Source organism: Chaetodon trifascialis, chromosome 16 (genome assembly GCF_039877785.1).
Source record: "Chaetodon trifascialis isolate fChaTrf1 chromosome 16, fChaTrf1.hap1, whole genome shotgun sequence".
Taxonomy (NCBI): domain Eukaryota; kingdom Metazoa; phylum Chordata; class Actinopteri; order Chaetodontiformes; family Chaetodontidae; genus Chaetodon; species Chaetodon trifascialis.
Window position 1 is genome coordinate 10103961 of NC_092071.1, and position 141588 is coordinate 10245548.

At 42.6% G+C, this 141588-nt stretch overlaps 11 protein-coding genes across 16 annotated transcripts in view; 8 read left to right on the forward strand and 3 right to left on the reverse strand.

The window, feature by feature from the left end:
• Positions 1-30884: 30884 nt before the first annotated feature.
• LOC139345015 (clathrin interactor 1-like) lies at positions 30885-44094 on the forward strand. Its single transcript, XM_070983462.1, has 12 exons — positions 30885-31082; positions 35901-36005; positions 36221-36317; positions 36824-36932; positions 37137-37310; positions 38480-38648; positions 39084-39300; positions 39395-39476; positions 39587-39664; positions 40097-40413; positions 40649-40832; positions 41472-44094. Exons 1-12 carry the CDS (start codon positions 31042-31044, stop codon positions 41876-41878), a joined length of 1980 nt encoding a protein of 659 aa, XP_070839563.1. The 5' UTR covers positions 30885-31041; the 3' UTR covers positions 41879-44094.
• Positions 44095-44700: 606 nt separating this feature from the next.
• Positions 44701-46729, forward strand: LOC139345006 (sex-determining region Y protein-like). The gene is made up of 4 exons (XM_070983454.1): positions 44701-45061; positions 45666-45905; positions 46008-46240; positions 46472-46729. The coding sequence occupies exons 1-4, from the start codon at positions 44701-44703 to the stop codon at positions 46727-46729; spliced, it is 1092 nt and encodes a 363-aa protein (XP_070839555.1).
• Positions 46730-47669: 940 nt separating this feature from the next.
• Positions 47670-60404, forward strand: tcerg1b (transcription elongation regulator 1b (CA150)). Of its 3 annotated transcripts, none has more exons than XM_070982900.1 (21): positions 47670-47744; positions 48802-49045; positions 49830-49982; positions 50473-50755; positions 50856-51098; positions 52311-52370; positions 53424-53621; positions 53939-54045; positions 54319-54407; positions 54524-54684; positions 54925-55006; positions 55172-55307; positions 55527-55616; positions 55739-55857; positions 55998-56148; positions 56360-56524; positions 57552-57734; positions 58007-58186; positions 58312-58395; positions 58986-59086; positions 59512-60404. In XM_070982900.1, the coding sequence occupies exons 1-21, from the start codon at positions 47698-47700 to the stop codon at positions 59711-59713; spliced, it is 3078 nt and encodes a 1025-aa protein (XP_070839001.1). In that variant the 5' UTR covers positions 47670-47697; the 3' UTR covers positions 59714-60404. The 3 variants fall into 3 exon arrangements, 2 of the variants coding, with proteins under 2 accessions (XP_070839001.1, XP_070839002.1); XR_011603173.1 differs by lacking the exon at positions 59512-60404 and adding an exon at positions 58529-58613 and having other exon boundaries at positions 47681-47744; XM_070982901.1 differs by lacking the exon at positions 52311-52370 and having other exon boundaries at positions 47676-47744.
• A 327-nt stretch (positions 60405-60731) lies between these two features.
• LOC139345200 (prenylcysteine oxidase-like) lies at positions 60732-68264 on the forward strand. The gene is made up of 7 exons (XM_070983747.1): positions 60732-61091; positions 61603-61809; positions 62478-62652; positions 63975-64186; positions 64546-64686; positions 65270-65681; positions 66426-68264. Exons 1-7 carry the CDS (start codon positions 60983-60985, stop codon positions 66673-66675), a joined length of 1506 nt encoding a protein of 501 aa, XP_070839848.1. The 5' UTR covers positions 60732-60982; the 3' UTR covers positions 66676-68264.
• Positions 68265-73172: 4908 nt separating this feature from the next.
• crebrf (creb3 regulatory factor) lies at positions 73173-94589 on the forward strand. 2 transcript variants are annotated; one of them, XM_070982361.1, is made up of 10 exons: positions 73173-73296; positions 82366-82608; positions 84020-84145; positions 86627-86802; positions 88340-89517; positions 89694-89891; positions 90880-91069; positions 91304-91377; positions 91573-91692; positions 92259-94589. In XM_070982361.1, exons 2-10 carry the CDS (start codon positions 82600-82602, stop codon positions 92375-92377), a joined length of 2190 nt encoding a protein of 729 aa, XP_070838462.1. In that variant the 5' UTR covers positions 73173-73296; positions 82366-82599; the 3' UTR covers positions 92378-94589. The 2 variants fall into 2 exon arrangements, with proteins under 2 accessions (XP_070838462.1, XP_070838463.1); XM_070982362.1 differs by lacking the exon at positions 73173-73296 and having other exon boundaries at positions 82593-82657.
• Positions 94590-103748: 9159 nt separating this feature from the next.
• bnip1b (BCL2 interacting protein 1b) lies at positions 103749-107151 on the forward strand. Of its 2 annotated transcripts, XM_070982949.1 has the most exons (6): positions 103749-103840; positions 104735-104827; positions 104918-105009; positions 105247-105354; positions 105435-105553; positions 105655-107151. In XM_070982949.1, the coding sequence occupies exons 1-6, from the start codon at positions 103757-103759 to the stop codon at positions 105849-105851; spliced, it is 693 nt and encodes a 230-aa protein (XP_070839050.1). In that variant the 5' UTR covers positions 103749-103756; the 3' UTR covers positions 105852-107151. The 2 variants fall into 2 exon arrangements, with proteins under 2 accessions (XP_070839050.1, XP_070839049.1); XM_070982948.1 differs by having other exon boundaries at positions 103753-103840; positions 104735-105009; positions 105655-107083.
• A 489-nt stretch (positions 107152-107640) lies between these two features.
• Positions 107641-118285, reverse strand: LOC139345008 (uncharacterized). Its single transcript, XM_070983455.1, has 7 exons — positions 117969-118285; positions 117616-117740; positions 117108-117318; positions 112579-112657; positions 110542-110684; positions 108152-108363; positions 107641-107956 (listed from the first exon to the last, which is right to left on the reverse strand). Exons 1-7 carry the CDS (start codon positions 118116-118118, stop codon positions 107641-107643), a joined length of 1236 nt encoding a protein of 411 aa, XP_070839556.1. The 5' UTR covers positions 118119-118285.
• Positions 118286-118394: 109 nt separating this feature from the next.
• Positions 118395-123165, forward strand: htatsf1 (HIV-1 Tat specific factor 1). Its single transcript, XM_070982894.1, has 10 exons — positions 118395-118606; positions 119213-119377; positions 119734-119968; positions 120225-120272; positions 120395-120549; positions 120971-121134; positions 121314-121410; positions 121514-121603; positions 121710-121847; positions 122511-123165. Exons 2-10 carry the CDS (start codon positions 119213-119215, stop codon positions 122766-122768), a joined length of 1350 nt encoding a protein of 449 aa, XP_070838995.1. The 5' UTR covers positions 118395-118606; the 3' UTR covers positions 122769-123165.
• Positions 123166-125692: 2527 nt separating this feature from the next.
• LOC139344888 (pinopsin-like) lies at positions 125693-128423 on the forward strand. The gene is made up of 5 exons (XM_070983313.1): positions 125693-126035; positions 126537-126705; positions 126789-126960; positions 127050-127283; positions 127964-128423. The coding sequence occupies exons 1-5, from the start codon at positions 125693-125695 to the stop codon at positions 128150-128152; spliced, it is 1107 nt and encodes a 368-aa protein (XP_070839414.1). The 3' UTR covers positions 128153-128423.
• Positions 128424-128562: 139 nt separating this feature from the next.
• On the reverse strand, positions 128563-138694 carry LOC139344889 (protein-tyrosine sulfotransferase 1-like). Of its 2 annotated transcripts, XM_070983314.1 has the most exons (6): positions 138462-138694; positions 134563-135286; positions 133416-133574; positions 132980-133233; positions 130266-130467; positions 128563-129205 (listed from the first exon to the last, which is right to left on the reverse strand). In XM_070983314.1, exons 2-6 carry the CDS (start codon positions 134968-134970, stop codon positions 129170-129172), a joined length of 1059 nt encoding a protein of 352 aa, XP_070839415.1. In that variant the 5' UTR covers positions 134971-135286; positions 138462-138694; the 3' UTR covers positions 128563-129169. The 2 variants fall into 2 exon arrangements, with proteins under 2 accessions (XP_070839415.1, XP_070839416.1); XM_070983315.1 differs by lacking the exon at positions 138462-138694 and having other exon boundaries at positions 134563-136393.
• A 2387-nt stretch (positions 138695-141081) lies between these two features.
• Positions 141082-141588, reverse strand: part of crcp (calcitonin gene-related peptide-receptor component protein) — a 3638-nt gene continuing 3131 nt past the window's right edge. The window contains exon 6 of the mRNA XM_070983065.1: positions 141082-141588. This exon is cut by the window's right edge and continues 256 nt beyond it. The gene's annotated coding sequence lies outside the window, so the exon portion shown is untranslated.

Consider the following 141588-nt stretch of genomic DNA (forward strand, 5'->3'; position numbering starts at 1 on the left):
ATTGTCTGTTTTAATTTGAGTCTTATTTAACGAGTCGAGAATCAAACGTCGGATAAGGGGGTGGGCGGGGGGGGGAGAGGCGTCGCGCAGAGACGACAAAAGACGCTGAGAGGGAGAGAAGAAGAAGAAAACGACAGAGAGACATCAGACTCCATCAGTCTGAAAATAGAGCAGTTTTTTGTTTCATCCGACAGGGAGAGGTGTCGATAATTAGGCTCTGTCAGGTAGAGTGGGGAGTGTGTGTTCCTATGCGTGCGTGCGTGCGTGCGTGTGTGTGTGTGTGTGTGTGTAGTCTTCCTGACAGTATGTGCTGAGAGCACTGTAAATGCATGGGTAATGGTTGTCAGTGTGTGACAGCTATAAATGGCCCTTTAGTTCTCTTCTCAGCACTACATTGACACACACACCTTCTCTCTCTCACACACACACACACACATACACACACACATACACACTCACACACACGTGTTAGAGCAAAGGATCTTCATTTTCATGTTCATCGACTTAATTATCATCAGCATCAACACACAGCAGCCTCTCCACTCGAGGGAGTAAAAGTGAGGCTGCTGGAGGTTCCCATGCAGCGTGTTAACATCAGGTACCTGTGAATAAAGAAGATGGCACAAACCCATTTGTCGGGCAAATTATTGTAAATGATTATTTATTGTTCCTTACAGAGAGTTTTATTTGAGAGAGGTGCTTTAATTTGAAAAACAGTGACAGGATAAGAATTACTGAACAGTGCAGTTCAGAGTTATAATACATGTTTTGAGGAATGAGGACGATTTATATACAAGGATGACGTATGACTTTTATAATACTGCCACTTCATATGCTGGGCACAATATGTTGCTCGACACTGGTCAACTTTAAAAGGGATGGTTAAGAAGCAGAATGACGGGCAGGAGTCCGTGCAGAAAAGGTGGTGTTTATTGAAAAATACTTATGATACTTCAACACATTTTGTGCAAAAACATCTGAGTGGAAATGGCAGAAATTTAGAAAAAAAGAACATTTTTATCGTTGCCTGAGGGGGAAAAGTTGTCATACCCAGAAAGAGAGTGCTAAAAACACCACGTAAATTATGTATGTATGTATGTATGTATGTATATAAAATGTACAGTATATAAAAAATGGAGATAAATTGAATAGATTTTGGCTGAGAAGGCGCAATGAAACGCTATGATGTGTCAGAATAATTGGTGCTCTATCAGTTATGTAATCTTGTCACGCCATTGAATTCAAGTGTAGGTGAGAGAAACATGATGAGTCATGTTTCATGTGAGCAAAACTTCAGAAATTTGCTTAAAACTTGCAGGGTCATGAAAATATAACTGATCTGTAGTTCATCTGCAGAATCTCTAATGATTTTTAGAGGCAGTTCATTCGCTACTGTCCGGTGACAAAAAAAACCATCCTAGAAAAAGGTTGAATGTGTTGCTGTGGAAAAAAACATTCTTGGCCACTTAAATAGGCTTCTAAACAACGTATCACTCTGTGCCTGTGCTGCTCACACACCCTCAGAGAGGTCACAGTTCAGACAGCCGGATAACGACATTACAACTAATGGACTCTCATCTGTTTATTCATCAATGTTTCCTCTCTCTTTTTCTCTGTGTGAGCAAGTGCAGTGTGTGTGTGTGTGTGTGTGTGTGTGTGTGTGTGTGTGTGTGTGTGTGTGTGTGTGAGGGCACGGGCAGAGAAGACCGTTTTCAGCGGTTTCACGTTGCATCTCGGGGGACGCTGTGGTGACTATACCCACAGTGCTTTGCTGCACAGGCAGGTCTGTGTGGGAGTGAGCTGGTAGTTTTATTATATTACTGTCAAGCACAGAGACCCACTGTGGCACAGCATCGGGATGCACGCTAATCCACCAACAACTAGATGTGTGTAGAGTGTATGAGTGCGTGCATACTGTACCGTGCATACCTGCATGTGTGAGTTTCTTCCACTTATATTTCTCTTCTAAATCTTTAAAAGGCTCTGATTTTTTTTCCTTTCACTGTTTTTGGTAAGGCTTTTTCCAACAATCTCCGCATGCTTCTGTAGCTAATGCTACATAAAAAAAGAAGGGGAGTGTGCGTGTGTGTGTGTGTGTGTGTGTGCGTGTGTGTGTGTGTGTGTGTGTGTGTGTGTGTGTGTGTGTTGTAACTATGTGTTGCATGTTGTTGGCATATGTCTGCTTCTGATGTCTAAATCATCAACAGGCCACAGGTGCCATCTGACACCCGCTGATGACAGCAGAAGGAGCTCATGGGAACTGCCGTGCAGATAGAGGAGCCTGGACAGACTGCTCCGACAGCTGGCCAATCATCTCCGCTAAAAACCTTTCCGCTGATGACATCACCAGACCTCAACTGTTGAGCTGCCCTGTGGACGACTGCGGGAAAGTTTCTGACTTTCCCCACAACGATGCGATGAAGTGACTCTTTAAGTCTGAATTTCAAGATTTGAGAAATGGAAAAATGCTGAGAAATGCATGTTGAGTCGTGCATTTAGCGGCCTAACGAACAGTTTCCAACTATCACTGAACTGCGCGCCGGTGTGTGTGGAAAGAAACCGGGTAAACAAACGTGCTGGAGGCTGCCGTGTTTCTCCCCGGATTGTTCCGAGCTGGACCTCTGGAGCACAAAGAGGTTGTGATTCCGATGAACCAGCTGGGAATTTCCAGCTTCTGACATGTGTGACATCACTGAGCCCAATAATATCCAAGGCAGGAAACAAGGCTGCCTGGCAACCGAAGGAGTTCCAACATCATTTATTCCCTTTTGGGAGGACAAGTAAAATGTGTTGATGGCGTTTCTTAACATCTCCAAGCGCCTTTTTTTACGCCTTGATTACACCTGAAACTATGTAATGGTGTAGTTTAGTAATAGTTCCCAACCTTTTTGGCTTGTGAGCAGTTTAATTTATTAACTGTTAGAGGTCAGAAGAGGTGTAATTGTCAACTAATTCACAAGAAAAAATAAAAATAGAGGAAAGTGTTTAAAAATCATCTAACATCACACATCATCATGACCTCTTGTGGGGTCCCTGGCCCCAAGGTTGGGAACTAGTGGTGTAGTATAAAAATCATGTATTAAATAAAGAAATCGTGGACATTTAAACCAAAAAACTGTTGTAAAATATTACAACATTATTTTTGTGTATGTGTAACATGTTACAATACAGTCATCTCAGAACATGGAACAACAACAAAACTCAAGAGATTATTATAGCTAAATTTAACTAAATATAAACGTGTCTAAGTGCATTGTTACATATAGAGGTTTATTTTGGTATATTGGGGGTAAGCATTTCAACTAGCCTAGCGTTCATCGATTTCTTTAGTCTTCTTTTCTTTTATTCTTATTTCATTTTATTCATAGTTTCATTTTATTTATTCATTTGCTGATAATTTAAAGTTGCGAAAACCAAGAAAGAAATATAAAGCAAAATACAAAATCTAGTACCGAGCTTTTTGAGGCTGTTGTCATCATCCTCACTTGGGCCCTAAATGAAAATTACTTCTTCGCCCTGTGGGAGGGGCATGTTTCCCAAGGCGACAATTAGCTGCTCAGAGAGGCAGGTGAGCGGTCATGTGATAGCATGTTGACAAGTTGTCTAATGCTGTTCAGCCTGTCAGGCACGCAGGAAACTGACCTTAATGGTTTCACCTCATTGGTCCACCATTTTTACAAGTAGCTGTTCCTAATCTTTTTTTTCCAGCTGCTGGTGATGCTGTGTCAGTTGACAGAAACACAGTCTAAGTTTACTTAAACAGCTCCCAGGCACAGAACGCTATGTCTGTCTTATGGACTGACATTTATTACAAGCCCACTCCTCAGCCACAAATAGCCGCGCTGCTGTTTGGAGCTGGAATAGTTAGCTTTTCTCCATAGTGCGAGCAGTCGTTCGGAGTGTTACTAATGTGAAATGACAGGTAAACTTGTGAGTCTCACTCCCATACCAGCGCCCACTGCTGAGACTCTGTGTGAGTGTGAGTGTGTCCGTGTGTGTGTTTGTGGCGCTGTGGGGGAGCAGCCAGCAGTCTGTCCAGGCAGTAATCGGGTCGTAAACTCCATCAGGTTCTGTTTTCTCTGGAAGACGTTGGAGGGACGAAGGGGAAGCAGGAAGGTGGGCGAGAAGGGAAGGAGGCAGTAAAACTCTGGTTAGCTCTGTCAGCTCTCCTTCAATCAACAGTGAGACGGAGGGGGACAGAGCAAAGCCAGAGGAATGAGGAGGACCGTAAGCATGCAGCGAAAAAGAGGGGGGATGTCAAACAGGTTGGCAGAGAGCGCGGGAGCAGCAGGACAAAAAAAAAGGCTTCTTTGGGGTTTAAAAGTATTTGTAAAAATGTTTTATAGAATGTTACAGCCGTCTGTGGTGGCAGATGGTTTGAGTTTGACACATGTGTCAATAAATAAAAATTATTAGAGTGAGTGCGGTGGGGGGGCTTCTGTCCACCAGTCCCAGCCCTGCATAATCTCAGTCATCACTTGTCTCCAGTTTGTCAGTAGCAGCAGACACATGTGGTGCATGCAAACACACACACACACACATACACACACACACACACACACACACACACACACACAGTCTGCAGACTGCAGAGGTCATCTTCGGGGGGGGGGTTGGAGGGAAAGAGGGGGCTGATGATAGGTCAAGGCTGTGTGTGTGTGTGTGTGTGTGTGTGATGACGATGATGATGATATACAGGTTATGTGGTGGTCACAGCAACTGTTGTGATGAAAACATCAAATTTGAGTGAGAGAGACACTGGACACACACACACACACACGCGCACACACACACACACACACACACACACACACACACACCAGCACACACACACACCAGCACACACAACAGATAACATACACCTGGCCTAATACACAGTAAGTCTGTTCTTCCGCTATCAGAGACATTCTCCAGCTGTTTTTCTTGTTCTTTCTTTCTTTGTGTGTGCGTGCGTGTGTGTGTGTGTGTGTGTGTGTGTGTGTGTGTGTGTGTGTGTGTGTGTGTGTGTGTGTGTGTCTGCATGCGTCCTTGTTGGAGGACTAATTGTAACAGGACGCCATAATGAAGCTTTTCAGAGCTTCCTGTTGTGACTCTGTGCTCCTGTCGGGGTTCAAACACTTGACTCCCACACAGGAACCCAAACAACAGAACAGTTCATGGTCACAACAGTGTTTCAGCTCATATCAATAACACATCAGTCTGAGACGAAATTGCTATAGCCCGGTGTGATTACTACTGCGAGTACACGAAGCCATGTAGGACCTTCTTCATAGAACACAGTTATCGGCCTGTGACAGTAGGAAAAGGTGTCAATAATGAAATTAATGATGGCTGAATTTCACAAGGCTGCTTCAGTTTCAGGGTCCAACAAAATCATCATGCTGCTGCAGCACGGCACCCAGCACTTCATAATGTTTCCCATCCATTCTCCATTTTTAGGCTAAAATAGAGAAAAAAAATGTCAAATTTCAAAGTACATGGTCTTAAAATAGATGTTGGCACAGCCTTCCAGTATTCTCAGTCTCATTTGTAATAATTGCTGCGCATTAGTTTCTGCAAATGAGTCAATCACTTATTGCCTCCACCATGGACGTTACATTGCTGTCATCAGGTCAGTTGCATCTCAAAAAACATTTTTCCACAAAATCCAATGAACTTACATTACACACATTTAGCCAAGGAGCAACTGCTTCGAGGTTGCTGACTCCAAGTTAAAATGTTGCCGGTTGCAGTTGGAAGAGACGCATTAAAATAAAAATGCTGCATGTATTTGGGCTCCAGAAAGATCCGTCTCAGCCCTCAGTGCACCGACAGAGCAGCTTTAAACTCCCTGTTTTCACTCGGGAGAGAAAATGCAGACTTTGAGAAGATGATTAGATAATGAATGTGCTTTTGTGAGTGGTGGGGAGGGATGGTTTTGCAAATCTGAGCTGTCTGTTGGCATCTGGTAAAAGAAATTTATCCTCAAAGATTTAATCACTGATTATCGGAGGCGATTATAAACACTCACAAATGTTGACATTTCAGCTCTCATATCAAACAGCGCGTGAGTCAGTCTTTGTCAGAGGCGAGTGAAAGGCAATTAAGCTTTTAACAAAATCAATTTTCGCATCTCCAGTGTCCCCTCCCACCATCCTCCCCCGTATAGCATGCACAAATAAATGTACACGCACGCACACACTCGCGAGCTCTCCCAGTCAACGTTTGAAGCCGTAAAGATTGCCAGGATGTATTTTTGCTTGAAAGCCCATGGGCCTCATTTCTCATATGAAAGAACTGAGAGGTGCTTTCACGTGTTAAACAAGGTGTGAGTGCTTGTGTGTCTCAGGGATTTATACAGGCTGAGCATCAACAGTTCAAAAAAGAAATAAAAGCCTATACAGTATGGTATAGGGGTGCAGAGCAGAGGAGGAATGTATCTTTTACATAATGGCGAAGAAAAAGATGCAGGTGCCAGGGGAGAATATATGAAACACTACAGCATGAGAGCTAACTGTATCTAATGTTAACAAAAAACAATGTCTTTGTCCACAATGGAAAAAATGTATCCTTTAACTTTATTGTGTCATCCTTGATATTTTCAATATGAATTTGTCGCAGTGCATGACCTGCTATGTATATTTTTGACACAATAAATCAAATAAAAAAAACTCCCCGCATGTACAAATTGAATGTTCGTGCATGATTGAGGCATCAATTCACAGAAATAGTCGAGCCAAGAGTTTACTGGAGGAACTGGTCTCCCTCACGGCCAATTATTTACAGACACAAGCCCCCTACACGCACAGTTTTGTACTTCTGCCAAAATATAGAAAAAATGGTGGAAAAAAGAAACAAATATATGTAAGAATATATGAGTGACTTTGAAAATAATTATTTAGAAGTTGCTTAACCAGACATTTTTTAAAAAAGCTTTTAAATCCACCTGCATTTTTTCATATAGTTTTTTCAGAGCTGGTGTCTCGGTGAACGCAACAGTAGCCAAATGAAACATGAAGCGCGGTACGTTTTTCAATCATAGTTTCCATCAAAAAGAAAACAAACTGTTACTGACTGAAAACATCCGCTTACTCTGCGTGACTTTGGCACGAAGCTCAACATAAAAGTTACTCAGCAGCATGAAGGATTGTGCAGCTAATTAGGCTTCCAGTGGAAAACGTTAAGGTCCAAGTCAATACGGGCCTGCACTGGTTACACATGAAAAGGCACATGAAATACACACATGGGGAGACTCGCAAATGCCAGATTGATTAGACCATTCAGCTGCAATCAGACCTGACATCTAAACTCTTCATGAGTGCGTCAGTCCACAGGAATGATGGTATAAGTCTAATATCACACGTATAAGCCCTGCATGCTGTAGTAATTTACAGTGTTGTGTTAACCTCAGCTAAACTAACTACGACACAATCAAACAGAGCTGCCACCCATGAGTCAGGTGTACTGTAATCATGGCAAGTGTGTGTTTGTGTGTGTGTGCGTGCGTGCCTCAACATGTGTCACAGCGCCCTGCCTGTCTGTGTTTGTGCGCTGCTCTAATTGAGCAGCAGTTGTCTGTAAAGGCTGTGATATTTATCAGGGCGGAGAGGTCAGGTGTGATAACGATCTGGGTTGCCAGGTTTGGTCTCGGGATCACAGGACGTGGTCCTACCTCGAGGGCCTCCCCTGCACTTATTATGAAGCCTGTAATGAGTGACAATCACCACTTAATGGAGCAACGGAGGCAGAGCTCTGTTTTCCGCTTCATTCCCACAGTACTGAAGCTCTATTATTTATTATCGTTCAGGTCTGAGAGCATTTCCGTGTATTTATTAAGTGGTATTACTGTAAGCAGCAGAAGAGGTTTGAGTTACTTTTGGGGTTCAAGTCTACCTTTGAAACTGGAATTATGAAAGCGTGATCAGTGGATATGCTCTGTTGACCGATAGCAAACTGTCGTAGCACTGCTTTGTTGCGGCACCCACTTTAATTTAAAGTATAAGCTTCTTTTGAATAAACTGTGTGACTTTATTGTCTCCTTAGAAAACAAGCTAAGAGGCTGCTAACTGACAATACTCTGACTTCTGCACGCTGCCTGTGGCTCTCAGCCCATTTGTTCCTACGTTCATTTTTTAAACTGTAATCTCCTAAAGCATGTGTGCACTTTAATTTGTAGAAAACATTGCTGAAACAGGAGTGCATTGAGTATTTGTTGAAGATCTATGCATTTAATCAGTATTTATAGCAGCGGGGTGGCGTAGAATGGCGATGAAGAAGCATGTCATGTAAACACTGTGGCTCACTGATGTGTTCTTCGTAGCTTTTGGACAGCTCTGTGGCACATAACCATAAGATATATCAGGCTGTGGCAACACAGGCAGTAATAGTTATTAGGATCAGTTCATTGTTGGACTTTTCATGGGGTTGACAATAAAAAGAAATGTCCCTTTTAAATCTCTACACTGCTGTTCAAAGCTGAAAACACCAAATTCACAGAGTTCATGAACAATATCAATAAAGGACAGTTACAGAAGATTCAGGGTCTGACTCGGGCTGACCATAAAACGCTTTCTTTATTCCTGCTTCGCTGCAGATGATAAAACAAACTGGACTGTCTTAATCTTTTGACCTTTTTTCTTCCAGTACACTGCTGAGTGCAAGCATGCCACAGACACACAGAGGCTTAAACACAGTGGTCTAATGGTTTCCATAAAGCATTCATCAGTCTGTGGCCTGGAGGGAATGATTGGTAAGTCATACTGTTGAACTTGGAGAGCGGCTTGGGCCAAAGACCTGGTCCTGGGCAAAGCTTAGGGGCAGCTGCAGCCGCTCATTTGTGGCCACCCAGTGCAAGCCTGTGCCTGTGTGTGTGTGTGTGTGTGTGTGTGTGTGTGTGTGTGTGTGTGTGTGTGTGTGTGTGTGTGTGTGTGTGTGTGTGTGTGTGTGTGTGTGTGTGTGTGTGTGTGTGTGTGTGTGTGTGATACTGAGTGAGAGGGCAGGACAGCTGCAGAGGTCTATTCATAGTGTACATAGACTGATGTCTCTTTCCTGCTCTGAAAACCCACCATCCCTCCATCATTCTGACTCATTTCTGTCAGTTTTACCATCATCATTCTTTTTCTTCAGCAACAATCCCGTCATCTGGAGGGAGGACGTAACACATCTGAGAGGAGAGGAGAGGAGAGGAGAGGAGACTATCAGTGTGATTATTTTGTGAACAATAGAATTTTGTTTCCCACATTAAAGCTGGATGAGATACACACAGATGGACAGATAAATTTGGTTTGACAATTCTGACAGGTGCACCTCAATCCTGCCGCTCCACCACCCAATGACGGCTGCACTAAGAGGTCACCATCACAAGATAGCAGCGCTCGTGTCCTGGATTTTGCCTTCGTTTTTGTAAAATTGGAGGACGTGGAGACGCGTTGTTCATCTTTATATACAGTCTATGGCAAGAGCGGCGTCACTGATGGTGATGCTGAAAAGCTTCGCAGAACTGAACTCTGAACTGAGTTGAACGACAAATCTCTTTGGGTTTGTTACTACAGGTGACCCCTTTCACATTACACATATTTATTTGCCCCACTGTTAACATAAAAATATTGATTAGTGCATATTTAAAGCCATTCATTCTGTTCCACTGCAATTTATTACATCAGTTAAAACTTTGTAACAAATGTAGCTTTTTATTACAGTTTGCTTGGAATCATTCAGCTGGACAACAGAACTTTGTAAAACACAGTGTGATCATATCCGATACAACTCAAATGAAGAGCCATACGCAGTTATATAGAATTATAGACCAGCCATCATGTTTTAACCTTTAATGGCTATTTGGATTAAAACATGAAATATATATGGATGCCAAAAAAAAGAGACTCTCACCAGCCACGGTCCTGACACCCCACCAAACATGGGAAAGTACTACTCCCCCCATCCTTCGTCCCATGCTGCATTTTGATGGCCCTCGAGGGAAATTTGCCCTTGAATACTGACAAGGGAGCGGCTTCTCTGCACCGTATCCCACCATTAGCTATGATATTGCAAAACTGGGCCCACGGCCATTGTGCCAGTTACAGCTAGTTGCATCAGGAGTCTGTTCTCTAAACACACAACATGTAATTAAGTGATGGGTAAGTATTTATAGATGCACAATCCTGTCCCTCTGTGCTATCTATCTATCTATCTATCTATCTATCTATCTATCTATCTATCTATCTATCTATCTATCTATCTATCTATCTATCTATCTATTGGAGAAGTGCGCACACACACCTGCCACTCTTGCTCATCTTCTCCCCACACCCTCTTTCCGCCCTCCCTGTGGTCTATAGGTCCACAAGTGCTAACACACTCATTAGCCCCGAGACACATTCACTCACAAAAAAACACACACAAATACACACGCACACACACATGCATACAAACAAGCCACAACTTGCCCAGCAGATACACATTTAACCATGATGCCTCAGGGGACAGCCAGAAGGTAGCCTGAGGGTGGAAAACAGAGAGAGAAAGAGATGGAGGGAAGAAAGAAAAGTGCAAACATCTAAGGTCACAGTCCTCCTGGTGCAGCTCGCTTCCCTCTTTGATTGAAATTGATTTAAGTTTTGTAACGGCAATGATTAGTGTTAAAGATAATACTCCTCACTCTGCGGATGCGTGCATGTTTTTGCACCAGCTCATGCATACCAATTATCTTGGCTTCATAACTCCGACAGACATCGTCTTGTTCGTGGAAGCCACATTCTTCCATATTTGGGCATCGTTCCCATTTCCTGTCATGAATATGTATGCGAGTGGATGGAATCTGCCACAAGCGGACCACAGAGAGCTCCTGACGCACACACACCTGAATGCCACAGAGTGTTAAGAGATGTATATCAACACTCTTGTGTAGCTGAACAAACAGAAAATATGGGGAGTTAACCACCAATAAATGAACTCACCCTGCCTCTTGTAGATCCTCCGTCTAAACGCTCCGGGCTAACACTTTAGCATTAAAAACTGCATGTTGAGTGACAGCAGGTGAGCTACCCAAACTGTGGTTTATATTCACAAAGGTGACATAGTTTTACTTTTGGTGAAGTACATCACTTTAAGTGGAAGCAAGGAAAGTATATGGTGGATCAAAACAGTGCAATATCTTTATATCTGTGTAACTTAACAAGATACTCAAAGTTGCTACACCGAGCTTCATGGGCATATTATTTGGCATCTAGTGTTTACCTTAAAAGCTACTACAGTTATCATTTTATCCTTGTTGAAATCATTTTAGTGTTGGCATGTAACACTGGCTGTAATTGATCTGCCAGAGGCATCAAGCCATCCCACAAGAACCTGAGACTTTGGTCAGCAGGAAGCAGGAAAATCTTATAAGTACAGGTTTCACATCTGCTAACAAATCTGTTTTCTCCCTTTATTCTCAGCCATTAGTCCTTTGAGTCACATAATTTTGACTCAAGTCTACCTTGAGAAACATTTTAACTGACTTAAAGTGTGTTCACACTGAATGCAAGGCAAATTTTAGAAGTGTCAATGCTAAGTCAATGCAAAAGCAAGCAAATTCGCTGCGAGCGGCGACAACTGAGTCAAAGATGTGTTTGCATGAGTTTCATACAAAAAAATTTTCACTTATTCTGAGACTTTATGACTCCAGTTTGCGAGCATTCGGAGATGAGAGGCGAGGGGTCTGGAGGAAAACAACAGAAAGAAGTGGAGTTCCTGGTAAGTCTTGAGATCAGTCAGTCTGAGCTGTCACACATACTCAGGTCAGATTCACTTTGCATTCAGTATGAACGCTTTTTAAAACTTAATTTGATGCAGAAAGAGACACTTGTCCGGCCGAGACATGACCCGGATTTTGATAACTTGAGAAAGTTTCTAACCTAATTGCTTTATGTAGCTCGACAGCAATAACGCTTTAATCCTATAAAAAAACGCATATTCTGTTCTCTACATTTAAGCTATTCTGTCATTTGAGACCATTTGCTCTCACTGAGCTCAGTTTTCTTCCTTTGACTGGAGGCTGCAGAGCTTGCGCGGCAGGTCTACGTGAAACAGGCGAATTCAGGAGACATGCAGAGCGAGAAAAAGTTGGAAACACCTCTGACATGTTAACACACTCGAGGGTGCAGTGAGTAACCACAGTTTTCTGTATCCACAGTGATTAGTGCCACAGCAACTTCCTCACTTCACCTCAGCACAGCCTCGCACGGCCAGAAGCGCGTACACACATACACACACACATACTGTACAAACATACAGAGAAAACCTCTGTTTAAATAACATGCATGTTACACACACACACGCCTTCACTCTGCTGTGCCGCTGCACTGTACTGTGTGACAGTGATGTGGAGCATCATTACAGAGAGACAAAGCAAACTATTTTTGTTCTGCAGAAACAAAACAGGATTCAACACTTTGTAGCATTCTGTTCGGAGACAAAGTATAAACAAGCAGTATAATTATGGGCTCGATTTGAGACAAACAACCAGCGTCTGTGTGTTTGCGTGCATCTGTGTGTGCGCGCCAACATGTTCTCTATCAGGGATGAGATGATAGGAAAAGGATGAAAGATACTCTGTCTTACTTGGCAGATGACAAATAAATGACACGCACATTGACACACACATGCACTCATATATACACATGTGGAAACCCCCCCCCATAGACACACACACATGCATGCAAGCACGCACAAACGCACACTCCAAACAAATTTGTTTGAAAAGTGACAGAAGTCTCGTACTGTCATTACACATCTCACAGCTGTCATTTTAGTGTTTCTCATCAGTACATCACACAGACAAAAATGTGCACGCACACATACACACATACACACACACACACACACACACACACACACACACACACACACAGCTACCATACCAAGCTGACAAATGCACAAAATCATTTTAACACAAACAGCGCGAATGCACAGGCAGGGAGTTACAAAAACCTCTTGTGTTTCTACAAAACAAACTGCCTTTTTAGTTCTGATGAAGCTCCAACAGCAGGCACTAATGAATACAAACACAGATACGACGGATACAAGGATTTATGTTCATATGGGGTAATATTAGCATCAAAAACTGTCAGCTGTATTTTCTCAAGGGAGAGAGACACCACTAGAATTAATATGATGGGTTTAAGCATAAATATCATATAGCATCCAACACCGATATGTCAGGAGAGTTTACCTCCACAAAAGAATGTTTTTCAGAACTAAATACACAAACATCTCAGGACTAATTAGTGCTCCAACTGATTTTTGACTGTATCAACACATGTCATATATTCACTTGAATTATAGTCTTATGTCACTGGTGAGATCACAGTAAATTTACGCAAACATTTATTTTTATGGATTAATCACAGCATTTATTGTCTTCAGTCGATCACAGCAATACAAACAAAGATGATTATCTTTTAATGAAAACCATCGCAAACTCAGAGAAGTGCATGTTACTCCAGAACTGGCTCAGAACTGTGATTTTAAGATTTATTTTACAGTTTGTGACCTCTGAGTTGCAACACAAGAAAGCCAGTGTTTCCACCGCAATGGAAAAACACTGAATCATAATTAAGATTGATCCTTTGTTGGCTCAATTTTCCCCTTGTTATACTGAGGTAATTGTGCCATTTCTTGATACATAAGGAAGCAGAAAGAAAAAAAAGGGTGAGAAGGGGAGTTAGGAGCTCCGCTCGAGTGTCTGATAACAAGCCCGCTGCTCCTTCTCTTCCCTCACTTTTGCACCAATTGCAAACCACAGGGTTGGGTTTTTCAACATGATAAAAAAGATGAAAAACAGGCAAGATTGAGAGCAGTGTCATTCTTTTACTCTCTGAACGTGTCTTTGAATTGTATCGTTTCTACGTATATTTCCAAAGTACCCCCAGTCTTTATTTAGATTTTCTGCAGATGTAAAGATCCCCTTAAGCTCTACACACAAGTCCTATTCTGTCCTATTTTATTGTATTTAAAATACTGACTGTACATTATTTTAAGAGAGTATTTTGTAAGCTGAAGGGTGTGATGGACAGAACCATACTGCCCCCTGTTGTGTCAGACACATCATGGCACCATGGCATCATGGCATGGAGGAATTATTTCAACCAGGTGAGATTTATTCAATATGACAAGACATACTGTGCATGATTTTTACCTCTGGGAGATCTGCAGAGGTATTCACATCCTTTACTGAAGTAAAAGTACCAAATACTCCATTACAAGTAAACATCCAACACTCAATCCCACTGAAGTAAAAGCACAGATACGCTATCAGTAAACTGTGCTTGTTCTGTAGAGAAAAGGCCCCTGCGACTGATAGATTACATATGATAATATCAGGTTTCTGAAGTGATACAAAAGCAGCATTTTACTGTTGTAACTTTAACAGCTTTACACAGTTAGCTAGTTTAGTTCACTGGTTTCCAAGCTTGGGGTCAGGGCCTCTCCTAAGGGTCACAAGATGAATCTGAGGGGTCATGACAGGATTGATTGAGAACTACAGAAGAGAAACAAAGGTCTGCTCCGCAACTTTCTGTTCTTTTTTTTTTTAACTTTTCTCTAGTCTTTACTTTTTTGTGAAATGCTTAATTTTACCTCTGTGTGCTTTGGTTGTTTAAGTTAAACTACTTGAGAGTTTTACACTTTTTGGTGGAACTGCTAGCGTACGCTGCCTTTTTTTGTAGGGGTTCACCGATCAAAAATGTTAGACGTTTTGCGATTTATTTATTTATTTATTTATTTATTTATTTATTTATTTTTATAAGTATAATACATATTTTTAAATGTAAAACACTAATCTGAAAAATAACTAGCAACAGCTGTCGAAAAAGTATAATATTTCCCTTCTGAATTGTTGTTGTGTACCAATTTAAAGACAAAAAATGGAAATACTCAAGTGCTTTAGTAATTTTAAGGCACTTATACTGAAGTACAGTATTTGATTGAATGCAGTTACCACTACTGGAGACCTGCATAACTGGTGTCTTATCACTGACATGCAAATGCAGCTTTTGTGTGTACTTTCACTGGTGTGTGGCGCTTTGATTTAAGAGCTACTCTTCCACTTCTAAAAGCAGGCTTGCACTGTACGACCTCACATTTTCAAGTCTGTCTTTCTCTCTTTTATCCAAACTTGGCCAGCTAACTTCCTCCTGGAGCAGAATATAGAGAGATTCACAGAGAGAGGGAGAGATGGATGTATGCATAGAGAAGATGGAGACAAAGTATAGATGAAAAATAGCAATCTGTGACGGATGAGCGACAAAAACAGACACAAATAAAAAGATTGATGGCCGGCTGCAAGAAATATAGAGGCTAGAGGGAGGTAGATGGGTAAGAAGAGTTGAAGCTGGCAGCCAAAGTGAGTGAGAGGTTGAAAGAGGAGATGAAAAAGTAGAGGAAAGGTTCATCTCTCTCCCCCTCTTCCTCTCAATCCCTTTCTCTCCGTCTCTCTCTCTTGGCCAGTAGACAACTCAGTAGGAGTCAGACTACCATCTGTTTATTGGAGAGGAGTGAACAGCCCTCCACCTACTTCTTCTCCTCCTTGCTTTCCTCCTTATCTCCCTGCATTTCTCCTCCTCTGCCTCCTCCTCCTCGTGAAACTCTTCCTCTCCATTCTGACAGCATGTGAGAGAAAGAAAACCAGACAGAGCCAATTGACAGACAGGATACTAATACGCTAATATGCTAATCCTGCTTTGCACTTCTACGCTATGTGTGCTGCTTGAAAGTGTATGTGTGCGTGCATGCGTGTGTGTGTGCGTGTGTGTGTGTGTGTGTGTGTGTGTGTGTGTGTGTGTGTGTGTGTGTGTGTGTGTGTGTGTGTGTGTGTGTGTGTGTGTGTGGCAAGGCCTAGCCCCTGGGTAATAAAACAATACAAAGAGAGCTTTAGGCCCGCTGAGCCTGCAACAGCACTTGAATACCAAATCAGCCAGCAGAGATCACTGGGGGAAAGGTGTAGTGTGTGTGTGCGTGTGTGTGTGTGTGTGTGCGTGTGTGTAGTGAGACAGATAGCAGAAAGCGGCCTTGTTTTTCCAGTGGTGTCCGTTGTTCGGTAACTCCTGCTTCTAAAAGTAGGAGAGCAACTTCGTAACAGCTCCGGGCACAGATGGATGAATTTCTAAAAAAGAGAGGAAGATTGATGATGGGGGTGCATGAAAAGCAAACAAGAACAGGCATTTATAAAAAGATATGGAGTATAGAGCGCCAAAGAAAGGATTGTACAGTTAAAATGCTATTTCTACCAGTTTCACTTCTCTGTTGGTCAACACGCACGCGCTCGTGCACGTTCGTGTATATACACACCCATCGCTTTTTTCTCTCTCTATCTCACCCTTGTCTGTCAGCCAGCCCTTGCCTTAATGGACCATACACACAATTACTACTGATTAATCTACCACTTAACATTTTGACCCCACTCAGGCAATACACACACATGCACACACACATTCACACCACTTAACATTCTGGCCTTGCCTTGGTATCATTGGCTTCTCAGGTGCCCAGCATGCTGCTGCGACACTCCAGGGCAGCCCCGCTGAGACCACTGCTGTCTGAAGAGGAGAGTCAGAGTGTGTGTGAGTGAGAGAGAGAGAGAGAGATAGAGAGAGAGAGAGTATTACTCAGAATGTGGGGACTCACCATCCTTATGGGGACAAAACAAAAGTCCCATCATTACATTTTAAGGTGATGTTTTGGGCTGTAATGTTCCCAATAGTACTGGAAAACAACTCTGTGTGTGTGTGTGTGTGTGTGTGTGTGTGTGTGTGTGTGTGTGTGTGTGTGTGTGTGTGTGTGTGTGTGTGTGTGTGTGTGAGATGCAAGCATGCCACCGCCATGCTACCATCCAGTTCATGTCCTCAGGGAGCCTCGACACTTCAGGGATGGCACTACAGTGGGTCAGCATCACAGCCCAGAGGGGCCCAGAGGGATGGATAGAGGCGGGGGGGGGGCCCCTATCATCATCAAGTGGCCCAATGGGAGGATGGGCTGGAATATGGAAAGTTGGATACATGATTGAGAGTGTGATGAAGAAGGGGTGGATGAAAAGCTGTCACAGTATCTCTGTATCAAAGGCTAACTTGAGCTGCGGTCAAACACACCTCTTTGTATATTTGCAACAGCATCATATTTCATGTGTAAGGGGATAAAGAATCTGAGGAAACCAGAGAAACTCAGACAAACAGAACCGCTACTAGTAACTCTGAAGTGCCATTTCAGTGACTTTACACTACAATTATTATCATATTTGTAGTATTCAGACCTGTAGATTTCCAAACATTTTTGAATCAGATTTATAGGATCAGCCAGAGAAATGGGTTGAGAGAGTCAAGTTGCAGGCCGGACAGCTGAACAATGAGCTGAAACTCGCTATAAGGCTCCATAAAGCCGAGAGGAGCAGCAGATTCATCTGATAATCCTCTGCAGGCTCATCACTTTTCAAACTGTCACACTGTTTTCACATTTTCATTTGATACTTTGATATTATGTCAATATCAAGTCATCACCAGTTCTCACTTCAACATCGCAGGGATGTAATGTACATTTACAGACAGACAAATCAGACATTCGTACATATGTAACAACAGCACCACACTACTGCTTCTGGACTGTTACAGTGAAGGCAGCAGCTGGTCATCACAACACTCAAACAGACTTTTGTTAAGTTTTTTTGACAGCTACCTGCACAGTCTACTAACCAAGACCTGAGCTGTGCTTTATTTCACCACAAACCAGCTCAGTTTAAAACCTTTCTGTAGCACGCAAACTGCTCACTTTAGTATGGTAAGAGCGTAGAAGTGAGCTGAGAACAAAGAGATAAAAGGACCTCAAGGAACTAAGGGAGTTAAATGATACAAAGGGAGAGAACAAGAGAAAAAAGAAAGACACGGTATACAGATAAAAGGTTTGAATGTGGCATATAGGTAGCAGTGAGGGAGTAACAGATCAAGGTGTCCAAGGACCACAAGGGAAAGGCAAGGCTGGTGTGACAGTGAAGGATGGAGGGAGGGTGTGAGTCAAAAATACAGATCAGAGGAGAGAGATAGAGATGGGTATTAATTATATTCAGGGCACTGATGTGAACACACCACGGGCCTGATGTTCTCATGATGGAAACATGAACACGCTCATCACACAAACCCAAGAGGGTTACCTGATGCGACAGAACCGAGATCGTGTGGCTGTTCAGAAGTTTGTGTTTTTACTAAGTTGAGCGGGTTTTACATTGAATGTGTCAAAGTTCACAGAAGTTGAGGAAACTCTTGTGTTTATGTTGTGTTCACATGATTCTCAAGTTAACCTACAAAAACATCATTCTCATCATTATTTTCTATACATTTTGAGATATTTTACATGCTGTAAGCAAAAGTAGCAATATTGTAATGTACAAATACTATATCACAGTAGTATTTCCAAAATTTATTTAAGAAAAAGTGCAAAAATATTAGCAACAAAATAGTAAAAATACTCAATGTGTGTATGTGTCATATATAAACTACTGACACTTACTTGTGGAGCTAATTTGATCTACTTTATATACTGTTGAGTAGTTTATTCCATAATAATACACCATATTTTTTAGCTGAATATGTGTAAAAGCTTGATCTGCAAAGTAACTGGTAGCTATAGCTATCAAATAAATGCAGTGGAGTAAAATAGATTCCACCACTACAGTCTAGGTTTTCCAAGTGATTCTGTGCTTTACAGCAACATTTGCTCAGAAAATCAATATATTATATTCAATATATTATATTTAATATATTTACAGCTGGGGGGCTGCACAGTGGTGCAAGTAGGTAGTGTGCGTGCCTCACAGCAAGAAGGTCGCCGGTTCGATTCCCGGGTCGGGCCCTTCTGTGTGAAGCTTGCATGTTCTTCCCGTGCATGCATAGGCTCTCTCCGGGTACTCCGGCTTCCTCCCACAGACCAAAAACATGCTCATTAGGCTGATTGGTAACTCTCTCCTCCCTCCCTCTCCTGGCTGTGTCAGCAGCAGCAGATTGGTAACTCACCCCTAGGTGTGAGTGTGAGTATGAATGGTTGTGTGTATGTGCCCTGCGATCGGCTGGCGACCGGTCCAGGGTGTACCCCGCATTTCGCCCAATGACAGCCGAGATAGGCTCCGGCCCCCCGCGACCCCGAAAGGGATAAGCGGCATAGAAAATGGATGGATGGATGGATATTTACAGCTGGGGCCTTTCTGTGTGAAGCTTGCACGTTCCTCCCGTGCATGCGTGGGTTCTCTCCGGGTACCCCGGCTTCCCTCCACAGACCAAAAACATGCTCATTAGGTTAATTGGTGACTCTAAATTGTCCTTAGGTGTGAGTGTGAGCATGAATGGTTGTATGTCTGTATATGTTGCCCTGCGATCGGCTGGCGACCAGCTCAGGGTGTACCCCGCATTTCGCCCAATGACAGCTGGGATAGGCTCCAGGCCCCTCGCAACCCCGAAAGGGATAGGCGGGTATAGACAATGGATGGATGGATGGATGGATGGATGGATGGATGGATGGATGGATGGCTGGATTGATATTTACAGCTGTCAGAGGTTTTCTGATTTTTATATATATATATATATATATTCATTGTTGACCATGTTATATACAAAATTCAAAACCAGACATAATAATTTTCATGATCATGAAGTCATTTCAACTGGGCATCTGAATTTCAAATAAATATAAAAGGGGAAAAAAACATATCTACCCATGCAACTGCAACTAAAAGATAGCCACAGCAGAGGCAGCAACTTATTATAATGCAGCCCTGTCTCCCAGAAATCATGTTTATATGCCACTAATTTGGAAGAGCATAAACAATATGTACTAAGCATGGTGCCGCCCAGTTTGTTTTCAGTGAGTACACTGAAGAAACATTTTTAATGAACATCTCTAGCCAGTCACATATATTTTCGAAATGTTCACTGACAATGTGTTTAATTTGCTTTCATACAATATCCACTCAGTGAATAAAGCCTGATTAGACTTCTTTTATGATTATGTTGAGGCACTCACTACGCTCGGTCGAGGTCAAAGAAGACTTTTCATAAAGTCAAAAGTTGTGTTTGCTTATGTTAACATTTAACTGAAATCACAAACCTGACAGCTGCACACAAATAAATGAGCAGCACAGAAATCAGGTAACATAATGCTGGAAGTGATTACATTTCACTGCAAAATGCTAAATGTCATATATCAGCATAAACATGTCCAGTATGTTGCATCTGCAGTGAAAATAATAGTTAAGCTTACTTACACAAATGCATGCAGATAAAAAACGGAGGTTGAATAAACCTCATGCAGTGAACAGAGCTGATGAGTTTCAGTGTTTTATAAGTGACGCATGTTGGAAATTGTGTGAGTGTGTGTGTATCTGCCTGCAGTCCACTAATGAGATATTGACTCCATTGTGACTGTGTTACATTGTTTATCCCGCTTATTTATTTATGAGCATTTGATGTGTGGGTTCAGCTGAATTCCTGCAAACACACACACACACACACACACACACACACACACACACACACACACACACACACACACACACACTGAATGAGCCAGGCAGAGAGACAGAGAGATCAATATACAACATTGACTCAGAATTGTCTTTAATGTTATTTTCATTTGGAAAACACAAATCTGCTGTTTATTTCCTTTTCCACAGCCCTCATTCTCTTATGATTGATACCTCTCGGTGCAGCTGTCTTACCCACACGCCCAATCCAAACACACACACACACACACACACACACACACACCCATCACACCCCACCCAGCCCTCTCTTTTCTCTCTCTCCTGGCTGTGTCAGCAGCAGCACCAGCAGTACTTGGGTCTTTGTGTCTCCTTCATATCATCTTGTTAAAAATTAAAGTGATTCTACTTCCCTCCATCTTTCTCCCTCTCTCTCTAATGCTAATCTGTTCCCTGTTGGACCAGTATGCAGATGAGACGCAAATACAGCGGAGCCTGATGAATAGTGATGAGGCTATCACACACACTCGCACAGATACACACACACCTGAGCAGCCTTGGAATGCCCTGTGGTTTACCTGTCTGTCTGTCAATCAAAGCAGTGACCGAGTGAAGGAAGGTTTGTGTGTCCATGTGTGTGTGTGTGTGTGTGTGTGTGTGTGTCCATAAAATCACTCCTCAAACTGTGAAATTGAACTTAGATTTGATCCACAAAGTCTTTTCTTATATAATTTTATTAGAACAAGCGATGTCTAATAGTGTGCTTCATTTACAGATGAGCAAGTGATGTTAGTATTGTTTCATCCCTGTCTGAAACCAAAAAATGTAGGTCTGAATATCTCCATTTTCCTTTAAATGGCTCTCCACGTGGTACCTGTGCTGCAGATAAGATACAGTTATACTTTGTTTGGCTGTAGCAGTGCGTTTTACAGACATTTGACAAAACAGACATCCAGACCACTGAAATCTTGCATGACTTCAATGTTAATGAGAGCGCAAACATACAAACTAGATGTTTAAATATGTTTATTAGTCAGTTTATTTGAACATCTGTTAACCATGAAGCCCACTAATGTGTTTTCCCTCCAAACATCGCTTCTCTCTCTGACTATCTTTAACTGGGGAGGAGGGGGATTCCCCTTTCTCCCACTGGTAGATGTATGGTTTCCTGCATGAGTGACCCAGGCTTGAATCTAGTCTATTACATACACAGGCAGACAGGAAGCAGAAGTAAGAGCAACCTAGAATCCAGGGCCAACATCCGCCAGAATTGAATCCACGTTGTGGCATTTAATATTCTGTGAAATAATAACATTTTTTCATTAGCGCATATGAATGCATGATGTGTGTGTGATGTGAACTGGTGCTGACCTCACACAGGATGACAGCAAACTAAACATAAACATTAAAGATGTATGCAATGAGAGCCAGAAAGGAGTTGGTGACAATAGTAAGGACATAGTGAGTAAGCGTCTGTGCTCTGGGATGCCAGCTGCAGTCAGATGCTGGGAATAAATCTGCCGGTGGCCGAAAAGTCACACATATGCAAAGTGCAACAAGTGTGGGAGCGTGTAGAAAAAGATGCACAGAGAGATCACGCGAAAACAGAGCAAAGTTGAACAGCCTGTTGAAACACTTGAAAACAAATATTTATCAATAGTCCCAACAAGAGGGAGACCTACTACTCCCACTGTAACATCAAGTCTTAATTCAAACAAGAATCCAGAGTCAACAGCCGCCCTGAGGCTGTGTTCAGACTGACTTGAGCCCTGTGTGGAACAAGATGCTCTCATTCATTTGAATGGAGCCAGTCTCTCACTTCAGCGGGGGTGCCAATGCAGGGGGCTCCAGCAAAAAAAACCAAAAAAAAAAACAGTGTCATCCAGCAAAGAAGTTGAACCAGGCCACACATCATCATCTAGCAACGCACCGTGTTGGCTAATAAATGCAAGAACATGAACGGCACATTTCTACTTCTGACCTCAAGCTTGTCGTGACAAAAGATAAAATATTTGCCACCCTGATGATTTCGCACAGTTATACAATCCAGTCTGTGAGGATTACAAACCACTGTGCAGGGTTTGGCATCTTTAAATCCATCAATCTGTTTCTTCTACTGGCCTTCCTGGATCATATTTCATTGTCTAACTGGTACCAATGGTACCAAGTTCAGGGGGTCATAAAAGTTATTGTAATTCATCCTTGAAGGGAGCATGAATGTGATGTTTCACTAAAAATACAAAAATGTCGACCTCATAGTGACACTGAAGGCAAGGCGGGATCAGAGGATCTTCACAGTCATTCAGGATTTATCGTCTGGGAACCATAAATGTCTGCACAACATTTTGTGCCAATCCATCTGACAGATGCTGAGATGATTAACAAGATAAGTAATAATAGAAGATAAATAAAATCTTTAACCTGCTGGAAGCACTGGAGGAAAAGTCATTTGCATCACAAAAGTGATTAGAATTGATCCTCTGGGCATCATGAATGTCTGTACAATGATAAATCTTCTGACAGTTGCTGACATATTTCAGTCTGGACGAAGCAGTGGCCTGACCAACTAACGCTGCACCATTAGCATGGCTGAAAAAGGATTGCCTATGATAATACTTAAGGACATGCTTCAGTTCACTGGTGTTCTGGACTTCTTTGGGTAGCACGGTGGCACAAGTGGTAACACTGTCGCCTCACAGCTAGAAGGTCCCCCGGTTCGAATCCCGCTGTGGGAGCTGGTGGCGTGTCCTCCACCATGCCTTCAGTGCCTGCTGCTCGAGGAAAAAGGGGCCTTTCTGTGTGGAGTTTGCATGTTCTCCCCGTGTTCACCCGGGGTATCCTCCGCAATAACCCCCACTAAAAACATGCAAGAAGATCACCACCTGACTGATGGTGACGGAGAAGTCCCCGGGCGCGGGCGTCAGCGTTGCCTGGCAGCTGGCAGCCCACCGCTCCTGGTCTGCCGCGGAGGATCGACAGATCGAGGATGGATCAAATGCGGAAAAAACTAATTTCACGGAAAGCATGGCATGTAGTGCAACTAACAACTAACACCTGTGTGATGTGATTAATAAAGTACGCTTCTTCTTCTTCTTCTGCTTTTGACCCCCCAAAATAAGTAACTTTTTGGAGTAGAATTTACTTTTCTCCTATCCTGAAATCAAGTCACAGCCTCTCAGGTTCAACTTGCAGCCCCTTGTTTAGTCCCCCAGGTTGGGAGCCGCTGCTTTAATTTGCACATTACCCTTTAAAATGTAAAAGTATTCACTTCTTTTTTGTAAACTGTTGTATAAGATTGTGGCTTTTATGTGACCTCTGTATGCAGTGATAAGACTCAGCTTCACTGTCAGACCACAGCTCTTCCCCAGCCCCCCATGGAGCGTCTAACATTGTCACTTGTCACGGTGCATCCTGCCACCTAGTTCTGTTGACTATTACTGCATTCATCTATTGCCTCCTCTGAATATAATAGCAAACTGCTGCTGCTAATCACAAGCACACATATGAATACGCACAAACAGCTGCAGAGTACGCTGTTTCCTGTATACCGCTCTCAGTGTGTCCGCATTAATCTTCCATCTGCACAGGCATTTCCTGTCTGACCTTAGAATCAGGCCCTCACCCACCACCACCATCACTTCACACACATACATCCTTTCCCCATTTTCCCACATACTCAAGTACAACACATCCTTTTTGCACAACATTCACACATACATTCACAGCCACTATCCACACACACACAACACCCTCATATGTTCACTTATAGCACTGACAAGTGTCCAAATTAAAGCGCCACTTGGCAAAAACAATCACCAGTGGAAGATAAAATGCATAAATGCCTCAAACCTGTAATTAGCAGTTATGAAAAACTAAACTCCCATGAGGTGAAATCATGGTATTGTTTTCATGACTAGAAGCTAAAATACAGCACAAACTGCTACTTTACGAGCACCCAGTTAGTCAAATCTGCCACTTTCGCACCAGGGAGTCGTGATGTCATCAATCAGTAACCCAGCGCTCGAACGGCGGCCAGCCTTTCCCCAAACCAGCCACATGTGGTTTTATTCAGCAGGAAAGTTATAGCTGAAAAGGTTAGGTCACAGATAGTTTACAATAATATTATTCATGTAAAGGAAAGTGGAAACGATCCCTGTATGTGACTTCACTCTATTTACACAAGCATGCCCTGAATACATTGATATCGCCAGCCAGTAAAACACACCACGTACACACACACACAGAACACAGTACACATTAATTGCATGAACTGGATTTCATAAGGTGATGGAAAGGAACCAAGCCAAAGTCCGACAATTAGCAAAGATTTAAAATAACAACTGAGGGCCTGAGGCGTAGTGTTAAAGCAGAGGAGACATAATGAGAGTCAGAGTTATGATTCCAACTCACAGGAGAAACAGAGACACTGTTGTAGTGTTCAAATATCCAATGCCAAAAGGTTACAGCTCTTGGATTGGCCCTCGGGCTGTATTTAATACTGACTTGATGAGGAAAATATTAATTAAAATACAGCTCATTAAATTTGTGTAGTAGGCATTTTGTAAATTAATGCTGTTCGTCGAGTTTTAAGACCAGTGGTGGAGAGACGGATGGACCCGGAGGAAAACTCTAAACTGTTTTCGCTTTACAAAACTGTTTTGTCCAAGTCAAAGTGGGTATGTGTGCAGATTATGTGACTTGTATTAATGACACTGTGGGGACATAAATCTCTTCACACAGTCACATTATGGGGAATCACCTCCTATTTGGGGCCAAAAAGCTGGTCCCCTCAAGGTAAAGCATTAAACTGTGGGGTTAAGATTTGGGGTTTTGGTTGAGGTTGTGTCTTCAGGAGATTAATGGGATGTCATGTCCTCCTAAGTGACAGAAACAAGTCGTACAGTCATGGTTTCCGTGTAAAAAGAGGACACATCGTCAGACCCACAGGATACAGCACCACACGTCCCCCGGGAGAGCACAGAACATAGCAAAGGAGAGAGAGAGATGTGGTCGTGACTCCGAACAACATTCACATGGCTGTTGCCTTGGCTGGAATAAATGGCTGAAGCCGTGCACAGAAAAATTCCAGGATTTGCTCTTTTTTACCTTTGTCTGCCTTCTTAATTATGTGGGATCGTTTGCATTCCTCACCATTAAAGGTATCTTGGCCAGGTTTGCATACATCTTTGGCTTGTGCACTTCCAGTGAATTCCAAGCAGCTGCAGAAACGGCTGCAGAAAATATTAGTTTGATCAATGCAAGCCATCACTGAAATGTGTTTCCAGCCACCTGGTTTAATGCAGTTGTTGTTATTATTGATTTTATTCAATATGCACGCAAAAATGTTTTCACACTTCGATAACAAATCACTTCCTAACAAGCCAACAAGTCAACTTAGATAACCATGATATGCATGTTTGGTGTTTGCAGCTTGTTTCTGCTGCTCCCAAGTTGTCTAAAATGAGAGGGTTCAGTGGCTGCTTGACTTTAAGGATAATAATGTGCTACCTGGGCATATGTAGAAGCTGGGATGTATGCTGTTTCAGCCATTCAAAGTAAAACCTTCAGCCAATGTGCCATCAAGCTTGGTAGCCATGTATATAACTGCAACACAGTTACCAGAATGAATGTTGTTGGTTTTAGATGTTGAAGCTTTACATTTCTTTACCAAAGATATATTGAAAATTCCCTTTTCTTTACGTTTCTCACACAGTGATTAAGGTGTGGATAGACTGAGGTACAAAAAACACTTCAGAAATGATGTTTTTTGAAAATATCCCAACCTTTCATTAAAAATACTTAAACACTTTATATACTTAAAAATACTGCTCTACCAGAATGAGGAAGACCAAAACCAGAATGATGGTGCCTTATTGAAGGCTGGGGGAGTCTGTTCCCTCATCTGTATATCCGTTCAAAATTCAAAACAACCTCCTGATTGCAGACTTACTGCTGTCATCATTACACTGCTGCTGGCCCAGTCCAGCTGGTCAAACTTTGTTTTAAACATGCGAAACAATGTCTTTTTCACTAACCCACACACCAATATAAACACACCCATTTCCATAAAAGATCAACCTTATGTCATTTTCCCAGTAGACTGGAGCATCTGCAGCAAATCAGCCTCGCTTTTCCTTCACCTCCCTCTTCCCTCTCTCTGTCTCCCACTCACTTGCTTCCACCCTCTTCCTCTACTTTTCCCTCCTTGCATTTTTCTGTTATTAGGAACAAGTGTAACTGGCCAAAATCTTTTTGTTTGCTGTCATGCACAGGTGCTTGTCTTCAGTCTGTCCCATCTCATCAGTCACACTGCTGCCCCAAGACTCCAGAAGGAAAGGAAAATAGAAAAAATGATTGCTAAATGCCTTTCCCATGCTCTTTTAAGAGCTTAACTCTTTCAATTGCATCATAAGATGGCATTACTGAGATCCATGTCACCAACTGTGTTTGGTTGTGTGTTTTCCTCAGTTTTCAAAAGCATGTCTGTCTTGTGTGTCCTTGAGACATGATGCCAGCTACACAGGTGTTAATTTACTTTCTCTGTGTTCTATTAAATAGTTAATTGAATCTGGTGATTAAAAACAGATGCTTTCGGGTCTGTCGCACAAGATCAGTAAAAGTGTTATTTATGTGGGTGTGTGGGAAATGAGAGGGAGAGAGATACAGAGATTTTGATTGGTCAGCGGTAGTGTTTGCTTGTGATTATTCGATCTCAGAACCACCAGTTGTACTCAGTTCATGACTTCTTGGGCACCCCACTGTTCATGTTCCTAGTTCACACACTGGAAGTCCCCCCCCTTATGCATGCTGTTAATGGACCGGACCTGTCTACGCAGCGTGGCGGACACATCTACTCACTGGAATTTCCCATGGCCGATCGTCATCTACGGTCACGGACGCCTTCCACCCCCGCCACCTCGCCCACTCCCCATCCCAACGCAACAAAGAGGGAAAACAAATCAAACAATTCACAGTTTCCCATTATTCTCTCTGTCTGTCAGCATATGGTTCCAATCAGCAGTGTGTGTGTGTGTGTGTGTGTGTGTGTGTGTGTGTGTGTGTGTGTGTGTGTGTGTGTGTGTGTGTGTCACACACCATGTGAATGTTTTTATTTTCCATACATTTTCTTCTCAGATACAAAGCTCTTTGTCTACAGTCTTTCTACATCTTTTTGGCTCCTCCTTCCTCTCACGCCCTCTCCATCTTCCATCTCTCTCTCTCTTTCTCTCTCTCTCTCTTTCTCTTTCTCTCTCTCTCTCTCTCTCTCTCTCTGTTCTACTATTTTCGTCTTGCTTTTCTTGGCTGTAAGTCAGACCTCAGGCAGACCTAGAGGTCTTTTTCCCAAGCGATCTCCAGGGTGGACTCCAGGGAACAGAGCTCTCTCTCTCTCTCACACACACACACACACACACACACACACACACACACACACACACACACACAGTAAGACCCTGCCTTCACATGCTCTGTCCATATCCTCCTCTATCTCTGCCCCTGTCCCATGTCTTTCTGCCTGCACCTCCTTGTTGACTCATACAATACTGTTGCATTACTTTTAAACTGTGTTGCAGTCATAGTTTATTGGAAAACAGAGAACATTGTGTTCAAATACAAGCATCATGCTCTTGGCCTGGCTGAACTCTCTGTACCACGTACACCCATTTGTACTTTACATGCTTTGTGGGTGTTTTAAGGCTTTGTTTATCCAGGTCAGTCCCACTGAGATTAGGGATCTCATTTACAAGGGAGACCTGGTCAAGACTGCAACAGCTCATTTAGTCATAGACAGAACAACTGCAAATACAAATGCACCCACAAGGTTGATAAGATTGAATAAGACTGAAGGATATTATTGATTAATAACAAGATCCGTTCTGTATCCTTCACTCCACCCTGCAGAAAAGGTATTTCCAAAGATATTACATCAGTTATCATTTATTGTCAAAACTCAATCTTCATTTGAAATGGAAATACTCTACAAGCAGTGATGGAAGAAGTGCTCAAATATTTTAATTAAGTATTTTTTTAAAGTTTAAAGAAAAAGTAGCAATACCACTATGCAGGAATACTATTGTAAGATAAAGTCCTGCATTCAAATTTTTACTTAATTAAAGTACATAAGAATTAGCATTAAAATATACTGCAAGTATGCAAAAAGTACCTATCATACAGAATTACCAATTCTGAATAGTAGATATATAGATAGATATAGATTGTGTAACGGGATTATAAGTATCTATCACTTAGGTGTTACATCTTTATATACTGCCAGGTAGCTTCATGTATGATGAAACATAATAGTTTCTTTATTCATATTTTGCACTAATAATCTGAATCTGCAAAGTAACTAGTGACTTCAAGTTATCAAATGAATATAATGTAGTCAAACGTGCAATATTTGCCCCAATACACAGTGGAGAAGAAGTAGAAAGTAGCATGAAATGGAAAGTAGAACTATCTTAAAATTGTACTTAAGTACAGTGAATGGTAGTATTGTCTGCAAGCCATATTTATTGAGTATGCTTCAACCTTTGACCATCCATGTGGAATATTGAAGCTACAGTTCTGACTGCATGATGGCAGCAGTCAGGAAAACAGCACATTTTTCGGGCAGGTTTGAAATTATTTTCCATTTTTCAAGGCTTGAAAACTTTAAACAATCCTGCTGTGACCCTGTGACCCACCTATGATAACTAATGCACATGAGAACAAGTTTCACCAACCAACAGCAGGATTACAGTGCTATCTAGTGGCGATGCAGGGTAGACTCTACCAGCAAAACATTAAGTTCTGTGACTTAGTCTTTGGAGGAGAGAAGAAGGAGGGAGAGGAGGGATGGATGGATGATGGGAGGAAGGGGGTGAAGCATAAGGGGTGAGGCAAGAGGGTAGAGGGAGAGGAAGGATTCTACGGGGGAAATCTGGGTGGGAGGATGGAGGTAAGGATATTGGAAGGTGAATAGTAGCAGGGGGAGGGGAGGTAAGAGTGAGAGGATGTGGGGGAATTGCGATGCAGTGTTGGCTGCCCTAAATGCTTGAAAATGAGTTGACATCTAAATGTTTAGTTACTCGTTCCCTGTGTGTTCTTAGTATAGAGATGTTGTACTTATAGTTTAAATCTGAGTCACAAAATGCAATCATTTAAATTTTAACCAGGTTTTGGAACTATTTTACTATAAATGCATCATGACCCATTGTGGCTGGTGCCCTTATCGTTTTTTGTTTTTGTTTTTGTTTTTTGTTTTTTTTCTTTCTTTGTTGTTGTTGTTGTTGTTGTTGTTGTTGTTGTTGTTGTTGTTGTTGTTGTTGTTTTTGCCCCCCTGCCAAAACAAACATTCACAAAAAATAGTTTCCATTTGTTAGCTGCTTAAAACAAAGCAAACAAATGGAGAACAAAACAGACAGACCCATTATGGCCCTATGTGACATTACTATTTGAACAATATGAGAGCAAGTTTCACCAACCAACAGCAGGATTGCAGTGCTATCTAGTGGTGATGCAGGGTAGACTCTACCTGCAAAACATGGAGTTTCAGTGTCCTTAGCAAGGAGTGACCAGTGGTTTCTGATGTGCAGGTAACAAAATGATGTCAAAAGAAATATATACGTATAAGTAAAAAGAAATATAAGTGTACTGTCTGCCATGCACACTTTTACTGTGAGGTTAATGTTTGGCCTGTCTACTTTAATGAGAAACTTTCAGTGAGAAGTATTCTGATCATTTCTATCTGTCAGCCATCCACAGTGATTCAGCTGGGTAACACAATGAAAACCAGAAAAAAAAAAAAAACAGTGCACAAACAATTGCAACCAAATAGTTAACATTAGGTACGTATACTTATGGCAGTAGGATTTTTTAATGGTCACAACTCAGTGGTTTATTGAGTCTGACTGACTTGAAATGTAAATATTTTCAGTACTTTTTGTAGATGCAGTAAAAAAAAAAATCTGTCTTTTTGTTGTTGTTGTTGTTGTTGTTTTGAGAGAACAACAACATGGTGGATGTGTGGCTCCCTGAGTGGTTGGAGACAGTGTAGTAACTCCTACCATTGAGGGGAAAGTAGTTTACAATTTTTAATTTAAATGTTATACATAGTGTTTTTAAAGGGGAGGTAACAATGTCTTTAGACACGGTGTCATGAAATTTGACTATTTTTAGGCCGGAGGAGAAAGATGGGTGAAAATTAGTATTAGAAATCAACAGAAATTTAAAATCAAAAACAAAACAAAAAAACATTCAGTAACATCGTCTTCGCTGCCACATTGTCCCTGCATCATTTTGATCTGCCCACTAACATTCATTAGTTATATAGATATAGTAGATATATAGATATATAATTCAGTCCGCGAGCGAGGGCACATCTTGACGTTTCAGTGACGTCGCCAGAGGACGACGTTTCCGTAGCAACTGGGGCCGGTCCGTTCACCGCAGCGGCCGCTGTAGTAACGGAGCTCATCGAGGAGTACGGGGGATTGTCGTCTGTAACCGGATACCACCTCTGTCTTTTGGGGCGCAGAGACACGGGGCGACGCAGTATCGAGGCGGCGAGCCCGCAGTTCCGTGTGGAGATGCTGAATATGTGGAAAGTCAGAGAGCTGGTGGACAAAGCGTGAGTACCGAGGCGCAGGTGGAGCTGCTGTTTGCACTAGCTTCACTGTTAAGTGCCTTCCGAGCTAACCGGCTAGCTAGGCGGCTTTAGCCGGGCAGCATCAGCAGCTTTTATCGCTGACAGAGGAGAGGATACGGGCCGTGACGTCACGGCGATAGCCCCTCAGCTGGTAGCTCCGACTAGCTGGCTAGCTGCCAATCTTCAACCTTGTGGCATAAATAGAGATGTGTGTTTTACAGTGGGGTCTCCCATGGAATAATTTCCACCCTAGATCACAGATGCCGGGGAAATACAAGATTATAAGATGAAAATGAATTTGTTTCCGATCCAGAACGAAAGCTATCCAGTTAGCTAATTCCGCTAGCATTGCTAAGTCCAGGTCGGCTCTTGTACTGTTTCTGTTAATGCTGCTGCAAAATCACGCCCTGTCCCACCCTGGTGATGCCCGCTAACATTGCCCTTACTGTGCATTTACTTAACATTATAGCCCACCAAGGAATCTAAGTATTAATGATAGTAAGCCAAGTTACTAGGTAATTGTATGTGGACAGTAAATTTCCAGCTAGTATTTAGCTATCGACCATGCCTCAGTGTTACACAGTGCTGCACGGGTCTAACGAGGCCCAAGCCCCCATGGTCCCGGACAGGAGGACAACAAAGCTTGTTAGCCAAACAGATCATACAGGAGTAGCTAATGCTGGTGTCGCAACCTACTACATCGTGTTGTGTCTGAACACTAGACAACGCATGCCTCTTGGCGATGTCTGTCATTGTGATAGCCATTGTTGCAAGAATAATGTGCATTACAATGCATATAATCATGTTACTATAATCCAGGAGGACAGAGAACAACAGTTTCTTGTCCTGTTTGTTCCAAGAGGCAGACTGAATAATTTGAATAACTTAGCTGAGTAAAACCCAAACCCACAACAATCTGGAGGATGTGCTTATGCAAAAAGACTAATTCCTTGTTAGCAGAGTTAGTTGAGATAACTACATAAACATGTGTCTTGGAACAGGCCCTTTTATTTGATAACCAAGTAAACAACCTTTGTTGTCACTATCCAGAGGGCTAGGTTTGTGGTAGCTAAAACAAAATCAGTTTCACGTAGCAAAATAAAGGAAACTTTTATCATGTTCCATAAAGCAACAACAACACAATTACATTAAAAGCACAAGAGAAGTGAAAAACAGATATTATCACAGTAGGTTTAGTTCAGTGTTTCTCAATTCCGGTCCACAGGCCCCACTGCCCTGCATGTTTATCGGCTCGTCATGAAACTCTGCAGTGGCCTGATAACGCGCCACTCATTTGAATCAGGTGTGTTGAGCAGGAAACATCTAAAACATGCAGGCAGTGGGGCCCGAGGACCAGAACTGGGAAACACTGGTTTAGTTCAAACTAGCCTCAAGCGGACCACAAGCCTCGTCTAAAGCTGAGGAGCATGCAGTATGTGTATATGAACTTACTGGACACATTAGAGTCATTGTTTTGGCTGGTATCAAGTGACAATCTTTTTTCCTAAAAATAGTGCCCTGAGAATCAGACTGCTCTTCTACATCAACTTTATAGATGCTCCCCTTAAACACTGACCGTAATCGCTCACAGTTTCTTGTGGGAATAGCTTGATACCTCATTTTCATTTCCAGGACCTACACCACAGCCTTGAAACTGGGGACCCATTATAAATCGGAATCTTTTTTTCTGTGTCAGATAACACCTGAGCTGTTAAAAATTAGTTTGTGTTTTATTTTATTTTTTTCTGTTACATGATCCAGAGCTTTTGTCAGTATTGGACTGATATTGAGTCTAGCACTACAGATTAGTGCATCCCCTTTTGTCTAGTTACCATCCTCATACCGGGGAAAAGTGTGTTTAGTTTAATAGCACACAAATTACAATCTCCAAAGTGTCTTTGACTGGAGAAGACTCTATTTTTGTTGTGGTTGTTTCTGTTTTTTAGTTTAGTTGCTACAGTTTTCAGTTAATTGTCACTTGCTTAACACATAGGTTTTTACTTCTACAGTATAAGTCATTTCATTTTTTTTTGTTTGTAGAGTTTGTATGTCTTATTTTAGATTAATTTCAGTCGAGTATTAAGAATGCAATTTGTGCATACAGTAGTGATAGTCATCCAAATTTAGTCTTTTTATTGGTCATTTGATTCGGTTCTCCTGTAAAATCGAATGCAATCCAGCACAACTGAGCCATAAATTCCACCTTTACAAAGAAAATATTGTTCAGTTTTAATTGACACTGTCAGAGAGGTATTAGTTTAAGTAGATGTTTATTATTGAGATTGTGGTTTGTAGAGGCGTTAAACTGGACTACATTACATTGGGAGTTGTTTCTCATTTTTTGCTCACCCTATTTCCAAATATGAGGAGGGTATTTAAAAGTAGGAGGTTTCAGCAGGTTGTTAATGTGCACTTGCATTTTGATAGTAATCGTGTAAACAAGGTTAATTGCAGGCTACTGTTAGATACATACTGTGTGGATGCTGTATTGTACTGACTGTGTCCACACAACACTAAAATCTTAAATGTAAAAAAATGTCATGTTATAGAAAAACACAATTCACAGTGACAAGCAGGGTAAAGTCTGGTATGCTTTTGCCATACTAAAAGAATCTTTGTTTTTAAGGAGATTTATGAACTCGTACATTAAGTTTGTCCAGCATACCTTTTCAATATAAATCACGGTGCTGATGGTGATGATGATATACACTGGTATGACCAACAAGGCTCCCAAGAGGAAGCAGTTCACAATTACATGTTCAATCGGGCTGCAACTAACAATCATTTTCATTATCGATTTATCATTTAGTCTAGAAAATGTCAAAAAAAATTGTGAAAAATGCTCATCACAGTTTCCTTGAGCCCAAAGTGATGTCTTCAACTTGCTTCTTTTGTCCAATAGTTCAAAACTCAAAGACTCTTCATTTACTCTCATAAATTACATCAAAAAGAAGCCAAACTTTACATTGAAGAAGCATGGACCAGCAAATGTTTGACGTTTTTGCTTGAAAAATGACTGAAACGATTAATGGATTATCAAAATAGTTGGCAATTCTTTTTTTTTTTTTGATCAACTAATCGATTGATCGACTACTCGTTGCAGCTCTAATTTTCAATCCTATAAACGAATGCATTGTGCGAACAAAAGTCACAGTAAGAATGCTAACATCAAAAAGTCGTATTTCACTTTGACTGTCTGCTTACAGTTTGAGATGGTGTGCGCTCCTGTTGGCTCTGCCTTTTAAAGGATCAATTGTGTCATCGATGTGATAAGGAAAAAAGAGGAAGCAGATAGAAGAAAGTTGCATAAAGGAGAGATGAGTGAAGAGACTGAAGAAAGGAGACAGGGAATATATCAAAGTAGCACAGACGGAGAGCTCAACAGAGCTTTAGATGGAGTAACAGACACCAGCTCCCATCAGCTGTTGGTTCTGCCTGACTGGGCATGATGAATACACTCTATTATTGATCTACCTCAACAGAGCTGGCAGCGGTGGCCTTGCTTTTCCTGCAGATTAAGAGTCACGCTACTATGGAGCGCTTGCTGTCTGTACTTCTTTTATCTGCTGACGATAACACAGTCAAAGGCAGCCGTGAAATGTACAGATGTCTCTTACTTTCCTTGAGTTGGGAGGGTGGCAGAGCTCAGAGGAGAAAGAGACAGAGAGGAAAGACAGGGAAAGTGAGCTGGGGAATAAATGAGTGATGATGGGGTTGATAATTGGGCAAAATGATGAGCAGGAGATAAAACTGTATAGAGAATGAAGTGAAGGAGATTGAAATTTGGAAAAAAAAAAAATCCAGACAGGATGAAGGAGCAGTAGAGAAAGGAGAGTCATGGTGGAGAAGAGAGGTAGAGGTGTGTTTCAAGCTGCAGTGCTTTGGCTGTATTTTCTTTTTTTTTTGGCCAGGGGTCTGTAGAGCCGTGCCCATCAAATGACACAACACACACACACACACACACACACACACACACACACACACACACACACACACACACACACACGCACACACACACACACACGCACAGAAAAACAAACACAGCAGCAGGTGAGCCCACAAAAACAAAGAGGGCAGGAAGCAGACATTACTCATGGGGAGGTTTGGCTGTGTTTACCTCACTGTTTAACACACAGACACACACACACGCACACACAGATGGATATACACACCTTGCTCACCTCACCATGCTTGCGTGTGCATGTGTGCACACATGCATGTCTGTTCTCTAAATTTCAGTGGTCACAGCGCAGGCTTTTAGAAAGGTGTCATTCATTATTCAGTTAGCTGAGATTGTCCTTATCTGACTCAGTTTCATCGTGTGATGTGTGTATGACACGCAAATATGGCTATCCTGTTTTTCAGTTATTCTCAGTTTGAATGTGTGGTGTGCATGTGTGTGCTAATGAGTGTGTAGCAGTAGGTAGCCATCTGTGATGGATCAAGAGCATGTGTGTAGAATTTAGATATGATAATGACACTCTGCTAGCCTGAGAGATTGTCATTTCATAGTTGCCCTTGTGTTCTGCTGTGTAAATATGTGAATTTGTGCATTTTTTGTTGTCTGTATTTCGGTCTGCCTGACCTCTGGAAATGTGACAATTGGAGTGTGAAGAGAATCGGCACAGAACAGTTGCTGATTTTAAAATTTGCAGCAACGCTTACTTAAGCGCCGTGTTCATAATAAGTGAACAGAAAGACAAGAAACGAAAGCCAACTGAACTTGTATGAAATGTTGATGATAAAACAAATATTTAAAGGGTGCAATTTCTGAAGAAAAATCTACATTTGTGTCAACAGCACCAATGTGGTGATGAACTACTCAGAGATCGAGTCCAAGGTGAGAGAGGCCACCAATGACGACCCCTGGGGACCCTCTGGACAGCTAATGGGAGAAATAGCCAAGTATGCATAACACACACATACACACTTTTACTGTATGTGCAAGTAAATGCATGCATGTTATCACTAAGGCAGCAGATAAACTCTTGTGTCATTACACACACATTGACTGATAGTCCACAGGCTTTGTTCACTACACCTAATTCTGCTTTGGTTTACCTACATGGGTTTAACTAGCACTACAGTATTTTTGATTGTGTGTATGTCTGTGTGTGTAGATCTACCTTTATGTACGAGCAGTTTCCAGAGGTGATGAACATGCTGTGGACCAGGATGCTGAAAGACAACAAGAAGAACTGGAGACGAGTCTACAAGGTGTGGTTATACTCTAGTTGGCAGGTTGCCCTTGTTGTATCTGATTGTGTTGCACAGCTCAGTTTTGTATTTTATTGTTCTGTATTGTTTCTAAAGCTGAGTCACCGTGTTTCTTTGTGCTTGAGTGATTGAACATGTGAGCTGCATTGATTTTAGAAGGAGCAGTGTATCATTTTGACTCTACTGTATTGAGACATTTTCTTGACTCCTTCCTTAATCCCCCCCCCAAATCCCACATAGTGCAAAGTTGCTGATAAGCAAAGATTATAAATAACACAAGGACCATGTAAGAATGAATTTGGATTTTTTTCAGCTGCATTTAAGAGAGCAGACATGACTCAAGGCAAGGAAACCATCTGGAATAAAAATAGATTTTACTTGTACTTTTTAGGAAAGATTTTTTCTTATTGAGCAATTCTAACTACATCCCCCCATAGTTACCTCTCGAATCCTGTCTCTCACTCCATCTCTTGCTATCTCGCTTTTTCTCGATCTCCGTCCGTCAGGCTTTACTGCTGCTGGCCTATCTGATCAGGAATGGGTCTGAGAGAGTCGTCACCAGTGCCCGAGAACACATCTACGACCTGAGATCTCTAGAAAACTACCACTTCATTGGTGAGTCTCTCAATGAAAATGACCTATCTCTTTATTGGTTAAACTTTTTCCTCTTCACTTTTCTGATAATTGAGATATCTTGCCTGTATGTTAGACGCTGTGCCAACACCTACAACAAACACATGTCATAGCAGTCTATTCAGTAGTTCTCCTGTTATAGTTTTCTGTCTTTGTGTGTGTGTTTGTGTACTTGTGTCTGTCCAGATGAGAATGGAAAGGATCAGGGCATCAATGTGCGTCAGAAGGTGAAGGAGATGGTGGAATTCGTCCAGGACGATGACAGACTGAGAGAGGAGAGGAAGAAAGCCAAGAAGAACAAAGATAAATACATTGGAGTTTCCTCTGACAGCATGGGAGGAGGAGGAAGCGTGAAGAACTGTGAGTAGTTCACTGCATCTCCTTTGGCAGCTCAGTCTGTCAGATGTGGATTAAAATGATAATTATTGATGATAAATGTTGGAGTAAAGCTCCTATTAATCCAGTAAAGTGAAATTTCTGGCTACTTTGCAGATGCTCCTTGTCCCACTACTTATCATCTTCTCAGGAGCAGTCTGATAAATTGATTCGTAGATATACCAATAGATTAGATAGACCACACGTTTAATCAAGCAAATGTTGAAAGTAGTGCTGTCAGGCGATTAAAAAAATTAATCTAATTAATTCCAGGATTTGTAATTAATTAATCTAATTAATCGCATTTTAATCTCATATCTGCTAAAAGTCCCCAAATAAAGAATTTGAATTCTAGGACATTACAATTCACTGACATTCACATTACAGCTGGTGAATTCTTTTCATCACTGTAGTTCTCGACGGTAGCTGGAAATTAGAGTCAGATGACGCTATCTGAAACGCCTCTTTTAGGCCCTCGTCTTCCACGATTGAAATCGGTCTGCAATCAGCAGCAACCCACTTTGCGATTGAGTTTGTCAGTTTTTCTGTCGTGGCTCTGCTCATTCGTTTTCCTAACTCAGCAAGTGTGGGTTGGCGGAGTGAGCTCACGGTAGCACTAGCGGCACTAGCAGCAACTACATGTTTAGCGTTTAAATGATAATTCAGGCTGGAGCTGCTACGGTGATAGGAAAATTCTTTTTTACACAAGGTACAAATCACTGCGTTCTTGTTAATAGTCCCGTCTTTGTTCTTTTTATAAATAAACTTGCCGTTCAAAGGTCCAAGTAGACTTGCCTCGCTCTCCGGTGTCGCATCCATGTCTGTTGTCACCCTGCTTTTGACTAGTGGCGCAGGTAATATGCGACCTGCCACCGCAGCCTACGGGTCACTCAAAGGGCCAAATTTAAAATGCTTGCGCATTGACTTGCCACTCATGATTAATTGCGTTAATTTTTATAGCACGTTAATTTGCAGCGTAATTAATTAATCTAATTAACGCGTTAAACTGACAGCCCTAGTTGAAAGAATAATTTGCAGCAGCTCTAAACTTATTGTTGCTTTTAGTGTCTTGTGTTTATCATAAGCAGTCAGTTGTTACAAAGTTTCTCTCTGTCTCTCTCTCTCTCTGTCCTTTTCTGTCTTTATCTTTCCAGCCAATGAGTTGGATCGGAGTAAGTGGGATGAGGACTGGGATAAGAGCAGAGGAGCTTTCCCCTTTAGTGAGAAGCTCGGAGAGATCAGTGACAAGATAGGCAGCACCATCGACGACACGCTCAATAAGTTCAGAAAGAAGGAACGAGACGACTCACCCGACAGAATCAGGTGAACATTGTCCGCATACACGTTTAAACATGTTTATATAGTGTCTTAGTTAATGCTTGTTTTGAAATGGTCCGAGGATATAGAGTTAAGTTACTGGGTGCTTTTTTGGTGTGCTTGGTGGTGTTATAATAACTAATTGGCTTCTTTTTAATAGCTGCCTTTTTAAAATCAGAATCAGTGGACCGTTCTCTCAATTTAGGGTGAAACTAAACGATATGTTGAAGCTAGTTAGTTTGATCCTAAAGCTGCTTCATCCTGTGGTTGCACCGCAGACACGTTATGCTCTTCTTAACTACTGTTATTATGATTACTCCTACATTATCCATTCCGTAATCAATCACACACAGATGTGCAAGAATTTTTAAGTAGCATAACAGTCAATAGCAAAATCTCCTGAGTGCTGCTCCTCACACATCCTTTGTCTGGTTGCCATAGTGACAACGAGGAGGACCGAGCATCCAGAAACGGTAGGCAGGAAACCCTTGAGTTCAAAGATGAGGAAGAAACTGTCACAACAAAGAGCATCCAGATCACACAAGCAACGGAAACCACAACCACCACCACACGGAAACGCAGCGGAGCAGCAAGCAGCAAAACTCTGGACCTCGGTGCTGCAGCTCACTACACTGGAGACAAGAGCCCAGAGGAGAAGGTGCTCACGCAAATACTCACACCTTTCCAACAGTGAGATACATTTTCATTAGGAAATATTTAACCACCTTATCTTTCCCTACCCCTGTCTGTAGTCATCAGTGAGGCAGTCTACCAGTAGCGGTCTAGCTGACCTGCTCGTGATCGACCCTTCATCCAATCAGGGCACTACAACAGGTAACCACAAACCTTTATCTTTACACAAAGATATGTCACATTTTGTCGGACAAGAGAGTTTTTGGTTCTTTGCTTTTTGGGTGACTACATGTTTGTGTCCGTCCATCCAGGTGGAAGTTCAGACCTCATTGGTGGCTTTGCTGACTTCTCCTCTCCTGCAGCCTCTGCCAGCCTCCCAACCTCCACCGGTAAACTTGTTCTTAGCTCTCTCAGCTCCTCTTCTAGTGGTCATAGGGTACTTTCACACCTGTAGGTCACTTCAAACAAATCCAGTGGTTGGTTGGTCAGATTTCACACCATAAAAAACCATAGAGTCCACTTAGAAACAGATCTTGGATCAGGCAGTCTTGGTCCGCACCAGGGTTCAGTTGACTGTACTAACTGGGCAAACCCTCCAGCGTTCTTTTTAAGTGAACCAAACAGGTTATGTGTGATATCTAATCTCTTAGATCAAGTTCAGGCGAGGTCCACTGCAACAAAAAAGCTGTTTTGTACGTACTGTTTTATGTAGGGAATTTAAATTTAGGACACAGTGACGTGCAGTGGGACAGTTCCTGTCAAAATCCAAGCTGAGTATTACAATCATAACTAAAAACATGTCAATGCTCTTTTGTGGCCAGCTGCTGCATCATCCAATGGAAATGGGGAATTTGGAGACTGGAATGCCTTCTCAGCCAATCCGCCAGCTTCGTCAAGTTCTGGCCCCTCCCAGCCCGTCGCGGACCTGTTTGGCAGCGTGCAGTCACCCACAACGTCTACTTCCGCCCCCGTCCCACCTTCTGCCGAGCTCTTTGACCTGATGGGCGGAGTTAACCATCAACTATCCAATCCACATACAACACTGAGTGCCTCTCAGAGCATGACCTTCTCTCTGGGAGGGGCGATGCCAGGAGCATCTGTTGCTATGCCCACCATGCCCCTGTCTCGCTCTCAGCAGGTAGGTACACATCATAGGAAAGTCTGCTTAGTCTTTAGTTGCTGTTAATAATGAATTCCACTGAAAGAATGTGTATTATGAAGTTAAACTGATGCCATGGTTGTTGTTTTCTTTATGTCAGAAATTGTTCTTGATTGCTCTTAGTGTTCAAGTTCAGTGAACTTTAGAAACTTTACATCATAAGTATATTCTTAGTGTATTTATCAAAATGTAACATGTCTTTAATTCTTTTCAGAGCTTGGGAGGAATTACACCCCAGCAGGCCATCGGACAACAGCAGAAGGTTGGTGTTGGAGGTCAAGGATCGTTAGGGTCAACCTGGTCTGACCCCTCTGTCAACATCAGCCTGGACTTCCTATCAGCAGGCCTCAACCCAACTAAGACACCTCCCACACTCAACAATATCATCCAGCAACAAGGTATCATGTTCCATTCAGTGATTTTGTTTTCTCTGGGCATGTTACACTGCAAGTGGATGTGAAAAAAGAAAAAGAAACGTAAGAGAGAAAGACGGATTCCTAATTAAGCAGAGTATCTGCAGGGCTTGATACATCTGAAAAAGCATGGATTTCACATTCCTCAAAAAAAAGGCATTAAAAAGGTCAGAGGTGTTGAATTTCATTTACAAGGTAGCTATTCTTTCTGGCCTGCTGTAAGCAGTGCCATTATTTGCAAAATGAGTTTAGTAAGAACTAACTGGAAAATCCCCAGAACCATCGCTCCAGACCTCTGACTTTGTAAAATTCATTTAACTCATGTTAATTCGTTTTTTAATTGGTTAACCCATCCATCATTTTCTGCTGTTTATCCAGGTTTAGGGGTTTTCATTGATAACTTTCATGCTTTGGCTGTTATGACCATGAAACAAGTATAAAACTGCATTTGTATGTTTTGTATGTGGTTTTTAAAAAAGTCTTGAATTTAACTTGCTGAACCCTGCAGAATTAATAAAGTTGGTCTGACAAAAAAGACCAACCTGTTACACATTATGAAGATTTATAACCCAAGTGGTAAAACACTGTAGATCAACTCCTCCCTGCCCATATGTGTCTGTGCAGGAGTGCCTCCCGTCAACCTGTTGGCCCAGAACTTCGGAGGATTGAACCTCAGCTCCCCGCCGCCCGTAACACCCATTAGACCACCAGCTAATCCCATGGTGACAGGCAATGCCATGACGATGGGCATGCCTGCATCGATGGCAACTGGCATGCCTGCATCACTGGCAGCGAGTATGCCCCCTTCAATGACCACGGGTACCATGGGGATGGGAGGAATTCCTGTAAACCAAGGCATGATGGGAATGAACATGAGCATGAATATGGGCATGGCCACTCCGATGATGATGGGTGGTATGGCTGGCATGGGAGTGCCTGGAGTTGGGATGGGCCTAACACATTCAATCACCCCAGCCGTGGTTCCACCCAAACAAGATGCCTTTGCTAACTTCGGCAGTTTTGGGAAATGAAGGAGTACAAATACGTGTGTGTGTGTGTGTGTGTGTGTGTGTGTGTGTGTGTGTGTGTGTGTGTGTGTGTGTGTGTACGTGAGTGAGTGAGTGAGTGAGTGAGAGTGTGGGTAAGCATGTCTGACATGATGCGAGTTTAAAACACTGAAGGACTGCTGTACTTGAAGACAACTGCATGTTTCTCTTTCTGCTTTTGTTCCTGTTGGTGAACAGCCATCGTTCACCATGATCTTGGCGGTAGAGGGGAACACCCACTGGTCCCCTTCACCCAGGGGACTCCTGAAAAACTTGGTATTTCACCCAGATGGGCATGGTTTTGTATGACATAGCTGTTCGGCAAGCTCTGAAACTGTCTCAGCCCATGCTCTGAGCGCACATTCATGAATCAGTTGCTCTTAGTTTTATTGTAGGCTACATTGTAAGATAACCTGTGTGCACCTCTGTAAGAATGTGCAACAAAAATCCTTATCAACAATCATTCCTCACTTATTTAGGCAGACTAAACTGAATAATACACACATACAATATGAGATCAGTTTATTTCATGCATGTCAAGTATGAAGGTATACAGAAAAGGGTTTAAGGCAAAGATTATGGTGATACATGACGTTTTAGGTTACGATTTGCTAACTTATCCAAAAAGTGATGAGACAACCAAATGCAAGCTGACGAGAATGTGCACGAGTGCACACAAGACTGTGTAAGGCAGGATGTAAGGCTCCAGCCCTGGGTGAAATACCAAGTGTGTGAGGAGTCCCAATCAAATGATGTCACACAGAGGACACCCCAAGAGGAGGGCACGTGTCAGCCCACAGCCTCTGGTCACTACTTTCCTGTGGGGAAAGGATCCTCATCTTAACCTGTTTATATGTATTAACTACAGTATATTCCCCGTTCATTACAAAAAATGACTGCAAAAACTGTTTCTCTGTGACTGCAAATGAAATGGCATTGCTTCCTTAATTCTGCATTGTAACCTGAGATATGTTTTATATAATTTCAAACAAATTTAATTTATACAATTGCATTATTGCCAGGGAGTGACTGTAGTACTTTCACTTACTAACAGTATAACAGTGACAATATGTGGAGCGTACTGAATCCATGCTGTAGTCCACCAGCAGAGGGCAGGATGGGTGTCTGCATTTAGTGCTGTATGGTCATACTTATTCTTGAGCCATATTGTGGTGGATGAAGCCTTGAACTGCTCAGAACAAAGGGTCCCTAAAACACTGCTGGGCTCTTTGTAGTTCAATAATTAGTTACCGTTAAAAGAGATACATGCACAGTGTCCACTATTTTCCATTTTTCCATTCTTTCAGATCAATGCCAGATGAAACGGTCAGTCAGTATTTTATTCAAAGTTCTATTCAATGATATTTTCTTTGTTTCTGGCCCACATAAGATCTAATCTGTCTGTTCTACTTTTGCATACATACACTGTTTATGGAAAGAGGTACATTTTTTAAGAGTATTTTCCAACCGGCACTGGGGAAAGAGGGAAAGGACAGTCACAATCTTCAAGATTGAACATCACAATCCTCTCAATTTCTTTCTTGTTTGAGGCAGTGGAACACCACCGAACTTTTGGGACAAACCCAGCAATGTACCTTTAATTACAAAGTATTTTTGCCAGCATTTTTCACCCTGCAGCTCACTTGGCAGTCTCTTGGTGCAAGTGTTGCACATCTGCAGCCTACAAATCGTGAACTAGAAAATAACCACCTTTCCGTTTGACATGGATTAGATAAATTGGAGGATTTCTTTCATTAGCTGAGTTTTAATGAATGATTCCTGTGGTTAGCCGAGACCAATCATAAGGGTTTTGGGGGTCTCGAGTGAAGTGTATGTTTGAGGAGAAAAGTGAATGAGTGTGTAAGTGTGTGTGACTTTGTGTATGGATATAGTTTTCTCTGTTTGATGTGCAAACACAGCTAAGCAGAGCCTCTTGTCATTTTCTGAGGTACTGAACTCCAAATGACCAAATCTTTATTTTGTTACTCTCAGAAGGATAATTCCATAGCTATTAGTTTAATATTTTATTAGTTTACTTGGAAGCTTTTGTTCATATGGGAGAGCTACTAATAACATAATTTAGTTGACGGGAATCATGTTTTTGTTTTGTTTTGTTTTTTTCAGTACAGCTTGTTTCATTTGATTGTACTCTATATTTTCTGTACTTCATTCAACATTAAATTATAACATTAAATATTCAATTTACTCTTTTTTTTTCTAAGTGTAGACCCGTCTGTCTGAATGATCTTACTGATAGTTGCATTACATTTGAGCTACCATTGAGGACACTATGTCCTCTGTATTTTTACCACAGGTGAGGTTACGATCTGTAATTGAAAAAAAACTGGTGGGTCATTTATAGGTTGAATTGTGCGTTTTTGTACTTGATAAAATGTAATTTTTACAATTTTTATTGTCATATTACCTTACCACTAGTTTAAAACAAATTAAATAACAACGTTTTTGCTGCCTGATAAACATTATGATGGAGAAGGGACTTGATCGCAGCATTGCTCTAATCCTGAATCCTTCCCTGGCCCCTCAATCTGCGTATTTGCAGTGTTATTCAGTCAGTCAGCAGCAACAAAAGTCATGTAAATGTCATTTTCTGCCATAAAGGCAAATGTTCAAAAGCTAAATGGCTAACAGCTAACAGAGTTCTCCGTTGCCTTGGCAACCAACGCTTTTTAATCCATCATAGTTTAGATGCAAAAACTGAAAAGCAGACCAAACCCAAAGTTACAGCGAAGGTTGGAATAATGGACAGGCTCCCGAAAAGAAGACGACGAGAACTGAGTGTGTCGACCATGGGCCAGGCGCCGCTGACCGGCGCCGGAAACGGATCCAGGACTTGGGAAAGGTGCGTCGCCTCCGTTGGAGCAAGTTATCAGTTTGAGGATGGGACGCTACCAAACACAATGGCCGTCTTAAAACACAAACTACCACTTCATGGCAGTGTGTCAGCGGAGGACGGCGGTGCTGATGGCGGGGTCAAGCCAGAGACGGTTAGTCAATCTGGTGATCAGGTCACCGACTGGCGGGATACGCCACAGACCACTGCAGCCGGAGAAGCCCTGAGCCCAGACCCAGTCCCCCTCAGACCAGCCACACCCCAACTAGGTGTTGATAATCCAGTCATCAGTTTGACCATCCAGCCAACGGAGAAAGGTGCGATTCTCTGTGTGTAACAGTTAGTCTATGGAAGCAGAGAAATAAGAAAATATATATGAAACGCTATCAATAACAAAGATACAAACTGCCATTTTTTGGTTTCTGAGATTGTCTAATTGCACAGACAAAGTCAAAATTCAGCCAAGTCAAACTTTTTCTTTCTGGGTCAAAATTATGAGATATTTCTAATAATTTCGATGTAGCAAATCGAAATAAAAAGACATTAATTCAGAATAAGGACTTCTTTGACTTAGTATCACATAAACTTGACATTATCTCTAAATTTGTCACCACTGATGTTTAATCTGTTTTTCTTCTTTTCCTGATGGATATCAAATTCCTTGAGTCTGTGATGTGAGGGCAATCAGCATTTGTTTTGTGAGCTTCAATTCACACTGAACAACAAAATAGACAAATCAGCTGTGCTCTGAAATGCATTTAGTAAGGAAAGGGAAAATAATGAAATCATGTTTTCATGAGATGTTTTGTCTGTAAACATGTCTTACAGATTTCTAATGGAATCTTGACCTGATGTTTATTCGCATTGTTATTTTTTCTACAACAGCAAGTGAAATAACCAGTCCCCGAATGTCTCCATCAGATCTGAAGCAGATGCTTCCAGGCCGAGACAAGAACGGACAGATTAAGCGGCCAATGAACGCCTTTATGGTGTGGTCTCACATCCACCAACGTGCCCTGCGCGCAGCCTTCCCCGGAGCCAGAATCACAGACATCAGCGTCCTGCTGGGCTGTGAGTGGTCCAAACTCAGTGAGGAGCAGAAGAGGCCCTACAATGAAGTGGCTCACAAACTGAAATACATGCACGAGCAGCAATTCCCTGGTATGAACGATTACAGTAGGATACATTTTCTGTTTAGATATGTTTTGGTATGGATGATGAACCCCTGGTTTTCACTTTCTCTGTCTTGCTTTGTCATGGCAGATTATGAGTTTCATCCTCGTAGGAAGAAAAGCAGAGAGTGTTTGTTCTCAGGGCAGGACCAAGGTATTTCCTCCTTCATGTCACAGGCCATCCCTCCAGCTCAGTCCAAACCCAGAATATATGCACATCCCTTCACGACGCCCTACACAGTGGGCTGCTCTCTCTTCCCATGTTCTTGCCAGTGTCATCCGATGGGCCTCTACCATAGGTTCCAGATCCACCATCCAAGGTTAGAGAAATAGTTTGTCTCGCAAACATAAAAGAACTGGTTTATTTCCTTTAGTGCTCTTTCCATAGCCCAGGCAATTAGTTAATGCTCACTTTAAATGGGCATTTTTACAGATAAACAAAAACACTGTTTCCTTAAGAGGGAGTAAGGATTCACAGAATTCACAGTTCAATTGCATTTGCTTTGATGCACTCAATGGAGTATTTTCTAATTGCTGTGTGTCTATATCATGTTTTTCTACAAATGCTCAAATGCCAGCAGCTCCATGGAGGAAGTGAAGCATTACCACAACACCAACCTGCAGAGGGACGCTGTGGCTGCCCTCACCAGAGAGGATCATCCAGATGATATCAGTCATGAAGTCCTCACTGACACTACCACAACATCAGAGACCCTTGAGCAGCCTGATTTTGTCACCAGTCAGCAGCTTTCAGCCAACGTTCAAGTGGAGAGTACATGTGAGAATGATATTGATGTAGTTGGACTTCTCTAAGAGATGTTCAGCACACACAAGGCAACACTGGCAGCGATATTTACCAAGATCTACATTTGATTTTATGGACAAATAAACAAAATGTTCTGTGACTGTATCTGTTAATCTGTTTTTTATAATGAGATGAACATAATGAGTTGTCCACGTGTTGTTCACCTGTAGCAGAAGATGTGCAATGACTCTCCTCCACTGTGGGGCCAAAACAGAGAATATCTTTGACTGATGCTGACCACCACCAAATGACTCCAGAGGGTTCATATTGTAAAAGACAGCTGGTCCCAAACCAATGCCAGAGCACAGCCATAGCATCCGCTCCTGCACCACCAGGCTCAGGGACGGCTTCACTCTGGACCTCTTCTCGTCACGAATGATACATGGATGTCACTTTATACTATACCGCCATTCCCATACTGTAGTTACTGGTACATATTCTACTGCAAGGGCTCCACTTGCTTATTTACCTGATTATGTACTACCCAGCGTGGGATCAGTGAAGTTATATCTTATAAGATCAAAGAATTTCATTGGTAAGGATTGCTGGGGTGCATATGGTAATAAAGAACTTGAATACTGCACTAGATTGTCCAGTGCGGTAGATTCCTACTACTTTTAAATTGTGGACTTCAGTTATTTTTCCACCACTTCTCACAACAGTGGGCACACAAAATACCCACACTTTAGTACTAGAGAAGGGGCAATAGCTACTGCAGTATGCAAAAAGTGGTTGTGGTTAAAGTCCAACTTATTATGAACGACACCCTGCACACTAACGGAACAAAGACATCATGAAAAAATAGGTCCCAAGTGGACCAATGACTGCTTGGGGAGACCTCCGTGAGAAGATTGTTATCCAATCAGAGCTCACAAAGTGCGGGCTGCGCTATGATTGTCGTCAAAGTTTAGCGAATAGGAAAAATAGAAACCACTAAGGGGCGTTTTCAGGAAGAGAGCGGTTACATTTTCCTGTAATGGCGGACCAGGCAGAGACTGAGACTATCGGGTTCAGCGACAACAGGTTAGATAATTGCAAATGATGTGTTGAAATAAAGTGTACTGTAAAGGATAAGCCGAGATTTTATACGAAGTTGATCTGCGTTGTTTTTGGTCAAGGGGTTGTGATAAACGGTGGTTTTATTCGTGGATGTAGCCACGCTAGCTAACTAGCTCCTAGCTAACTAGCCTGTGTTGCCAAGCGGCACGTCCCTGGTCTCCGCTCGTGGCACGCGGTAAACACAGGCAGTTAGATCAAACACAGACTGGTGTTTTCCTCTTTCTTCGGGCTGCGTACCTCACCAGGCCCCGACTTTGTGTTCAGACACAACTCTTCCCTTGAGTTTTCTGTGCTCAAATGTTAATGTGTAATTGCCAGCTAGCTAAGCTATGCTACATTCATTAGCAGACAGGAACACATAACTCCGTTCATTCTGTGTTTTGAATAGGCTGGCTTGCTGTTAGCCTAGTTCATTAAAGATGAGATTCACTGATTGAGTATGTTTACGATCAAAGTATGTGCCTTCACACTGCCAATGAGATATCACCCTGAAGAGTTCAACGTTTAAACACGTGTAATAGTGAGCTTTATAGAGCTACATATCATAAAAACGTTACACCCAAAGGCTCCTGAGCAAACATCATCACGTCAGTGTTACTGCGTCTGCAAGAACGCTTTTGTGCGGCGAAATGGTTACGCGCAGGCCATCGTACGGTACAAAATTTTTGTAATAATTTGCGAAACTATCTTAGCTTACAGTGCATGTCCCTTCACAGTAAACATCTGTCTTCAATAAATTCTGTCTGGATTGTTAAGCAAGCACAACATACTGTTATTTTTCATCTCTGACAACATACAGATAATGTTGATATTAATTGTGCGGCTCTTCGTTTTGTGAGACTTTTGTTAGGTTTACTTTCAAGCATTAGAATTACCTTCAGTTTTATAGAATGGTTTGTTTGTGCATCAGAATGTTAGTTTTGATCAAAGTGGTGAGATCACAGGGTTTTTATTAGTTCTACCTAGTGATCTGGCACTGAACACTGTAACATTGTAACTTGATATTATTTTGGTGTGCTAGAATGGCACAGCAGGCAGTGCGGTTCCGCGGCCCTGCGCCTGCACCTGCACCTGCATCTGCGCCTGCCCAGACTCAAGTGTTACGAGGCCCACCACCGCTCCTTAGGCCACCGCCACCTCCTTTTGGGATGATGAGGGGACCCCCACCACGACCCCCATTTGCACGCCCACCCTTTGACCCCAACATGCCACCCATCCCACCTCCAGGAGGCATGCCACCACCCATGGGACCCCCCCATCTACAGGTGACTGTTTCCCATTCTTATGACATGCATGTTTTTCTTTATGGAAGTGTCCAACACACTTTATGTAGGCCAGTATCATACTTGCATCACCCGTATGAAAAGTGACAAGGGTACTATTACCTGTATACTCCGTCTTTTATGTGGTTACCGACATTTATTGTAATGTCACAGGGATAATACCAGTGCCCTAACTGATATTTGCATCAGTGTGGACTGATAGCTTCAAATGCAGGTGATCTACATATTAAGGTTTTTTCTTCTACTCTTCATATTCAAGGTCCTCTTGTCAAAAGTGTTAGTTAAATACCTTAGTGGTAAATGAGCATGCTTGTGTGAATAAGTCCAAAGAAAAGGGTGATACCTCAAGCAGAGATATAATTGTCAGTTTATTTTTGAACTCAGCCATCTGGCCGACACAGTCTGCAAAGAAAGTGACCACAAGGAAAGCTTTAGTCCTGACACTGAACACAATCAAGGAGAAAGATGACTAACGCTGTTTTATAATCTCTTTCGCTACTACCTTCTTCCTAATTAATTCTGCAGTGTGATTCTCTCTTGAATAATACAGTATTGATGCACAAACCTCCTAATTTGGATTTAGAGGTTGCAATAAGGACAGGCTGCTGGCTAAACAGTCAACTGCTTATCTGACTGGTCACTTTTCAATACCCAAAGAAGTCACATTTTGTTTGAGGAGGGAGGGCTGTTATTGGGTCATTTATAGTCTAAGCCCTACTCCTTACAGTCTGAAAATTGAATGCTGGGTCTTTATATTTTGCTGCAGAGACCTCCGTTCCTTCCCCCTCCCATGGGCAACCTGCCGCCTCCACCAGGGATGCTCTTTCCTCCTGGAATGCCCCCCATTCCTGCCTCTGGAACCCCTGCACTCAACCCTACAGAGGAGATCTGGGTAGAGAACAAGACACCAGAGGGAAAGGTAAACTGGAAGTCGTATCTAAGCATGTAGCGGGATCCTTGTACTGGTTTATGCAGTCTGAATAGGCTTGGAGAAGTAATTAACGATCTTAAAGTCCTTTAAAGTTCATCCAAAAGTGCATTAAATTTGAAGGACAATGATATGCAAATCTGCAAGCGCAACTTCACAGTCAATATAGTTGCTTCTTCTTGTGAAGCATTAAGTTCTAACATTTTCCCTGAATATGTGTGGTCGAGTTTAATTCATATTTAGATGTGAGTGACAGTATATTGCAGTGCTCACACACACACTGAACATGATTAAGGAAAATCCCGTGGTTAATTGTCTAATGATATCTTTATCATTGTACTGGAAATGCTGGCATTCTAAAATCTTTCAAATGAGTTACTGTGGGTGAAATCTTGCGTAGTAAGTTTCAGGATAATCAGCCAAATTGATTATCACATTATTACAAAAATGTTGTATTATTATTGTTCTTGTGTGTTATCAGGCATACTACTACAACGCCAGGACCAGAGAGTCATCGTGGAGTAAACCGGATGGTGTGAAGATCATCCAGCAGTCTGAACTCAACCCCCTACTTGTCGCTGGGGCTGCGGGGACAGGCCCAAGTGTGGGGGTGACTGCAGCTGCCAGCTCAAGCAGTGTCAACACTACAGCCAGCACGGCAGCAGCAGCCCCCCCTACCCAAGCCCCGTCCACAACCCCCTCCCGCACACTCACCTCCAGTCCAGACTCCACCACCACCCCCTCCCCATCTGTGACCATTGCAGGTAAGTGCACAGTGTTCTATCAAACGTACAGACACACACACACACATACACACAAGCTAAACTAAAAATGATCTTTTTTTTCTCATTCTGTTTCCAAAAGCCACTGTTGTAGCAGACCTGAACCCTGTTGCCACAGTGACCTCAACTGTTGCTGTGTCTCCAGTCACTGTGGTAACCGTTTCCACGGTGCCATCACCTGTTACGGCAGTGCAGACCGTGCCTCTGCTGCCTGCAGCCCTGCCTCACAGTGTGGCCCAGCCCACCGCAGCCATACCTGCCTTTCCCCCCGTCATGGTGCCACCTTTCAGGGTGCCCTTGCCGGGCATGCACATCCCGCTACCAGGTAAGAACCTCAAACTAAGAGCAATGAACTAACAACCCAGCATATCTAGGTGGAACAGCTTAACAATGTGTTGGAACCAGTAAAAAAAAAAAAAAACTGCAGTAAACTATATTGAAGTTCTGTTGGCCGGGCTGTACAGATGTTTGGTTGAAGCCTGACACGTAGAAAGTCCCTGTAGTCTCAATGGCTCCAGCAGAAGGATCAGGAACTTAGTTAGCCCTGTAAATGTTTTGTGACAACTGACATGTAGTTTGCAGTCTCTGTGGAAAATTAGAGTAGCCAGTGGACTCCAACTCTAACTGTTATTGAAACACCTCCGTAGGGTAGGATTATTTTGTGGCACTCACTCACAGGTTATACCTATAAAAGTTCAGCCAGTGCATATTTATCAGGCCATACCTAGTTTAAAGGTCACGCAACAACAGGTCTTGAGTGCAGTATCTGAAGTTTAAATGTAGGCTAATGTAAATGCTCCTGTTAGTCCTCTGTGTTTGCTTTCAAGGTTTTATCTGTTGCTCTTCTCTCGTGTGTCTTATTTGATTCCCTCTTTTCTCTCTGTACCTCATTTTGTCATCAATTGATTGAAAAAGCTCATTGGGGTAGTTAATTTTTTCACTGTAATGTGTTCTTCGTGGATGAAGTAGCAGATGGGGCTAGGTATAGATTAGGGCTGATGGTCATTAAGCTGACAGTTAGACTGAATGCTTGTTTTGGTCTAACATGACGCAGTCACTCTTTCACATGTGCTTATTTTATTTTATTTTATTTTACACATTTTCTTTCTTTTTATCTTAATCATTAATGGACAACGCTAATTCCTGAAAGGTTGGGACACTGTGTAAAACATGAATAAAAATAGGATGAAATGATTTGTAAATCCTTTTCGACCAACATATGTTGCTCTGTAACCTGTTATCACATTCTATTTTATGTACACAGTGTCCCAACTTTTTGGGAATCGGGTTGTAGTAATGGCCTCCAAATAAACCCCAGTTTGTAAACCCAGTGTACACTCACATTTCTAAATACACTACACATAAATGTCTTCAGAGGCTGAGTAACTCTTGTAACGCAATGAGTAATGCACAATCTAAAATTTGAGTGTGTGTTTGTCTGAGTGGGGCCACACACAAACTCTTACACACCATGGTAGTTGATGTCTAGTGTCCTGCTGTGTTCAACCAGATGCTTGCTTGTCCGTTGTTCTTGCAGGTGTAGCAATGATGCAGATAGTAGGTGCACCCTGTGTAAAGGCAGGCCCCAGCGCCAACGGTAAACACCCAGCCGCTCGTCTCTCAGATCTACAGTAGATGGCATGGTAGTGAATGATGTCCATATGAGTCACATGTTACATATGGGAACCCTCAAACAGTGGCATGGTGGTGAATGCTGTGAACATGATCCATCCGGTGTACAGTAGTGAAAATTTTTCCATTCCAACTGACAGAGGCAGAACCTCCAGCTTGATTGTTATTAAGCCACTCATTCTTGATTACACGTACAGACTTGTTCTGTTTATTTATTCTGGATTAAATAGAGAGAGCTGCAAGACCTACACCACATACATTACATCACCAGTACACTTTTGACATCAGAGGATTCAGCTTTCACTGAATGATGAATGTACTTTGCTTGTGCACTGTCCTCGGGAACTATCAGGTAAAGTGTAAGACTCAATTGTTTTGCTTTGGTTAAATGAGACTTGACACTTGAAAATCAGTATCTAAATAGTTAGATTGGGCCAAGTCGTTGATTGTTAGGCATTTTGAGGTGTGTGGTTGATGAGTGTAGCCGCGACAGAGAACATGTCTGTTAGGCCAGTTCCCACAACGCTAGCTGCTGTTGCCTTGTAGTGATTGAGAATGATAGCAGTTAGGGTTACATATTGTGGTCATGTGGTTGTCTTCTTTTGTGGCATGGTTGTGTGTGTGGTCACTGCTTTGTTTGTTTGTGTATGTGGCCTGTGTTTGTTGTCAATCAGCAATTTTTTTCAAAGGCTTTTTTAGAGTTGAGCAGACGTGATAATATTTTTTTCTCCCCACTCATCTAAATAATCTACTTCTCTAGATGACGAGGCAAATGCGTACAGGGACAGCCCTTTTTAAGTAGCAGTGAGTCGTCTTCTGCCTGTGGAGCTCTCTGTCTTACCTCTGGTTTTGCTAACACACATTTTTGATTATAAGGGGAAATTACATCTCACAAATTGATGCATAAACTAATGCCTTTTCTAGAGTATAGTCCACTTCAACTACTATCAGTGGCACAGACATGAAGATGACTCTCAGCCAATCATGGTCTGCGTCTTTCCTCTCTGACTAATGACAGGCATGCTTCCAGGCATGGGCCCGCCTTTAGTTTCCATGATGCACCCACAGCTGGCTCTCTCAGCTCCTGCCTCCATGGCTGGATCCTTGCAGCTCCCCGAGTGGTCGGAGTATAAAACAGCTGATGGGAAAACGTATTACTACAACAACCGAACACTGGAGTCCACCTGGGAGAAACCACTGGCCCTGGTGGAGAAAGGTAGGCACTGCTGACTAGTGCACGCACATAAGCTTTGTCTGACATGGTGCGATGATCCAGTAGACTTGTCTGGTTTCCTGTAGCACAAATCTTACCCATTTTGACTTTCTGCTCACTAATAAGATGCACAGACAAACATACTAGAACCCTGATCCCAGATTAGCTGTCCTAAGATTTACTTGTGCTCCTTCTTATAGCATTTGTGGAAACTGAACAGGAAACTGGCAGAATGAATCCATTTCATTAAAAGTCTGCATTTGTTGAGCTACACTGCACCACTTTTAGTTACCTGTGCTCTTTGTTCTCCTTATCTTCAGAAAAAGAAGCAGAAAAGATCAAAGAGCGTCTGGCCCAGGAGGAAGCTGAAGCGATGGAGATGGAGGATGAGGAGAACAAACTAGAAAACGCTAATAATGTCAAGGAGGTACGTGAAGAGTCAAATTACTTTGTTGAACAGCACCAGAAAAAACACATTTTCTCTGTCACAAATTTACAGTACAGTACACTATTGTGTAAGCCTGTCGTGAAAGGGTGACATTTATAGTATCTCAGAATGCAAGAAATGTAGTAGTATAATGATTTATGAATGACACACATTTGTGTAAATCATTAAAAAAATAATAAAGATGATAAGATGCTGAACAGTATGAATATAATAGTAATGAAGAGAACCAATTTTCTCTCTTTCCTTATCAAGGAGCCTAAAGAAGAAGAGATGACGGAGGAGGAAAAAGCAGCTCAGAAAGCCAGGCCTATAGCCACCAACCCTATCCCTGGCACACCATGGTATGCATACCACAGCACAGCCCACATCATCTCCCCACTCCACTTTATTGCAGTGAATCTCATGCATTCTTCTTTTTCACCTAAAATCACTGTGTGTGTCTGTCCATTTATATCAGGTGTGTGGTTTGGACGGGTGATGATCGCGTGTTCTTCTACAACCCAACAACACGGCTGTCCATGTGGGACCGACCGGATGAGCTGGTTGGTCGAGCTGATGTTGACAAACACATCCAGGAGCCACCGCACAAGAGAGGCCTGGAGGACAGCAAGAAGACAGGTGTGGACATCTTCACATGCAGCCAGTGATTAAGACACCAAAGTACATTTGATAATTGTGAATAATGACATTCAAGCCAATTGCTTTGTTAGTAGCATTAATAATTTGAAGCCATTACAAGTTCAGAATCAAAAAACAAGAGGCCAAAGAAATGCAGGTACACTAGTGCTGCTATCACTCTGAAACGCTGCACACTGCAGTAGTGTATTAATTTTTTTATGTGTGTGTGTTCGTACGCAGGTATCAATAAGGAGGAGCCAGAATTAGCCATTGCTACTGAAGAGAATCAGGATGAGGAGCCAACCAAAGCCAAAAAGAGGAAGTGAGTCATACATGGTTCCATGTACTTAATGCCACACTACTGCAAACGTTTAGGAGTCACCTTATCCCTCTGAAAATGTATTGCCTGTGTCTCTTTCGACTTTGTGTCTCTTGCCATTTCAAATTCCTTCAACCTCTCTTGACCTTTGCGGTTTCACCCTCACAGGAAGGAGGACGTGAAGGAAGCAGACTCTGAGAAGGAAGCAGCAATGGAGGCAGAGCTCAGAGCTGCCAGAGAAAGAGCTATAGTACCGCTAGAGGCCCGGATGACCCAGTTTAGAGAAATGCTGCTGGAAAGAGGGGTAACACAAATTTTATGCTGTAGCTGCTACATCATCTTTTAACACGGAGGTTTTCAATCAGACCAGACAGGAAAAACCAATGCATTCTTTGAGTTTTCCTGAAGGTTTTTATGCACATTGTTATTTATTCCCTTGTCACATAACCTCTTGAATTGTTCTTACAATGATTTATTTAATTTAGCTCTCAGTCTAATGCCGGTGTTGTCTTCTTACCTGCAGGTGTCTGCATTCTCCACCTGGGACAAAGAGCTTCATAAGATTGTTTTTGACCCACGTTACCTTCTGCTCAATCCAAAAGAGAGGAAACAGGTTCAGTGTCTCTTTCTTCCCTCACTGTTACTCATTCTTATTTTCTCACTCTGTTGTGCCGCATGTTGGCCTTTTTTTAAATAAATCCTTCAGTCATAGATTTGTGATTATGTCCACTTTAGGTGTTTGATCAGTATGTGAAGACGCGAGCGGAGGAAGAGAGGAAAGAGAAGAAGAACAAGCTGATGCAGGCCAAAGATGAGTTCAGGAGGATGATGGAGGAGGCAAAGCTCACACCTAGGTAAAGGGACAGGCCAGCTATATTAGTATTAGTATGTATACATTGGTATTTAACATAATAGATTATATTTTCTTTGTTGTTTTGGTGAAGAGATCATTTCACGGGGTGCTTGTAACTGCAATGTTTCTGTATCTTTACAGAACAACATTCAGTGAATTTGCAGTAAAGCATGGCCGAGACCCGCGATTTAAGACTATAGAAAAGATGAAAGACCGGGAGGCTATCTTCATGGAATTCATCACCGCTATGAGGAAAAGAGAGAAAGAGGACTCCAAGTCGAGAGGAGAGAAGGTATTGCTGACACACACTCAAATATCAATATACAGTATTTTTCTCTACAATAAGAATGTGCTGTAAGTTGATTGACTTTGAGTCAAGCTCTCATTGCCCTGCTGATGTGCTTTTGAGCAAATTACTGAGGTTCACCCATGCTTACCGTGGTTTTTGGACAGATTTTTAATTCATTTTGATATGTGGATGTGTGTGTTTGTTTTGCGTCCAGGTGAAGCAAGACTTCTTTGATCTCCTAAGTGAGCAGCACATGGAGGGAGGCCAGCGGTGGAGCAAAGTGAAAGAGAGGCTAGAGACTGACCCTCGGTACAAAGCTGTGGAGAGCTCTGCACTCAGAGAAGAACTTTTCAAACAGTACATGGAAAAACAAGCCAAGGTAGGAGGGTGGAAGATGGTGGCTTCAGTATGTGTGTGCCAGTGATGTCTAATCAGTACTTTTTGGTGTACGTGTTTGGGTAGAAATTAGGGACGGTACAAGTAAGGTGAATCACTTACTAATTGGACACATAGCTTATTTGATCTTTTTTGTTAAATATCTATGTGTTGTTGTATGGAGCACACATGGTGCCACGCAGCAGGACAGCAATCTCAAAATACTGTCTTGGCCCAAATATAACAACATTTTTTGTGGAAATTACATTTGAAAAAGTGGAGCTTGTATTAAACACAAAGACTGGACAGCACCACATACTATTCTTTTTAATGAAAAGAGTGTATTCTGCAGAAGGTGTTGCATCATTGGTTGTTTGTTGCTAAGCTCGCAAGCTTCTTCAAGTCTATTTATAGCATGTTTGTTTGAGTTATTCAGCCTTAAAACTGTTTATGTAGCCCAGTTCAACCTACAGGAGTTTCTGGCAGCTCATGTAATGTGTTTTATTACCATGGAGGCAATAAATTCCTCATGAGTAGAAAACAAGTCAAAGCACCTCATGATGTCAGCTGCAGTCTTGATGATGAGCTCAAAAAGACAGAGACTGTCAGGGAAAATCATTTTGACTACATCCAAGAGCCTGATGAGTGTGAGAACATGTGACTGATGACAAACTACACAAATGTGGGATTTATGTTACATTTTAATGGAAGTATTTCATGTTTTTCTTTTATGACTTCATATGTCAGAGTGGCCTAATAATAAGACAAAACAGTGCACTTCTCTTTCTAATTATTTCATCATGGTCTATATATATATATATATATATATATATATATATAAAAATCCCTTGTATAACTACACCAAGGAGGTGTAATTATCTATTGTGCATGTGTGTAGATCTTTCCAGCACCTTTATAACTTTGTTGATATTAAGTAACTCTGATCTATGACTGTCTTCAAGCATAGTCCTTATTGTCGACATCACATTACAAAGGGAACTGATGCAGACCATGTGTGTCATCCTCCATAGAGCGTGGACATCGAGAAGGAACGCGAGTTGGAACGGCAGGCTCGTATCGAAGCCAGTCTCAGAGAGAGGGAGCGGGAGGTGCAGAAGGCCCGGTCAGAGCAGACAAAAGAGATTGACCGTGAAAGGGAGCAGCACAAGAGGGAGGAGGCCATCCAGCATTTCAAAGCTCTCATGTCTGATATGGTGAGATGCTGTGTAGCTTTATTCTGTTCTTCATCACCAGTCACTTTTCACTTTTTCACAAGATTTGACAAGAAAAATGGAGAAGTGACAAATGATCCTAGGCATAGTCGTATCACCACTTTTAGCCCCCACAGAAACCAATCAGATTTTACAGCTACGATTATGAGTGCAGAAATAATAGCACACTTTCTAAACATATGTATATATGATGGCGTGCACAAAACTAAACTTTGAGCTGTATTTGAAGTGGCTTTCATTTATTCATTCCTCAGGTACGGTCTTCAGATGCAACGTGGTCAGACACGCGCCGTAACCTGCGGAAGGACCATCGCTGGGAGTCGGCGTCACTGCTCGAGAGAGAGGAGAAGGAGAAGCTGTTTAACGAGCACGTAGAAGCTCTGGCCAAGAAGAAGAAAGAACATTTCAGGCAGCTTCTGGATGAGACCAGCATGGTAATAGTTTAGTCTCTGTTTGCTTATGTTTTACATGTGCACATAGATCCAGTGTGACTAGAAAGAAAAATAATACTCTTATTTTTATCGACTTGCTTCAACATGATTGTTTGTTTGTGTTTTAGATCACTCTGACAACCACATGGAAGGAAGTGAAGAAGGTTATCAAGGAGGACCCTCGCTGTATTAAGTTCTCCTCCAGTGACAGAGTAAGACTTGTAATGGATAACCACTCACCCACAGTATGGTATTTAGCTTATATGATTGCAAAATGCTAAAAGTCACTTTCTGACAATAATTTACTAGAGTTTTGTGACTCTAGTGAGTCTCTTCCTCTATTAGGTAGTGCAGACCAACACAACAATCTAGAAAGACCAAATCTAACAACTCGTGACCACACGTGTGTTTGCTCTCTGAGCTGAGCCAGGTTAGTAAAAATGACAGCAAACCTCCACCTTTCCTTGTTAAAGTTAACTGAGTTTCCGGCTTTCAAAACCTTATCTCAAGCACAACCAGCCTTGACTATTAGTAACATCTGTAAGGTGTTCCACATCTGTGAGACCAACTGATCAGGTCAAACAAAAAAAATAAGCTCTAGTTTCTCAGAATTGTCAACATCAGCTGGCTTCTTTCATAAAATCCGAAGCCCAGCTCTGAATTGATCAAGGGTGTAGGTGATACTTTTCAGTCTGTCTTAGAGGTATTCTGATGGTGTGAGTTTAATTAGGCTGTAACATTTTCACATGGAATACACATCCATTTCATCTGAGTTATGGTGTCGGGTCATCTGTGTTTGCAGAAGAGACAGCGGGAGTTTGAAGACTACATCAAAGACAAGTACATCACAGCCAAAGCTGACTTCAGAACCCTGCTAAAGGAGACAAAGTTCATCACATACAGGTCTGTACAGTCACTTCAAAAATGAAAAACATTAAATTTTTTGTTCAGTATACCTGCGCTGATACAATTGCAGGCCAGAAACATTAAAGATAGAAAGTATATACGAATTACTCAAATAATAGCCGTAGTTCATTTTTGACACTATTTTAGATTTTCAGTTAATTTTCTACTACTGAGTGGAGACAGGCTGCAAACTGTCGTATGACACACATCTTGTGTCACTTATAGACTGACTCAGAGGTTGTTTTTAAGCCCTGACCAGTCAAATGAGTTTAATTGACCTTGTTGCAAAGGAAAGTCAGACAGTAAAAAATAGCATCACATAAATAGACATGAAGTAAGTTGTATTTAAATTTCCCTAGACACAGAAGGATACTGTTCATAGTGTTAGCATCCTGCCTGTCTCATATTCACCCTTCTCCCAGGTCGAGAAAGCTCATCCAGGAGTCAGAGCAGCATCTGAAAGATGTGGAGAAGATCCTTCAGAATGACAAGCGGTACCTCGTTCTGGAGTGTGTCCCCGAGGAGCGCAGGAAGCTCATTATGTTCTACATTGAAGACTTAGATCGCCGTGGCCCACCGCCTCCCCCCACCGCCTCTGAGCCCACCCGACGCTCTACCAAGTGACCAATGACATCATCTTCTCGGCCGGTGCCCTACTTCTCCTTGCCCTCCCTTTGGCCAGAGCATGACCTCCCCAACACCCCCTGAACCCCGCCCTCCAGGCCCATGGCTGGTCTCGCAGTGTTATTGCTGGGGGGTCATGTTGCTTAGAGATGTACCATAGAGATGAACGGTTAAGGTCTCTGTGTTATGTCGCCTCTTAGCCCTGAAATAGCCCTGCATTTAAGGCAACAGCAGGGAACAGAGGTTACCTGATCTAAAGGTGACCCTTGACTCCTTACCTCTGACTGACCACATTAGAGGGAGAGGGACAGTAATAAGGCTGCTGCCCGAGCAGCCACAGAGGTGTAAGATAGCAGATGTAAACGAAATGAGTGGGTGTGAGTATGCATCTGTGTGTGTGTGTGTGTGTGTGTGTGTGTGTGTGTGTGTGTGTGTGTGTGTGTGTGTGTGTGTGTGTGTGTGTGTGTGTGTGTGTGCGCGCGCGCGTGTGGTGCGTGCACAAGTGTGTGTGTCTGTGAGTGAGTGTGTGCGTGCGTGCATGTGTCTGAGGCGTCCTTAAGCCTTACTGCTCCACTGTGCCAGTCATTGTTTCAGCGGCTCAGTGTGAATGTTAGTTTCTGCTCAGTGGTTTACTCCGATGTTGCAGCAGTTTCACTGTTGAATGAATAAACGCAACTTCCATTGTTTTTCAATATGTCGTCTTGTGGAATTTTTTTTTTTAAAAATTAGAAATCTCACATTCACTTAGTTGTAAAACTAACTGGGGGAAGCTCTAATCATGGTCATAAGAAGAAAATTCTTACCTGATTTTGAACTTGTATAGTTTGTGGAGAATAATATGGTTGTGCACCATGTTTAAACTGGCCGATGTATTTGGCTGCTTGCGGCGTTAATCAAACGGAGAATGGTAGCGGTACGTAATCTACGTAAAGCCATTCGTTTCCTGCCGCGGGTGTCATCAGACGGCTGTGGTTGGTGGAAACAAACCAGTGTTTGAGATCACGTGATGTTGCCGGACGTTAGCCGTTCATTGGTGAATTGATCTGCAGCATCATGACTATTATCAAGCCGTCTTGTGTGCAGTATCCTGAACGCAACGGTCTGTATTTACAGCGACGGAGTCAGCCGACATGTAACTGAGATTATTCTGAACATACGGTCCGTGTAAAGGGAAGAGAAAGAGAGGAGCTAACGTTCGGTGCTGGGTTAACTGTCGCGTCACCCGCTCGCCTCTTCTCTCCTCCCGGTTATCTCTGTTCTGTCGCAGCTATGGGCTGCTCTTTTGTCCCGTTGTTCGCCGTCGTGCTGTCAGCCTGGTCGGCTGTCGGTGACCCCGCCGGATCTGCTAACGTCGACGGAGCTCCGCCTTCTAAAATAGGCAAGCAAACCAGCGTGTTTAAGCGTCAAAGCAATTTAGCCAACATTAGCCCACATTCATAGGGCTGTAAGCTAGTCTTCAACAAGCTAACGTAGCTAACTCCTGTTTTCATGAGCAAACATTTAATGTGCAGATTCCTACATGCCTTTACATGCATGTAGCTAATAATTATGTAAGCTAAGTTGGCTGTAATATTTTTTTCTCTGTGTCAGTCATTTTAATAGAGCCAGTGTTGTCTCTGCATCCCCCTGTCTGTAGGTATGATGACTGACCACTTAAGGCTGCAGTATGGCTTTGTAATCACGTCATTAAGTGTCATTAGTTTATATCTTCATCTATTTGCGACAAATGCATGTAGTGAAGCCATGTTTTTATACACACAGATGACACACAAGGATATACACAATATGTATGATTTATGGTCAGTAGTTTTCTAATACATTTCACTTCCACACCACATTCTGAATTCACATTTCCTGTCTGTTGCTGGCTCTGGTCCTCTGTGCTCCAGCGGTGGTCGGGGCAGGGATAGGAGGCAGTGCCACAGCCCATTTCCTGCGGCAGCACTTTGGCCCTGAAGTCCAGGTGGATGTGTTCGAGAAGGGCGAGGTTGGAGGCCGTCTCGCCACCGTAACTGTCAATCACAATGACTACGAGTCTGGAGGTTCCATCATTCACTCCCTCAACCTCCACATGCAGGACTTTGTCAAACAGCTAGGTTGGTTGGCACACGCACTACCCACAAGGCTTCAGAGGCCAAGAGGACAATAACTGTACACAACTGCGTAGGATTTATTTAGTGCTGTCTGTCCTTCTCGAGGTGTTTTCAATGGAAAGGATGTGTGGTTGCATATTGCAAGTGAGTTAAATCAAGCACAGGGCTTTGAAAAGGCTTTCAGTATTTACAGAACAGCAACAGCACAGACTCTCAGTGTCGAGCATCTGTTCAGGGTTACGAGCTAAGCAAACAGGCTTCCTGATGACAGTGAGGTTTGCTTTATGGAGAATATAGAGATCCTGTGTAAGAGGAATGAGGATGGGTTTGTAGCTTAATCAGATTCATCTTGTGCCTCCAGCAAATGTAAGCTGAGCAGGAAGAACGTTCATCAGTAAAGAAAGGTCAGTTATTTGGGTTTAATGAGCAGCGTCAACTACTCATTGTGCTTCTGCATCCAGTATTCAGTGCCCTGCCAAAGTAACTAGACCACATGACTTGTTATGGTGCTTTTTAGGTAGATTTTAGTCCAGATAGTTTCAGAGAAAAGGAAGTTAGTTAATCTGTTACATCACCACTGTTAGAGACAAATTCATTAAAAAAAATCCACATTATAAAGTTCTTCCCCGTGTGTGTTTGTCCTTCGTGTCGCCATGTGTGTGCCCCTCGAGGTTTAAAGTATCGTCGCAGCGTGGCGGGCAAGACGGCTGTGTTTAATGGCGAGGAGGTGATTCTGGAGGAGACAGACTGGTACCTGCTGGACCTGTTCCGGCTGTGGTGGCGTTACGGAATCAGCTTCATACGCCTGCAGATGTGGGTGGAGGAAATTATGGAGAAATTCATGAGGTAAGCCCAGAATATCAAGGCTCTGTTTGTTGTTTCATATCATTGCAGCTGCTTGGCATGCTGGGTGCTTCACAGTATGTAGCTGTGGTGCAGATAATGCCTGATTTATCTTCCTGTATCAAAGTGTCATGCCTTTGTTGTAGATGTCTGACTCTCTGTTGGTGCGTTGAGGGACGCCACCTCAGTTTACATATAACTTCACCTCTTGGTTAGATACTATACGTGATTGGTCTGCCGGAGGAGTGTACTACGAAATGAGAGTAATGGGTTAGCGGGGTATGTTGAGCCTAACTTATGCTGTACACCAAACCTCCTCCAGAGCAGCTATACGTTGATAATGTCACCGAACGAAGACATAATTACACGGTTGCATGTGATAGGCCCATTTTGTGCAAGTCAAATGAGCCCTTTTTATGTGAACATGTACAGAGCCTGATGAAGAAAACTTAAGTTAACAATGAAAGTTGCTTACCACCATCGTGATGCCCATCATCTCTGACTGAGGTTTTAGGTTTTGTGGGGCCAGCTCACGCCAAACTTGCTTCATAGTATACCCGTCCGGTTTGGTCCATATTTTCTCCCTCCTGTTTCTGGCGTCAGTATTGTTAATTGATACTGACAATTATATTGAGCTGGTGTAAGAAGGTCCAAGTATTTTTATTTTATTTATTTATTTATTTTTTTTATTTTTATTTTTTTCACATTTTAAAGATGCCAGACAAGTTTGCACTACTGATTCAGCAAAGTCATTTCTGGTTTAAACCTTCTTCTCACCACCATTGTTTTCACTCTGTCACAACGTGAGTCATAGACTGCCAAAACAGTTAAATACCAACATCATCTGCCTGAAATTTTGAAGTGCGTCTGTAATGAAAGCTCTCTTCATCCTCCAACAGCGAAAGTATAAATCAAGAAAACTGATGTGTTCAATCAGCCTCTCCTCGCACTGTCACATCTGTCCAGCACAATCAGATCTATCTGCTGCAGTTATGTTATCATGACTCAGTTTTTAGCACGAAACATGAACCCGGCTCAGATTTGCACTTCACCCTTCTACCATCACCATTCGCCGAGCTCTGTTTTCTCCCTCAGGAAATTATTTATTTCTGTATCGCTTTGTCTTTCTTGCCTTCTCTCAACTACAGTGAGCCTGTACATTCCCACATCTGTCTGTCTTTTATGTTATGCACAAATAATTGCTGAGAAGTTTGTGATGGATGGTGTGAGGAAAAAGATCAATCAAACATGTCAATTATAAATCTGTCTGCGGTCCACAACAGTGATCAATAATAAGCCATTTCTTCTCTGGGTGTGTACTATAGGATCTACAAGTACCAGGCCCACGGCTACGCCTTCAGCTCGGTGGAGGAACTGCTGGACTCTCTTGGCGGGAGCGGCTTCATCAACATGACCCGGAGGCCGCTCTCTGATTCGCTGCTGGAGCTGGGTGTGTCGCAGCGCTTCATCGACGAGGTTATCGCGCCCGTCATGAGGGTCAACTATGGACAGAACGTCAGCATCCCCGCCTTTGTAGGTCAGATGAGTGTGAAGAAATGAGCAGTAGGAGAAGAAGAGGGAGCCGGGGGGGTGATGAGCAGGAAAGAGACAGCGAAGAGGAAGGCTGCGGCGCAGAAATTAGGGCCTTTTAAAAGCCGAACATCTTCGTCGACGCTGATGTAGGTCAGGAGAGAGGAAAGGAAAAGGAAAGAGATGCAGGGCACGAGGAAGGGAGAAGCTGGGTGTTGAGAATAGATGAGAGGAAGGCAAGGTGAGAGGAGAGGGTGGCCTGCAGGAGCGAGAGAACAGGAAAGTGTGTGGGCAGCTGATAATTGGTTTATAGCACTTGGTCCTGTCTGTTGTGAGTGAGTGAGTGAGTGTGTGTGTGTTTTACAGGCGCTGTGTCGTTAGCTGGTGCCCAGAACAACCTGTGGGCGGTGGAAGGAGGCAACAAGCTGGTGTGTTCTGGCCTGCTGAAGATGGCCAATGCTAACCTGCTGCAAGCACAAGTCAGCTCCGTCTCCCCAGTCTACTCAGGTGCTTAACCTCGATGTCATGTCAGATGTCACAGTATTCAACGAACTGGAACGTTTCATATATAAATTAATCGTTAATCATTAAAAAGCTGCACTGCTGTGGCCAGCATAAGTATGGAAGTGAAGTAATATATTACAGTACACTAAATATACTTTACACGCACACATATACAGAAACTGAATGCCTGGTTGTGAACTCTAACCATTACTGAATACTTAATGTAGAAATTGATAATCCAGCAAACCATTGAGATATTTACAGCAGAGCTACAAATGCCATAAAAATCAAGCAATCTAAAACATAAACATAAGTGGTGGCGACTTCAAATGGAAATAAATATTTCTAGCTTTATCTACTTAAAAAAGAAGGTCTTATGCTCAGACTGTCATTAAAACTGTGTATGAAAGAGTTTTCTCTACCTTTTGATGAATGCATATTCATCATTCTGGTGTGTCAACGCTCGTGACACGTGAGAAATGTGCTGGATTTGCCAGTAGATACCAGTGGACTGATGGAGATTAATTTGTATCAGAGTCATGTAGGTTGATGTATCTGACAATGATTCTATGTACTTTCCCTCCAGCGGAGGCGCCCCAGTACCAGCTGAACTACACCACAGCAGCAGGGACTGGATCAGAGCTGTATGACATTGTGGTGTTGGCGACGCCGCTCCAGGAAAGTGTCAGGTCCGGAGTCCAGTTCCAAGGTTTCGCCCCACCTTTCGACCAGCTCCCCGGCAACTATCACAGCACTGTGGCAACCATTGTCCATGGTTACCTCAACACCTCATTCTTCGGTTTCCCGGACCCCCGCCTGTTCCCCTTCGCCAGCATCTTGACAACTGAGACGCCTGATCTGTTTTTCAACAGCGTGGCGAGTGTTTGTCCCGTCAACATCTCAGCAGGCTTCCGCCGTAAGCAGCCGCAAGAGGCCGGAGTCTATAAAGTGTTCTCGCCACAACCTCTGGACAAGAGTCAACTGAAGACGCTCTTCAGGTCAGCCACTCAGTCCACCACTTCCTGCCAAAGTAATCATGGTATTGACTACGGCTGCAGCTAATTGTCATCGTCTTTACTGCATAATGTGACTGTGGTTGGTAAAAATGATTGAATTCTGTTTTTATCTACATTTTACACCGCGTCCCGACTTTCTTGGAATCGGGGTTATACGAGCCCAAAATAAAAAGGCCAACATTCACATTCAACAAAATTATTGCAGACAAATTGTCAGACAAATCATTCAGCTCTGCTCATTCTCTGAGTTAAGACAGTAAAATGATGTATAACAAGACTAAGCATCCACAGCCATGCTGGCAGCTCTGAAAGGCTGTACCATGCCAGTTTTTGCTTGGTGCTTTGAGATAAATGCTCATGTAAATGTCCTAAAATGCTAAAATAGTAATGTTCACCAGCTTAATTTGGTGTGTTAATATGCTAATCTTTGCTAATTAGCACCGAACACATAGTACAGTTGAGGCTGATGGGAATGTCATTAGTTTTGGAGGTATTTGGTCATGGAAAGGTGGAAAGGTCAGGGGACAATTTCTAATATTTGTCGAGATATTTCAGTCTGAATCAGAGCGGTGGAGCAACCGACAGACCGACATTACATGTGTAGAGCAACGCTGCTAGTGGAGCTAAACAGCTGATGTCTGCTCATCATAATAAGTTTAAGACAATGTCCAGATTTTTAGAAGCAGAGTAACAACTCCCCTCCTTTACTGTGCCTCTCAATCTTAGGTCATACTACTCGGTGCAGGTGACAGAGTGGCAGGCGTACCCATGTTACGGCAGCAGTGAAGGACTGCCACCTGTGGAGCTCCACCCAAATCTTTACTACCTCAATGGCATCGAGTTGGCCGGCAGCGCCATGGAGATGAGCTCAGTGGCCGCCAAGAACATCGCCCTGCTGGCTTACCACCGCTGGAACAGACAGACGGACATGGTGGACCAGAAAGATCTGATGCACAGGATCAAGACCGAACTATGACCCGGTCAACTGAAAGCCAAACCGTGCTTCAGCGGAGTTACTCAGATGTATTTATTTAGGGAAGCAGAGAGAGGGTTTCTGGGTAATTGTAGCTCTTCTAGCATCACAAAGCTGATGTGCACAAGTCCAAAGTATTCGACGATATCTCCTGCTGGATTTTCAGCCCGAAAATGTCTTTATTGGGGTACTAAACCTTTACAGTTTGACTTGTGAGAAGCCTTCAGTGTTTCGAGAGACACATTCAAGTAATATGTTTCTAAATACACCTAATACACCAAATCAATGATAGATATCCATCCATCCAGTGTCTATAACCGCTTATCCACAGGGTAATAATGAATATGCTGACCATAATCTGACCCTGCCATATCCAAAATCAATGGAAACATACGTTGTTAAGCAGAAAAGAAGTATTAGAGTCAAATCAACTCATTTTAATTGCACCACTGAAGGCGACTGCTGCCCCTACTTGTTGTCCAAAGGCCAGTTTGAGTTCTCTGATCGCTTCGTCCTCCGTGCCAGCGACATTGCAGACATATGAAACATTTTGCAGCATCAGTTCTGGATTGACTGCTAATGTAAATTAGCAGTTTCATCCAAACAGTTCAACTGCAGGCAGCTTTCCTTTGCCAAGAAATAAAGAAAACATGCAAACATGGGAAGGACCAGCTCATATTTAATCTCCGTAGAATTTGAATTGACTGCTGGGAAGCTGTTTTATTGGGTTGCTGCGTCCAAGTCGAGAACAAGGCTTGAGAATCGGGATTGAGAGCATAAACGAAGCGCTTTTAAACAGCCGCTTTAACAGCTGTGAGATATGAGGCAGATCAGTGCAGTAACGCTGCCTTCAGGCACACAAACCAGCACTCTGTCATATAATCAAAAACAACTGCAGCGCTGCTGTTACTGAATCTAAATTTAAGGACTGTTAATGGACTTGCTGTCGGTGTGAGCTGTACCAAGGAGATCTCATTTGTAAATTAAAATCATTATTCAGTGACTCATGGTCGTGGCCACTGGTGCTATGCTCTATTGGCCCTTTCATCAGACTGTTTATTATGTCCCCTTCCTGCTGCTTTTGTTGCATAATCCAGCGGAAAGAATTTTTTTTTCGAGGAATGGAGCCAACAAACTCTCACACTGGACCAAATAAAAGCAGAGGACGGATCCGCGGAGCTGCTGGTGGTGACGATGACAAAAAAGCCTCGTTGAGATCTGACGTTTTTAATAAGCACTGTAATCCTGGAAAAACACATATGGAGATTCGGAGCTGGTCATTCACTTCCAGAAAAGGTGATGGTGTGATGATATGATAAGAAAGCATTGACTGGTAGCCTTTTGGAAATGCCTTGTTTTATTCATTTCTATCACAGTTTATCATTTCTAACAGCAGATTTGGACTGATGTGGATTTCTGGATTTAGAAAAACTCAACTGTTGTAAACTGAAAGCCTTGTGACTCCAATGGGCTCCAGCTGATGGATAGAGAGATCGTGTCATGTTTCAAACCTTTAATCTTACTAAATTGTCTCCAAACGCCGTGATGGCGTCAGAAATGTGAAATGGTGAAATGAAGGCTGTTTATCTTGGACTCTGAACAACTCACTTTTTTCAAAATTCAACACTTTCAGCATCAGCTTCCGTACGTAGAACAATCAAACAGTTGTAGCAGTTGGACGTTTATGTGATGCTGTAAAACAAATCCAGTGAGCGCCGTGGAACCATGTTTGACACAGGCTGTCTCGATCTGTGTTTGTGAGACCGTCATTGGTCCAAGGCAGAAACGCTCAGCCATGGCACTGACTGCTTATTTAGAAAACACCATGTGGGCATGTTAACAAGGTTAAAAACTTGATTTTCATTGGACGGCATCTTAAACCTCTGAGCCAACATGAACAAGAGGTCCTAAAAGTGCTGTAGACGGATCATCAGAGCAGATCTGTCTTCAGGCTAACTGAGCCAACTCAGCGCTCTGATGAAGACTGTGGGGGACAGTTGAAAGTTGCTGGCAAAAGTCCAATAAGTGGATGATGAGTTGGGATTGTTTTGTCACGCTACTTTTTCCAAGGTCAGAATGAACTTTTTGCACAGCAAGTAAAAATGAAGCAGAAGTTCAGACTTGACAAAACTAAAATAGCCCAAAATGAAGGTATAGATGAAGGTATAGTCTGTATATTTTTGGGCAGTGGTGGACGAGGTACTTAGATTCTTCAGTAAAAGTATACCACTGTGTAAAAATACTCCATTGCAAGTAAAAGTCCTTTTTTTAAAATCCTCCTGAAGTAAAGTTAAGTAAAGCTAAGTATTATCAAAATGAAACTTAAAGAATCAAAGTGAAAGTACTCAGCACAATGTCCTCTGTCATATTGTTCATATTATCATATATGACATCATCACATTCTTATGACTGATGCATCAGTGTGGGAGCAGCCTTTTACTGTTGTGTCTGGTCAAGGTGGAGCTAGGCCATTTACTCCAATGTTTCCCAATGTAGGGGTCAGGCCCCTCCAAATGGTCACCAGATGAATGTGAGGGGTCATGAGATGAGAGAGGAAAGTTTTTCTGCACGAATGCAGTTTCGTTATTCTGGACCTTTCTCAACGCTTCAAAAATGTCTAAAACGTGATCTCAGCTGGAAACTCAGTTCTCAGTTTGTTTGGGTTTTGTGTGTGTGTGTGTGTGTGTGTGTGTGTGTGTGGATGTGGGTGTGGGTGTGGGTGTGTGTGTGTGTGTGTGTGTGGGTGTGTGTGTGTGTGTGTGTGTGTGTGTGTGTGTGTGTGGGTGTGGGTGTGTGTGTGTGTGTGTGTGTGTGTGTGTGTGTGTGTGTGTGTGTGTGTGTGAGTGAGACAGAGGTCGCATGCCAAAAAAGTCCAGAGCCACTGGATTCATCTTTACCAATGTGTTGAATTTTAGATTATCATATGTTTCACTTACCAGGTTTTTGCAGAGCATTAAATGACAACTCAAACTCCACCCACCTATGAAGATCATGAGATGTGATTAAATGTTGAGATAAAAGCAAGTAGGTTGATTATTTGTCAAACAGCAGATTCTGTGTGACTTCACATCGAGCTGCTGTCGCTGCACAAATGTAATCCAGCATGTTTTCGTCTGCCTGATCAAATGATGCAGCTGTTTATAATGCATGGTGCTTCATACGGACTGTTCGCAGAATAAAAAGGTTGGATGGTTTGCCTTGAAATTTTGCTTTTGAAAAGTGGACTAAAAATCCACCTGCCAGCCTCTGATTTACTCCGGCCATTCAGCCTTCATTTCCTGTGGGCGCTGAACAAAATCTATGTTCTTGCTCGATCGCATTCTGCTGCTGTTCAGTAATTTGAAGTTTAATTTTCTTTTACTAGAGGGGGAGGAAAAAGGAAAGTTATGAAGTAATATGTCACTAACAGGACGTCTAGTGTTGATGGTTGACTGCCCATAAACTCCACAGTTCCAGTGGATGATTTAAACATTTTGGCTCACAGATTTGTAAATCAATTTCATACAGTTAAACTGACAACATGCTGTAGCTTCACCACGGCGTCATTTTCATACCGGGCTCCAATTATGAGATCCTAAATCTGCCCGGCAGCCAAAGTGTGTAGTTACACAACTACTTATTTGTTTTTTAGGTTTCTCATTGAAGCCTTTATTCCCTGACATTGAAGAAGTGGCCATATATCAAGAAAATCAGATCACAAACTTTAACCAATATGATGTTCACCGGACCCCACTTGCTAACTTTATCCCTTTGTTTCATCATCTTAAGTTTTAAATGCTGTGAAGTTTGTTCTGGGTTTTTCAGGGGACTTTTCCTGCAAAGCGTTTGAAAAGGAACAGGGCTGCATTCATAATCAGGAACGTAAAACTTTGGAGGAGCAACCATCAAGAGGCCGGCAACAAAGCATATCCTCTTCAGTCTGTTTACTATAATGAATAATGGGCCCTGTGTCTCCTGCTTCTTGGCTTCCTAGCAGCAAGAACACAATCACGATGCTGATAATAGAATCAAAAGGGAATTTTCAGAAGAGTGTCCCAAGACTCCAACATATTATTCAATTTAACGCTGCTTTCACTTTAATCACTCTATTGTCTGTCAAGTGACCAAAGCTCCACATTTAGGTCACATGATAACACGGCAGCTAGCGCCATTTGCTGAATGAAGACCATGAAATGTGGTTGAAAGCTTATCTTATTTTGTTTCACGTACTGTTCCAAAAGTGAAAAATGAATTTCCATGCTGTCGTGATGTTACTGAGGGTTTGTAACGCAAACTGTGTGCATGCAGTTCTGAAGATGTGAGCAATTAGCAGACAGAGAGGGTCGATTAAAAGATGCTAATGGGGTGCATTGTGGGAAATGTAGGGCCCAGAGTTTTTGAAGCGTGACTCAGAGCAGCCCAGAATGTGTTTCTAATTAACTAGTTTAATATATTAAACTTGATTGCATTAATTCTACTATGTGAAGACCTCTTAATCAGAAAGAGAAACTTTTTTTTAAGGCAACCAGTTGCCTTAAATGCTTAAAGTAAACTCAACTTGTCAGTGATCTACAATAGCATGCATCAACGTTCAATGAAAAAGGTACAAATGGAGTTGGGATAAAATCACTTTACATGTAAATAGACTATATTATATTTTTATTTCCCTCATCATTCTGCTGTGTTTGTGTTTCTAAAAAGCGAAACAGTATTTTCTTCTGCCTTGAAGTGTTCCAGATAATATGCAAAGTACTTGTGTTATTTTTCTTGTATTTTGGTTTCTTGCAACATTCTTCATTATAGCGTATTTAAATGGGGTAAATGATCAATTAGACTTGGAGTTTGTGATGAAAAAAGCATGCCGCGCGTGTGAGGTAGGGACAGTTTAAAAGTTGCTTTATTTCTTTAATGGATAGAAATTCAACAAAAAGACTTGAAAAAAGTTTTAATAATGATACTGTCGATCTCTTGCAAAATTTCCACAACTCACACACACTAAGACACACGCACACACTCTATATTTGATCCCATTCTCCTCTGACTGATCCTCTCCCATCCTTGCCAGCCTGGCAGCCTGGCAGAGCTCTCTGCAGGCCGCTTGATGTGTGTGTGATCTGTGTGCTCAAACACTGTTAGATGAACACAGCAGAAGCCTGCAGAGATAGATAGATAGATAGATAGATAGATAGATAGATAGATAGATAGATAGATAGATAGATAGATAGATAGATAGATAGATAGATAGATAGATAGATAGATAGATAGATAGATAGATAGATAGATAGATAGATAGATAGATAGAGATGTAACTCCTGTCATTGCCTCCAATGATAGCTTTTGATTTTCACTCTCTGTCAGCTGCAGGGGGGAGGTCATAGGTTACTATGAAACTTCCTTTGCATCTTGTGATGTTATTTTGTTCTCTTCTGTGGCTGTTTGGCCTGAAATAATGCAGCCCTCAGACACAATACTGTGTTAACGTTCCAAGTATGTCTCCTGAGTGCTACTCAAACAGAAGGAGTAATGACATCTCTCTCTTTCTCTCTGATCATTCTTCCTCTAAAAGCTTAAACTCAATGTAGTTTATTTATTCATTTATTGTCTGTCTTTTTCTATGTTTACACACATATTGTACTAATCATGACTGGAGTCATAGTTTCGCTTTCCAGTGAAAGGGGGTGGGAGCTGCCAGGAACAGATGCTTATATGCCTCCCTGGAGAATCTGGATGGAGCTCAATGGAGACTTTTACTACAGAAGTTGGTTTGTGGGAATCAGTCACTTGATTACTCTTTCACATTTTTCCACTGGTGAAACTGAAAGTTGAATGTTATGGAGAAATGCAACCAATGAATGCAATCTTTAATGTTGTGGTATGTCTGCTGGTCTATATTTGTGAACTCTAAATGTGCATTGCTCCAGAGCACTGCTAGTGGGCAAAACCTCCACAGAGTATCTTTAAATGTTTCAAAAAGCAATAAAGTTACGGCAACAAATGGTGATTTTGTTTTTCCCGACTAGGATTTTATTCATGGCAGAGTTGAAAAGGTTCTGAAGCAGCATTTATACCTACAATTAAGGAAAATAAATAACTTACCAAAAACATAACTGAGCACAAAACTCTGTGAAATCTGAAGAATTCAAAACTTTTTGTAAGATTTTCTGGTGTTTGATCTAAATTTTCTAAAGTAGATAGTATTTCTGAAAGCCTCTTTGCGGCCCCTGATAACATCATTATGGTAATTAAGTAAGAAAGTAAAACTTAGTTTATATGGCAGCTTTTCAATCACACAGTATCAAAGTGCTTGATCAAAACGAACAAATAAGCTAAAAAAAAAAAAAATACAATATAAAACACAACACAAAACTGTTGCAATATTACAGTAGCCTGTATTGAGAATAGTGAAATATTACACAAATGTTTTCACCCAGTGTCAGTCTCTGCTCCTATTGGCCCAATGGCGAACCACGTGGTCAGGCAGTCACGCGCTTTCCAGGAACCCGTCAGGAAGAAGAAAAACAAAACAAACCCGAGAGAGCTGTAACAGCGTGTGGACTCCATTGAAAAGGGGGCCTTATTATCTCCATCAGGGGAACCTACACGAGGTCCGACACGAAGCAAGACGTATGCATGAGCGTCCTAAAAGTGAGTAAGACCAGTATTGATCAGTTTTTGGGGAACTTTGCTGTGCAGTGGATCTGTGTTTCGCCGCGGTGGAGGATTAGCTTTGAAGCTAACGGTAGGTCGGTTGTTGTTGTGTATCGAGCTTCAGCTGGGATGAGGAAGGGGGCGGACGGAGGCCATACTGACTGTGAGCTGCGGGTGAAAAGGAAGCGAGACTCGTCAGTTCCGTGTTAAAAAGCACAGTTTAGGGGCAAGTAACACCGTTAACGTGTGGTTCATGGTGCGGTGCAGTTTATCGAGCTCTTATAGCAGGTGTTAACGTGCAGAAATGTAGCTAGCTAACGCTTCATGGTGAGCTGAGATGAATTTCGGTCACTGTCAAATGCCACTGATCGGTACACCTGTCCAAAAATTACGTTCCGTTGATTTTCATTATTGTGGCTTGGCCAGGTAATTAGTCAGTGTCTTTATAAGTGGGACTTCATGTCTTTTTCGGGGTTGGGATGGTTAAAAACTGCACTTATGTAAGAAGATTGGCGAGCACTCTACTTTTAAACTATCCAAATCGTGCTGCACCTTTAACAGTATATTTAGAAGTATTTAATGTGCCATTGATATGTCTCGCAGAGCATAATTAAACTATGTTGAGCTGTGTTTGTGGTAAGAAAAGGCTAGTGTGCCAGCGTGCTCAGCAGTGACTTTTTGCAGGCAGCCTGAGCTCTCTGTAGGTACACGCCCCCCAACACAAAACACATCCACTGCTGCTGGAAAAAAACTCGACAAGCCAGAAAAATCCATGTGATGTAAGTTAAATAATACACCCAAACCAGACTTATGTTTCCACCAAGGAGATACCACAGATAACGATTTATTAGTGTTGATAGATTAGTTTGGATTTTCACCTAAACAACCAAGTTTACCAACCGACTCGGGCAGATAACCGTTTGATTTGACGTCTCTTCTAACGTATAAATAGTAACTAATGTCACGGATTGACCTATAAGCACCAGTTGTAGTCAGATTTTCTGGAAGCTGGTAGATTTTACTTTAAAGATCTTTTAAATATAGCTATCTAGGCCACGGACATGTAGGCCTCCAACTTGTTTATCTTCTGCCTCAACCTAGATTGAAACGGGCTGTTTATTATGAAGCAGCTCCCGGGATTGACAGTCGTAACGGCCATTCAGACACGTCTGGAGGCGGGACGTCATCTCCGCTCGACCAATAGGAAAGAGGGATTACGTGGGTGTTGGCACAAGGGGTTAGATTGAGTTTTTGTTATGCTTTGCTGAGGATCTGTGATGAGTGAGGAGACTGTGGAGAAAGTGGTGACATTTCTGGCTTTATTGGTGTAAATAATAGGTCATTTGTTGTCTATACCTGCATGCTATAAAGTGATGGTGATTTTGAGATGTAGACATTCATGCTGTCAGAGTGCTACTCTCCAAAATAAGGGAATCCTTCAAGAAGACAAGGGGGAGATGTGACAGATGTAATGTTTTTTCAAGGGCTGAGTTAAAATGCTCAATAATTTCAGTTTCTACCACTGTTTCATGCCTTTTTGTCCAGTGTTCGGTTTTGTCTATTTGCATTCTGGTTTTGTGCATGAGGTTTTTCCTTTTTATTAGGGAAACTGCAAAGCTCATCTTGCTTTCATCAGCAGATTCAGTGTTTTACTAGAGCCGGTCATCCATTACTATCACTTTGTAACAGCAAGGGAGAAAGAAAAACGTTTGTATACCATAAACACGTCGAGTAATCACATGTATCAGATTCATTTAATCTTTTTCTATTTTTTTCATTCTTTGTTATTATCTTTCATTTACAACCATGTGCTTGTGTGTTCACAGCAGAGGATCCAAAATGTTTTTTTCCATCATGTGGAATGCAAAAAAACTTTTACTCCAGTAATAATTGTGAGGGATAACACAACACACATTAAAATAACACGATAACGAACCCGAGCTGCATGTTTCTTTTCGCAGTTGTTTCGTGTTCGAAACGAAAAATGCAATTTAAGCAGCTCAAACGTTAATACAGACGTCTCTCCTGCTATTTTGGCAGTGAATGTGAGAACACCTTAGACTTCTTCATATTTTAGATCTGTTGTTGTTTTGCTTTCTAAGTAAATCTTGCCATCCGGAATCTTGCCAGCCATGTCACCATCAAAGTGCTCTTGTTTCTGTGTAGTTCCCAGCCGAATCAGATTAAGTGACCTTGTTCACAGCAGACATTTTGACCTGTCATGGCAGGAAAGGCATGGGCGGAGCTAATAACGTTAACAGTGGCACAACTCCAGAAATTATTGTCATGCAGCACAGTAATTAACGGTGGTATTAGTTACATCTGTTTTCGACAGGTCATAATGACTGCTGCTATTCAGCGTTGGTTTGACTCCATGTTTTTTTTCCTCTGGTCATTTCCACTGAAATGGCTCTGTGCCCCCCCACCCACCCCCAGTTTGGGACCCACTGGCTTACAGTAATCCTCCTGTGGTGTGTAGTTGTGGTTTAGAGCTGCTGTGGACTAGAACTAGACATCTGAAGTGAAGAATACATATCCATTGTGACATATACTTTATGGATGTTTCTCAAACATGGAGCACAGGGTCTCCATGTTTGAGACCATGGGTCTGTTTTAGAATTGAGTAAAATGTTGTTTAATATGTATTTTTTTCAAATACAGCTGAGTGTAACACCAGTGGCCCCATGACAGCAATGAATTTGCTGTCTTAAGATCTGTTTATAGTGCAGTACTCTGGCACTATGTAGTGCATCTTGGTGACTGAGTGGGCTCGTCTGTCTAATCATGACCTCTCACCATACACGTGATCTAGGGCTGGGCGATATGGCTGAAAACTCTATTGCGATATAAGTGTTTTATATCGGTCGATATCGATAATTATTGATATTTTTTATGACCTATTTAAAATCAGGACCAGGAGAAAAATACATTCAATTTAAACGTTTTTATTTTAAATTTAACCTTCCTCTGATTATAATCCCCTCAGCTATTAAGGCAGAAAGGAAATGTCAACACAACCATGGAAAACACTCAAATAATAAATGTAAACAAAGTGTAAAAATGTAAACAGAGAGAAACCTGAGAACTTTTTTTCTGCAGGTTTAGTGCAGGAAGTTCACAAGCTGATTCACCTTCTGGTGAATGAAATGTTTTCAAATATGTGCAGTGTTTTGGAAACATAGCAGAAACTGAGGTGGACTTGACATCTGTAACATACAAACAAACAAACATGATAGACAATACAGTAACACTGACTGAACTATAAAACCAGCCTAGACATATGAACAACTTTAGTTACTCTTCTTACTCTAAACATACATGAACTATTCAATTATGTTTTCATTGCAAGTGTGTTTAAGAAAAAAAAAGCATGTGTAAGAGATGTTTATAACCTGGCTTCTCCTCAGTGTTCAGTGAAGCATGTCTTTAGCTATATGATATGCCGCTGCCTCCGTTACGTCTTCATGCCTTTTAGATGATTTGTCATGAGGCACTGAAGCAGATACCTCTGCATGGTGGTCAGCTGCTTGTGCGGTGGTGCTGCGGTTGGCGGACGTTGGCGAATACGGCTGCGCTCCAAAGAGTGAGCGCGGCTAAGGTGGTTTAACAAGTTTGTGGTATTACCGGTCTTAGTGGGGAAGAAAGTCTTGCATAAGTTACAGACCACATTGGTCTGACTACGGTCCGACTTATAAAATCCAAAAAACTCCATACTGGCGAGCTGACTTTCCCTGTTCTATCGACGATTTCTTCGCTCGCTGCAGCGCTCACTTTCTATTTCTCATCTCACTCCTCGCGGAGCAACAAACGCGTGACAATGACACGGTGCAACTGAACGTGATAATGTTACATGATTGCCATGTTAGCGTGTCTCTCTCACTGATTAGCGATCACTCCCTACGTTGCTCAGTTACCTGAGAGCGAGTGCCTTTGTTCATGCAACCAACCTCGCTTCGCAACTTCAGGTTTCTTCCGACGAAGAAAAAAAAATTATCGAATGCTTTATCGAACGCATTTTATATTGATATTGATGACGTGTCTACCGCTAGGTAGCCCTAACATGATCACATATCACAATATGATTCCACTGAAAGTTGATACATAACTGGTACACTGTCAGTAATATTGAATCGCCAGCCCCACTGTCACTGTACTCTGTCTGTTGCCACGCTGTACATTTTAAGACTAGTCAATTATGACCTTTCATGTTGTTTGCAGAGAATTTCTCACGTCCCTTTTAGTAAACAGACTGGCATCTCCTGCTTGTTATCTCTGTAGGAGTCAGGGACTGACTGGTATCAGTGGGTAACTCGTTCCAAATAAGACACTGCTGATTGGCCTACTTGGATCACGTCCAATGTTGTGAGGCAGAGAATGTGAGCTGTTTGCATGATAGTGGAGCTTTGAGTTGAGTGCAGCACAGTCACAGTTAGACTCGACAGATCTCCCAGATCTTATTGTGCATGAAGATTCATCAACAGTGGTGACTGACCAGGGAATGGGTTTCCAAGCATGTATCTTTACAAAGCGTTGTTTTATTTTTTATAATTTTCTATTTTTTATGCAAAAGAAAGAGCGCAGCGCATTTGTTTAAATTGCCATTGGTAAGATATCAAAAAAACCCAAATCTATAATATATTAAACATAATATTTCACATTTGTCAGCTGTAACTAGCAAAGTTTTGATTGATAAATGACAGTCAGTTGTAAAATATATGATTGTTAAACTTGCATTTGTTTTTTTCTGCCACTTGACTGTTCCATTAATGTACTCAAAATACATTTGTCTATCAGATAAAACTGCGATCGCAGTTTCGCTGGTTTCGAATGTTCTGAAACAAGAAAGACACAGCTGCTGTTGTTTGAGTCCATTTTGAGCTCGTTGTAGATGCATGTGTGAACCTGACATTGACACAGGAAATCGTGCATTTGTAGGGAGTTTGCATTGTGACCCCACATGTCAGAGTTAGTCGTCAAGGGATGCTATGAAGGACAAAAGCACATTGTGCAAATTGTGTATGAAGACATTTGCTATATTCGACATGTGAGCTGCAGCAGTCAAAAGTAGTGCAGCCACATCATGACAGCATAATCAAAGGTCAGTCGCATTGCTGAGTGAGCGAAGTGCTTTGCTACCTTGCCTTGTTTCCAAGTCAACTGAAATTGTTTGTCCCCTACTTCTAAGTTGTAAGCATGATGCTGCAAAAATTATATCCTGTTGAGCAACTTCTGTCTTTATCCGTTTGTCTTATGTCTTGTTTCTTTAATGAACATAACATTTTGAACCCTGTACAACAAGCCTGAGAGAAAAATTCAGCTTGAGACTTTCAGGGTCTGTCAGGCTCTGTCATAAATATCCGAGTCTACATCACAGCGCGTATCAGCTACTGACTAGCGAGTTGGACTATATTAAATTCTGCTGCTCAAAAATATTTGGTGCAGCTTTGCCTGGAGAGGTGAGGAGCATTGTGACTCGTTTTGTGCTGGTTGTGAACACAGGTTTTCTGTTTCCGTCTGTGATAGCAGAGAGTCTGGACTTATGTCGGTGTTACTGTTGTGTTTAGGCCATATGTTTCCTCATTCTGCTTCTGCGAGTGAAGCCAGCTGCCCTGGAAAGTACATGTTGAGATATGATAAAGATCACTCTTTGAATCTCAGAGGCTGCGCTTTCAGATATACTGTTGGTCCTTAATAGAGCCTATGTGCACATGCATATTTATGTGCATCGACTTGTGTGCTTGCAAGTGCATTTTGTGTTCGTAAAGGTTGCTTTTAGTGTTGCTATCGTACTAGTAGAGTGTACCGATGTGTTTTCTGCCACTTCCTGTCTCTATCATGCAGGGGAAGAGCATTCAGGGGTGAGAAGTTCAGTCGACAGAGGAAGTGACGTCGTCAGCTGGCCTCAGAGGAGGCGGATTGGTACATGATTGTGTGTCATCCGTTCACTGCAGGGTACACGTCTCCATGCAGATTCTCATTTATTTGCTATGCAAAAGTGTCGAAAGGATCAAAGATCAGTCCATGTGTTGCAGTTGGTAGGTGGTGCAGGAAAGGAAGAGAACAAACAAGCAGAGATTGAAACAAGCATGAACGATGTTAAGGCTAAGCTCGATCAACTCAGAACAAATCAGAAGCTCTCTGAACGAAGGTGGGGAGACAGGTTTGGAAAAGTCGGTCCTTTCCAAACACATGATGTGGGCAGGGTCTTGAGTGCACCACAGTTTTTTCAGAAGCTTGTTCTCACAACAGCTTGCGCCAGCTGCTGGGTAGACTGTGAGCTGCTGTGTGCTTTGGGCGCTTTGCTAATGGACTCATTGGTTCGGTATGTTGATTGGACAAAAGGACAAAGAGGGAGCATTGTGCAAGTCATTTAAAGGCAGGCCAATATTTACACATTCATTCATTAGCAGACACACTACCTCTGCCTGTGCAGCAAGAACAGTATTAACAACACTGTCTTCTTCGTCTTCCGAGTCACTTTATCAGTTAGTTGACTGACAGGGTAGTAATCAGCAACTATTTTGATAATCGATTAATCATTAAAGTCCTTCACTAGTTATGCCATCATAATTGTGAGTATTCAATGCTTTTGTCTATTTTATATTATCGTAACAGATTGTCTTTGGGTTTTGCACTGTTGGTCCAAAAACATCATATGAAGATGTGACTTTGAGAAACACAGGTTGGACATTTCCGCTGACTTTTTATAGAAACGATTAATCGATGCAACGGTCGTCAGACTAATAAATAACACATTAACCACGTAACAGTTTCTGTAACTGAACAGTCCACACAAGAGGTAAGGTCTGCTCGGATAAAGTCCTTTCACAGTGACCGACTGGTGAGACTGTCTGCTACGTGGCACTGGGGATTTCTGGAGTCTGCCTGTGCTGGCATCGCTATAATGATTAATTGGCTCGTTAATGAATGTACTGCGAGAGCCTTTTCCACACTCTATTTTGAAAGTCCCGTATTAAACCCAGAGTGATTACCTGGTTGTGAAAAAATGCTCCTTCTATCTCTGACTTTATTATCACGGTAATTAAAGTGATTTTACTGGCCTTTCAAAATGTCTGTCGCTCATCATAATTTGTGACATTGTTGTAAACTCAGGACTCCTTGTTGGAATTATGGATGTATTATGTAAACTGGATACTGGACTCCAAAGATGGCACCCATTCCCTTGGATGAAAATTGCTCAGGGAACCAATAAGACAGGAGTGTCTGTTCTTTCATTGCATTCTCAGAGGTCAGAAGTTTTCATAAACTTTGTTAGTATTTGGTAGCATTGACTTTAAAGTTGGGCCAGATGTTTCAGATGATTTGGTCATTGACTGTTTGGAAGATCCATTTGCAACCAAGCTTCCTGGCCGATGTTTTAAAATTTTCTTCCTTTTGTCCACCTAATTGTCCTTCCTCATGATGCCATCTGTCTAGTGAAGTGCACCAGGAAATCACCCACAACATGATGCTGGTGTTCTTTGGCTTGCAAGCTTTCCCCTTCTTCCTGTAAATGTAACAATGGTATTCATGGCCAAACAGTTCAATCTTTGTTTCATCAGGCCAGAGGGGATTTTTCCAAAAAGTAAGATCTTTGTCCCCATGTGCCTTTGCAAACCATAGTCTGGCTTTTTATGGAGGTTTTGGAGCAGTGGCTTCATCCTAGCTGAGCGGCCTTTCAGGTTATGTCACTATATGACTCATTTTACTGTGGATATAGATTCTTTTTACCTGTTTCCCCTAGCATTTTGACAAGGTCCTTTGCTGTTATTCTGAGATTGATGTGCACCTTTTGCACCATGTTCATCTCTAGAAGACAGAATGCGTCTTGAGTGGTATGGGTGGTGCCACGGTGTTAACACCTGTGTTTGTACAGATGAACAAGGTACCTTCAGACGTCAGGAAATTGCTTCCAAGGATGACCCAGACTTGTGGAGGTCCACAATTATTTTCTGAGGTCTTGAGTAATTTCTTTGAATTTTTCAATGATGTCAAGAAAAGAAGCACTGGGTTTGAAGCTCGGCCTTAAAATACATTCACAGGTACACCGCCAGTTGACTCAAATGATGTCAATTATCAGAAGTTATTAAACCCATGATATCATTTTCTGGAATTTTCCAAGCAGTTTAAAGACACAGTCAAGTTAGTGTATGTGAGCTCACTGGAATTATGATAGAATAAATAACAAGTGAAACAATCTGCAAAGAGTAGCTGCAAAAAACGCTAATTAAGCTTCATGATACAGGCCGTACAACATCTGAGTATATTTAGGTCTGTGAAAGCAGAAGTGAACAAGAGGGACGGAGGAGGAAAGATGAGATTACGATAGACGAGCGTGGCCCAGTGCTGTGTTGACTTTAGGTCCAGTTCCAGAGATGGAGACAGAAGGCCGAGCTCCCACCCAGCAGTTCTAAGTAAACAGAGGGAGGACTGGAGGCAACAGTTCAGCATTTTTAGACGCACTGGAACAGAGTCTCCCATGATGTGTTCCTTTAAAGATACAGAAACTTTTTTGCGTGACAAAGGCTGGACTGTTTTTATACTTGAACAGCACTGGTACGTTGAGAAATGGACATTTTTGAAGTCAAAAGGGGAATTCTGCTTAACTACAGTTTCATTCATACTGCGCTATACCACAGATTGGATTGCTACATTGATAATGAATAATGGCAATTAAGTGTTTGATGAAAAGTTTTATCATTTTCAAATTGTAATAACAGTTAACAATGATAATAATAAGTAATAGTAATAAGTATTAGTTTTGGACTTACATTCAACAGATGGCCAAAACACGACTCCAAATGAATGCTGCTTCTTTGATGCCATGTTTACTATTGATGTGCTGTTTACTCATTTTGTTTAGATTTTAATTACATATTAAATTACAGTTTAGGCCCATCTCTTTCTGCTTTGGTTGCAATCCTGTTAATGTCACACAGTTCATCCTCTTACCATTTGATGTGAAAGAAAAAAGCAAATTCATCTAACTGTTGGGTTATTTCTTTGTTTCTACCTCTTTTGATTCTTGTGCTTCTGCTCTGTGCCCTCTCTCTGTTTTTACCACAGACCTGAAGCATACAGAGAACCACAGCAGATCAGACCAGACCAGATTGAGCCCAGTTACTGACCCCCCCTCTCCCCCTCACCCTGAGCCTTGCAGGCTTCATCCACCAGCGCTCTGCAATTGTCTCATTTAACAGTAATTTATTGTGCTGATCAGACAAACTTAAACCACCACCGCTGGGTCCGGACAGGAGGCCCAGAGGTTCCTCCCGCTGGAGCTCTCAGTTGTGCCTGGCAATGCCTCAGGTAAGAGGGATGACAGGGGGAAGGGAACTGTGCCATCAGTGGAACACGGGTAGACAGTGAAGTGTCTGATTTCTGAAACAGTATGGAAAACCATGGTTTTGTTAAATCCTGCTAAACACAAATATTTCCACTTACAGGAAGTGGTGTATATATCACAATTGAATTGACCAACTCTAATTAAATCAGAAACTGTGAAACAACTGAACAAATGAAAACAAAGGAGCTTTTCAGTAACCAGGCGCAGACATTCACTTTCAGACATGTGAAACACTGTTCAGCCGTGTTGAAGGAGGCAAGTGAATGACCCCGGTTCAGCGTGATGTCTGTAGACGCTGCATCCAAACACCTGCTGGGGGGGCAGATGGGCTGTGAACAGTGAATGAGTTTTTGAATAAATATGTGAACTCTGGATTGATCCAAAAATATGTATGAAATGAGAGTTCAGTGGGAACATAATTTCATATTCAAGTTTCTTTGTATTCTCTGTTGTGCTGGATTAATAGAAACATTACGCTATCACCCTCAGGAGAAGATTAGAAGTTATCCTGCCGTCTTTGATTAATCTTAAGATACTATTAGCAGACAAGCGTTGCAGTTCACCAGAGAACACTGGCAAGTCAAATTTTCAACTGTAAAATGTGTTGCTCAGTATGTATCTTCATCACAAAAAGAGATCTGTATCTCAGTTGCTTCTAGTATCGGCCTGGCTACCTCAAACAAAAGCCAGTCATCAAATAAAAGCTAAATCTCAAATAATGCCTGGGGCATGGTCGACACAAACAAATAAAGGCCGGCGCCAAATACAGGCTGGGGAAAAAAAACAAGGGTGGATAAATTCTTAGTGCTTGTTAGATAATGTGCACGCCAAATAAGCATAACTTAGATTTCCATTGCTTCAATTTAAAAATTGAACAATATAATTGTGCTATTTTTCAGTACTTGGATTACTCATCAAAATGGTTATTATCTTATTTCAGTCACTCCAGGTGTTTGTGTGTTGATGTCTCAACCAAACTGTATTTTGTAGTAATATTGATGGCAGTGGATACAGTTGAGGGACCCCACTGGACCAGTGCAAGTTACTGAAGTATTTCACAATAAAAGCCATGCTAAGAAATGAAAGGATTCCATCCACTGAATCACTAGAAGGCTTTTAATTTGAAATGGATGTAGGAAATATTGACACGGATCTGCAGCTCAGCAGCCGACTGATCGTGGCCTTTCTTTGTGGAAGCACATCGTTGTACTCACGTTCTGTAAATGACAGATTTAGAAAAGTGAAACAGCCAAATTTACTGCATATATTTTTAAAAACTGCACCAATGTCAGTTCTTATCAGACTTTGCTTTTGGTCATGATGACTTTGTTTGTTCACTTCTGTGTTTATTCATTTTTTTCTGCTGTGTTGCAGCCCAGCGTCAGTGGGATGGAGCCTCCCTTTGGGGACGCCTTTCAGAACTACTCATTTGCTGACCAGGCCCTGACCAGCACTGAGCTGCTCGCCACCAGCTCCGACCCAGATTTCATGTACGAACTGGTGAGTGGGTGCGCATGCACACACACACACACACACACACACACACACACACACACACACACACACACACACACACACACACACACACACACACATATCAGATAACACAGAGAATTATTTCATCTAATATTAAAACACAGCTATAGTTAAAAGCTCTTTGTACAACTGTTACTGTCATCCACAGCTGCATATACAAAGATACATTCACTTACACACTCTCCTCTAACCAGGGCCATACTAAAGATGGGCATCAGCCCTTGCTAACCATCCTTTGAGCCTGACTTCTTTTCAGATCAGTCACAGCTGCTCACGCTGCGCCGTCACTGAGCTGCATCTGAATGAAGGATCCAAGTTGAAACATCACCAGTCAAAATTCAGTTTCCCCATGCTTCACATACATATATAGTAAGCTTCTCCAGTGAAAATAGTATTTTAGGTGGTAACTTGAAGTGCTAATATTGCTTTCAGGGATTCCTCTAACAGGCTTTTATTGGAAAATGTGAAAAAGGCTTCCCATGCTTCACTGAAAATTACATTTAAACACCGATTGTCACCAAATCTAATGGATGACTGTTACTCTGTTTGTTCTCTGGGCTGAGCTGAAACTGATTTGATTTTATTTTAGTGTTGTGCTATTAAAAAAAGAAAACAACAAATCTTTGGTTTCGGTAACAACTTCCCAACCAACAATCCCTTCAAAGCAACTCATGCGTGGCAGATAGAAAGACACCAATTTTGAAGAAGCAGCAATGTGAGATATCAAAGATATTTATTTTACTGTTTACTGATTGCTTGTAGTCATATTGGAGCTGTGAGCTTCTGCTGTTGCCACTTTGTATTCAAAGCTCTTTTATTTTGAAGTACTTACAGGAAATGCAATTAGTATATCACAGAGTTAGTGGAGCTTTGTTACAGTTGCTACTCCTCAATAAAAACAGGTCCACACAAACAAGATACCGACGTATTTCGATCTATTTGCTCAGCGGATCAGTTTTGAATATTGCAGGGTGCAGTAGTACAGGCAGAAAGATCCACAGTGGGATGTTGGATGAAGAGCTGCAGATGACAGGCTTTTGATGTGGTTCAGGAGATTCCAGCACACCTCCAATGTGCCATCAAGGCAAACAGCTTCTTTTACCGTGCCATGCTGTGCAGTGGAAAAACACTTGCACCGTGCCAGCTTGAGTGGCTTGAGTGGTCACAGCTCAGCTCTGCACCAGTATCCCCACCCATATCAAAAAACAATATTAGGTTACATGGCACACAGCTCCCAACGAACACCAGAGAGAATTCAGAGAACAGTAAGTGGCACAGTGATGTTTTGGTTTCGGTTTAGTTTTTTACTTATATGCATAATAAATGGCTACAAAATTAAGCATTGTAGTCAAATGTTTTGCACAAACATTTAGATTTAATACAAACAGGAAAGCAATTAGTTTCAAATCCATCATAGAAGATATCTCATTTTACAAGGACACCAAAATAGAATGGAGTCAAAATAGCTGCAGGGACGACAACAGCCTTTTTCAAAAACAAACTGTTTTCGAGAGTGAAAGTAAATGGAAAGTCCCTTGCATCCCTCATACATGTTAGCGGAGGAAAACCTGTCTCCTCTCTCACTCACTGATAAACGCACTTCTGATTCCTCCACCTTTCACAGTGTTTTTCAGTCATACTATTCCTGATAGGGAAAACAGTCTGAATTTAAATTCCATCAAAAACGGCAGTCAGCTTAGACGCCAGCGTGGCATTTAAAACACAGCGGCCCATGCCTAATTGTTTAGCATCCATTTGACATTCACCAGGCTCACAGGCAGACAGCTCACCTGTCACCACTCACACTGTCAGTTCCAGGTGCCTGCCTCAATTTACTGTCCACCATAGACTAAACAATAGTGATTCGCTGCCTCCCTATTTTTTCACCATAGTAACACATTAATGAGATGGTGCAGTGTTGGATCATCAGTCATCTTCTTCAACCCTGCACAGATTTTGCTCCTGTAGACTGTATGTACAGTTAAACGATTTCTGCCATGTTTTGTATTGATCTTCTCTATCTCTCTTTTATCTTGTATCTCTGGGCATATTCAAACACTTCGGACAGAGAAACAGATTAGAAATCTTCCCCAAATGTTCCAACTTATGAATCCTTTTTGAATTGAAAACCGTATAAAAACAATATATTTAATGTTTGACCTCATCAGCTTCACTGATTCTTGTAAATATCTGTTTATTCTGAGTTTGATGCAGCAACATGTTTCAATCAAGTTGAGACAGGAGCAATAACAGACTTGGAAAGTTGTGGAATGCTCCAAAAACACCTGTTTGGATCATTCCACAGGGAAACAGGTTGATTGTAACAGGTGATTGTATCATGACTGGCTATGAAAGGGACATCCTGGAAAGGCTCAGTCTCTCACAAGCGGGGATGGAGAGAGGTTTACCACTTTGACTCACCTCAAGTTTTCCTCCTCTGTACAGGACAGAGACATGACCCACCGGCAGAGCCCCTGTGGGGACAGCATGGTGGGGGTCGGGGATGGAGGGAAGGAGGTGGAGGGCTGTGTGGATCAGCTCATGGGTCTCGGCGAGTGTGAGACGGTCTACAGCAGCTCAGCGTTCGAACAGTGGGACTCCTACTGGGAAGACCTCACCAGGTACTGGATTAATTATTTATGTGCTGGAGCTTATTTTAGACCAAGTCAAAAACAGCAGCAAGTAAATAAGACATAAAAACATACTGATGGATTTAATGAAACTGAAATGGCATACTGTGTTTCACTTATCAAACTTTCTGAAGTTAAAGGTGGTTTATAACATTACCTGTGAGGAGGCTGCATTTCGTGTTTGATGGGCAGCAGATCACAGACTCAGGAGCCATTTAACATACGCTGGTTCTCACTAGCCAGATGGAAAGCTTGTATTATTTTAAGCACCCTCTGTCTCTTTGTTACAATGTTTCTAAGAGACGTTTAAATGATTTGTCTGGAAAAATTCTGTGTTTCTCAGCAGATCTGATGAAAAATATGGATCAACAGTTGGTCTGCAAATGTTAAAAAATGCAAAAGATGTGTATGATCAACAGTGACCTCGCATTTTAGAAGATGGAAATGGACATTTTTGCTTGACAAAATTGTTTGTTTGTTTTTTTTAAATGTAATAATCATGTAATCTTCTCAAGCCAAGCTGACTGGTTCTGGTACTGTGGAGTTCTGATCTTTACTGTATGAATGGCAGAAGATTATTCAGCCTGTGTGCATTAGGAGATCAGACAGGTGCCTAAAGGTTTTTATTGCAGGAGAGTTTTGCATCACTGACAGGTAATCGTCGAGGCGGGTCATCTTGGTTGACAGTGGATGATTTGAAGCAGGTAGTGGTTTTGCTCCAAGGCAGGGAGTGGTTTAAGAGGTCGGTAAACAACAAAGCAGCTGACTGCCGCAGTCTCCTGAGATCTCAGGTAATGCTCCGTATGTCCTGCAGCTATCCTGATGCTTTGCTGCCAAAATAGTTTGTGCATTCTCTCCTCTGATGTAGAGTGTCAGCAGAGGGCATACAACAGTTTCTGTAGCCTGAAGACTGAGGTGGAAAAGTGCTGGCTGTTAGGGGTATCTGGCGCTAACACTGGTTGAGGTCAGGTTTACGTGGAACAGAGGAAGTTGCTGCGTCTTTGGGTTAATGAATGAGTTATTCTTCTGCAAGCTTGACCCTCCAGATTAGTCCCATGCTGCTGTTTGGTAGCTGTGTGATGGAGCGTGTTTCTGGGTCAGTAGACGTTGTTCTTACTGTGGTTTTGCCAAACAGTAGTTTTCTTCATCTGGTAAATCCCCCCCCATAAATAGATTCAAGCAATGTTTGTGTGGATGTCTAAACTCGGCCTCTGAGCTGCTTCCTCCATCGGTTTGTATGTTGTGGTATGAAGAGCTTTGGCTTCTTTCAGACTTCCATCACGTGTTACAAATGTTAAAAGCCATAAACCTTCTAAAAGTATATATTATAAAATGTGAGAAAATACTGAAAAAGTCAGTTTCCTAGAGCCCATGGTGACATCTTCAAATGTCTTGTTTTGTACAAATAAATTAACTTTACAGTGATATAAAATGAAAAAGCAGCAAATCCTGGAAACGGTCACATTTTAAAGGTTATATACAAGGAAAGCGGTCACAGTTGATAGAACTGCATGTCTGTGCTTGGCAGATACACACGGCTGGCCAGCTGTGACATCTGGGGCACCAAAGAGGTGGATTTCCTCGGATTGGATGACTTCTCCAGTCCCTACCAGGACGAGGAAGTGATTGGTCGAACCCCAACTCTCGCTCAGCTCAACAGCGAGGATTCGCAGCCTGTGTGCGAGGCGCTCTACCCCGCCGCTGACCTGACCCTGCCTTCCCCCCAGCCTCAGCCTCAGCCGTCCCAGCTTCCCTCTCACAGTAAGAGACCCCTGGTCCCTGGCCCAGGATTGGGCCCCGGCTCCGTGCGGCCCTCTCCGAGCTCCACGTCCTCTTCCCGTCCCTCCCGCAGCCTTCTCCCAGACTTTCCCGAAGGCTCCCAAAAAGCTACCCGACCTGTTCCCTCCAGCACTGAGACCATGGCCAAGACCCAGAACCTCCTCAGTCTCACCCAGGACTACGGTCAAGCTCCACCCAAGCCTCAGGGACGAGGAACCAAGATGGTGGCCCCAACTTCTCACAGCTCTGACTTTGTGCGGAAGGCCAAAGTTCGAGTGAGTGCTGTGCATAAAACTCAGCCTGACAAGCCCTCCCAGACAGATTTTGAGAGGTCAGATCCCCCTCTACCTCTCTCCCAGCCCCAAGACGAGAAGGCCTCCACTTCGGCGAGCGCCACCTTGGTGGCACTTCCTGCTGCTGCAGCCGGTGGCTCCAGCAGCCTGACGAGCTTTGAGAGGAGGGCAGAGGGGACAGGGAGGAGAGAGACGCCCGTAAGCTGGTCTGCCGCCGTGCCTCACCTTGTTGAGGCGAGCCAGGCCCTCGACGGCAGCACCTCCGGGCTGGTCAGCGGCAGCGATAGCGTGGCAGGAGCTAGCGGCGGCGTTGGCAGCGGCGTTCTTGTTGTCGAAGGCACGGAGAAGAGCAAGGAGGAAGAACACAACTACTCTCTGTTCCTGACCCGTAGCAGACTGGCCGGCAGAGCCCACTCCCAACTGGAGGAGGAGGAGGAGGAGGAGGAGGAAGACGAGGAAGAGGCACCGGAGGAAGAGGAAGGCGATGGGCTGGAGCTAGATGATGAAGACCACGATGAGGGTTTTGGCAGTGAGCACGAGCTGTCTGAAAATGAGGAAGAAGAGGATGAGGAGGAGGATGAAGACTATGAGGCAGACAAGGACGACGACATGAGTGATGCCTTCTCCGAGCCAGGTACCAGCCCGTCATCTTCCTCCTGGTTAACATACAGAACCAACCACAATAGTTACTGATTACTTAAATTGTTAGCAGCTACATCCTGCCTCTGTTTCCCCTTAATTTGCCTTCTCTGTCTTTCTGTTGCTGTGCTTTGCTCTTTGTTCTCTCTCGTCTTCTCCCGCCTCCATCAGGCTGCGACATGGAGCTGATGGAGGACATTAAAGGCCTGACAGCAGGAGTCTCCAGCCGGAAGCGAGGCAAGCGCCGCTACTTCTGGGAGTACAGCGAGCAGCTCACCCCCTCCAAACAGGAACGTATGCTGAAGCCGTCTGAGTGGGACAGACACACGCTGCCTAGCAACCTGTACCAGAAGAACGGGCCTCTCCACGGTATAGACACACACACACACACACTCATATATAAACTGCACGCCTTAATGTAATGATGTTTAGTGAAAAGCCTTCGGAGAATCTTCAAATGAAAGACTTCATTCGATACAAAATGGAATGATCTTTTGGATTGTTGTATGTTTGACGTTTAATTTCATTGCCTCGATCACGGCACTGAGCACACGGTGACTTTCAGCGCAGACTAAAGAGACGAAGAGACTTTCAGTACGAGTGTGACCATTTGGATTTTCCACAACAGCAGCTGTGCACAGCATGTTCCACAGTTTAAGTGATCACACTGGAAAAATGAAATAAATAAAAGAAGCGTGTCTCATTTCTCAAAGAAAAGGCACAGGCCTGCACATTTAAAGAACAGTGGGAATGAAAAGCTCAAGCAGCAAAGCATTTCTCTTGCATCATTGTCTCTGTTTATTTAATTCTGTCATTTAAAATAATTTTTTTGTGAAGAGAACAAGTCATAACGCATTTTGATCATTTCATGACGTTTTTCAACGAGAAAAAGCATTTCGAGCTAGTGGCGCTTGAGGACATCAGTCAGTCATAGCTAACAGATTGAGGTCCAACACAGTGATTATTTCCTTTATTACTGAGCCCAGACCCGTTATAGCTCCACCACAGGTGTCACCAACTGTGATTGAGTAGAAAATGACATCTTAAAATCAATTTGCTGCTGATGGCAATGAGAACATGTTAAAGTCCTTTGAAAGATATATTCGGTGAATCAAGAAAGAGCGAAAATGTAACATAATGTGGAGAATTCAAATGGATTGTGGAGTTTTTGCTGATAGAGGCACAAGCATCACAAGAGTCATAGACTTTGTATCACAAGGTGACAGCTGATCCCACAGGGTTTGGCAGCATCAGTACCACCATTTCTTCCACACTTCCATGCTTCTTTGCCTGCTGAAACATTAAATTCGATGCCCTTCTCGTCTCTAATGCCTTGTTTTTGTCGGTTGTCGTGAAGGAAAGTACATGCTGAAGAAGTCTCGCCGCACAGACGTGGAAGACCTGACTCCCAATCCACGCAAGCTGCTGCAGATCGGCACTGAGCTCCGCAAACTGAACAAGGTGATCAGCGACTTGACCCCCGTGAGCGAGCTGCCGCTGACTGCACGACCTCGATCCCGCAAGGAGAAGAACAAGCTGGCATCCAGGTAAAACGTGCACGCACACGCAGTGCGTACACACCAGAGCGGCAGAGATGTTTGTGTACAATCATGCTCACCACCACCGTTTTTTAATTTTAAAAAAGCTTCAGGACACGAGTGTATTTTACAGTATCGTCGTTGTTGTCAAGATGCTGATTTGGGAGCAGTCATGTTTGATGAACAGAGGTTCTCTTTGCTGTTACGCACTCGTAAACTCTGCTCTTCTGTTGTGTTTTGTAGAGCTTGCCGTTTAAAAAAGAAGGCCCAGTATGAAGCAAACAAGGTGAAGCTCTGGGGACTCAGCACAGAGTACGGTATGTCGCTTTTTGTTGTTTTGTCACAGTTCTTATGCCAAATTCATCCATTATTTTCAATCATAGTCTATGCACTATTTCTTAGTCAAATTTGTAATCGACCTTCTAATTGTTGAGAATTGCCAGATACTGCCTTGAAGTGTAAATCGTCTGGTCTGTGCTCATTTGTGCGCTCTCCCTCATGACTTCCTGTAGACCGGCTGCTGTTTGTGATCAACGCCATCAAGGAGGAGATCGTGGCCCGAGTGGAGGATTCCTCTCCGCGTCCAACCAACATGACTGATACTCTGGAGCATCTCATCCAGGAGACGCTTGGTGAGAAACATTTTGAAGTGATCCAATAAGAGTGATATGTTTGGATTTTCTTGTCCCAGTGAGTCCTCTGGCTGCAGTGTTTTGAATGAGTCGGAGTCTTTTCGGGATGTCCCACAAGAAGGGCATTACAGTAATCTAGCCTGGATGAGAGGAATGCTTGAACTAGTTTTTCAGCGCCTGACTGAGACGAGATGGATTTAACTTTGGAATTATTCTTTAGGTGGTAAAATTCTGCCCTAGTTATTCTTGTAATGCGGTCCCAAAATCCAAGATAACAGCTAAGTAATAGCTGGTATTAACACAGCAAATCACTCAATATTGTCCAACTCTTCCTTTGCATCATATAATGAACACTTACACGTCAGAAATTCAACAGGAGGCAATTAATGACTTTTTTTCAAGGATATCAAAGTGCCTGTTTATCTGAAAAGGAAATAATGTGAAGAAAATGTTATAGATGAAATACATAACGGCCTCCATCCATACATTAGTAAGTTGCATAAACAAGGTGTTTTTTTAAGGTCTGACATTTCTGAATGTGCCTTTGTGTGTCTCTGTGCGTGCAGTGGCATCACCTGTCGCTGGGCAGACTTCCGACTTCGTCAACAAGATCTTGGACAACACAGGACGCGGGGATCCCACCGGCGGACTGGTCGGCCTGCGGGTCCCCACCTCCAAAATCTAGACAAGCCGCCGTCCACTGAGAGAAGTGGGCTAAATATTACCACCGTGCTGTCCCATTGTAACTATGCTCCCCTCTGCATGCCCCTCCAACCCAGAGTACATACACATTGTTAGTCACACAAACACACATACCACTCCCTGTGTGTATGTATGTGTGCTTGTTTTAGCCATGCACCTGTATGGCATACACCCAAGCTTTCTGTCTCTGCACGCTATGCGCAGGGACAGTGCGTCACTGTCTCCCAACCCATTGTGACCATCTGTTGGGAAAAGCGCCTCTAAAAGCAAGGGATGGTTAGGTGTATAGCTAGTAGCACGTTCTAAATCCACTGGTGATTATTAGATGTGTTTAACATAGCATTGTGTGGGCTCGGTTTTGTCGAAGGTCTGCTTCCAGGGTTGAGACAAAGACAGACACACGAGTGTAACCAGTGGATTCCTGTCATACAATTTGACTGAGGTCGTATTGACAGAGGAGGAATTGTTACACGTCAAACACCGTCATAGGTTGAAAAAGTTGCCGTCATCATGTCCTAGACGAGGTTCACCTTACATGGCAAAATTAACTCCAACATGTTCAATTGACCCACTCATAAAGTACTTTGATTCAAACTGCTTTGGTTGCCAAGACAGCTGCAGAGAAACAAAAAGCAGTGTGCTCCGAGGCGTTTTTGGGGTGGCAGGAAATATTTTGTATTGAAGGCCTAAATATGTTCATGCCATCCCCTGTTTGCCAATCAGCTCTGCTGTTGTTAAAATACAGGAGTTAACTTTTAGCAAATTAAAGCTTGAAATAAAAAAGAAGTAGAAGTGACAGCCATCCTGCTGGGTCGAAACTTCTCCGGCAGGCAGGAGGAAGCCTAATGGCTAATTTTGACGACGTTAAACAACAGGAGGTGGTTGACCATGTGGAGAGGAAGTGCATGTAGTTTGGTGCTTTTTTGGCCTTGTGCTGGTTATAACTGGACTGGGTGAAACGGGCATTTTGCCAGCGTGGGAGCGGACTGTGGGGAAGATGATGATGGTGGTGATGAAGACGACATAAGCAGTGATCCATCTCCTCTAGAAACTGTACATAAAAGAGTCTCCCAGTGAAAAACGGCACCGGCTCCCCCTTTTGTACAGTAGAGATGACCAGGCTAACAGTTTGGTGTGTTCATACTAGTGTTTGATCAGAGTTCTATTCATTGTGCCTTGTGTATGTATGTGTGTGTTTCTGTAAGTCTGAGTGAGTGTGTGTGAGAGGGGCTGAATGAGAAGACGTGATTGGTCAGAACTCCCTGAGGTCCAGCCAAGGAGAGGACTACTTTACACTGAGGGAGGTTGTTAGTGAGTGTGAGGAGGGAGACACCTGTGAGGGTTTGTTGTGTCTTTCAGTTGTCTGAAGATATTCTGAATGTACATAAGAGAAATGGAAGCTCTCGTTGCGTGATGCCACAGAGTCTGTGTATATAGGAGGGCTCTGCAATAGATTACTTTTTGGTGTTTGGTACTCTGTCTTTAGGGGTCGGGGAGGGTTAACAGATATTTTCGTTTAGAGTTACAAAAAAATATTTGCACACTATATTTTGATTGTTTTTTGTACCAAAGACACATGCAACGAAATGGCGACCAGCCAGTTAAAGTAAGGTTTTGCACAGCTTACCTGACGCCGTATTGAATGTAAGAAATGTGGGAGGGTCAGGGAACTTCATTGAACTGTGAAATTAGCTTGGGTCCAATTCTGTACAGAAAAGGAACATTCATTATTATTATTTTTTTTTTTAATCTAAGAATTAACCCCATCTATGGGCTTCTCCAGTAGATTTGTTGCTTAGCAAGCACTTCATTCCTGAACTGATTCCTCCCTCCATGTGCTAATTGTGTTAATGGCGCTATCTAAGACAAAAACCAAGGGCGCTAGTAGATAAGCTATGTTACATTTTTGCTTGTTTGTCAAAATGTCACCAACAATAACCAAAATGTTTCGTTCCTGTGTCACTTGTTTGATTTCTGTAGACGAGGTCTAGTTCATCCACAAAATATTAACTGAATTGTTGTTTTAAAGTACTGTATATAGAAACATTAATGATATATCTATCAATGGTGAAATGCCACTTTTCATGACAATTGATTCATTTTTAAGCATGACACATTTCTAAAGCCTATCCTTGCATCGAGAGAGTTAGAGGAAAAAAAAAAAACACAAAACCAAAAAAAAAAAAGAATAAAAAGGTTCTTGTTATATTTTTGTACTTTAGCTGCCTGCTAGCTTTCCTGTTGGCTCGGAAGTATTTGTTGGTCAAATTCTCCAAGTGGAGAGAAGGAGGCGTGGAGGAAAGGAGGAGAAAGGTCTTGAAGGAGCAGCCAGTCACTCTGAGAGCTTGATATATAAACTGACACTTGACCCCTCTGGTCTCCTCTGCTTTGCCGAGTGAAATGACGGAGAATCAGGACTGGATTTGTTTCAAACACAATGCAGCGAAGCCACGGTCTAGTTCGAATGGTCTATAAAGAGAATGAGGACATGCTGTCTTTAGCGAGGACAGGGACGTGTCCAGGAAAGCAAGAAGCTCAGAGGACAACAGTGGGGAGATGTGAGGGCAGATGAGGAGGACCCAGCTGCAGTGTTGTCACAGATGCTGTCAGAAAGCCAAAGCCATCATATTTTTGTCCCAGACTGATCTGGATTCAGCACTGTGCGTTCTCATTCAGATTTTCACACCTCTATAACCATCGGTCGGTTGCATTTTGCCTTTCCTGGGACTGACATCGCTGCCTCTGGGGTTGCATTGCTGATTTTTATCTGCCTGGCCTCGCCTTCGGTCCTCAGCCACAGTCACCGAGACACACACACAGTTACACTGTTCAGGCCGCAAATTGGCAGCGTGTCCAACCTTTTAAAAGAAAATGCATGATGCCTGTATGCTTGCCTCCCTTCCGCCTCCAGAGGAAACGCCGCCATTCCCAGGAATTTTAAAGCGCAACCGGAATTCACTCAGTGAGCAGGCGAATAGAAAGAAGTGTTTGACGAGGCTGAGCTCGGAAAGTTCTCCTTCACAGATTGAACTCTGATGTCTGATGATGATGATGCAGAGCTGTGGTCTTTCTGTATCGTGTGATTGAGTAACAGCTAGTGCTACATATATATATACATATATATATATATATTTTTACTGTTTTCCGTTCCGTCTAAAAAGGGAGAAATGGTGCTTTTTTCTGAAACTAGAATGATGAGTATCCATAATTCTTATTTGACTTCTTAGTCTAGTTGTAGCCTAATGACTTGCTCTCCCCTACCGTCCATAGCTATTTTCTTAGTAGTGATTCATTTTTGTAAATAATAAGTTAATATGTATCTTCTAAATGTTAGATATATGTATAGAATACTCTATCTTATATGTTTGAAAACAAAAGCACTTTGTCCAAAAAAGGAAAAAAACAAAAAACAAAAAGAAAAGCATTTTTTTCTTCCATTTGCTGCTAAAAGGCCTGGTGTGAATGCTGCAAGTGTACTTGACGACTTCTTGCTAGGATAGGTCTATTACCTGACTTGGCTAGGTCCACAAACTAGCAAGGACTAGGTGTATGGCCTGGCGAGGGTTAGATCTACATGTTCCTGGAGCCATGTAATGATATGAGGTGTTGCTTGAAAGCGCATCATTCCTTGGCTTTGGAACGCCCAGTGTCTTGACAGGATATGTCTATTTCCTGGTCAGGGGATAGTGCGTTTGTGGTCTTAAAAAAAAGAGGGTTTGATTCCAGGGCCCCTACATTGATCCTGATGCTGACCCCCTTGGCGTCTTGATTCATTTGCCTTCAGTAGAGGTTTCCTATGGAAAAACTGATTCTGCTTTGGCTTCCTCTTCAGGGTGATGTACAGTGTAGACACATTTCTCCAGAGAGCTATATTGTTATCATTTGTAAACTGATTTCTACTTGTGACTTAATGAGGAGGGGTGTAGCCTGGGGCGGCCGGGAAGAGCCCGTTTGAAAGATGTTGTTCCGGGCCGCCTTGGGGGAAGTTACTATATCACTGTACTGTATGGCAAGCCAATTACAAATGGAGACTCAATCCGGACACTTATTGCCTTCTTAAATAACTTCACATACAAACAAAAATAACACGGCGGACATGTCACTTGACATTGGGTTTACTCAAGGTTTATGACATTGCTCTGCCAATATACGGTCAACAACAACAACAACAACAACAAAACCGTTCAGCCTGATTGGCTCAAAACAACCTTGATTGAAGTAGCAGACGTGGTGAGATGTGTCTGAAAAATGGCTTCAAAAATTCGAACCACCTGTGCTCAGTTTTATCTTTTGGGACAGTGTTCGAAGCGTTTTTTTCAGCTACAATTTTGTCCAGGTCTGGTTGGGGGTCAACAGTGGTGAAAGGGCCGCTGGTTGACGGACAGTAGAGCGCCTCAGCGGTGAGGCCGACAAGAGAAGCGTGCGTGTTTTGTTGTCGATCACGAGGCTGGTTCAAGAAAGAGTCCTCACAGGTTTTTACATTTAACATGATAGGCGCAAGCTGTGCAACTTTACATTCAAACCAGGAGACTCTGTGGCATTTTAACAGTCAAGGAGTGAGTGAAAATCCACGCCAGTAAAACTATTCCTTATTCTTTTTATTTCTGATGACATAAATCCTATACAGTCAACTATTAAGCTAATAGAGTGTGTAACTTTGTGCTACTCTTGTCCAATAAAAGCTAAGTGGATCCATAAAGCTCTTCTTCAGCAAATCAGGGTAATATCGTTCTTCTATCTGACATATGTGATGACATATAAAATCAAAAGAAAATATATTTATGTATTCCAATTATTGTCGCCATTCTTTACTCTGTACAAAATATTTTGTGTGTGCGTGTGTGTGTGTGCGTGTGTGTGTGTTGAATTATCAATGTCAATCAATATAGTGCAATGCTCTCTACATAAACTGAAAAAAAGGCCAACAGACATGTCATAAGAATTCACAAACTTTCTCCGCCTTCTCCAGATCGGTATTCAAGCGTACACAACCAACAACTTTCTCTTCTCACGAAAGGATTCGACTCTGATTTCCAGCCGGGATCCAAGCGGGCTTTTGTCACATGGTGCTGATTATTTTTCATCGTCCCAGAAATAATCCAAGAGTTTAAAAATGGCATCTGTTTTCAGACCCGCTCACAGATAACACTGTCCATGTGATTATTGTTCTCAGTAACTGTCATCTGACCAAACGTCCCTGCTCGTCCAATCAGAGGAAGTTTCACGTTGATTTTTGCTCTAAAAAAACAGAATGGTCATTTCTGCATTGTTGATCTGTGTGATCATGATTGTTGAGCTTATGTTGCTTCGTTTGTAAAAGTCAGACTCCTGGATTTGATACCACTGCCCAAAGTCGGAGGATTTTTATTCCATTGGAGAGGTACAAAATAATCAGCAGGACTGCAACGTCATTCTGCATTTTCTTGTCATTGGTATTTATTCAGCTTGTGTATTGAAGATCCCAATATTAAATATTCGGTAACGCCTTATTTTGTTATTGTTGCCCCTGAGCTCTAGCAAGCGATTTAGCACCTTTCAGCTCATTGTTTTGGTTTTACAACCCACAGCTCGACTTGTGGTTCAGTCTCTCTTCAAGAGAAAGCTCTAAAAACCCACCGTACACTACCTGCCCAGCACCGAAACACAGACAGATGCTTAGCGACAAGCTAACATTTCACAGCTAACGAGATATTTTCCCAAGGAATTGGTGGAGACCAAAAACAGAGCTAAAAGAAGAGTGAATATTGGACGTGATGCTAATGCTTACGTTTTACTCCTGATATTCCTATTTTCTCCATAATTTGAACCCACAGTAGCTGTTTCTGAGAAACTTCTTGGCAGGTAATTAGAAAATTACAGGTGAGTAAGATAAGCGTTACCAAATATTCAATGACTTCACCTCCTGCTGGCCGTGGTGTCAGGTCTCAGAGTCTGGCTTTGAGCTTCTGTCGATGCATTTCAAATGTTCCCTGTCTTGTTGAACCCATGTGGGCTGCCCTCGTTGCTTGTAAAAACACCTTATCTTCGGAGGCTGTGTGCTTATTGTACCCACATTCTCCCCTGTGTAAATTAGATGCATACAGAAATGTACTCTGTGACAAAAATGTGAGAATGATGTTTCTGCATGCCGGTTCCCTGCATAGCACTGAGAGAATCAAGTGACGTCTGGAGTTGTTCGCAGATTGGGAAATAATTTGGCCAATCGTCAGAAAGCGTCTCCATTGTCACAAAGTTCACTCGCTGCACTCTCAGTTGAATGATTTCATACTTGCTGCTATTGAATGAGCACAAAGAGATTTTGGATTTTGTTTTACTGTCCATGACACAAATACAGTATATTATTACCACACACCCCGTTTTTTTTTTTTTTTTCCACAGCCTTTTTCCTACAACAGTCAAAGAAAACGACAGTGTTACTCACCTTGCACTTGGTTTTTACATATACAAGGAAAAAAAACAATACTTTGAATATGATGCCTGCTGAACCAGGTGCCTTAATCAAATATATGAGAACACAAATCTGCACCTTCTGTCAGTCTGGAGGGGGTTTCCCTACAGAAACAAGGGACTGGGTTTCCCAAAACTTAAAACTTGAAGTACGAAAACGAAACGGAAACCTCATTTTAACCCCAAATCGACACTTTTTGTACAATGATCAGCCTTTAACAGCCGCTGCGCGCGGTGTGTCATGTCTGGATAGAAAATTCCCTTTCAAAGCGTTACTGAAGAAGAACATCGATGACGACTTGTAAGCTAAATTGATGTTGTTTTGGGAAACCTGGTTCTGTTTTTATCTCTTTCTCTGCCCACTACGCCACGTTATTGTGTTTTCTGTATTGGCTGCTGCTGCTATCACCGCTGGTGTGTCCGTGTAGAGAAGAGCAAACTTCCACTGTGTCTGAGGCAGAGGGAGACTTGGGCCTGCTTTTTACCTTGTCAATTACAATGTATTCTTCTTCTTCTTCTTCTTCTTCTTCTGTGGTTTTGACATGGAGCACCGTGTTGCTGCCTCTTGACCTTTTTGAGAAAGACAAAAACAAAACAAAAAAGCATAAACCAGAACTTTCCGTTTCTTAACTTTGCTATTATGAAGTGCCAGACCCTCCTTGAAGTCAGTGTTGGCACTAAGTCGCAGGTTGCGAATGAAGCGACAAACTGAGCATGGAGGTAAACTGTGGTGCTAATCTGTCTGTGGCTGGGTGCTAACATGGCTGCGTTAAAAAGCTGTATTAGCCATATTATTCCTTCTGTTGACGACTCTGGTCAGTCTCGTGTTTCTGACTGCTGCACTGCTGTATGCTGACATAGCGAGGTATAACTCTGCTGCTGCTTTGCTGATGAATGTAGACTAGTCTTCCTCAGCAGGATCATTCAGACAGGTGTGAGTGTCTGGTGGAGCTTTTTCCTGTCGTTCTACTTCCTGTTCGACTTTGTTTGGAACACAGAGGGAGACTCCTGTCGTCAGGATCCAGAAAGATCACGAATGTTGTATCTTTATATGGCCGCTGTCCTGCTTATTGTTTAAACCTTTTTCTTTTTTGAAAATTAATATTATGGTTTAATATTTATGCTCTGACTCTGTCGAATGTTGCACTTTTGATGTTCCTTTTCTAAATTATATTTTATGACTTTTTCCCCTGATCCCAGCGTTCATACCATTTCTTTGATATTTATTTGTTTCATCCAATAAATTAAAATGTAAGGAGACAATTTGTTGCAATTAGGATTTATAGCTTTTCCGCTGAAGCAGGCTTTACCAAGAGTCAGAGACTTCACAGACACGAAGCAAAGTCACAATGAAACCATAAATGGAAATAAGCTATGTGACAATAAGTACATAATAATTACAAAATATATATTCTTGTATATTTACTTAAAAATGTTGTTAGAGTTATTCATATCTGTCATATTACCTCATTGTGTACGATAAATAAGCTTCTTGTACAATCGGGCCACTGCACTCTGGAGATGCAATTGGTTATGAAGACAATCAATAATTAATGTTTAATTAGATACTGAAGTTCATTAATAAATAAGACTGCGAGACAGTTGACCTTTTGATAAAAGTAAGACGCATTAGAAATTAAATAAATCCAGTAAATCAGTTTAAAAAAGATTATCTAAATACCTAAAAGAGACCATTTGTAAATCAATAGCAAAATACATAATTCAACTAAAACAAAATAAATGTGAATTTTTAAGATGGACAAAAATAGATTCTGCCTTTTGATTTGCGAATTGTTTCCCAGTTTACTCCATTTGCAAAAGATGCTGTCATCATTGACATGTGCTTATGTAGAATGAGATTGATCAAGGATTACTTATCGGCTTCCACTTGACGTTTTCGCAGTGTGTGCCTGAGCTGCTCCTCGCATTAAAGGAATATTTTTTATCTTATTTTATTTGAGGAAACGCACTTATTCGCTTTCTAGCTGAGAGTCGGGTCAGAAAGTCGACACCGCTCTCGTTTCTGTCCGGTAAATATGAAGCTGCAGCCGGTTAGCTTAGCTTAGCACAAAGACTGGAAACAGGGGGAAACAGCTAGCCTGGCTCTGTCCAGAAGTAAAAGCATCCACCTGCCGACACCTTTAAAGCTAACTGGTAAACACTTTAGACTTTGTTTAAAAAGTGCAAAAAGCAAAGTGAACAAACATCAACACTTAAAGGAATATGTGAAGGACTATTTCTTGGCACGGGGCTGTGACTTCCTGGATTCCTGCTGTGAGACCAGCTGCTGGCTGTGATGCACACAGAGAGAAAGATGAAAAGGGATTTAGTTATTTCCTTTAGTGGATGGAGATATTAACAGCGCCAAAATATTCGCATTGGACATGTCGTTTTCTCTCTGAAACAGTGGTTCCTAGTTTGGTGAATTAGGAGATAAATAGGCTAAAAATAACCAGATTTCCCTTCAACAAAAACCACAAAGAAAACTCGTAGTCTGTCATCAGAAAGATACAGTACGACACAGGGGTCCTCTCTGCGCTCGGCCTCCGGTCCCTCCGTATCCTGTTACTTTATGCTTTCTCTGCATTATGTTCTGCCCTGATGCTACTCAAAGGAAACAAGATGCTGCAGTTTCATTGTGACCTTGAGTAACTGTCGTCTGTGAAGCTCACGAAGCCCTCTGTCGCTGGAGGTTCGACTCGGTCACAAGGGTCGAGTCGGCAAAGAGAACCTCACCTTTGACACAACTCTTCCTCTGTCACGACTCTGGACTGAGGATCAGGTGCTCCACAGCCTTGGAGCTCAGGTTAGGAGTCAGCTCTCTAACTTTTTTTGGGGGGGGATTGAAAATCTGCTCAGTTTTTCTGGGGGAAAACTTCACCACTGCACCAGAGATGTTTCTTTTTTCTTTTTTTTTTTATTTCAGAAGGGCTTTTGGTTCGCAGTTGTCTTGTCAGGGAGCTCCTGAGATTAGCCAGGGGTCACTTAAGGCTGGTGGGCAGAGACCCCTCACCCTCCCCTGCAGTGGGGGGAGGTTCATGTCCTCTTCCGCAGACTGATCTTATTAAACAACAAGCAACAAGCTAACAACAAGCCACCCTAGATAACAAAAACAAAACCCCTCTTTCCATAGCGAAACACATCCAGCTCATCATCCAGCGCTGCAAAGTTTCTCATCTCCCTCCAGACTTGCCAAAAAATGCATGGAGCGAGAGACATGTAACAAAAAGAAAAAGTTGATCCTAAAGCATCTCTTCCGTTTCTCTTCTTTCTTTTTTTCTTTCGATTTTTTTGATAATAACGACAGACCATAAGAAGATTTTATAGGAAATCCATACAAGTCCAAACATGTAGAGGATGTGTGAGGCATCGGCCATCCTGAGCTCCACAGCTACATGCCATTGTTATGATGCTTCTGGTCTTGTATGGTAACTTATTTGATTAGATCAACAGCATGGGATCTTTCTGTAGTTAGTCCTGTGTGTGTTCCTCTCCCCAGTCTCAGTAGGAAGGCTGTACTTCATTGCTAAGTGCTCTATAATAGATCTCTTGGGGATTATAATTTCATAAAGAAGCAAAACCTGCAGAAAGTGTATCCTGCTGAAACTAACTTGATCCTCTCTTTAGCAATGACGTCTATATTTGTAGTTCACATACTGTATATGCCTGTTCGAATACAATATCTTGACAGTTGTTATATTTATGTTGTGTAATAAATGTTGTGCTGGGTTTATACTTTTGTTTTATCTAACGTTTTCTTTTACATTGTATTGTTTTTTTTGTTGTTGTTTTCTTGGAGGCACAGTGGGTGGCTTTATGCACAGGCATGGAAATCTAAAAGATGTTTTTTGTTTGTTTGTTTGTTTGTTTGGTTTGTACTGTAACGACTCATTCTGTTTCAGAGCTTCTGACAGTTTTTGTCTCTGGCTGCTCGACATCCTGCGGACCCCTGCCCTGAATCTCTGTTGTGTTATTGTGCCTCTTTCTTTTCTTTGTATTTTTTAAATCATTCTTGCTCTGTTGTATCAGCCGGGAGTTGGTACCTCAGCTCTGCTTGTAACCACAACAATAGTCTGATTATGTTTATTGATTTTAATATCAAAATAATAAAACCATTAGCACCCCATGCTGACTCCTGTATGTTTAATCGGTCAGTGTAACTGTGCAAATGCTGATTTATGTAGATGCTCTTATTGATTTTTTTTAGTAGAAATCAACAAAAATATCCATTCATTGTTCATGCAAACAGCAGTTTTGAAACAGTGGCATCGTTTTTACCAATCTGAGGAGAATCAGCTGCAGAGAGAAGATTGTAGAAAAAGCCTTCGTAGGTCAGCTGTGATCCCTTATGTTTTGTATTGTCAGTTGTCATATTGAGAGGGCCAGAGGTGGAAACCATTGACGAAGTACCTTATGGGGCAGTAATACTGGTGATTGGACTCTTAATCCATCCATGATTTCAAACCTTTTTTTTTTACAACTTGAATTATAACAACTTGAGATATTTAACAATAGTCACACAGCTAGACTTACCGCCTCACAGTCGTATACCTCTGCCAACCAGTCATGTTGCAGTTTATATCATTTCTGTCCAGACTCATTATGCTGTGAAGGCTTTGAAGGTTTTTGTGTTTTTTTGTGTTTTTTTTAAAGTATAAGTTAATTTTGTAGAGGAACATCAAAAGCATAGTCTGCATTTAACCTAAATCTGTCCAACACTTCCTTTACAAGACCAATTCAATGTAAAGTCTGGTATTTAGGAGCCAATTTCCTCTTCTCTCTTATCCCTATTGTACCTTGATGTGGTAAATTATTTTTATTCTATGTCTGACAGGAAAACCGTCACAACTGTTGCTTCGCCTTCAGCCGAGCGCGCTGTAATTTGGGCCTCCAGCGTTGCCATACAAAAACAAATATGGCGTCTTCTGCGGATGTTCACGTCCGAATTTGTGGACAAGAAATTATAAAATATGACCTAGAAATCAAGGCTCTTGTTCAGGTAAGAACTGGGAACATGTTGTTTGTCCACTTATTTATTTATTGCTCATGCTGCTTCCGGTTATGTTCCGGAGAGGTTTCCGTGACAACACAACAGGTTGCTCGAAGGGAAGCTAACGTTAGCTAACAACTAAACAGGTAAAATATACAGGACAAAACAGGAACTAATCTGCTCATTACTGTAATGATAATAACTCTGCTTATCTTTGTTCCCTTCGATCACTGTTAATGGTTTATTTGCTAGATATCTGCGTTAGGTAGTAAAAACTAAACATCCTACAGACGCGAGCAAACATTACGTTCAATGTCCAACAGCTGATCTGACAGCTGTGCTAACTGACTGATGATGAGGAGCCGTATCAGTTAATTTTACTGGAAAAGCTGGTGTTAATATGTTGGGGTTTGGGATTTGCGATGACAATTTTTTACTGTTTTCTGCCACTTTACAGACCAATTTATTCATCACGAGGGTAGATACATCTGCAGATAAATCCATTGAGAAAATAATCCAAAAAATATATTAATCACAAAATAACATTATTTGAAAGTGTTTACATGTCATACTTTATATAAGCAGAAGATGTTGATGATTTTGTAGTATTATGTGTATTATGTATATTATTCAGTGAAGGTAATCTAAGTAAAATAAATAAATCAGACTGTTTGGTTTATTAATGTGAACATGAATAATGGCAAAAATGTTTGAATTATGTAGAAAGTGGGATTATAAGACATTATTTTGGTGTTTGGTTTCGGTTCATCAGTCCTACTCTTCAGTACCTCTCTGCATGTGGACATGTATTTTCCCCAAAAAAATCATTTTATAGTCTTGTTTTGATCATCCTAATCATGGATACATAACATTTAATTGTGTGTGTGCGCACGCTACCTGCAGGACATCAGGGATTGCCCTGGACCTCAGTCAGTTCTCTTGGAGCTCAACTCCCAGGTCAAAGAGAAGTTCAGTAATCTTAGACACAGAATACAGGTCAGGCCTCACATCACATTTACACTGCTGACATATTTCATGCTTAAAATCTGCAGAGTTTTATTTGATGTGGTGTGTTGTTGTCGTCAGGATCTGGAGCAGATGGCCAGAGAGCAGGACAGAGAGACGGACAAACTGGCCATCCTGGCAGAGACAGAAAGCCAGCGAAGGCAAATGCTGAGGTGTGTGGACAGCAGACATCTTTATTTGACTCTTCAGTGATTGCCATTATTAACATTATCAGTACAGCTTGTTTAAGCGAGTTAACTGATCTGTCAGCACATCAAAATGAGCTTTGCCGTTACCTTCAGAATGTCTTTGTCATCCTGAAGAAGAAAATGCAGTACATCTGTCTCTGGAGCTGTAAGACTTTGAGAAGCTGCAAGCTGTAAATCAGGATTTTTTTCTGTGGATTCCAGTAACCAGACAGCGTGGAGGAAAGCTAACCTGGCTTGCAAACTAGCCATAGACAACGCAGAGAAGGACGAGCTGCTACGTGGAGTAGAAAACCAGAGCACCAGACAGAGGTTTGTACAGCTCTGCTGAGGGATGAGACGATGTGTCAGTTGAATATGGCAGATGTTTACTGTCACTTATCTTTTCTCAGGAAGGCGACGAAAGAAAGCCTCGTGGAAACCAGCAGCAACATCACGGAGAGTCTGATGTCTATCAGCAGGATGATGGCTGAACAGGTGAAGCAGAGCGAGGACACCATCGGCACACTGGGTAAAGAGACCCCCAAAAATACTTTGTCCATGTGTTGGTGTGCTTTTTTCAGAGTTATAGTTTGTGCACAAAAGGTAAACTCAGTGTGTCCCTCACCACAGCCACCTCCTCCAGGACGGTGCAGGAAACCAATGAGGAGTTTAAAAACATGACGGGAACCATCCACCTGGGGAGGAAACTGATCCTCAAGTACAACCGACGGGAGCTGACGGACAAGCTGCTCATCTTCCTTGCTCTGGCCCTCTTCCTCGCCACCGTCCTGTACATCCTCAAGAAACGTCTCTTCCCTTTCATTTAGCTGGCCAGCTGCTAGCTCACTGCTGTTCCTGAAAGGGGCACGCTCCCGGGCTTCAGGGAGAATGTTTTCCAGTTATTTTACTCAACATCAAGTTACCACGAGGAGTTTCAGCAGGTATGGAGCAGAAGCACGGACTACACGGAGAGTTAGAAGCGGCATTGAGACTGGACTGGCAGCGCACAGAGGCGGCATCAGGTGAAAACATGGTGTTTAGCACCCTGTGTTTTAGTTTCAACATTATGCAATATGTGGGTTCATAAAATGGGTAACAAGGGTTTTGTAAGATCACCTTCATCTGAAGTAAAACGAGCCGAGTGACTTTAACTGGCATTATGAGCTTTCATGCAACAGCAGCGGCAGGTTTACAGCCTCAGCATGCTTCAAACGCGTTGTTCCTCCATGTGTAAAGGCAAAGGGTTTTAGACTTTTTGTAAATGGCTGCACTCGTACCTGATATGAAACACCTGCTGTTGTCTGAATCTAAGAACTTTTGAGTGACTGTCTTGATGCAACAATTTGTACAAATTAGGGTAAGGATGCATACTTTCACAGTGTCTCCTCGAGGGCATTCATGGTGCTGCGTGGGAAGCGGCAGCAATAGAAGGGAGCTTTTGAGAGAAGTTAGAAACCTGTTTACTTTCACACCTGACCAGACACTGCCTGAAGTGACTGTATTAGAAAAGCACTTTGAAGTATAATGAGGCCTTAATACTTCAATCCGGCTTTCAGAACTAACCAGGTTCAAGGCCATGGTATGCAAAACCCTCTGTTGTTTACATTTTGTCAGATTACACGTATGTGTGTGTGTGCGGGCGTATGTCTGCTCAGTATGCCGATCCCAAAGATGCCGTTCTTGATGAGTTTACCTTGTGCCTTCCTTCCTTCCGGTCGGACATCCAGACTACTGCACCAGGAATCTCATTACTTACTTGCCATGTTGTGTGAATGTTGAGCACAAAGTCTGTTTTTAATAACATTGAATACTTGCAACATATTGAGGGATATGTTGAGCAGGATTTCACAGATGCTCCAGTAGATGGCAGGATACCCAACATGTATCACCACCAGAAAAGCTACACTGTGAATTTGTATGAAGACCTGTTTTAGGGGACAGAACTGATTTAATGAACTCTTCTCTTTGTCCAGTGACATCATTGTAGTTTATTGAATTTCAATCACAATTGCTTACAAATGTATTTTTAGATTGATTTAAATAAAAACTTACAAAACATAGCTTGAAACCTGGGGTCTGTATGAAATGTGAGAGCAGAACATTAAAAATACATATTTATAACACGTCACAACCAAAGAGTGCTTCCCTTCCTGCAGACTGCACCCCGACTGTCTACAAGGTAACGTTTGATAGTGTGTCAAGTACGACGCATAATATAACAATCCTCATAAATACAAAAACAGACTTAAATAGGTAGAATACTGACTTTGAGCCATCAGCTGCACTCGAGCTCCAGACAAACTCCCTGTAGTGTTAACTCGTGTGTGTCCGTGCCCTCAGCTGAAGGATACACACTGTGGCTTACTGTGATGTTGAAGTGAGGTAGATAATTGGTTTTCATCCTTGTACAAAGTCAAATGTAAAGAAAAATATTATTATAACACAAATATCCAACAGATTAAATAAGTTATGTTGCATTGCTTTTAGCAGCAATACTACACTGAATACTACGACTACCACTACTTTTACCCATTCTACTGCTCATATAGTAATAAGTGCATGATCTTTCTGTCTTTGTGTACCCTATCTGCACCTCTGCTTGGTTCACCTGTCTGTCTATGAAGCAGTAACATTGGACTTTTCAGGCACCAGGAGATCAGATTCAGTCACGCTGTCGAGCATACTGCGCACACTGTCCTCTGGTTCGGCCGCTCTGGTTGGCTGCTGCGGGGCGGTGATGAGCCGGGGCGGGGTGGGTGGTGAGACGGTGGTGTGTTGCAGAGCATCCGATTGGCTGGGAAAGCAGGTGCCGCCGAAGCTGCTGCACAGAACCCCCCACTGCTGCTCGCACTGCCCACGCAGCCGGCGGCTGACCCACAACCTGACCTCTTCTCCACACTGCAGCAGGAAGTTCATCAGCTCCACGTACGGTCTGGTGGGACATGCACACACGAAACAATTACCTGCTGTTTTGTTCTTGTATTTTTACGTCATCATCATTAGACAGCCTGACTTTGGGCGAGTGAAATAGGCCTTTACATGCACGCTAATGTTCGACCATTATTCCAAATAATCCAAATTTTCTACATCTCATGAAAACATAGGCATTACTGTGTGTCTCTCTCACCCCGGGGGAAACATCAGATGGAACTGGACCAGGTTGCCCATGGTGTCCATGTGGTCCTGTAGGGCCAGGCAGAGCTGGTGTTTGGAGTAGCACTCCCTCTGGAGTGAGAACACCATCTCTTTGACCGCCGAGCACCGACGGCTCACACAGCTGAAGCGCTGCCGCAGTCCCAGCGCCATGCACCGCAATGCATCCTTCACAAATGACTTGCCCTGGAAGGTGTAGGAGGACGAGAGCAACAGGAGGAATCAGTGGGACATTTCTGATGACGATGTCAAACCTGACAGAGGAACTCCACAGCAAGGTCATAGACACATACCTGTAGCATTAGTGCTTTAACTTTTGATGGCTACTTTGCTAGCTGTCTCTTACTTACAGACAGTAAAATTAGCATGTCCAATCATAGCCTAGCAGCCGTAAACATGCAAGCAGTCAAGCTTTGGATTTCTCCACTTCTTAGTGGTGTGTGTGGATCTGTAGTAAAAGCAACACTAGGCATTTAAAGACAACTATTTTAGTTCCCAATGAGTTTGGTGGAAGTGAAAACTTGCAAAAACAAACAAAAAAAATAGCTGAAAGAGTGCGTAATAAAGTGTGAATGCAGTAACAGTCTTGTTACATTAAACTGTGTAGCAGCGAACCAAACTGGATTAAAATAGCGACCATACATGTGTCATGTGTCATATGTCAGGTATCTTTTTACAGTGTGGAAGTAAAGCAAGATTTTCTTACAGCGAGTCACTGCGGCCTTAAACCTTAAGGGAGAAATTTGGATTTTATATTTTCTGGTTTCATGACAGCACCCTTAGTTCTGCATTAATTTGATGGATGTTAGCATTAATTCTCCGTCTGCAGAGAATTTTATTTCAATACAGCCAATCATATCTTTCATATTGCAGTGACATCAGTGTTGAGTCACACTGAGCCAGACTGTGAACACCCATGTTAGCTTTCCTGCTAAAGCCTCCTTCTTATCTAACTTACAAACATGAACACACGTCTGGCCCTGCACCTTAGCTTGATGAAGGAGCGAAAATCAGATATTCGGCTGCTCAGCTGCAGCACATTAAACAGCATGTAAACATGGCCCTGCATGCTGTCGGCCCACGACATGTAGGCTACAGCAGTTTGTTTGCTTTGTCTCTCGTTCACTACCGTGTAACATCAACACACTGTCAACCTGCCAGCTGCTGTCAATCAAACACAGAGACCAACACGCCCCTCCAGCCAACGCAGACCAAAAGAAACATTTCTGATAATTCACTTAACCCTCTTCTCCCTTTTAATAATACAAAACTTTTAACAATACATTTAAACATACTTTAACATTATTTTTTACTTCAAAAAGGGATGACTAAAGGTATCAGTCCTTAAAATTAGAGAAGCAAATTCACATTTTCACTTCACATGGAGTTCAACGTTGCTGAACTTTGATCCAAATTGATGAACTTGATAGCAAACAGTTGCTTATTTACACTTTCAGCAGCCACAGAAAAACATTTAAATTAATTTGAAGTCATGTTTCAGGCCACCAGGAGCACGAGTCCAATGTTCTCTTTTAGCTCTGTTTTTGGTCTCTACCAAGTCCTGAGGGAAATAATCTGGCTCCTTACTGTAGCTGCGAAATGCTCCACTTTGTTCCCCCCCAAGTGTGTACGGGAGGATTTTAGGGCTGCTCACTATGAGAGCAGTGACAATGAAACCGAACAGTAAAGATCCAGATGGCTGAACAATGAGCGGAAACTGACTACGAGCGACTCCTTTCACATCGTCGCACTGTTATGTTGTAATAATATTGATACTACTACTACTTTCAAGCATCAGTAACCTTACTATGGTGACTTCTAGTCTAACAAGGATGCAAATTTAACAGGCAACTCCCACCCAAGCAGAGCAAGTGCCTCCCAAGGCCGTAACATTCAGTGTCTTATTATACTGCATCATATTGTTTGCATGAGACTGTGTTATATATCCAGCAAACAGTCACCCACTCAGATTCTGAACATCATCCTCTGTGCCTGTTCATACTGGAGACACATTAGACTTGCATCACTCTCTCATGCACTTCTATTCTAGTAAAGTAGACAGGCTGTTCCCTCTCTCATTTCACTTCCCCCCTCAGTTTGTTCTGTAGCCAGTGATACCATGCATAACTATACACTGCTGCGTATACAACAAGCATTCCTCACAAATGACTGTAATGACTGAAGGGATTAAATGCAGGAAAAACATGTTTGTGTGTCTTATCTAAGCCTGCCCTTCGTTGCTGTGGGACATGGTTTCACACACTGTCGGTTAGTGCAGAAGGGGCCAAATGGCAAACAAATGACTTCTACTGAGTGCTTTTGTAAGTGTGTGAAATGAAGTCAGAGTGCTGTGCTGCTTCCCACCTGTGAGTCGTAACGCCCGGCGTTGTGCAGCAGAGTGAGACAGATCTGGTGCAGCCCTTGGATTTCACAGGAGTTGTTGTTGAAACACTGAAACGTCCCACAGCCGACGTCCCCTGAACTCACCAGGCAACTCTGAATCTCCGCTGTGAGAGAGAGAAATCAAGAGAGAGAGAGAAAGATCAGTATAAATGTCCCTGCAGTGATACTACAGAAGTGTGTCTCCCAAATCATATCTGCTACTCTGCAGTATTCCACTGTACCTTAAAGAGGACAGTATCAGCATTACAGTGACAACACACGTCAGGATGACCATGGAGACTTCCTGTCATGTCATGGCCTGACATTACACTGCCTTGGTGTGGCAGTTGTTAGTTCAATGTTCTTGTTGATTTAAAAAAAAAATTTCAGATAATTTTAAAGGTTCTATGTACAACAGTCACTGCCACTAGGTGTCGCACTAGCACCAGCATCTCAGAGCAAAACAAATGCACGCATTGGCTGCCCCTATGAACCAGAGCCAGAACAGATTTTGATCTAATCTGATCTGATCTGTTCACCGGTGCAAGGAGAGTTTATTTTTTTAAACTTTTGGCATTAAAAAGTGGATTTATCGTCACTCTTGCTTCTCAAACAGCCTGCAGCAGTGAGCTGCGGCAGCCCAGTTTCCAGAATAAAATTGTACATTTCTGCAAATCAGAAATACATTAAATTTGGGCATTTAATAAGTATCATATGAACGTTTCTATGATAGGTATCTAAGTGAGGTAGTTCAGATTGAAAGGAGGCGGTAGTAGTCTGACAACTTGGTAGGACAACCGCCAAGAGACCACTATTCAAGCTGAGTTGGTGGAGTCAAAAACAGGTATTTCAAGCCCAAACCTAATCTTTCCCTAACCCTGCAACACGGCCGGACCGACTACCAAAACAAAGATGAGAAAAGTTCAGATTTAAACAAGCTCACGGGGAGTTTGCCTTCATTCTCTGCTCAGGACGTCATTACTCCACCAAAACTGCACAGAGCAAACAGCTGTGTAATGGTCAAAATCTGCTCTACAGAACCTTTAAGTGTTCCTATTACACAAATTAGACTTGAGCAGGCAGCAGGAGAGGATGACTGACTGAAGCATCATCCAGAGGAGACGGCCAGCTGAAGCTGTCCAACATCAGTGATGGATAACAATACTTTTCCTTTGCAGAAATCACCAGCGCAGATGACTTTGTGCTGAGATTATTTAGTTCGTTATATGCAGCATATGCTATTGAAAATGTCTTGTTGTTCTTACTGTTACAGACCTGCAGCTACTATCCGTCATTGCTGCTGTTGATGTTGTGCAGCCTGCAGGTCAGCTCTGGGCCGGAGGGGCCGTCACGCACCGCCCTGCTGGTACGGAGGGAATGTGCTTGGACGGGATCGAGCCGCCGGAGCTGCGCATTGAATTACAGCCACCAACAGAGCAGCAGAGCAAGAGGAGAGCTATACCGCCCTGCTCGGTACGGGCCTATTATATAGTTTAAACTGATATAGGCTGCATAGAGTGCAGAGTATTTTAACGATGCAATAAAAGCGCGACATATAGAGATAAAAATAATACCATGAGGTGCTGTCAAATCACTTTCACTCAACTAACTGCATGAAGACACATTAGGGGCAGCTGTTCACTGAATGTCAGTAATAAATATTTATGTTAAGTATCAATACGATAAGAACTCTACAGTTACTGTGCATGCATAGGTCAGGTGTTCTGCAGCGGGATCTGGACGGAGCATCATGTAACACCGCAGACCACACATACAAATCATGCCTATCGCTGTTGAAGCTTAACAGACAGGAAATCTTCCGGCAGCTTTGCACATGCTTTGAAGTAGATATTTTCTGAACATTAAAGGGCCAGTTATTAATCGAGACCACCCAAGTGCGACCACCGGAGGCTCGAGCAGTGTGCGTAAAAAGTGCAAATATCTGAATGCAGTGCGCAATGCAGGCCGACAAAGAGTAGAGACAGTTAAGGCAGCAGCACACCTGCTGTTGGTGCTCACCTGTGCTCTGCAGAGAGAGGCGTCGTTTGGCCTGGTTCACTTGTTTCTCCTGGGCATCATACGGATCCACGGTCAGCACCTGTTGACAGGCCAGGAGCAGAAAAAACGCAGCGGACAGGTTCGCCGACATGCCTCAGACTAATCGCAGCAGGGCTAATTGCTTGTCTGACTTGTTTGTTTTACAAACTTGGTTGCAGCTGGAGCGAAGCCTTGCACAGGAGTTTCCACTTTACTGTATGACCACGGCATGAAGGCTGAAACCTATAAAGCTGCACGTGAGCTGCGCGTTCACGGCGGCCCGAGTCGGTGTCCCCACCAATCACAGCGTAGCCCCGTGAACGCGCACCGCGCTGGAGCCAAAGGTTTATCATTGATGAGAGTCGGAGAGGACCAACAGCGGAGGAGAGCGTGTGTTTCTTGTGTTTTTTTTTTTCTTTTCTTTTTCCTTTCTTTTTTTTAAAGCACAGGTGGAATGAGAGAGGATTGGCAAAGAAAGTAAATCCACGTTCATGAGGTGAAAATACTCTCATAGGGTCTTCCTGTTCCTCTGGAGTCTGCGGGGGTATGTGAAGGTCAACCACTCAAGACATCCACACTCAATTAACCCACCAGCCAGCCTATGTGTGTGTGTGTGTGTGTGTGTGTGTGTGTGTGTGTGTGTGTGTGTGTGTGCGTGTGTGTGCGTATGCGTGTGCGTGCGTGTGTGCGCGCGCGTGTGTTTGAGTGTTAACAGCTGCTTTCTTGGCAGGGAGACGTGCAGCGAGGAACGTATCAGCAGCACTCACACAGACACAGAGCGCAGTCTATATGTGAAGAGGGTCAGGTTTTACAAATTGTTGCAGTGCTTCTTTTCTGTAAACCGACATTTTTCACATCACGTCTGTCTGACATGTTTGTATAAATACGCCGATAGTGTTCTTATGTAACATATCTGGTGGTGCTCTAGTAAGATATAGTTCATAAAGGGGTTATAAGTTGAAACTAATGGCTTTGTTGATGGTGAATAGGTCAGTTACTAATTTAATGCTCTATACTAGTGGTGGACTCAGGCCATCTGAGGGCAGGGGCAGAAAAACAAAAAGGACACCAGCTGCATGGTGGTAGTCACGGTGATAGACGACAAAATAAATAAAATAAAGACTAAAAAGGCAGACTGGACTGAGACTCATCGAGACCAAAAATTGCTTTCTTTAGATTTAGAAAATGCTAAAAGTGTAACTTTCACACTGTCACCAGGCAGTGTATAATATTACATAAGGCTGCATCCATAGGCCGTATAAAACACTGATTTGATCTCTGTGACGTCACCTGTAGGTTTCTGAGGAGCCGTTGTGAAGTTTCATCTTGGCAGCGCCTGACAAATTCCTGGTTAATCCAAAAAAGGGCAAAGAGGTGGAGCGTTGGTGGAGCTGAGGTGGGTTGAATGAAGCCTGGTTGCTGAAACCTAGCTGCTACCTGTCACTCAAAGCGGCCATGCCCATAATTAAGCATAATTTTAAGCTGTAATATAATTTAAACCTGTGAGTTATATAACATTTCACCCCTCAACAGTTGTCAGGGACGGGGAACGTAGCTATAGAGACTAAAACTGTTTTTGTATCAGGCTGTAAACTTGTTTATTTCTTCTGTAAAGCTGGACATTTTAATATGGGGGTCTATGGGGACTGACTTGCTTTTGGAGCCAGCCTCAAGTGGCCATTCGCGGAACTGCAGTATTTGGCACTGAGGTTGCTCCTTGGCTGTATCTGACACCTACAGTCATCTTTGGTCTGTATTCAGTAGGACAGCTGTGGATGTAGAGGGCTGGTCACCTCCATTGTATTGAGGTGGAAGCAGAAATCTCTCTGACAGATATCTCAGCAGATAAAAGCAAAACTATCACGGCTCCAGTTGACAGCACTACAGGTATGTTGTTGTTTGTTTGACCTAACTCTTTACATTGCAGGGAACAGGAAACAAAAAAGAAAACAGCTGACTGCTTCTGAGTGCTTCGAGGTCAGCGGCGAGATGAGGTCACCAAGGTGAGTTCAGCTTTGTTTTTCTATATGATACTTTCAAATCTTGCAGCCTCGTTGTTGTGATTGTATGTTTTTCCTCATAACGGCCATGACCTCTGACCCTTGACATTCACAAAGGGACAGGCCACAGTCATGTGACACCATGACATTAGCATCTCCATGTGGGTCAAACAAATACCTCATGCCTCTCACTCCTTGCTCTCCTGCCTCCTCTGGTTCATCTACCCTGCATCCAAGAGGCCTTCAGTGAATGTATTTGAGACAAGTGTGTACGTGTGTGTTGTAGAGGGAGGTCAAGGTAAAAAGACAGGGTGTGTTTATGTGTGTGTGTCCATGCAGGGGCCCACTTGGGGAAGACATACTCTTTCAGGGGCTAATGTTTGGACTTTTGTCAGAGGGCTTTTTCCCCCCCTGACCTTTCCTGCTCGTTCTGTTTCATCCTACTTCAAAACAACATCCCACAGCTTCTCACACACAACCCCTGATGACCACCCACACAATGACCCTTCACCCTGACACCGAACACACACATGACCAAAATGACATGCATAGACACCACTGTGCAAATAGTGCGCATGCAGGACCCTCTTGTACTCTGTCTCTCACATGATCGTGTTGTAAACAACATGTCTGCCTCTGTCTGTGTGCATATACAGCGAATTCACAAGTATCTGCTTTGTGGTACTTGATATGAGGGAGCGTTAGCATAACCTTTGGGTTTATAAACTGTTCAGTTGCCCTTATGTTCAGTTCACTGCAGCACACAGAACTTAATTAACAGGGACACGCTGCTGAGTTTTTCAAATACATTTTTTGATGTTTTGAACACCAGTAGATGCAAACACAAAAAAATTATCTGTGATTTTGTTTAACTATACGGAGGACCACAGGTGTCATTTAAATGGTTAAAAAGATTCAGAAAAAAATTAAAATTCACATTTTTATTAGTTGCTTCTCCCGTAATTATACTGAATTTAACCCATTCAGGGTTAAAGAGATCAAATTTCACTACATTATACTGTGGGTATGATTGTGTGTGACGATAAAATCTGACGTACAATGACTGATAAAAATCGTTGGGGGGCTTCTGAAGGGGGCCACACCGAAAAAAGTTTGAGAACCACTGATGTAGACACGTAGCACAAACACACACACAGAAGAACGAAGAGCAACAGATGTACAGACACACACGCACTCAGACACACATAACGTGTGGATCAGTCTCCTGCCAAAAAGGAGTGAAATCAATAAAGTTACGCAAGCTGTGATGATACACACACACAAACACGCACGCACGCACACGCGCGCGCGCACACACACGGTCTGTTTAAACCTGGAGAGTGACGAGGTTTCTATACAAACGGCTGAGTTTTGCCTTTGATATTGAAAGGAAATTCTTAAGAAACTGACAACAGCGGGGACAGAGAAACCACGTGTCCAAAAAACAAGCCTAGGAATTATTTTTGGTGGATTCTGCCTTTAAAATACCTCACTGAGAACAACTACCCCACCTGGTGGTGCTGTTTTCTGAAAATGTGCTCTGCTCTGTTTTCATTGCAGGGACCAGAAAAGGTCAAATCAGCCAGATGAAAGAACTGACTCAGAAACTACAAACAGGTGCAGTAAGAAAAACGAGACAAAGAGGAACATGATGTCAACTGTGTTTAGTGAAGCAGACAGGATGCGCACTCGATACTACATACTCAATACATGCACCAAAAGGAAATCTGACATGGTGGGATGAAAAATTAAAACATCAAGTTAGTGGACAAAATACACTGAAATGCATGTCTGTCAATCTGACTTCAAAAGAACCTGAAGACACCTTTTTATACATCTAATGAGTTAGAAGGAAATGGCAGCATCTTCTTCCTCTGATCATCCTAACTAGAAATCAAGCAGCCTGTTAACTTCACCCCTCATTTTGAATCAGTGTGGACAATTTGCAAATTTAACACACTGCTGCCAACATGTCCTAGAGTGAGTGGAAAAATGTCTATGGACAAAAACTGTCTTGAGTGACAAATGTGGATTAGATGACAGCTTTCCGAAGTAAAAATCTATCCGAAATCACACACAAAAAAATCCAAAAACATACAAACAAAATGAAAAATAATCCAGGTTTGTGCCCTGTTTCTCTGGCAGGCAGAGCCGTGCAGCGCTGCGACAGTGCGCCGCTGCTCAGCATTGTCCAGCTTCTCCAGCGGTAGCCTCGTGCAGGACAGACTCGCAATGAAACAACATCTCACGCTGCATTTTGAATGCAGAAACACTCCGGATTCCTGACATTAGTCTGAGTTATCAGGAAATAACCTTCTCCTCCTCTTCTTTGTCCTCCTCTTGCCCGATGCTGCACCTTTCAAAAGGCTAACACAGCCATTCAACATTATGCTTAGACCAGCAAATACCAGCACGTGTACCTGCAACAAGAGAGGAAAGTACAGATTTCTAAACTGTATTTTGAAATGATTCATGAGCTTAAATTGTATTTCAGTTTTTAAACAAACCTCAGGGGGTTTTGGGACCAGAGGCAGATGGGACCTCCTGTGGTTCTGTCTGTTCTGACGGTGCAGAGTTACAACTCGAGGCGTTCTCCTCCTTCCTGTCTCCTGACAGGAAATCATGGATGGCAGTTTCTATGTGCGGTCGGAAGGTGTGGTTCATCTTGGGGTCGACGACCTGAGTGATGATCCTGTCCACACCGGACTCGAGCATACCTGATCTAAAAAACAAAAACAAGAGTTAAATTAATGAGAAAGGAGGAAAACAATTAAAACATCTGTATTTTTAGCACTGTACTGTTATTTGGCTACGGTTATTCAAATGCTTTCTTTGGAATTTCTTTTCTTCCATGTCTTGGAAGTTGCTCAATTTCATTTGATCATCCAGAAAAGCCCATTAATGAAACAATGTGGCACCCTGACATGATTTCAGTTTCATATATCATAGCAAACGCCTGCTATACAATCAAGCAAGTGAATACAATGCTTCATGACAAATGGTAAAAGGTTAAACTCACTGAACAACACTTTGCCTCAGTCCATTCCTCATCTGGTTCTTGTTGATGGACGGGTTCCAGTCCTGTGTGCTCAGCTGGGACGTGACGAAGTTGTCTACTTTCTGTCGCAGGTTCTGATAGGCAGGCTGGCAGCAACGACAGTGACAGCAATTTGTAATATAACACACCAAAACAGAAGATATAATGTAACAACTAAACGCACACTGCGGAATCTCAATTTGTTGAGCAACAGGTTAACAGCTAGCACAAATAGCAATCAGAGGCTTGACCCATCCTGGTTAACATCAGCTCTCAGTCTGGCTTGCTAATCATAAACAGCAACAACAGCTAACATAGCGTTAGCTCACTGTTACCTTAGTATCAACGTCGGCCAGACAGTCCCGACGGAACTCGTCAAAAAGCCCCCGGTTCTTTAGGTGCTCCACAATCATAGCGATAAGCTGCGGGTCTCCCGGTGGAAGGTTGGCCGGACTGACGTTGACGTTACCGCTGCCCTCCGCCATGTCAAACCACAGTAAATGTTTGTTGATTTACTTTCCCCTTAGCTACATTGAAAGCTAGCTAGCTGGGTTGTCGGCGCTCGTTTTCCTGCAAGACGTGCGGTCGACTCGTTCTGCCTGTAACTAACTGTGGGCCGAGTGATCGTTCGTTTTGGTGGTACAGAGTCCCTGTACTGTAGCAGTCGCTATTGTGAAACGGTAGACGCTGTAATACAAATCAAGCGCTTCTTCTCCAGTTCCCACGCATGCGCATTCGGAACCTGACACAGGAAGTACTTCATTCAAGTGTCGTCGCGGATTGGGGGTGAACGTTAGCGGGCAGTGATTAACGCTGTTTTTAAGGCAAAATCAATATAAAACGCCAACTGCATTATTAAAACACAGAATCCCAATGAGTTCTGCGGATGTGTCTTTAGACAGAGGGAGTCTGCTTCGTTAACCTTCGCACCGAGTTACCATATTTGAGTTTTCGTGGACTGTCGTTGTCAAAGGTAATGCTAGCTAGCTATGTTTGCTAACGGACAAGTTATTACCAGTGCTCATGGACTTTCAAACGTTAACTTGCCAAATGTGCATCTATAAATTATTCTGATGTGGACTGAACCCAAACAGTTGTATGAAGGTGGGCAGCAGATTTTAACCTGTTTAAGCTAAAGAGTTAGATGAAATTAAGTCAAGTTGTCGGTCCTCAATCATAGTATGATGAATTGAAGCAACTGGCTGACAGCTTTTTCATGAGTTGCGGGGCGGTGACAGTGTCAGTAGAAAGATATGATTGGTCCGCTAATGTCTTGTTTACAAAACTACGTTGTCGTGTGCAGCCAGAAGCACATTAATCTCACTATTTTATAACCTTAACGGTCGTTTATCGTTTGATTTTACTGGCCGGACCAGAACATTGACACGTGCGTTTACTATCCCGCTTTGGTCACAAGCAACCATTATTATTGAGCCACTCACATATTTTGGTATATTTTCACTAAATCAGAGAAGAGTAGCTTCTTTGGTTTCTTTACTGACTAAACTAAACTAAAACATGTCTTGTGTGTGATGGCTTGCTGACCTGGGTAATTTGATATTTCACGTTCTTGTTGCAGATGAGTGGTGGACCAGATGCTCACAAAGAGTTCATAGAGCAGCTGCGGATGCAGGAACTCTACAACCAGAGAAACGAGGATGGCTCTGACCCGTACACCTACACTGACCCAGAGGACGGGACTGTGTATGACTGGGATCATGAAAAGAAGGCCTGGTTCCCTAAAGTATGAGCTTTTCTTTCTTTACCTGTCAACTTTTATCTTCCTCCATCATCTTCATTCTGTAAAGTCACTCAGTCCACGACCTTCAGATCTTTCTTACTAACATTTTTATATTTGCAGCACTCTTCTGCATATATTTGATGCTTCATTGAAATGTATATGGCCTTATTTGGTCAACACCAATTTTTAATTATTGGGATTGTCACTAAATACAGATGTCACTGCACTTCTTTTTTGTATGAACAGACATCATCTGTGTTAACTGTATTGCAACAGTTTGTCACTTTTGTGAGGTGTGGCAAAATTGTTTGCTGCCGCTTTCTGTGTTAATGTTAAGTAGGTTTGCTTCATTTCTCTAGATAACAGAGGACTTCATTGCAGCCTACCAGGCCAACTATGGCTTCACTCAGGAGGGAGATCCAGATGCCAACAATGCCACAGTGAGCAGCACTGACCAAGCAGCCCCAGAAAAAGACAGCAAACCTTCAGAAAAGGAGAAACCAGTAGCTGCCGCCCCAAACCCGAACCCAAACCAGCCTGAACCCCCAGCTAAAGAAGCAAAGCAGAAAGGGGAGAAGCGGAAAGCAGAGCCAGGTAAAACAACATCCGCAACCGGAGAGGAGAGAGAAAAAACTAACACGTCATAACTAATACGCAAATGGGAATCAAGAAACACTGCTCTTGGTTTATTTTATTTTTTTGAAGAACTACAGTTTTTGGTTCACATTTCCACTTTTGTCCCTGTCTACAATAGTGATCATGTTTTTTACAGAATACGTTTACATGTACAGTTCCTATGATTAAGTTTGTACGAACATATGTTTTAATAAATGCCTTTTTGTGCATGTAGGATGGTTCGATATTGACGACAACAAAAACACGAATGTCTATGTGTCAGGTTGGTATCCCTAACATTTTTTTTCACTTATTGTCAAATTGACTGCCGTCCAATGGGTAGCTGATTCCAATTGTCTTATCCCACTCTCACTCTCTTATTTTTCTTCCCTCAACTTTCCTCAGGCCTGCCTCCTGACATCAGCACTGAGGAGTTTGCTGAGTTGATGTCCAAGTGCGGCATTGTGATGCGGGACCCCATGACTGAAGAGTACAAGGTCAAACTCTACAAGGACAAACAGGGAAATCTGAAAGGAGATGGCCTCTGCTGCTATCTCAAGGTTAGTTTGTCCATGTGCTTGCATAAAGTTAGTTTGAAGGCATTGCGTACTTATATAAACTGTGTTAGTGATAGAAGATGCTGCTTCCTGGCTTTTTGTTTATGATGTGTGTGTTAGAGCAGACTATCAGAACAGTGATCGGTGACACTCCTAACAGGGGAAATCAGGTTTTCCCAATCTTCTTCCTCGATTATGGAGACCAAGTGTCTTGTTTACATGATAGTTAAGAAGTCAGCTTGTTCGAGCCAACTGTACCATGGATACATTTTTTGCATGTTCGCCATGTTAGAGACGTGGAAGCAGGCATGCTTTTCACTTGTTAGACAACAAGACAAAAAGTTCCTACTCTCCAAGAGATGACAGAATTATGTAAACTATGAAGCAGCACAGAAATGAGTGAAGTCTTTGTGATTCTCTGCAGAAGGAGTCGGTGGCTTTGGCTTTGCGTCTGATTGATGAGTCAGAGGTCAGAGGTTACAGACTTCATGTGGAAGCAGCGCGGTTTGAGCTGAAGGGCCAGTATGATGCCAGCAAGAAGAAGAAGAAGAGCAAGGATTACAGGAAGAGGATGCAGCAGCAACAGAAGTAAGCTCTAGTTCCTCTTCTTTTTATTCAACCTCCCACAAATCCCACTGCACATATGGATGAACTCCCCACATTGCTGCAGTGGATTAAAAAAAGACAAATAACTCAGCATTTCTTTATTTTCAACACATCACATGGACTCCTACTAATAGTGCCTGTTTGTCTCTGTGTCTGTGTAGACAGTTGGATTGGAGGCCAGAGAAGCAAGGAGATGCGAGGAAGAGGCATGAAAAAGTTGTCATCATCAGGAACATGTTTCATCCCAGTGACTTTGAGGTGCGGAGAGACACACGTATGCACATACATGCTCTGTCACAGACACACACAGACTGTGTATTAAGAGTATTAATCTTTGTGGTCTCTGCATTCGCCTTCGTAGGAAGACCCCCTGGTGTTGAATGAGTATCGTGAGGATCTGCGGACAGAGTGTGAGAAGTTCGGAGATGTCAAGAAGGTCATCCTCTTTGATGTGAGTGTAATGTCATTCGTGCTGTTTCAGAGTCACAATAGAATGGCTTGAGTTTTATGTCAGTGGTGTCAATAACAGCTGGTATTTGGTTGTGTTTGTGCCGCAGAGACACCCGGACGGCGTGGCATCGGTCGCATTTAAGGAGCCTGAGCAAGCCGACGCATGCATTCAGTCGTTCAATGGTCGCTGGTTTGGAGGAAGGCAGCTTTCCGCTCAGCTTTGGGATGGAACGACAGACTATCAGGTACACCAACTGCGAAATACAGATATCAAAAATACTTTTGATGTATGGGGATGCACAACTTGGAGAAGAAGTTTGAATGTGATCAGTGTGGCTCTTTTGCTAGCTCATGCCTCTTGATTTACACTTTTTCCAACCCTTCATCCCTTCAGCTGGCACGCTGTTTGAACATTTGGAATTGTTTTTGAGGTGTACATAGTTTTTTTTTTGTAAAATTAAGCTCATGTGCACACAATTTTTTGCTTTTAATTGTGGGGGGAAATACCCATACACATCTGGCAAAGGCCTGAGATGGGGCAAAAGTGTGGGGTTCTGGGGCTTTTAAAGGGCAACTCAAGCAGCTGATTTAATGTGTTCCTCCAGCAATGGCTTATGGTGCTTCTAACACTATAACCACTATTTCTGTTTGTATAAGATGTATGTAATAATATATCTGGCAGAAGTTATTATGATTAATAAATAAAAGTACATTCAATAAAGGAATATTGAATTGAATTGAATTGAATTGAATTCATACATGCTTAATATACCAGCAGGCTGGTGGGGGCTTTTGTCATCACTCTTACAAACAACTCGTGATATTTGAGTTATCGTGATATCTTAGATGAACTTCGACTCCACACTTGGTCAGAATTTGTACCATTCATGTGAATTCTGTTTGTTCAGGTGGAAGAGACGACACGCGAGCGGGAGGAGCGACTGAAGGGTTGGTCTAAATTCCTGCACGGAGGTGAAGACCAGCCGAGCAACACTGCACAGCCAGCAGAGGGCAGCACCACCACCACCACCACCACAGAACCCACAGAGCCCTCCAGCACAACGGCGCCTCAACAGCAGCCAAAAGAAACAGAAGCACAGCAGCAGGAAGAGGAAGTGGACTCTACAGACAGCAGCCTGGCAGGAAGTGATGATGAGGAAGCCTAGACACTTCATCAAATCTTTGGTCCCCATGGCAACCAATTAGGACAGTCCTACTTGAAGGTGAACTGTGACAAAGCTCCGTGTTGAGCAGCGAGGCGGAGATTAGGACAGTTTGAGCTGTTTTGTAATGCAGACAAATAAAACGATGGTTTTTGTCTACCCTTTTTTCATCATTTTAGCTTACATTGTAATTAGATCTGGGTTATGCAGGTTATTCCTTAAACATGCAGCATTCCCTTAATCTCGTTGTGTCAGTTCGTTTACAGTATTGTACAAAAAAACCCCTAAAAATAATAATGAACTACAAAAGATAACTGAGACCGAAACTGTAATGGATTTGAGTTGTAGACGATTGCTCAGCTCCGGTGCTCATTACACTTTATTAAATACCAGCAATTCACTGAGTTGTGCATTACTTTTTCGAGTGCATTGGAGGTTTTTTAAAAGCAGAAATACCTCAAAAACAGCAGCTAAATATATGTTTTTGTGTTTTATCTATATCCACACCAGATCCAGTTCCATTATGGCTTTGTGTTTTGTAGCGCAGCAAGTCGTGACAACACGCAACAATGATGCCGTTGCCTAAGAAGTGAAGCTGAAGATGGAAGAGGAGAGAGGAGAAAAAGAAAAGATGAAGGGAAGGGAGAGATTGAAGAGGGGAAAGATAGAGAATGAGGAGAGAGAAGGCAGGAGTAACTCCCATCTGAACTCCCCTCTTTCCTTTCATCCCTGCCCTCCCAATATCCTTACTGCCCAGATATCCCCCATACAATTCCTCCTCTCCCTCCACCCCTCAACTAGCCCATCATACCAAGTACCTCCACCTTCTTACTCCATCAACCCTCTCCACACCCCTTATCCTCCACCCTTCTTCTTCCATAGTCAATCCTTGCTCTCCTGCATTTATTTGATAAGTTGTTGCACGGCTTCTTAACAGATTAACAATAATAGTAAACAGTATCATCAGCAAAGAAATTATGTTTTATTTTTGAGCAAGATGAAACTTTACTGATGCCAGGGTGGAAATTCACAAGCTTCCCAGCAAAGAAAGCAGATAAAGTCGTTGAAGTTAGCTCCACTTTTACCAGCTTCAACACTGAAGTGATTATAATGCAGTGTAAAACATTATTCTGAAATTGCTCATTCTACATAATGAGTTGCCTACTTTAAGTATAGTCCGAGTCCAATACTGCTGTACTTTAATATGAAAATCTAAATCTGAATGCGTGACTTGTAACTGAGTATTTCTACACTGTGGTATTGCTACTTTTACTTCAGTAAAACATCTGAGAATGTCTTCCACTGCTGGAATTAACATCATCCGTAGATACTCTATGAAGTGTTACTAATCACATTAAGTCATAGTGACTTGATTTTTTGTTAATGGTGAGCAACAGGAATTCATAATACATGCCGAATGAAGTCATGCATAAAAAATATATACATAAAATCCCTCACATTTGACAGTAACTTAATAAAGAGCATTGTTGAAACAGGCCTTACTGTCAGAGATGTAGAACAAGTCTCAGACTGATAACTGATTAGATTAATTAGATGAATCACTGATGACCTGTGCAGTAAGGAGGACACATCATGGCACGTGCAGGCAGTAATTTCTATTCCTCCTCTCACCTGATCATTTCCCACAGAGGTCTGTCCACCCCCATGATGGCTTTAATAACAGATGTGTTGACGTAGCTTCACTCCAGCACAATGGATGTGTGGGCGTCCACACTGGGAGACGGTAGCTGCACGTGATGATGTTCAGATCTTTTTCTTCCTCTGCCAACAAAGGACGTCATAAGAATTTGATTCTAGTGTGTGTATATCGTGATTGCATCAATACCTGTAAAGTGGAGGCCTCCTGCTTTTCAGTAGGCTGACATATGACATGAAGGAGGTGACAAACGTGAAGTCTTTCACTGCCCATGTCTGGCCCCATGTTCAGTGGAAGTTTGTGTGTGCATAAGATGACAGTTGCATGACATGTTTGTGTGCAAGGCAACAAGTAATAATAAGCGAGGAGCCATTTGCATCACTTAAGGTTAACAAAGATGGACATCAGAAGGTAACAAACAACCACATCAGCCTGGAGTCATTGTGCTGGTCTGTTCTACATGTAATTGTCTGTCAAACAGCATTGTGTCTTGTGAATGTTCATTAGCCTCAGCCTTCAGCATCTCATCAGTTAATGTGTTCCTGGCTCGTCCCCTGAATCAACCACAGCTTGTATTATTGATATGCTGGCTCAGCTATTTAGGTCCCCAATCTGGTCTAGAATAAAGGCGAATAACAGAACAGAATAAAGACATGAGACATGAGCGTGTCCTTGGTCTCAATGAAGGTTTGGACCTTTTTCTCTTTTCATTCTGCTGAAAATGGATTAATTGTGGTTTTGTGTCTTATTAGTGTGACTTCTCTTCTTTTTTTCCCCCCTGAGTATTATCCAGCTGTTAAAATTCTGGGTTTGAATCTATTTAAATAGAGCTTTTTTCACAAATGTCATTAGAGTAAATAGAATAACTGACTGCCTTTAAACTGTGTTAGCCATAATTAATTGATTACAGCCTTCTTTCCGTTCTTCCTATTGGTATTCTTTTAGTGTTAAGTGTTGTGTTTAAGTGCTTCCTTCTCAGATTTCTATTTCAGTTATTCAGTTAAAACTCTTTGAAATTAAGAGTGATATGGAAGTGATCTTTTTGATGTGTGACCACAGTGGGGGTAGGTTTGTTTAGAGGCTGGGAGCATATGTGTGTGGGAGAAAGAGGTTGTTTCTCCCAGCCCCCCTTCAGCCACTCCTCCAGAGTATTTAAACACCTTGTGCTCATGTATTTCCACTTCACACACTTTCTAACAGTGAAAAAAGATCCTAAAACCCATTTTTTCCTCTGTTTTATGCACCGTCTGGCTCTGATACCCAGGTTGCCATGGTGACCCTCCTGCAGCATAGCAACAACCTCAGCACCGGGAACAGCTCCGTGGCGGACCCCGCCGCCGGCACGCTCAGCCGGGCGGGTCACACCGCGGCGGCCGTGGTCCTCGGGCTCATCCTGGTCCTGGGCTTTCTCGGTAACTTCCTCGTGCTCTTGGTGTTCTCGCGCTTCCCTCAGCTGCAGAGTCCCGTGAACCTGCTGCTGGTCAACATCAGCGCCAGCGACATGCTGGTCTGCCTCTTCGGGACTCCCCTCAGCTTCGCGGCCAGCGTGCGCGGCAGGTGGCTTACCGGGTCCTACGGGTGCCGGTGGTACGGGTTCGCCAACGCGCTTTTCGGTAAGTGATCGATGGTTGCATGCTCTTTGACTTCAGTAAAAACTCATTTTGTGGACGCTCAGAAATCTGTGCGGACTTGTTAGTATAAGGAGGAAGCGGTGGGAGGAGGAGACTACTCAGATCTCTCAGCATGCTGAAAGAAAAGGCTGAAACCTGCATTCAAAATGTACTTCAGCAAAAGCAGAAATGTTCTAATCAAAATGGACTTAAAGTACCAAAACTAAAAACACTCTGCATGCAGAAAGTTCCCATTTCAGATGCACATTGTTTTATTGTATTGCAATTATTGATGCATCAACGTGTTCATAAAGCTGGAGCGAATCTTGTGTTTTAGTTGTAAAACCTTAGTCAGAAAAGCAAACTGGGACTACAGCTGCCAGATTAATATACTTAATTAAGGCCTGTGATTTTGGTCATAAAGACAGTCTCTGTCTGTCTGTCTGTCTGTCTGTCTGTCTGTCTGTCTGTCTGTCTGTCTGTCTGTCTCTCTCTCTCTCTCAGGTATTGTGTCACTGGTATCTCTCTCTCTTCTGTCCGTTGAGCGATACTCTGTGGTGCTCCACCCCACCCAGTCAGACTCCTCTCAGTACCGCAGGGCCAGGTTCGCCATTGCCGCCTCCTGGCTCTACTCGCTGGTCTGGACTCTGCCGCCGCTGCTGGGCTGGAGCAGGTCTGTACTGTCCTTAAACATGTGTCAGAGCTAGAACCGAATAAAATATGAAACCGCAGCATGTGTTGTGTGTTACGGAGCAGCTACGGGCTGGAGGGTCCCGGCACCATCTGCTCCGTCCAGTGGCAGCAGCGCTCCACCACAGCCCGCTCCTACGTCAGCTGCTTGTTCGTCTTCTGCCTGCTCCTGCCGCTGCTGCTCATGATTGTCTGCTACGGAAGGATCCTGCTGGCTCTGCGAGCGGTGGCGCGGCAGGTGAGCGACACAGCACACTTGACCTTTGACCTCTGTTTAATATGTGAGCTGGCTGTCTGTGAAAGCTGTGTGTGTTTGTGGGGCTGCAGGTCAGCAGGATCAACCGGTCCTCAGCTGAGCGGAGGGAAAACCGTGTCCTTCTGATGGTGGTCTCGATGGTGACGGGCTACTTATTGTGCTGGATGCCATACGGCGTCGTGGCGATGCTCGCTTCCTATGGACGGCCCGGTGTGGTGCCTCCTGCTGCAAGTTTAATCCCCTCCCTGCTGGCGAAGACCAGCACCGTCCTCAACCCTGTTATTTATGTGCTGCTCAACAACCAGGTACCCACAGTTCGCTGAAAGCACTCAGGCCTCTTCCACACAGTCATCAGAGGATTATCAGCCCATTTTCCTTCTTTGAAAGGAGATTTACTTTGATTCAACTCCAAACTAGAGGAGCATGTATGCCTCTAGGAAAACCTTCACTAGGCCCCTCCAATCAAAGGATAGGTTCACGGTTTGTTTTTAATTTTGCAACACAGCCGGGTCTAAATTTGAACATGTTTTGAATGCAATATAATTAAACACAGACTCAGACAGAGTCCTAATTAAAGATAACATTGTCACACTCGCAAAAAGAAAAGATTACAATCAATGCAGCAGAACGAAGAGATTTCTTTTTTTTTCTCCATGTTTTAATCTTCCTTGTCAAAAACCGGTGCCTACATTACCCACAATGCAACTTTGAATGCTAAATGACTGGTAAAGACGTGGGCAGCAATTCAGAGGTCTGAAACCAGTCTGCAATATTACCCAACTAATTAATATCTTGGGCTGGTTGATAATCCAGCTTCTAGGTTGATCTTTTCATGTTTTATCCCCGAAACGGCATGTTTCACCTCTAACATCCTCTGTAATTATACATCCACATCTTGTGAAGCAGCTGAGGGGGAAACATTTCCCCAGCTGAAAGTTTGTGGTTCTGAATCATATTTCCTCCTCTGTATGTGTGGCTGTCTCAGTTCTCCAGGTGTTTCCTGTACATGGTCAGGTGCAGCTCAGAAGCTCCGCCCACCCCAGTCCAGCACACACTGCCCAGCAGCAGAGGGGTGTGGCTTCACACCCCCAACCCGCCCACAGAGGAACATACCTGCAGAGACCAGCAGGTACAGCAGCCTGCCCTGGTGCTAGTGGCTCAATATGCAACATAGAGGTCCAAGACTACGATAATTATTCCACCTTTTCCAATTTAGTTGACATTTTTATATAAAACTCTATTCTGCAGGATCTTCTTTTCTCCGATTGTACTTGTTTTGCTAGTGGAGTTTTATTTTTTATTTAGTCAGTCAGCAGCCCACGTTACCTCAGGGTTTCATTTCAAAACAAGAAGGTTCACTACATGTGATGTCCTCTGTACTGAACTATGAAGAATGGCGTGAAACTGCTCCCAAAACTCAATATATTTGTCTTGTCTCTCAAGGGCAGCCAGGTTATTTTGCGTTGTGTCTTTGAACCACTAGAGGGCGCTGTGGCCCAGCTTGCTGTCAAACGTGCTTCCACATACAGCAGCATGAAGCAGAGAGTGTTAAAGTGAATAACTGGTCAACAAAACACATCAACTACATTATAAAGGTGACATTTATCTTTTTATTCATGTTCAACAATATACAACAATTAAAAAGTCTCAATTCAGAGTAAACAACTTTAGATTCCTGAATGAATGGTCGACACCAAAATAATTTATTAAGAAAATAAACATACGTCTTCAAAAATATACAGTCATTATGCTTCATGAACACTGACTGAGCTCTCAGTAAGTGAAAGATTTGTCAAAAGACACATTCACATTTGTGGTGAATCGTAACAATTTACAGACATGTTGAAATACTTTCAGGTACGAGGTGAGAGGACGCATCAAAATGCAGTGTAATACTGTTGGTTCACCGTGGAGGAAACGTGAGAAGCAGCAAACTTCCTTGAGCAGGTAGTCCACGCGCGGTTTTAGAGCCGAGACCCCAAACCGCCTTGATAAGTCCGTATTTTAAACACTCCACCCGCGTACAGACGTTAACACCGCACATATCTTACAGACAATTCAAAAATACACATGGGACACTTGAAAGACTCTCTGGTGAGGTGTAATTACTGCTGAAGTGGAAGTCCGTGTTTAAGGTGCATCCATGTCGTGGAACAGCGAAGCCGGGTTCACGGCATTTCTCTCCTTTCATTTAACTGGGGTGTGGAGCCTCTGTTGCTTTCAAGGTCTGAGGAAAGAAAACACACAATGTACACTTATGATCATCACAAGGATTTACGATTGTGAATCCGGGAATTGAGTTATCTGCATGACTTGATGTCAGTGGGAGTGAGTGTGGAGTGTTTTTGTGATTTACGTGACTGATAAAAGCCGGATTTATATGGAAGGAGAGACCACATGGGCTTCAAGAAGTGTGATTAGTCAGATTGGCTGCTTGTGTTTTTTGGAGTAAAGACAACTTTGAGGAAGTTGAAGAAAGCTCAGTAAATGTCTTCTTTTCAGTGACACATATCCATCAAGGCCATTTTCACTGCAAACCTTCTATGCACCATGATGGCTGCCACAGTAAGTCAATGTACACAAGGCGAAACAAGTTACCAGGATGCAACTCCAGTGACTGACTTAACTCTAAGCAATCTCATTAGTGTTATTATTGACATTAAAGTATGTTTAGGCTCAGTAATTTCAGTTAGTACGTGTAAAAAATATATACAAAATAAACCTTCATATTCAGGTAAAACTACATTTTTTCCAAAGGAGTTTGGTGGCTTTGAAGACAGCACAGATGGATATAACAGCTTCAGCTTCCCATCAGAAAGGGTTGTCTGACATTAAGGTGAAGTGGTGAAAATATTCTAAATCTACTGTGAACTGCTATTTTTTAGGCGGCTAACTAAAATACATTTTGCTGCTTCCCATGTCCACAGTAGTACATTGCTTAGCTTCTGTGCCAGTCCCCCTGCTGGTTCTTCAAACTGGGGGCATGCCAACCACGATCTACTGCAGGCAACACACTGCCTATTGATAAATACCTCATACATCCCCACTTAAAAAAATCTGGGCTATCTCTTTAAGCCATTTCTCAGGAAAAAAACACTCACAGGTTCCAGCTCATTACATATGAGGATTTCACTCTTTTATATCAGTGAATTGCATATGTTGGGGTTTAGACTGCCAACTCGAACTAATGATGGGTCAGACTAAACAACTAATCAATAAACTGAAAAAAATCTGTGTTTTCCAGTGAAATTCTGTTGTTCCTCAGATCTGTTTTTTTTAACGCTCACCTGTGAATAGTTGAATGGAAACATCATGGGTTCTGGTCTTGTATAGTCAGGCGGGTTGGCGTGGGGGTCGTAGCCCAGGCGAGCCAGCATGGGGGCGATTTCAGCCATGTCGCTAATCACGTCAGAGGGAATGTGTCCGACCCACTTGGAGAGGGCCTCTGTGTTCACCGGCTTCATCACCTGGTCCGTGGAGCGCTCAACCCTGCACACACACAGTTACACACAAGGTCAGATCAATACTGCTGACTGGTGACTGAAGAGCGACAAATTTGTGGAAGGTTTCAAATGCCTAAATTAGAACAAAAAAAAAGGAAATGGTGTGAAAAATGATACACATTTTGATATGTACTTCATTTTTATATAGGCCAAAGTGTTTACTGTTACAGAAATGAAAAACATGTTAATCAAAATCAATTAAAAATGAAAAACAATGCAATTCCATCCATCCATTATCTATACCGCCTATCCCTTTCGGGGTTGCGGGGGGCTGGAGCCTATCCCAGCTACAATGGGCGAGAGGCAGGGTACACCCTGAACTGGTTGCCAGCCGATTGCAGGGCCACATGTAATGACAAACAAACATTCACACTCACACTCACACCTATGGACAATTTTTAATTCAATTAACCTAATGAGCATGTTTTTGGTCTGTGGGAGGAAGCCGGAGTACCCGGAGAGAACCCACGCATGCACGGGAAGAACATGCAAACTTCACACAGAAAGGCCCCGCCTGACCCGGGGATCGAACCGGCAACCTTCTTGCTGTGAGGCACGTGCACTACCTGTTGCGCCACCGTGCAGCCAACAATGCAATTGTTTAATTAAAAATTTGACCTTTTAACATATTAATTTCAAATAATTCTGATACAGTATATGCATATATACAAAAGGAAATGCATGTTACAATGTGTATTGTTTTTCACTTTCTTTGATTTGTTTAAAATAAGGCATTTTTAATTCAAGTGTCTGTGGGCCTGAACACATATGATTCAGAAGCACAACATGCCACATTTTGTGATAACTGAATTTTATGAAGAGGTTATAAAACATTCGAGTGACTAATAATGTGCCAACCGTTGCATAACTTATCAAACTAAGGGTGCTAACTCCCTCAGAACGTGGCCTAATTCCTTCAAATACATGCCAGGTTTGGGTTTTGCGAGATGAAGCAGCCAGATTCCCATCAAATCCCCTGAGCTCCTGCCCTGCGCAGAGATGCTCAACTTAAAACACAACAAATAAGTGGCGCAACACAAATTAAACATCTACTGAGGAAAGTGTTACTTCACCATCAGATAAACTGATGATGAAATGATGCCAGTGGCAGCTTTAGAACAGACAGACACACCAGTTTATCCACAGTCTCCCCAAGACGAGAAGACCTCGCAGCCACAGGACATGCTGTGTTCATCATGCCTCTCAGTATGTGCTACTGTTGGCATTAATCAAATAAACGTTAAGGGCTGTTGTCTGAGGGTTCATCAGACTTAAAACCTGTCCTAATCTCTCCTCCAGTACACCATGTTTTTATTCATTTTCACACCAGTCTGCACCCTGCAGTGTGTGCGCTCTCAACTTTTGTTCTGGTCGGCTTCATTCTCGGAAGACTGACGACCTAGACTGCACCGTCTGATGACACAAACCCCAGAGTGACATAGTCTTGTGATTGTCCTGACCCTGCTCTCTGACCCCTCCTGTGACAGGGCGACTAAAAATAGTTTATTTTAGGTCGATCAATAGTCTTAAATTACCACTACCATCTCTCTTTCATCCATATCCTGTGACATAATGGAAGATAATGTCATGAAAATAAAAACCTGAAGAAAATAAATATCAAGTAAACCATTAAAACTAGATTACTTGAGCACTTACTTTATCTTTTATGTTATATAAGACTTTTAGATCAATTTGACAGTCATTAATTAGCTGCACAGGAGTAAAGAAAGCCTGACAGCTCATGATCGTGTTTCACTGACTGACAGACAGAGATGTGAGAATCACAGCCACCTTTGAGCAGCCTGGAAAAAAATGACACCTGTTATCCTGAAATATACTGGCTCCTTGAAACCAGCAATATGGGAATTCAAAGCAGGAATAGCTATGGCAAAAATAAAACAGACAGATGAAAATCTGTGTCATTTTCAATAATTTACATGCATTTATGTGGACTGAGCCTCCTAATAAACATGTCTGAACATTGCACATACAGGGGACTGTATGAGAATTTCTGCAAATAAACTTTTTATCTTTGGTCATTGATAATCAGGCTGGGGTGTGATATTTGAAAGAAATTAACAATATACTCAAGATCATTCTAAAAAATCAGGTTTGAAACCAGGGACAGTAGCCTGAACGCATCGCACACACAGGGGATACATTGTCAACTGTGAACCAACTGCATATTCAGCAGATGTCCTTGTGAGAATCAGGTCCATGACTGGTTTGAACTTAGGCCTGCAGCTCTGAACTGAAGGGTAAACATATTACGTGCATTTGTATTCAAGGCCATTTCAGAGCTTGTATGAGGCTAGAAACCCTTGTGGGTATGTAGAGAGTTTCAGTTTGGTGTGCTGAGGTTTCGAGATACACGTGTCAAACTTCTGCCACCACCACAATACAAGTGAATTAAATCTCAACGTACAGCTGAAGAACCTGAATGCAACTTGCCTTTCCAGGTTAAGCTTGGTGTACGCACACACACTTCAAATACTCACTTGGACAGAGACACGCCACCAGCCTTTCCAATCAGCTCTTCGTGGTGCAGCACTGACGGGTCCCACTGCAGCTCTAGGAAGTGAAGCAACTTCCTCATTTCCTCCTCTGTGTGGAGGACAAGCTGCTCATAGCGGACGGGCAGACATCTGGCCTCCCCGGCTGCCTGGCACTGGCTGAACATGGTCTCCACCGCGCTGCTCCACTTGGTCAGACAGTCCCTGTAGCTTGTCAGGTCAAAGCCAGAGATGGTCACCTTTGAATGGAGGCAGAGAGGTAAGATAAACACAGGAGACCAGTCACGACAGAGAGTGATCACAGAATGGAAAATTCATGTGGTCACATTGTAGCACCCAGCACAAACTTGTTATGTAGTTCGGAAACATAAATAAATCTTGTCCGCCAGCAGCCCAGATAAGAGAAAGACACCCAGCGTACCTTGCGTGATATCATGGAGTGGACGGTTGCCCTTCCGTCTCGTAGCATGAGCACAAATTTGGCTTTAGGGAAGATGCGTGACAGATATGAGAGAGACTTCAAGGCGAAAGGGTCCTTGTTGCAAAGGCGAGGTGCAGGCTCCCCATGGCCGACTATCACCTGAAACACATATGTACAAACAGTGACCACAACGAGACAGGCCTGAGCTGTTGCATGCAAACCATTCCCTCTTACTGTTAAGAATACCAAGATTTTTAGCACCAATATTGAGATGTCAAATAGAAATATATGACATTTACAGTAACAGAGAAGTGCAGTTATCCTATTAAATACACACATTAATATTTTACCCACGAGACATTTACAAAAATTATCTTGTTTAACAGCAATTCCACATATTGGGAAATATGCTCGATGTGCCCTTCGTCAAGCCAAGAATAATCTGGCTCAGAACCCTCAATAAAAATCACAAATTTTAGTTTTGACATTTGATCTTCTGAACGAATTAAACAAACAAGATATAATGTGTTTTCCGTTCCGTTTCCAGTCTTTATGCTAAGCTTAGCTAAGCGTGTATCGGCTGTAGCTTCATATTTAATGGACAGTAATGAGAGTAGTATTGATCTTTCAGCAAGATGGCGAATAAGCAAAACATCAAACTACTCCATTGATTACAGATCCATTCTGCCGTTTATGTTATGCTTCCATCATGCAATTTATTAGCTTTTGGTTAGAGATGTTAAATAAACATACTGACACAGCTAGTTTGATATTGTTTCTTACCTATTTTCCATTTTTTTTAAGCAAACATGCTTTTTCAAATGTGAGGAATTGCTGCTTTTTTGTCATACATGATAGTAAATTTAATATTTTGGGGTTATGGATTGTTGGTCTGAGGAATTGTGAGAGGCATATTTTCACAGTTTCACATTTTACAGTATAAATGATTCAACAATTAATCAAGAAAATAATTAATTGCACCCCTTAAGGCATATTCTGCAGTAGCCTACAGTAACTTTTAATTACGCTGTGTATGCAGACACATCATCCAAAAGCTGAACCATGCCTTAGACACCCAATTAAATGAACAGATGCACAGGCATGTTTTCGGCCTAATTTAACAGAGACATTGCATCAACCAGCTCACCTCCAACAGGAAAGCCCGCACAGCCGAGTCCAACACCTGGTCAGTGACGCCGGCCTCGTCCAATCGTATCCTCTCCTTCACTGAGCGGCTCCAGGTGGTCCGCATTGCCAAGAGGCGGGGAATCACTCGGGTCTCTTCCCCGCACCGCACGTGATTGTGGGCATCCAGCATGACGCGCATCAGCGTGGTGCCACTCCTGGGAAAGCCGCCGATGAAGATGAGTGGCGTGTCTTCGGGGAAGTGTTCAGCCAGGGATAAGCTCTGATTGGCTGAGCCCAGGTTGAGCTCCATCCACCTGTACCGATGGCTTTTTGGAGGGCACTCTATCCCGCTCATGCCCAGGTAGAGCAGAGAGGCGGAGCAGAGGAGCACGCAGCCCAGCAGAAGGCTTGATCTGGTGTTCCTCATGGTTGCTAGGTGTGTTTGGGAGTCAGATTCATAAAACAATACTCAGGGGCGCCTGAAGAGGCTGGCTGCTGGAGATGTGAATGTATCTGCTTCTTCACCTAAGGTCGGTTCAAGACTTAGCGACAAGCTGACAGCCTGGACGATGAGGAGGACTGTGAGAGAGACAGCTGAGGTGGTGCTGAGGAAGGCCTGGTGGAGGCCTGGAGGGTCGAGTCTGGGTAGACTCCTCTGTAGCTCCTCAGCTCTGGTGTTGCAGAGCAGCATCCATGCCTGCCGCACTCCACAACCAGCCACGTCTCTTATCCATCGTTCCTACCTAAAACATGAGAGGAACACGTCACACACCTCAACAAGAACTGAACCAGAATCAGTTTATATTCTCACAACCAAATACAGTAAATTGTACTGCAGTATGAGATATTCATTCCTAGTATAATTAATAAAACATAAATCATCATTTTAAAAATTTCCAGTACACAAGTAACTCCAAGCCACTGCCCTGCATGACTGAGCTATTATCAGCACGCAGGGTGTGATGGTTTGCCAAGAACACTTGTGCTGACTTTCAGAGGAGCTGAAATGAATCCAGTTTTCGTTCTCAAAGCAGTTATTTTGCATGTTTCCCCTGGGGAGCCACGGACTGTTAAGCCATATCAAAGTTCAGTGCAGGATACAGCACAGACACGATCTCAGGCAGTGTATCTGAAGCCACTAATTACAACTTCTTCATGTTTTTATTCTCACTGGCAGTTTCTGTCACACCGAAACGCAAAGCAATTTGTTTAGCATCAGATTACTATTGACCAAGTGTGCCGTCCTGCAACTTCCCCATTTCTCTTCTGCAATGTGCACGCAAGCAGTTTCACCAATGTGAATCAGCCTCTAATTCCTCTTCTTGGCACACAACAAAACAAAAAACCAAACTTGCAAAAGAGCTGAATGCAGATTCCAATAAAATGTCTCATATTTTAAAGTCACATTACAGCTCTGAAACTCATCAAAATCATGACTACAACAGCAGCTTGACTAACAGTTTGATGCTCTACGCAAATGTGGACTATGTGTCCCTTTCTCAGAGGTATTTTGATATCTGTGTGTTCAGCCTGAATGTGCAGGGAGCCTGACATCTGGATGCCACGTGGGGAATGCTGCTCTCCCAGGGCTGGAGTAGCTTGTCTGTAAGATTCAGACTGACGATAAAAGCAAAAAGGAAAAACAGCTGGAAATGAGGACATCAAGGCCTGGCTGGGATATGGAGGTGCTGCCTTAAGCCCTGTTAAGTCCAGAAGCTTTACATGTAACTCTAATGCATTTCCATACGGAGATTAAGCCACTTGGAGTTTGGCAAGAATTAGGCCAGTGGTTTAAGACGAGCCTTTCTGTTTTTTCTCTCTGGTTCCTCTTTAAAAGGGCCGGTTCACCCAATTTATGAAAAAGAGTATTTTCTCACTTAATGGCTGCAACTAGCAATTATTTTCTGTATCGATTAATGAGTTGATTAGTTTCTTGATTTATCATTTGCTCTATAAAATGTGGGAAATTGTGTAAAATACATATTTCAACTTCTGAAAGCCAAAAGGTGATGTCCTCAAATTGCTTGTTTTGTCTGAGCGGCTTTCTAAAACCCAAACATATTCAGTTTACTTCACATAAGACAAAGGCAAGCAGCAAACCTCTGAAATTTAGAAGCTGGAAACATTGGATAAAATGAAAAATCAATTATCGGTGCGGATCCTGATTACTTTTCTGTCAACCAGTTATTTCAGCTTGCTTATCTTTGGTGTCAGCTGAGCATGCAGATAGTGGATTTATTTGCCAAGATAGGTTTTGAGATATCTGTCTGATGTTTTTGCCTCCACCAGACTTAAGTAATGATTAACCGAATTGTTAATTTGTGGTGCTCAAAGCATTAAAAAACCCATATTTCTAAACTCTACAGCAACATCATACTCTGGATAATCCTGTAGAAGCTACTGAACATTTCAAAGGGACTATTTTTGGGGGGAGACAGTAACACCTTTTCTAGTTAAAGATGTTGCTGTTGAATGTTTGTTGTTAATGTAATACCATGAGCACCACAAACAAAATTCTGTCCACCCCCAGTATATTGAAGCTGAGGCAGAAATCTCAGAGACAGCTGTCTGGAAACACAGGCAAATAAAACCAAAACAGTCTGCACGCCTAGCCACTGCAAGAGGTTTTTTTTCCCATAAAGTGGTTTATGCAAAGACTCGCAGTGGGTGCTTACTCTGATAAATCTGGGGATTGACCTTGAAAAGGCCCCTGCCTTTGATGATCAGGGCCAAGCCAACAAACAAGTCTATAATAAGCAGAAAACAGTGACCTGTGATCACAGTTGTTCTGTAGACAACAGTTGAGGTGGCTGGCAGGCAGGGAGCAAACTGACAGATTTGAGCTGAGGCTTGTCAGGAAACCCAAAGCCAGTATCACCTCTTTTAAGTTCACAGGAGAGAACACTGACTTCCTGCTAGTGGGGAGGTTTGACAGGGACCTACATTTACTCTGAATTTGTCTTAAAATGTTACAAGAGCTGTCCTTTCTTTGAGCTGTTTCCTTGAATACTCCCCGCTGACTCTGAAATAGTTTTGTGTGTACGTGTACTTTTGTATGAGCTATTCTTCCTTTCTTTATTCTGTGCTACCATGACAGTTTCCCCTCAGTGGCAAATATGTGAAGGGAAATGAATATCCTAAAGGTACTTCAAGTTCAACTGCAGCTGCTTCATCATCAAGGACTGTTGCCTCTTTTTTTTGCTAAGTTGTACAGATTTTGCGGTGACCCTGGTGCATATTGCGGACATCTTTAACCAGCAGATTGTTGTTCCTCACAGGAGGAGGCAATGACAGCGACTTCCTGCTGAAGGGAAAGTTTGAGAGGGAGAGCAACTTCTGCATCTTCCCATTACTCCTAATGCATCACTGTCAGGAGCATGTCCATGACTGGAAGCGTTTCATTGATTGATTTTTTTTTATTTTGCATTCATGACTCTTTTTTCATGTACTGTACTGTATGAGCTATTCTTGTTTCAGTGACAGCTCCACCAAAGAAGTGGTATGAATGTCCTTAAGGCACATACTCATCAGCAGCTGCTTCATCATGAGGAATGATGAGCCAGGTGCACATGAGTGGAAGTCAAATCAAAGCTATCGCCGCAGTGTATGTGTAGAAATAGGATTACTCCACGGCGGCGAACAGGAGGCCCAGCAGCGAACATCTGGCCCGGCTGGATGATGCGTCTTGTCTGCAAATATGCACCCGAGGCAGGCGGCCACCAGGTGAATGACCTGCTATCAGTCAAACACACCGTGACACACCAGCGGACAGCTACAGCTCACCATAAACGCCAAAAAATCCTGTCACTGCGGTATTTAACCATCTTTACGTTGTATAAATAGCCTCATACAGCTGCCTGTCGAAAGCTAACACGCGTCGTAAATATATCAAAACCGTTAAAAATGGTGTTCACTCACCAGCGAAGAAAAAAAAACACACACACACATGAACCTTGATCCAAGAAGCTGAAACCAGCAGCTCTTCTATCCCCGCAGACACATCGGTGTTTTCTCTCATGTGGAGCATCTGTCGGCGGAGGTAAAGGCGATGTTGTCTACGCCATGTAGTATTTTTAAGAACACATTATTACACAACGTTTCGCTGCTGCTTCCCGACGTAACTTTGCACCAAGTCGAGCTGAGTCTACCGTTGAAGGAGGGAAAAAAAAGCCAGTCAGCACGAGCGCAGCCAGGCAGAGAAAGCAGAGAGCCGATTGGTCGGCGGCCGTTCTGCATACTAACACGCAGCTGCTTGGGCGAATCCTATTGGTGAAGGTGTTAAAGGGCAATTCCATCGCAGTAAAAAAGCAAGATTTTTTTAAATTTTTTATTTTCCTTTTCGCACTCCAGGCTAAAATTACTTCGCTTCATCGATTCTGATGCTCTCAGTCAAAGCCCACAGCGCAAATTTAAACACGGTGAGGAATTTAGTTGGGGTTAAACCCGCCCCATTTAATTTATCCACCTTTTCATTAGTGCAACAGATTTTTAGAAACTCTCTGCATCACAATAAAGGCCTCTGTGGAAGACCAAATGTGACCAAATTACATTGGCAAGCCTGTCAATTAACAATAAATAAAACATAGAATGACCACTGAAATTCATGAATAAGTAATGAGATACATCAATATTTAATTAAATAAGTACATCTGGAAAAGGATGAGAATTGACCTGAATAAAGGTGCACAATAAAATTATTTGTGAGAAAATAAATGACTGACTTACATTATTGACAACATGTATTTTATTTACATAATTTGTCTGTAAACAAAACTACTAAAAAAGAGTGGTTGGACACTACCAAGTCAACACTATTATAGCACGTCCCTATTTCTGTATGAACAAACGCTGTGAGGCTGAAGAAGGCACGGCCAGGTCAACCTACGAGGTCACTCAAGGCAAATATGAGCTGATGGGCCCCTATTAACCCCTGCTTATCTGCTAACTGCCATTTTTTCCCCTAATACTACCTATGATTTGGTGGCACAAGTGGTAACACTGTCGCCTCACAGCTAGAAGGTCCCGGGTTCAATTCTTGCCTGGGGTGCTGGGGGCGTGCCCTCCACCATGCACTCGGTGCCAGCTTCAAAGAAAAGGGGCCTTTCTGTGTGGAGTTTGCATGTTCTCCCTGTGTTCATCTGGGGTATCCTCCATTAAAAAAAAAAAAAAAAAAAACAGACTAAAAACATGCAAGAAGATCACCAAAGAGGAACTGGGTCCCCGGGAGCTGCCGTTGGCTGGCAGCCCACCGCTCCTGGTCTGCTGCGGAGGAAGACTTACCAGGATGGATTAAATGTGGAGAAAATAATTTCACAAAGCACGGCATGTGTGCAGTCTCCTCCCTGTAGCATGTGTGTGCAGTGATAAGTAAATCTTAATCTTTGATACAACCTCATAATGGGGTCTCAAGATCAGACAATATAGACCTTCATCATGTATGTGCTTTAGTTTGTTTCCAGACTTTAAATTAAATTAATAAGCACATACCAGACACATAGTAAACTGGGAGTGTTCAGAGGTTTGTTGGTCCCTGGACAGTTGTTCTCTTTGACCAGCTGATAACTCACTCTTGTAAAAAGTAGGCAACATTTAAAGATCTAGGGCTGCAAAAAAAAACAAAAAAAAAAACATGTTTACTTACTATGTTTCTGTCATTAAGAGAAGAAAAAAAAGTCTTGCACAACCCTGTTAAGACTGCTTGGGCCTTCAGCGTAATACTGAGCTGCAGAAAGTCTGACAAGCAGCCACAGCTCTGAATTTGCAGGAAGAGGTGCTTCTCTTCCATTCCCCCTCATCAGTGTCCATGACTTTCACTTTGCCTCAGCATCTTGCTTTGTCAACGAGCTAAGCACGCACACAGGAAACTAATGTGACATGCTAACAGGAAGCTCAAAATTGTCTAAACCACACATCCTTCCTCTGCTGCTTCATAACATCCCTGCACAAAAAACATGAACTGATCCAGAGCCTGTAGTTGGAGAGCTTATGGGTTTATGTATCAGTGTGCAGTTTATATCCTGTGTAATCTCTGAGTGGTTACAGAAACCTATTGGATGTGTGCTGAACTGCACAACTCCAATAATATTATTTCAGGATGATCAAATATTTACTACCACTACTGATTATTACATTAGATCTATCCAATCTCCTAAAATGACCAATTTCAAACACAATTACAGATGTGTTGAGTTTATGGCACCCCACAGATGCTTTTCTACCCTTGTGTTGCATTCACAGACCTACAGGATGATGGAGGAGGAGGATGCACTGAAGATGTTCTCTGTAGGTGAAAAGGACATGATCATTGTCCTAATTTAGCACCAGTTCTTCAGTCTTTCATCTTGTACCACATATGAACCAGAATAAAAAGCCTGCAGCCTTTTCTGACAGCATATGTTGTGGTGTTAACTTCCCTGCTTGCAGACCACGTCATCAAAAGTGACAAAAAGCTGCAGGCACGTGTCAGCTGTTGTGTTCCACCATATTACAGAAGGAAATGATCAGCATGGATAAGAGACAACAAGCACCTCCTGGTTCATACAGTCTAGTCTCTTTATTACATAACAACTCTAATAACACCATCTGACCTTACAATAACGCTGTGCACCAATGCAAGTTTGACTGCATGACTGACTTATATTACAGCTTAGGAAATCATACAGCAAAAACCCTTATTTCTTTCTTTCACCGTGGTAGAATATCAGGACTAACATGAAGTCAAAAACCAAAAATACACCAGGTTAATAGCAGACTGTCTCTGCATAGACATTATCTGATGTGAAATACAAATTAGAGCAGTGAGATGCAAAACAACACATATGTGACTCACTCTCCAAAAACCTGTACTTATGACTGTGCACCTTTGATTTGAATCCAGTAGTATGATTGCATCTAAATCAGAAACAACCCATTCATCTTCTTCCATTCATTCAATGACTCACCTCAATGTGAATCATTTAATGAGGCATTTCAATTGTAAGGAGGTCCTTTTAGCCACAGCCTGACAGCCATTGTGCATCCAATCTCTGAGCAAGTTGTTCAGGTT

Coding starts and splice junctions, on each gene's coding strand:
- LOC139345015 (XM_070983462.1), top strand. CDS start 31,042: ATGCTGAATATGTGGAAAGTCAGAGAGCTGGTGGACAAAGC. Junction 36,933..37,136: donor AGAAAACTACCACTTCATTG/GTGAGTCTCTCA, acceptor GTGTCTGTCCAG/ATGAGAATGGAAAGGATCAG. Junction 38,649..39,083: donor GACTCACCCGACAGAATCAG/GTGAACATTGTC, acceptor TGGTTGCCATAG/TGACAACGAGGAGGACCGAG.
- LOC139345006 (XM_070983454.1), top strand. CDS start 44,701: ATGGGCCAGGCGCCGCTGACCGGCGCCGGAAACGGATCCAGGACTTGG. Junction 45,062..45,665: donor CATCCAGCCAACGGAGAAAG/GTGCGATTCTCT, acceptor TGTCTCCATCAG/ATCTGAAGCAGATGCTTCCA. Junction 45,906..46,007: donor GCACGAGCAGCAATTCCCTG/GTATGAACGATT, acceptor TTGTCATGGCAG/ATTATGAGTTTCATCCTCGT.
- tcerg1b (XM_070982900.1), top strand. CDS start 47,698: ATGGCGGACCAGGCAGAGACTGAGACTATCGGGTTCAGCGACAACAG. Junction 51,099..52,310: donor CATGCACATCCCGCTACCAG/GTAAGAACCTCA, acceptor TTGTTCTTGCAG/GTGTAGCAATGATGCAGATA. Junction 54,685..54,924: donor GGAGGACAGCAAGAAGACAG/GTGTGGACATCT, acceptor GTTCGTACGCAG/GTATCAATAAGGAGGAGCCA.
- LOC139345200 (XM_070983747.1), top strand. CDS start 60,983: ATGGGCTGCTCTTTTGTCCCGTTGTTCGCCGTCGTGCTGTCAGCCTGG. Junction 64,687..65,269: donor CGTCTCCCCAGTCTACTCAG/GTGCTTAACCTC, acceptor CTTTCCCTCCAG/CGGAGGCGCCCCAGTACCAG. Junction 65,682..66,425: donor CAACTGAAGACGCTCTTCAG/GTCAGCCACTCA, acceptor TCTCAATCTTAG/GTCATACTACTCGGTGCAGG.
- crebrf (XM_070982361.1), top strand. Junction 84,146..86,626: donor CAGATTTCATGTACGAACTG/GTGAGTGGGTGC, acceptor TCCTCTGTACAG/GACAGAGACATGACCCACCG. Junction 89,892..90,879: donor GAAGAACGGGCCTCTCCACG/GTATAGACACAC, acceptor GTTGTCGTGAAG/GAAAGTACATGCTGAAGAAG.
- bnip1b (XM_070982948.1), top strand. CDS start 103,757: ATGGCGTCTTCTGCGGATGTTCACGTCCGAATTTGTGGACAAGAAATT. Junction 105,010..105,246: donor CAGCGAAGGCAAATGCTGAG/GTGTGTGGACAG, acceptor TGTGGATTCCAG/TAACCAGACAGCGTGGAGGA. Junction 105,355..105,434: donor AACCAGAGCACCAGACAGAG/GTTTGTACAGCT, acceptor ATCTTTTCTCAG/GAAGGCGACGAAAGAAAGCC.
- LOC139345008 (XM_070983455.1), bottom strand. CDS start 118,118: ATGGCGGAGGGCAGCGGTAACGTCAACGTCAGTCCGGCCAACCTTCCA. Junction 117,319..117,615: donor CTGAGGCAAAGTGTTGTTCA/GTGAGTTTAACC, acceptor TTTGTTTTTTAG/ATCAGGTATGCTCGAGTCCG. Junction 107,957..108,151: donor CATCTGATGTTTCCCCCGGG/GTGAGAGAGACA, acceptor ATGTCCCACCAG/ACCGTACGTGGAGCTGATGA.
- htatsf1 (XM_070982894.1), top strand. CDS start 119,213: ATGAGTGGTGGACCAGATGCTCACAAAGAGTTCATAGAGCAGCTGCGG. Junction 121,135..121,313: donor AGGATGCAGCAGCAACAGAA/GTAAGCTCTAGT, acceptor GTGTCTGTGTAG/ACAGTTGGATTGGAGGCCAG. Junction 121,411..121,513: donor TTCATCCCAGTGACTTTGAG/GTGCGGAGAGAC, acceptor TCGCCTTCGTAG/GAAGACCCCCTGGTGTTGAA.
- LOC139344888 (XM_070983313.1), top strand. CDS start 125,693: ATGGTGACCCTCCTGCAGCATAGCAACAACCTCAGCACCGGGAACAGC. Junction 126,706..126,788: donor CCGCTGCTGGGCTGGAGCAG/GTCTGTACTGTC, acceptor GTTACGGAGCAG/CTACGGGCTGGAGGGTCCCG. Junction 126,961..127,049: donor TGCGAGCGGTGGCGCGGCAG/GTGAGCGACACA, acceptor GTGGGGCTGCAG/GTCAGCAGGATCAACCGGTC.
- LOC139344889 (XM_070983314.1), bottom strand. CDS start 134,970: ATGAGGAACACCAGATCAAGCCTTCTGCTGGGCTGCGTGCTCCTCTGC. Junction 133,575..134,562: donor TGCGGGCTTTCCTGTTGGAG/GTGAGCTGGTTG, acceptor TATGTGTTTCAG/GTGATAGTCGGCCATGGGGA. Junction 129,206..130,265: donor TTCCATTCAACTATTCACAG/GTGAGCGTTAAA, acceptor TTCTTTCCTCAG/ACCTTGAAAGCAACAGAGGC.